Source organism: Suncus etruscus, chromosome 1, assembly GCF_024139225.1.
Source record: "Suncus etruscus isolate mSunEtr1 chromosome 1, mSunEtr1.pri.cur, whole genome shotgun sequence".
Classification (NCBI taxonomy): domain Eukaryota; kingdom Metazoa; phylum Chordata; class Mammalia; order Eulipotyphla; family Soricidae; genus Suncus; species Suncus etruscus.
Genome location: NC_064848.1, coordinates 974,553 through 1,118,731, shown reverse-complemented (window position 1 = coordinate 1,118,731; position 144,179 = coordinate 974,553). Strand labels below are relative to the sequence as shown.

Sequence of the window (144,179 nt, the reverse complement as noted above, 5' to 3'; positions counted from 1 at the left end):
AGAGGGTGAGGTGGACTGGGAGGCTTGCCTGGCCATGCTGAGGTGGTATTTTCATTCCCTGCCCAGTTCTCAGGCATGTGTGTCAGCAAGGTTAAAGCCTCAACTTGCCTTTCAGTCTTGTTCCCACTAACTCTTCTGGTGATCCATTTTACTCATTCAAATGAATTTTCATCGTTGCTTTTTTGTTTTTATTTTTTGGGCCACACCCGGTGGCACTCAGGAGTTTCCTGGCTTTGTGCTAAGAAATCACTCCTGGCAGGCTCTGCGGACCATATGGAATGTCGAGGATTGAACCAGGGTCCATCCCGGGTCGCCATGTGCAAGGCAAATGCCCTACCGTTGTGCTATCACTCCAGTACCCTTCCTTCCTTCCTTCCTTCCTTCCTTCCTTCCTTCCTTCCTTCCTTCCTTCATTCCTTTCTTCCTTCCCTCCTTCCCTCTCTCCCTCACTGGTGGTGCTCAGGAATTACTCCTGGCAGTGTTTAGAAGACCAAGTGGAATACTGAAGATCAAATCTGGGGTGCCCATGTATAACGCACTCTAACTGCTAAACTATTCCTCTGGCCCCTGAATTTCCATCTTTCAATATCATTTCTATTTACTTCTTTTTTATTTCCTTCTCTTTTTGCCCTTCATTTTCCTCCCCTCTTTTCCTCCTTCCCTCCCTCCCTTCCTCTTCTTTATTTACTTCCCTAACACCCTTCCTCCTTTCCTCCCTTCCTCCTTTTCTTTCTTCCTTTCTCCCTTCTCTTTCCTTCCTTCCTTCCTTCCTTCCTTCCTTCTTTCCTTCCTGCCTTCTTTCCTTCCTTTCTTCCTCGCCTTCTTTCCTCCCTTCTTACCTTTTTTGTTTGTTTTGGGGACACATCTGGTGACACCCAGGTCTTGCTCTTGCCTCTTCACTCAGGACTCAGTCCTGGTATATGAGGTTCTAGGCCACACCAGGCCAATTGCCTGCAAGGCAAGCACCTTAACCCCCCGTACTGTCTCTTTGGTCCCAAGAAAGAAGACTGGTGCTGGGACACCTGGAGATACATATGCAAAGAAACGAAATAGGGTCTTTAACTCATACAAAATTAATTGAAACGTAAAAGAAATAAAATATTTTTTTCTGCAGCTTCCTGAGGACTGGCCTTTAATGCCCTTTTCCACACCCCTTCCTAAATCCCAAGAACCCCCCTTGACCAAAAGATACATTTGAACTGTCGCAAACCTTGTGACTGTGGTTATCTAAACCTTGCAAAAATGTAACTGAGCAAATGTCAAATGGATACCCTACCTGAAATGGAGCACCCTACTGTCATTTTCCACTGTCTGAAAGCGATATATAACAAGTGTTAAATCTGGTTCGAGGCTCTCATCCTCTGGTTTATGCTAGGCCATGTTGGGAGCCCCAGCATATGCTGGCATAATAAAACCAAACCCCTTGTTTTTGGATGGTCTCTACCTCTAGGAGTCATTAGAGGAGTGTGTGTGGAATTCCCGACCTTATCATAAAAAAAGTAGGGGCCGGAGAGATAGCATGGAGGTAGGGCATTTGCCTTGCATGCAAGAAGGTAGTCTGAACGTAGAGCCAGGAGTAACCCCTGAGAGCTGCAGGTGTGACCCAAAAACAAACAAACAAAATTAATAAAAATACATGAAAATTAACTCAAAATTGTTCTAGGCTTAATAAAATAACTCACCCTTTTAAAGTCTTATAAAAAATAAGTGCAAGTTTCTATGGCTTTGGATTAGACAATGACTTCTTGACTGAAACCACAGACCATGAAATCAATAAATAAAATACGTGTACCTCGTCACATTTAAAAGCTCTTGTGCTTCAAGGAATAGCATCTCAAAAATGAAAAGGCAACTACCAAATGGGAGAAAATAGTGCCAACACATATATGTTAGTATCTGTTTCTAGAGAAAAGATTCAGGGAAGCCACTGAGATGAGGGAGGACCCCACTGAGTTCCTGTTGGTGGAGGCAATTGTGCTGCCTTCCCTCAAGTGACCATCAGGCCAACTTCAAATGTACATAATTGCTTGGCCTGGGAATGAATCTTTCATGCCATAAGGTCAGAACAATTCAGGGCCTCAGCTCTTTTGGACCCAGAAAGAGATGGAAGAATGTATTCCACTGGGATGCCACGTTCTTGTTAGTTTTGTGTTGGAGCCACAGCCATCTATGTTCAAGGCTTACTCATCGGAGGGATTACTTGCGCAGGCCCATGCAGGGTGCTGGGGATTGAATCCTGATCCATTCATGCAACGAAAACACCTTACCTACTTTACTATCACTGCAACATATTTTTTTCTCTTGGTCACACCTGAAGTGCAGGGACCACTCCTGGGGGTACATGGGATGAGATGTGGGAGAGAGAATCCATGCAAGGTAAGTATCCTACCCACACTGTACTACTGTTCTGGGCCCTGGGGCAATGGCACATGAGGAGGGAGCTGGCTTGGGAGGAGGAATGTGCATAAAAGGTTGGGCACAAGTAGCATGATTCAGGTGGTGGAAAAGCCGTGCATGATTTTAAGGAGTCTATGCTTTCTTACCTGCCACATGAATCTTTAACATCTCATTATGCAGGTAGAGCGCACATTACTATATTTTGGCATAATGTGGAACAAAGTAAAAATAGGGTTGAGGTTTTCTGTTCTCTGAGTGTACTCCAGGAACTGGCAGGAATTGGTTTTCCTCTATCAGGTTGGTAGTCTCTGATTCTGAGTCACAGGCCTTTTCCATGTTGCCACATGTTATGCTTCTTTTTTTTTTTTTTTTATGTTATGCTTCTTTCTCTTTGTTTCTTTTCTCTTTTTTTTTCTTTATAAAGGTGGGTGTATGGGGGGATTGAACCGCAATCATGCTCAGGGTCATGCTAAGGGGCTATTTCTAGCTTTGTGCTCAGGAATGATCACTAGGGCTACTCAGTGGGTCCTATGAAGTGCTTGGTGGACATGATACAACCTTGCCTACAATATTCTCTCTCCAGTCCTCTTTAGTTCTTTTAGTTTGTTAAGTTTTAGGGCACACCCGATAGTGCTCAGGGGTTACTCCTGTCTTTACACTAAAGAATGCACAGAGAACTATATGGCATTCCAGGGATTGAACATGGGTCAGCTGCATGCCAGGCAAGTGCCCTACCTGCTATACTATTTCTCCAGACCTCATGTTTTGTCTTTATAGACACTTTATATACACTCCTACCTCAGTTCTGCTATAGAGCATATATTTGAAAAACTCTTCACTCAAAGATATTAAAACAAATACTTTGACTTAAAAATAAAGAGGCCAGAGCTAGCTCAAAAGGCTGAATGCGGGCTGGAGAGACAGCATAGAGGTAGGGCATTTGCCTGACATGCAAAAGGACAGTAGTTGGAATCCTGGCATCCCATATGGTCTTCCGAGCCTGCCAGGAGCGATTTCTGAGTGTAGAGCCAGGAGTAACCCCTAAGCGCTGCCAGGTGCAAACCCCCCCCCCCCCAAAAAAAAAAAAAAAAAAAAAAAAAAAGGCTGAATGCGGGCCCGGAGAGATAGCACAGCGGCGTTTGCCTTGCAAGCAGCCGATCCAGGATCAAAGGTGGTTGGTTCGAATCCCGGTGTCCCATATGGTCCCCCGTTCCTGCCAGGAGCTATTTCTGAGCAGACAGCCAGGAGTGACCCCTGAGCACCGCCGGGTGTGGCCCAAAAACCAAAAAAAAAAAAAGGCTGAATGCATACTTTGCAAGCAGGAGGCCAGGAATTGATTCCAACATCACATAGTCACTGCAACAGAGCTGAGAATAGCTTCTGGTTAACACCATGTGTCCTAAGCCGACTCCCCCCAAATAATAACAACATTTTTTTTAATAAAATAAGGGTCCAGAGCAATAGTACTGTGGGTATAGCACTTGCCTTTAATGTAGATGACCAAGATTTGGTTCCTAGGTCCTCATGGTTTTATGAATACCACTAGGAGTGATTCCTGAGCACAGAGCCAGGAATAACTCTTGAGCACAGCTGGAAAAAAAATAGGATTTAAACAAACATTTCACTTAAGAACATAGACAAAATAGACTACAAACACAGGGAAATATGATTGATATCAGTGCTGATTAAGGAAGTGCAAATCAAAACCACAACAAGATATGACTTCATACAAAGACTACAATCCCCCAAGAGGGAAATAACAAGTGCTGTTAGGATGTGGTAAAACTGAAAATTTCATAAGTTGTTCATAAGATGTAAAATGATGCAGCTGGTTTGGAACATAGTATGAAATAGCTGGAAAATGAAACAAAATTTCTATTTGACCCAGAAATTCTTCATTTAGGTGGAATGGACTATATACAGATATATATATATATATATATATATATATATATATATATATATATATATATATATATATATATATATTGGTTTTTGGGTCACACCCGGCAGTGCTCAGGGGTTACTCCTGGCTCTACACTCAGAAATTGCTCCTGTCAGGCTCAGGGGACCATATGGGATGCCGGGATTCGAACCACCATCCTTCTGCATGCAAGGCAAACGCCCTTACCTCCATGCTATCTCTCCGGCCCCCAGATAAAATTTTTTAAATGCTTCCAAATAAAATTTTATGTACAGGGTCAGAATGATAGTACAATGGATAGGGTGCTTGCCTTGCACATGGCTGACCTGAGTTCAATCCCCAGCCTCTCATATGGTTCCTGGAGCCTGCTAGGAGTGATCCCTAAAAACAGAGCCAGGAGTAACCCCTGAGCATTGTCAGGTGTAGCCCCCAAACAACAATAAAACCCTAAAATTTTATATGCAAATATTTACTATTGTTTATTTTGGAGGGGAGCCACACCCAATGACGCTCAAGGGTTATTCCTGGCTCAGAAATAGCTCCTGCTAGGGGGACCATATGGGACACCAGGGACTGAACCCAGGTCCGTCCTAGGTGAGCTGCATACAAAGCAAATACCCTATCCCTGTGCTATCGCTCCAGCCCCTTACATACAAATATTTATTGCAGTTTTATTCATAACAGCAACAGCCTGAAGTGGAAATCTAATGTCCATTCCATAATGAACAAATAGAAGAAATGGGATATAGTCATTGAATGGACTGTTCAGTAATATAAAAGGCCCATTAGGTCAGGGAGCTAGCTCAGCATTCTGGAGAGCAGACTTAGCACAAGAAGAGTCCCATATTCCAGCCCCTTTGGAACTGGATGGTTTTCTGAGCACCACTGGGAACATTAAGCTTGGAGTAGACCCCAAGCACCACTGGAATTGGCAAGAAAGAAAAGAAAGAAAGAAAGAAAGAAGGAAGGAAGGAAGGAAGGAAGGAAGGAAGGAAGGAAGGAAGGAAGGAAGGAAGGAAGGAAGGAAGGAAGGAAGGAAGGAAGGAAGGAAGGAAGGAAGGAAGGAAGAAGAAAGAAAGAAAGAAAGAAAGAAAGAAAGAAAGAAAGAAAGAAAGAAAGAAAGAAAGAAAGAAAGAAAGAAGAAAGAAAGAAAGAAAGAAGAAAGAAAGAAAGAAAGAAAGAAGAAAGCATTAGACCTAATGTTGTACAATAAAGATAGAGGGGGCCGGGCGGTGGCGCTGAAGGTAAGGTGCCTGCCTTGCCTGTGCTAGCCTTGGACGGACCGCGGTTCAATCCCCTGGTGTCCCATATGGTCCCCCAAGCCAGGAGCAACTTCTGAGCACATAGCCAGGAGTAACCCCTGAGCGTTACCGGATGTGGCCCAAACCCCCCCCCAAATAAATAAATAAATAAATAAATAAAGATAGAGAGGATGGGACCACAGTAGCACAGCAGTAGGGCGTTTTGCCTTGCATGCAGCCTAGCCAGGACAGACCTGGGTTTGAGCCCTGACATCCCATATGATCCCCCGAGCCTGAGGGCGTTTTGCCTTGCATGCAGCCTAGCCAGGACAGACCTGGGTTTGAGCCCTGACATCCCATATGATCCCCCGAGCCTGCCAGGAGTGATTTCTGAGTGCAAAGCCAGGAGTAACCCCTGAGCATTGCCGTGTGTGACACATCCCCCCTCCCCCAGAAAAAGAGAGAGGAATATTTTCATAAACAATCTGTGTGGATGCTTCCTGCTATTTCTTTGCCCAGTTGCAGTGGTAAATGGAGCAGAGACACCAAGTTCAGAAGAACGTGAAGAGCAGTAACTCAGAGCCCCTTTTAGAAAAATCTAGATCATACCTTTATAGAAGTCACCAGGCTTCGAGAAGTAGTAGCTGAGAATGTGAGGAATTGAGAGAACTGAAGAGCGGTGTTTCAGTGTTCCCATTACAGGCAGCCCCCCAAACAGCTACAGCTGGGGTGGGGGCGGATATACTGTGTCCTACTAATCTCTCTTTAAGTTTCTCTGAGAATAAGGTACCTGACTCTCAGAAGCTGTCCCCCAATATATGAGGAGTGTCTCTGAACACAGCAGAGAATGAACTGAGATGCTCCTGAACATGAGACTAGGTCTCAGCTCTTTTTTTTTTTTGGGGGGGGGGGGTCACATACGGCAGCGCTCAGGGGTTACTCCTGGCTCCACTCTCGGAAATCACCCCTGGCAAGCACGGGAGACCCTATGGGATGCCAGGATTCGAACCACCGACCTTCTGCACGCAAGGCAAACGCCTTACCTCCATGCTATCTCTCCGGCCCCAGGTCTCAGCTCTTAAAGGACTGTCAACTGATGTCAGTGAGTAGCTGGAGAGTTGAGAGCTGCTTGCCCCCAGCTGCTCTTTTGGGAAAAGCAAATCCAGAACTGAACCAAGCACGTGTTTAAAGCACAGTCATTTTAGCTCGGGATAGCATAATGTCGAGGGGCCATTTAAGGCCTCGAGTTCCTCGTAGGGTCACCTTAAATTGACACTGGTGCTTGCTTTTCTTTCTGCTCAAGCCCGTTTCCTCCCTTCCCTTCACAGGTGTCCATCTCAAAGGCATTTCCTTGTAAACATCCTGGACACCAAATTCTGACTCAATCTTCTTCCTGCAGAGCCTAAACTGAGAAAACACCCAATCATGCTCTTCTCCCAAATACTTCTGTATTTCTGACTAATGAGCCTAGTCATCTGGGAAAGTACAGGAATCCAAGCCAGGAGTTGAACATATAGTCAGATGTGGTCAATGAGCTTTTTATAGTTAGAGGATCCTGCCTAGCGTCTTTTTATAGTCAGAGGATCCTGCCTAGCGTCAAAGCAATAGCATAGTGGGTAGGGCTTTTGCCAACCTGGGGTCGACCCCCCAGTATTCCATATAGTCCTAGGAGCCTGCCAAGAGTGATCCCTGAGTGCAGAGCCTGGAGTAAAGCCTCATCACTGGCAGGTGTGGCCCAACACCCTACCCCCAATTTCTGTCCAGAAATTAGGCTGTTTATTAGTTTATTTTCTTATTTATTGTTGCTGTGTGCGTCATACCCAGTGCTGTTCAGGGGCAATGTCCAACATGGATCATTTCTTGCGGTGCTTGGGAGACCATATGGTACAGGGGATTGAACTTGGGCCTTCCACATATGCATTTTATTTAGTTGGTTATTTTTCCTTCTGTTGCTAGGAATCCCAGACCATGAAGGGACCAGAATTAGTCACTCAGAATATATAACCTCAGGAGTGCCTAAGCCTGCCAGGTGTAATTTCTGAGTGCAGAGCTAGGAGTGGCCCCTTAGTGCACTAGGTATGGCCCAAACCTCCCCCCCAAGTATAAATAATAAGCTTTTAGCGCAGAGACAGCTTTGTAGGCTGGAGCATGTACTTTGCATGCAGAAGGTCTGGGTTCAATCCCCTCCTACACTTGCTTTCCTGAGCACCACTGGGAACAACTCCTGAGTACCAGGAGCAACTCCTCAGAAACCATTAGATGAGGCCCTTGGGGTGAAGCCTCCCACCCAAAAAATTATTATTTTACCTAGAGAGATGCTAATAATTCCTCATTCCACTTAGAAATCACATAAATACGGTAAGAAACCACTCTGATCCTTTATATTATTTTTGTTTTTATGTTACTAAGGTTAATAGGATATTCTCTATTTTTTCCCCAACCTCCTTTATTTGAGAAAGATTTAGCCTGGATCCTCATCAATCTGTTCCAAAGTAGAGCATTATAGAAAATCTAGGTCTCTGCCATACTCTTTTTCTCAATTTAACTGTGAATATAAGAATAATTACTGATTTCTAAACTTTTTGACATGGAGTTATTATCTTTTGTCGCTTTTTTCGGTGTATGGTAGATGTATGGTCGTATGTAGTATACTAGTGTATATGGTAATATAGAAGTATAGTAGTGTATGGTAGTAGTACAATGAGGGCCAGACTGATAGAGCAGGTATGATTCTTGCTTTGCACATGGTCAATCCTTGTTCGATCTCTGGCACCACATATGAGCGCGGCCAGAAGTGATTCCTTGAGAGCAGAGCCAGAAGTAACCCCTTAGCTTTGCCAGGTATGGTTTTCTCTCTCTTATAAAATAAAAATCCATGGGTTGTGAAGTCAGCCCAGCCCAGGCACCATGTTTTTTTTTGTTTGTTTGTTTGTTTTTTGGTTTTTCAGGCCACAACCCTTAGATGCTCAGGGGTTACTCCTGGCTACGCGCTCAGAAATTGCCCCTGGCTTGGGGGGACCATATGGGACACCGGGGGATAGAACCGTGGTCCTTTCCTTGGCTAGCACTTGTAAGGCATACACCTTACCTCTAGCGCCATCTTGCCGGCCCCAAGCACCATGTTTCTAAACCCCTACGCAGAGGGGTCTGAAGAAGCAGGTAGCAGTGAAGAGATAATAAGCCAAGCTAGTCAGGAGAGAGCCATGGAACCAGTCTGAGCTTGGTGGTATCTCTGAGCACCTAGCCAAGAAGACTGACTCTTCTTTTTTTTTTTTTTTTTTAAACCCCACTCCCCCTCAACTCTTCTTTATTATACCAATACTTATCTACCAGGAAGGGGAAGGTTGGGAGTGAGACAAAAGTACCTATTCAGTAGGCTTTTACATATCAAAGAAAGAAGTTTAAGGAAGGAGGAAGTTGGGGGAACACCTTTATCTTGGGCTAAGAGCTAGGTATCATTACACCCCCCCCCAAAAAAAAAAACAACTGTTGTACAAATTAGTCTTCACTTCCCTAGCATTAATCCTAACATACTTAGTAGTCAAAATAATGGATTTTTTTAATGTTCTCTTCATGCGAATTATACTGTCTTAATTAATTAATTTCATTTTTGGACCACATCCAGCAGTTCTTAGGGCTTACTGTTGGCTTTGTGCTCAGGAATCATTCCTTCCTGGCAGGGGCCAGGAGACCATATGGGATGTGAGGACATCATACCTGGGTGGGCCATGTGCAGATAAATATCCTACCCACTGTACTATGTCACTCTGGACCCAAATCTTTTTTTGTTTTGTTTTGTTTTTGTTTTTGGGCCACACCCAGCCTTGCTCAGGGGTTACTCCTGGCAGAAATAGCTCCTGGCAGGCATGGGGGACCATATGGACCATATGGGACACTGGGATTCGAACCAACCACCTTTGGTCCTGGATGTGCTGCTTGCAAGGCAAACGCCGCTGTGCTATCTCTCTGGGCCCCACTGGACCCAAATCTTACTGCCTTTTGATTTCTGTCACTAGTGATATGATAATTCACTAAAGTTTTAGAGTTGCTAGTGTACCTTTTATTTTCTATTTTGTTTTGTTTTGTTTTGTTTTTGGGCCACACCCGTTTGACGCTCAAGGGTTACTCCTGGCTATGTGCTCAGAAATCGCCCCTGGCTTGGGGGGACCATATGGGACGCCGGGGGATCGAACCGCGGTCCTTCCTTGGCTAGCGCTTGCAAGGCAGACACCTTACCTCCAGCGCCACCTACCCGGCCCCTTATTTTCTATTTTTAATAAATGTTTATTTAAAGAAATTAAAGAACTGTGATTACAAAGTTATTGACAATCTTAAGCATATAAAATTTCAACACCAGAGGCCAGAGAGATAGCTTGGAGGTAAGGCGTTTGCCTTGCATGCAGGACAGTGGTTTGAACCCCAGCATCCCATATGATATGGTCCCCCGAGCCTGCCAGGAGCGATTTCTGAGTGTAGAGCCAGGAATAACCCGAGTGCTGCTGGGTATGACCCCCCCAAAAATAACAATTTCAACTCCAATCCCAACAACCGTTTCCAAATTGTCTCCACTAGTGTTCTCAAACTCTATATCTCACATGTAAACACTCACACACACACACACATACACACACATACACATACACACCACACACACACACACACACACACACACACCTCTTGATAGGAATGTTACGAAGTTAAAGTTCTGTGGTTGCAACTTAGATCTCATGTTTTCAGTGTAGCTATAATAATCTCTCACGTCACAGATACTTTCTCATCTTCTTCCTTCTCCACTTGACTTCTTTCCTTCTCTGTCCTTCTCCCAAAGCTTTGAGGTCAAGAATGATCTAAGCACTCCATTACTGCATTATCTTTCCCCATCCAGTTATTCTATATACCACAGATAAGTGAGTGCATCCTGTTTGATTTTAAAGCATACAGAGGGCCAGAGAGATAGCACAGCGGTAGGACTTTTGCCTTGCACAGCTGATCCAGGACGAATGGTGGTTTGAATCCCAGCATCCCATATGGTCCCCCGAGCCTGCCAGGAACAATTTCTGAGCGCATAGCCAGGAGTAACCCCTGAACACCGCTGGGTATGGGAAGGAAGGAAGGAAGGAAGGAAGGAAGGAAGGAAGGAAGGAAGGAAGGAAGGAAGGAAGGAAGGAAGGAAGGAAGGAAGGAAGGAAGGAAGGTAGGAAGGAAGGAAGGAAGGAAGGAAGGAGGGAAGGAGGGAGGGAGGGAGGGAAGTAGGGAGGGAGGGAGGAAGGAAGGAGGGAGGGAGGGAGGGAAGTAGGGAGGGAGGAAGGAAGGAAGGAAGGAAGGAAGGAAGGAAGGAAGGAAGGAAGGAAGGAAGGAAGGAAGGAAGGAAGGAAGGAAGGAGGGAAGGAGGGAGGGAGGGAGGGAAGTAGGGAGGGAGGGAGGAAGGAAGGAGGGAGGGAGGGAGGGAAGTAGGGAGGGAGGGAGGAAGGAAGGAAGGAAGGAAGGAAGGAAGAAGGAAGGAAGGAAGGAAGGAAGGAAGGAAGGAAGGAAGGAAGGAGGGAAGGAGGGAGGGAGGGAGGGAAGTAGGGAGGGAGGGAGGAAGGAAGGAAGGGAGGAAGGAAGGAAGGAAGGAAGGAAGGAAGGAAGGAAGGAAGGAAGGAAGGAAGAAGGAAGAAGGAAGGAAGGAAGGAAGGAAGGAGGGAAGGAGGGAGGGAAGTAGGGAGGGAGGGAGGAAGGAAGGAAGGGAGGAAGGAAGGAAGGAAGGAAGGAAGGAAGGAAGGAAGGAAGGTAGGAAGGAAGGAAGGAAGGAAGGAGGGAAGGAGGGAGGGAGGGAGGGAAGTAGGGAGGGAGGGAGGAAGGAAGGAGGGAGGGAGGGAGGGAAGTAGGGAGGGAGGAAGGAAGGAAGGAAGGAAGGAAGGAAGGAAGGAAGGAAGGAAGGAAGGAGGGAAGGAGGGAGGGAGGGAGGGAAGTAGGGAGGGAGGGAGGAAGGAAGGAGGGAGGGAGGGAGGGAAGTAGGGAGGGAGGGAGGAAGGAAGGAAGGAAGGAAGGAAGGAAGGAAGAAGGAAGGAAGGAAGGAAGGAAGGAAGGAAGGAAGGAAGGAAGGAGGGAAGGAGGGAGGGAGGGAGGGAAGTAGGGAGGGAGGGAGGAAGGAAGGAAGGGAGGAAGGAAGGAAGGAAGGAAGGAAGGAAGGAAGGAAGGAAGGAAGGAAGGAAGAAGGAAGAAGGAAGGAAGGAAGGAAGGAAGGAGGGAAGGAGGGAGGGAAGTAGGGAGGGAGGGAGGAAGGAAGGAAGGGAGGAAGGAAGGAAGGAAGGAAGGAAGGAAGGAAGGAAGGAAGGAAGGAAGGAAGGAAGGAAGGAAGGAAGGAAGGAAGGTAGGAAGGAGGGAGGGAGGGAGGAGACAAATTATAAGCCTGTGTATTTGAGTTACCTATACTAATTATAAAAACATATCTCTAACATGACTATTTATATAACATTTTTACCTGAAGGACACTGTAACGTAGCAAGACTTGGGATAGGACAGGTTGTTTTTTTCTTTTCTTTTCTTTTCCTTTTTCTTTTTTTTTGGTTTTTGGGTCACACCTGGCATCGAGAGGTTACTCCTGGCTCTATGCTCAGAAGTCACTCCTGGCAGGCTCTGGGGACCTTATGGGATGTAAGGATTTGAACCTTCATCCTTCTGCATGCAAGGCAAATGCTATCTCTCTTTTTTTTTTTTTTTTTTTTTTTTTTTTTTTTTTTTTTTGTTTGTTTTGTTTTTTTTTTTTGGGCCACACCCGGTAACGCTCAGGGGTTACTCCTAGCTATGCGCTCAGAAGTTGCTCCTGGCTTGGGGGACCATATGGGACACCGGGGGATCGAACCGCGGTCCGTCCAAGGCTAGCGCAGGCAAGGCAGGCACCTTACCTTTAGCGCCACCGCCCGGCCCCAAATGCTATCTCTCGATGCTATCTCTCTGGTCCCGGTTGTTTTTATCTTGTAAAAATTTTTTTTCTTAAAAATAAAAAAATTTTTCTAATTTTTATTATAACACCATAATTTACCAAGTTGCTCACAAGGAGTTGTTTAAAGGCACTAAATGTTCAAACACAAGTCCCACCATCAGTGTGATTTTTCCCTTTACCAGTATCCTCAATATCCCACTCACCATCATATCCTGCTTCGGTGCAGACAAAATTTACTTCATATTTCTTATTACAACAGAAAGGCAAATGGAATTATCAAAACTCAGATTAATACCGACCCATGCCAAGTTTTTCTTAAGCCATTTTAGAATTAAACCACTATCATTTCTTTATAATTCCATTATTCACTCCCAAAGAAAAATTTTGCTAACAATTTTGCTTTCATTCTTCCGGCATTCCTCCCACACTGTACCTTTAATAATGAGTCTTTATAGTTATTACATAAATAAGATCATGCTGTAAATATCCTTTTGCAACATGCCATTAAGACTATGAAACAAAATAAAAATGAAAGCCAAATTAATCTTTTAGCAACAAACATGTAGCTCTCTCTAATCCTTTCCTTTTTTTCCCCCTAATCCATTCTAATTGCAGTATGGCGTGTTCTTCAAGGTGAATAAAAATAAACTGAGAGCAGATCAAGGTTATTAAACAATAACCTGGAGAAAAAATTTTTTTGTTTTTGTTTTGTTTTTTGGGGGGGGCCACACCTGTTTGATGCTCAGGGGTTACTCCTGGCTAAGCACTCAGAAATCACCCCTGGCTTGGGGGACCATATGGGACGCTAGGGGATCGAAACGCAGTCCTTCCTTGGCTAGCGCTTGCAAGGCAAACACTTACCACTAGCGCCACCTCACCGGCTCCAACCTGGAGAAAATTTTAAGGCAGAGTCTATGGCAATAGTTGATATGTTCAGAGAGTGGGAGATTTTTCTATTATTACAAATATGTGTGTATTCATGGGCCCGGAGAGATAGCACAGCGGCGTTTGCCTTGCAAGCAGCCAATGCAGGACCAAAGGTGGTTGGTTCGAATCCCGGTGTCCCATATGGTCCCCCGTGCCTGCCAGGAGCTATTTCTTTTTTTTTTTTTTTTTTTTGGTTTTTGGGCCACACCCAGTGACGCTCAGGGGTTACTCCTGGCTATGCGCTCAGAAGTTGCTCCTGGCTTGGGGGACCATATGGGACACCGGGGGATCGAACCGCGGTCCGTCCTAGGCTAGCGCAGGCAAGGCAGGCACCTTACCTCTAGCGCCACCGCCCGGCCCCAGGAGCTATTTCTGAGCAGACACCCAGGAGTAACCCCTGAGCACCGCCGGGTGTGGCCCAAAAACAAAACAAAAAAAATGTGTGTATTCCAAGATATTGAAACAGATAAATTAATATTAATTCCTCATCCTTTTTATTTTTTGTTTTTGGACCATACCTGGCCACATTCAAGGACTAGTTTGATACTACAAACTAGTATTTTTAGGCTACAAGTGGTAGTACTCAGAGCTTACTTCTGGGTCTGTGTTTAGGGATCACCCCCTCCCCCCCGGGACTATATAGTGTGCTGACAATTAAACCCTAGTTGGTCATGTACAGGGCAAGCACCTTACCTACTGTACTATCTGACCCCACCATTTTAAATTCTTTTTATTAACTATAACAGTGATACAATTTCATTGCAGAAATGTAAATAAACACAGAAGTTAAAACACACACACAAACACACACACACACACACACACACACCACAGAACATGAACAAGGGACAGGAGTAAGGACAGCAGGTAGGATGCTTTCCTTGCATGTGGAAGACCCAAACACAGGTTAATCCCTGGCCATTTATATGGTCTCCTGAATAATACCAGGACTGATCCCTGAGTACAAGAGTGAATTCTGAGCACTGCCAATTGTAGCCCCAAACAAACAAATAAACAAAAATAGAGCTTGAACATCTTCCCCTAACTTCACTTCCTAAGGGTAGAGAGAGCTGCTCACCTAAATTATATGTGTCTTCCACATTTCATGGTCAATAGCTATGTCTTGAGAACTTGAAGTCAGTCACAGAGGAGCAGTTATAGCCTGAAAATAAGCAAATACCACCTTTTCAGGGCTTTTTCTGTTTTGCAGGAATATGTGGAAAGAGAGACAGAGAGACACACAGAGAGAGAGTTTTGAGTTTGAATTATTCCACATAATAAAAGGTTGCTTCCAGCAAATTGCTTGGGGCTTGTTTTTGGGGATCTCAAGGGACCATATAGTGCTGGGAACCAAAGCTGGGCCACTTGCATACAAAACATGTGCTCTAGTCCTTCAAGCTATGGTCCTTAGCCCTGGATTTTACCTTTATTTGGGAAAATTTACCAATAAACTTTCTCATTTTTAATGAATATGGTGATATGTATACATATATATATATCCTATATACATTTTACATATATCCTATTTAGACATTTTCTGAAGTTTTAATCATTTGTTTATATAAACTTAGAGAAAACATTCAATTTCCTTATCCTGCCATTTTTGACATACAATTGGCATTAATCTTGCACGTATATAAGTTACATAACACAATATGAATGATGCATATATTTTGAAATGACTACCACAATATGGTTAACACATCTATTATCTTTATCACATTAAATGGTCACAATTTTGAATATATGCAGTAAGGACTTTTAAGATCTACTCTCTGAGGGGCCTGAGAAATAGTACAGGGTAGATTATTTGCCTTGCACTTGGCCAACCCAGGTTCAATTTCCCACACCCCAAGCACAGCCAGGAGTGTGGTCCTTGAAACGGAGCCAGGAGTAAATCCTTAGCACAACTGGATATGCTAAAAACCAAATAAAAGAAAAAAGAAAGATTTACTACTATTACAAATACAAGCAGGTGGGATATAGTACAGGCTTAAAGAATTAGCCTTGGGCCCGGAGAGATAGCACAGCGGCATTTGCCTTGCAAGCAGCCGATCCAGGACCAAAGGTGGTTGGTTCGAGTCCCGGTGTCCCATATGGTCCCCCGTGCCTGCCGGGAGCTATTTCTGAGCAGACAGCCAGGAGTAACCCCTGAGCATCGCCGGGTGTGGCCCAAAAAAAAAAAAAAAAGAATTAGCCTTGCAAAATTGCCTGATGTGGTTCTAAATGTGGCACTACATATGGTCCCCTTAGCATCATCAGGGTTCCTTCCTAAGTACAAAGCCATGACTAGCACTTGAGCGTCACCAGGTGTGACACCCCTCCCTGCTGCAAACATCTTGAGTCTCAGGAACTCTAGTGGGGAAAAAATCCTTCACGAGAGAAAAGCAGGTAACACGAGCAGCCAAGTGGAATATGAAATATGAAATAATGAAACTACACACAAGTATGTGGAGACAACATGCTTTCTGGCAAGTGTCTGACAAGTTTAATCGTTTTTTTTGTTTTTTGTTTTTTTTGTTTTGTTTTGTTTTTTTTGTTTTGTTTTTGGGTCACACCCGGCGGTGCTCAGGGGTTACTCCTGGCTGTCTGCTCAGAAATAGCTCCTGGCAGGCACGGGGGACCATATGGGACACCGGGATTCGAACCAACCACCTTTGGTCCTGGATCGGCTGCTTGCAAGGCAAACGCCGCTGTGCTATCTCTCCGGGCCCCAAGTTTAATCTTTAAGCAGAGAGGTAAAGCCAGTCATCTGTATTGAGAAGGATGTTTACAATCACAAGGCAAAGTTTAACAGTAGACAATACAGTAAGCTATGGGTGTGAGCTCTAAGAATTCTGAGTTATAAAGAAGAAGGTCACAACTCAAGGCAGCTCTTAGCAAACTTCAAAAGCAAATAAGGGATTATTAAGAAATAGGAAAAAATCTAGGAATATGATCTTCACTGGGATGAGCTCTATTATTTTAGAGGTCAAGTGAAAGAAAGAACTAAATCCACTAATTTGTAGTTCCCATTTTCTGGGAAGAGTCAATAGCCCAGGATCTGCATTCTGGCTACATCCTTGATCACCAGAAACTGAGGCTGCAAGGACATACTTGAAAAAGAGAAAAAATATTGCCTTTGATTTTGGTACTAAATATTATCCAGAAAAGGGATTTTCTTAGTAATCTTTGGTGCTGGGATTTCTGAAAAGAATTTGAGGCCATATTTTTTGCCTGAGATTTTACAAAGGAGAGATAGCCAAACATGACAGAAAATGTAATGTTGATACCATATCATGGGCCAAGAAGAGGTAGTGTTATGGGGCATACACTGGCACCTTAAGACAGTTAAGCTGCTGACTCCCTCCTTATTTGCCTTAACTAATGCTCCCCACTAGAATTAGTCTGGGTACATTCTCATGTAGGCCCTATTGATAATTGGGATAAACAGCTCAGGTTGACAGCACTCCCAAAACTCTGCCTGAGACCTCCAGCCTTAGCCTCAGATCCAGCTCCCTCTGTGCTTCCAGATGGCTACTCTGATGCATGCTTATATCCAGCAGAGAACTCCCTTTCCCCAAAACCCAAACCCATGGGCTAGTTGGTATCCACTTTTTTTTTGTTGTTTTGTTTTTGGTTTTTGGTTTTTGGGCCACAGCAGACAGTGCTCAGGGGTTACTCCTGGCTGTCTGCTCAGAAATAGCTCCTGGCAGGCACGGGGGACCATATGGGACACCGGGATTCGAACCAACCACCTTTGGTCCTGGAACGGCTGCTTGCAAGGCAAACGCCGCTGTGCTATCTCTCTGGGCCCAGGTATCCACTTTTCTTAACACTTACACCTCAGTAGGAACAAATTTTGTAGGGTATACTCAGAGACCCCAAACAAATCACACCAAGTCAAAGTTTAGGGGAGGAATCCCCATGGTAACAGTCTGATCCACAACCCCCCCCCCCCATCCACAGTCTGGGTAAGAGGGTGTCATTCTTGCTACTTGCTGTGCAGTTATTTATTTATTTATTATTTTTGGTTTTTGGGTCACACACGGCAGCGCTCAGGGGTTACTCCTGGCTCTATGCTCAGAAATCACTCCTGGCGGGCTCGGGGGACTATATGGGATGCTGGGATTCCAACCACTGACCTTCTGCATGAAAGACAAACCTTTCCTCCATGCTATATCTCTGGCCCTTGCTGTGCAGTTATTACGGTCACTGTCGCAGTAATACCAGGACTGTCTGCCTTCTGTTCTGGTCCTGTGAGCTGAGTCAGCTGGATCTGCAGGGTTTCCTTCTTATTCAGGCTGTGATTCCACCAGAAAGAAAAGGAGGTTCCTGCTTCCTCTTCAATCCTGCAACTTAAACGGCTGTTGGGGTTGGGGAGAACAACATAGAGCCCTAAACGCCAGTTGCCTTTCCTGCACTGGGTCAGACAGAGATGAGGAAATCTCATACCTAGTAATAATTCTCTTATCCTTAACATTACCAAGGGAAGCATAATTTTTGCTCCTTCCCTTTTAACTACATATCCTTGTTTAGTGTCAGTGTCAGTTTATTCTTGCTACCTGCTCCAACTTCTGAGAGAGGCATAGTGTCATTTCCAATTGTCAACTTGGCTCATTGAATTCCTGTGGCACTTCTTTCCCTTATTTCCCTGGAAGCTTTTCCTGATGACCATTCTGCTCCATATTTTCCCTAGAGATTTCATCACCCTAGGTCATTAAAGGAAGTGTGGTCAAAGATCAATCTTCTGTAGCTACTTCAGTCTGACAAGGGACTGTAGTCTCCATTTCTAGATAGGGTGAAATCTCATATTACCCTAAATGAGCAGTTAACTGATTCACTTCTGTAGTCTCAACACCTGAAAAGGATCAGATCAATTAGACAGGGTAATATTACTTAACTCAATCAGGCCCTGGAGCAGTAAATGGCACAGCTTGAATGGTAAAGCTGTCATTATCTTTAATGATAGCACAAGTTAAACAACAGAAATCAAAGCATCATAGCATTATCAATAAACACAGCTCTGAGTTACTTCAGCCAGACTAATGCCTGCATTTATGATCTGGTCTAGTACAACTAGTAAGAACATTTCCACATAAGTTACTCCAGAGAAGTGGATTTTAAGTTAGACTCACTAGAATGCGTTTAATTTAATCAGCTACAAAAATAGTTTTTCTCTCCACCTTCACTTTGTACCTTGCCAGACATTTGAATAACTTTTGGCTCTTTGCTTTGCACAGATACAGCAATGCTGGAGAAATCTCCATTTGGGGCACCCCCATTACTGACAAAGAATTTCTGAGGATAGGTTGGGATCACAGAAGGTTTATCATGTCACAGTTACTCAGGTTTGACTGATGTAAGGATGAGTTAGTCAGTTCAGCATGGTGATCTCTTGGATGGCGTTGGGCATCTCACCCTTTGCAGTATTTCCCTAGAAGTAGCCTGTCCCACTCCTCTTCAGGTTTGGAAGAGACTCTGACCTTGAATCCTCTTTTCCTTTTCTTGAGACTGAGGGTGGAGGGTGGGAGCAAGGCTCAGGCTGTGGCCAGTTAGTGCAGGTCCAGAAACTCCTAAGGAATCTCCAATTTCCTTACTCAGGCCATTCATCTTGGTGTCTTCCTGGTCTTTACAGCCAAATGCTTAAGGATGCCTGTTTGTCACACCACCTCAAGCCTGATTATTCCCTTGAAAGAGGGCTCCAGGGCCCCCTCACTAATTTTAAGATTTCCTGTCTGCATGGGGATCACTCCTCATGCAGAGAGGAAAGCCACCTGCTTGTATCTTACGCAAAGCAACATGATCCCATAACACATAAACGGTACTAAAAGGTGCTGAGAGAGAGAGAGAAAAAGCAAATGTTACTTAAGTTTGTACAGAAAATCATAAAAACCATTTGATTATTGTCTAGGGGCTTTTTACAGTAAGATTTTCCATATTTTTAATTATTAAACCATGGCCATATTCACAAAGCTCCTTGTAATACATTTATTTTTTGTAATACACTTATTAATATTCTTGGCAGCAAATAATAAAAAGTTGTAAAAGCATTTTAATCATGCTTAATTCTACATACAGAATGTAGAAGTTTGCTTATTCTCCTGGCTACAGTTTAAAAGCAGAAGACATATTAGACACCAGCAATTTATATTACACAAATTGATTTTGAATACCAGGAAGAATGCCCACTATTTTTGACAGACTTCAGACTTTAAAATATTTACAACTGGGCCCGAAGAGATAGCACAGCGTCGTTTGCCTTGCAAGCAGCCAATCCAGGACCAAAGGTGGTTGGTTCGAATTCCAGTGTCCCATATGGTCCCGCGTGCCTGCCAGGAGCTATTTCTGAGCAGAGAGCCAGGAGTAACCCCTGAGCACTGCTGGGTGTGGCCCAAAAACCAAAAAAATAAAAGATTTACAGTTAACAATCACTAATTTTTCAAAAACCTTTAAACTGAACCTCAATGATTTTTCTCAAATTCTTAATTATTTCCTTTAAAACTAAAATTTTTATATTATAGATTGTAGAATCAAATAATTAACGATGGGGCTGGATGGCGGTGGATGGCGATGGATTTCTCTCTGCCATCCCAGCCCACGTGGCTCCGCAACCCCATCCAGCCGGCGGGTCCCAGGCCCAGGTGATTGGCGTAATGAAGACTCACTCACACGCAGGCATTAGGAAGCATCATCTTTATTCATGCCCTATTCACCACATGTGTGTGGCCTACTCATAACCTTTCAAGCACTAGTTATTCTTGGCCCTGCATCTCAACTTCTCTTAGCCATCTTCCTTTGGCCTCCATCCTGGTCAAAGACCAAAAGAGGCAAAGAACCTAAAGCCAGCGAGCGCAGCAGGGCAGAGCGACCCCTAATCCCCTGGCTCCAGGGTTTATCTACCTTTTCCAAGACCCCTCCCAGGAATGGGCCGGGTCTTGCAGGTAAGGTCACACCTAATATCCGGTTCCCAAGACCCCTCCCAGAAATGGGTGGGTCTTAGGTAGCTACACGTAAATCCAGGGTGGAGTAACAATAGATGTTTATAGATCTTATTACCCCATTTTCACCCAATAGCATAAAAATACTATAACATATTTTGAAACATTCAAATATTTTTATTGCAGCACATTAGCTTCTTTAGCCAAGGTTTAATCACCTAGTTTGATCTGACAGTTTCTTTCTTAATACATATCCTCAGTCCCTTTTGCACATCCTCAAACTTTCTGCCTGCACCTACTTTCCTTTTTCCTTTCTAACCTTTTACACATTACCAAGTTCACATTCAGCTACTTTCCTCTTTCCTTTCTTCTCTCCCCCTTTTGTCCACACCTGGCAGCACTCAGGGGTCCCTCCTGGCTCTAGGCCCAAAAATCGCTCCTGGCAGGCTTGGGGTTGCATATGGAGTGCAGGGATTCAAACCACCATTCTTCTGTATGCAAGGCAAATGCCCTATCTCTATCTCCATGCTATCTCTCTAGCCCTTTCTCTTACCCTTCTAACCTCTTCTCCATTCATCCTCTGGAGGCAGTCTTGCTGCTAAAGACCACCACATGCACCCAACTCCGAGTCTTTGTAAATTAAAGGTCCAGCTTCTCCTTAAGGACCAGCTTCCCAAGTTAACAGCTTAGAACTCAGCACTAAGGCCCTAGGAGCAAAGCTTTAAATTGTCTGCTGCCAATTTAGAACCACTTTGCTGAAATTTCTTGCACCTAGCGGGACCAAATTTTTCTTATGGTACTTATTAAAGATCTTTAACCCAGTTCTGTTGATTCCTTTCCTTCAGATAGTCACAACCTAGTACCACCAAGATTTTCATATTAAAGCTATCTTAAGACCAACCATTAAGTTTGGTGAGATAAATTTGACATGGACTTGAATTACTTTTTTTTTTTGGGGGGGGCACACCCAGCGATGCTCAGGGGTTACTCCTGTCTGTTTCTCAGAAATAGCTCCTGGCGAGCACCGAGGACCATATGGGACACCGGGATTCGAACCAACCACCTTTGGTCCTGGATTGGCTGCTTGCAAGGCAAACGCTCTCTCCAGCCCAGACTTGAATTACTTTAACAATATCATGCAGGGCGGGGAAGGTGGTGCTAAAGGTAAGGTGTCTGCCTTGCAAGTGTTAGCGTGGGACGGACAGCCGTTTGATCCCCCCGGCGTCCCATATGGTCCCCCAAGCCAGGGGCGATTTCTGAGCACATAGCCAGGAGTAACCCCTGAGTGTCAAACGAGTGTGGCCCAAAAACCAAAAAAAAAAAAAAAAATCATGCATTCACAAATTAACAATATAATCTACAAAGGCCAACCACAATAATTTGCAACATTTTCCACCAAATTGTTCATTCTAAGAAACTTCTAAGTCAGAGAAATGTAAACGCTCAATGTTTTCCTCTTGACTACCAGCCTTTAACTAAATAAAGACTTTCTCCCTTAGCTCCAGTCCCTCCTTTGATATGTAAAGAACCCACTGGAATCACTATGCCAACTGGAATCACACACACACACACACACACACACACACACACACACACACACACACACACACCCCAGCCAGGTGAGTCTGGGATTTCATACAATAACCCCTGCCCTGGAGGCTGGGTGAATTCCTCTCTTTGGATAAACTCCATTCTCTCCAGCCAAAAATAAACGGCCATGGCACTTATTTATTCTCTTTCCAGCCCAAAAGCGGCCCAGTCAAAAGCGGTGGGCACCAACTTCCATGATGTTTCGATTCTGCCCTCCCCCCTCTCTCTATCCATGTGTAGATAAATTCATTTTCCTCTGGCCTTAACTAAAGCATGGCAGAAAAGCTGGGTGATTGCAAAATCCAGATATTCTCCAGGGCAAAATTATCACCAATGGCCATTGAGAAATCTGGGGTTTACAATCCCCGACACCCTCTGCCATGTCCCTAGAAGAACAAAGCCGGCTCAATACACAATTTTTGACCTAAGGAGGGGTGGCATTCTCCCTAGAGTTTTCCTCCATGTTCAGACCAGAGAAAACACAGAACACAAACAAAGAAAACACAGAACACAGAACCACAGACTAAAAAACAGAGTGAAAACGGCCCCACACTGGAACACCCCCAACGGTGACATGAATGCATCCCTGAGTGGAACATTGTGTGGGACTCGAACCCACGTGGATGCCCCCCCCAAAAAAAAAGTGGTGCCAAATGCTGGGACCCTGATGGGACTTGAACCAATGGGATTCCCTATCACCCCTGGCGGTGATGCGAAAACATCCCAACACTTAGTGAGACTCGAACCCACATGGATGCCACCCCCGTGTGACCCCTGGGAGGACTAGGGCATCCCTCTAGCCTCCTGCCCGCAGGAGCAGTACTGCGTCCAGTTTTTCCCTGTAGGGCTTCCATGGTGCTCCATTTTTTAGGCCTTTACATACATCGAGGTGTCCCGATGTATACATGGGTCCTGAGAAGCCTTATTGATGACTGATCATGCCAGTTCTATCCCAGACAAGGCCCCAAATGTAGGGTTCCAGAATAGAAGGATGAGACCACACAACTGGAATAAATCTGAACACTTTAATCCGTCTGCCAACAAGATTCCCAGCCTGGCCAGCCAGGGGCCATCCCCTGAAGGAGACGAGCCCCACCCAAGGTCATGCTGAGGATTATATAGGGAAGGGAGAGAGAGAGGTTCCAGCTTTCTCATGATCCTTAAAATAATGGGCTCTTGTCTAGGGGTATCTTCCTCCTGCTCCCTTGTCCTTCCCTGATAGTCTACTTGGTATAGCCTGGTAGACTGAGCCAGGGTCTGTGGAAATAGGCTGCTGAAGCCCCAGCATGTAGCCCACACCACGTGGTCCTTACAAAATGGTGTTTCTCCCTGCTCAGAATCTAAGAAGCCAGCCATGTGGCTTTTACAAAATGGTGTCCCTCATTCAGAATTCAAGTCTCCACAGTAGCCTGCAAGGAGTGATCCCTGAGCTCCGTCAGAGCCAAGAGTAAGCCCTGAGCACAGGGAGGTGTAGACCAAAAGTCAAAACAAACACTAACCCATAAATACTGAATAAATGTGTATATAATATATATAATATATAATAATATATAAATGTGTAAATTATACATAAAGAAATAAAGACGCAAAAACAAAACAAAACAAAACAAAACAAAAAAGGGGCCGGGTGGTAGCGATAAAGGTAAGGTGCCTGCCTTGCCTGCGCTAGCCTTGGACGGACCGCGGGTTCGATCCCCCGGCGTCCCATATGGTCCCCCAAGCCAGGAGCAACTTCTGAGCGCATAGCCAGTAGTAACCCCTGAGCGTTACCGGGTGTGGCCCAAAAACAAAACAAAAAACAAAACAAAACAAAGAAATAAAGACGCTAGAGGAAAGGTGTCTGCCTTGCAAGCGCTACCAAGGAAGGACCGCAGTTCGATACCCCGGCGTCCCATATGGTCCCCCCAAGCCAGGGGCAATTTCTGAGCGCTTAGCCAGGAGTAACCCCTGAGCATCAAACGGGTGTGGCCCAAAAAACCAAAAAGAAAAAAAACAAATAAAGAGCTACTTACTTCTTTTTTTTTTTTTTTTTTGGTTTTTTTTTGGGGGGGCCACACCTGGCGGGGCTCAGGGGTTACTCCTGGCTCTCTGCTCAGAAATAGCTCCTGGCAGGCACGGGGGACCATATGGGAAACCGGGATTCGAACCAACCACCTTTGGTCCTGGATCGGCTGCTTGCAAGGCAAACGCCGCTGTGCTATCTCTCCGGGCCCTACTTTTTTTTTTTTTTTTTTTTTTTTTTTTTAACCATTTCACTATATTGTAATATAGTTGAACAATTCTTCATTGATGGGTACTTCAATGGTTCCAATTTCTGGCTATGACAAATTTTCAGTGAACATTTTACACATACACCCACTATAAATCTGTTCAATATTTATTTTCTAGGATAAATTTCTAGACAGAAATGTTTAGTAGAAAGAACATCCATTTACAATTTAGCTGGATGGCACCACTATTCAAAACACTAACTCAAAAAGCAATCACCTACATTTACTGCAGTGTTATTTACAGTAGTCAAGATCTGGAAATGCCCAAGTGTCCCAAGACAGTGAGTGGAAAAAAATATGGTTTACAGGCCAAAGAAGTAGTTCAACAATCTGAGCCTTGGCTTTGCAAGAGACCTGACCACCTCCTGGTGTGACCCCTAAGTGCCAAAAAACAAAGATTTGGTTTCTATATATAAAAGATTATTGCTTAGTCATTCAGAAAGATGAAATCTTTGCTTTTGCAAAAACATGAATGGAAGTAGGAGTAATCAAATATGGGATGATCTCACTCATATATAGGATATAAAGAAACAAGGGGATACACAATAAACAACTGAATCAATCATGAACAACTTTGTAGATAAGTATCCCATGGTAATTCAATTAAAATTTATTTATGGGGCCGCATAGCCCAGCTAGCACAGCGGTGTTTGACCCAGGACCTAAGGTGGTTGGTTCGAATCCCAGCATCCCATATGGTCCCCTGTGCCTGCCAGGAGCTATTTCTGAGCAGACAGCCAGGAGTAACCCCTGAGCACCGCCGGGTGTGACCCAAAAACAAACACAAAAATATTTATAATAAGAAAAAAATAAGGAAAAAAACCCTTAGATGATCTCAGAATGAGGTTATGGGGCCAGACTGATAGTATAGCATTTGCTTGGTGTTTCATTTGTTTGTTTTTGGGTGGCCATACCTGGTGATGTTCAGGGCTCTGAACTCTGAACCCTGGTGGTGCCTAGGGGGATTATATAGGATGCTCTGGGATCTAAATGGGTAGGGTAGGGCACATGTAAGGCAAGTGTTTTATCTGCTATATTATTGCTTTGGCCCAGGATGTTTGTCTTGCAGCTGCCAAAGAGAATTCAATCTCCAAGCGTCTGTAGAGTCCCCGGAGCCCTGCCAGGAGTGATACCTAAGTGCAGAGTCTAGAGTTAGCCTTCAGCACTGCGAAGTGTGGCCCTCAAACAAAAACAAAAAAACAAGAGTGAAGCTACCAAGGTTAGAGTGGGAGTACCATGAAGAAGATGGGATATAAATAAATATGCATCTCACTTGCAGATGAATTTCATCTCTTCAGGGCATACCATCACCATCTGGTGGCCTTTTGCCATATTACCATTAAGGGGTTTTTGTTTGTTTTTGTTTTTTTTTTCGGGCCACACCCGTTTGATGCTCAGGCGTTACTCCTGGCTAAGCGCTCAGAAATTGCCCCTGGCTTGGGGGGACCCTATGGGACGCCAGGGGATCGAACAGAGGTCCTTCCTTGGCTAGCGCTTGCAAGGCAGACACTTTACCTCTAGCGCCACCTCACAGCCCCACCATTAAGGGTTTTGTTTTGATTTGTTTTGGGCCACACCATGTGGTGCTCAGGGTTTACTCCTGTCTCTTTACTCACAGATCACTCCTAGTGGGCTTGGGGGCTCATCTGGGTGTTGGGAATTGCCATCTGTCAGGTTAGTGCCCTCTCTACTGTACTGTCTCAGGTCCTTGCTAAGAGTTTTAATGACACAATGTTTTTGGGCTACTTTAAGGGTGCAATACAAATGATCTCTTTTTGGCTATTCTTAGATCATGTATAAAAATGCTGAGGGCCAGCTATAGCTTGCATTTCAGCAGTTCCCTCCCAATGCTGAAATGCTATTCCTGCTAATGCTGATTGATTTTAAAATAAATTCTGGAAAAGGGGTATCTAATAAAAAGAGATTTGTCTTACTCTTAAATGAAATTTTCTATTTTGTTTTGGAATTTGGGGCCATACCTAGTGATGCTTAGGGTTTACTCCTGGCTCTGTGCTGAGGGATCATTTTTGACAGGGTCATTTTTGACATTTTTGACAGCATCAAGACAGATGCTGGGCCTTAATCCCTGTACTAACTGCCCTTAGTGGGCCCCTCATTAACTCATCACATGCACAGGATGAGTTAGTCAGGGGCTAGGCTACACTCAGTGGTTCTCAGGCTAGTCCTGCCTCTGTGATTTAGAGTGACCCCTTGTAATGCTCAGGGGATTTGAACCGAGGTTGGCTGTGCACAAGGTAAGCACCCTTGTCTGTGATATGTATCCAGCTCTGAGCTGTTTGTGTCATTGATTCTGTTTGATGTATAAAAATTTTGGTTGGGGCCCGGAGAGATAGCACAGCGGGCATTTGCCTTGCAAGCAGCCGATCCAGGACCAAAGGTGGTTGGTTCGAATCCCGGTGTCCCATATGGTCCCCCGTGCCTGCCAGGAGCTATTTCTGAGCAGACAGCCAGGAGTAACCCCTGAGCATTGCCGGGTGTGGCCCCCAAAAAACAAAAACAAACAAACAAAAACAAAAAACAAAAAAAAAATTTTGGTTGGCAGAAAAATCTGTAAACCCCAAAATTTTCTCTGACTCAATTTGTTCCCTTTTCCCTCTGTCTCATTTATCAATTTATTTTATCATCTTCTCCTTCTTCATTTTCAGCTTCTTTGGTTTCCTAGGTTCATATTTTCCTTCCAGTGCCTTTTCCTGCTCAGTATTCCCTTTGATTCTTCTAATCCTTCCCCAGTGGCTGATGTTCTGGCTCCTCTACCGTGGAGGGAGTGCATTGACCTCATCTGCTGCTGCAGAAGTTTTTTAAGGACATAGTTCCCTGCTGGGATTCAGCTCAGAGGCAGAGCACACACTTGTATGTGCAAGGCCCCGACAAGGTTGATCTTCAGGACACCACACACAAACACACACGTTTCTTATTCTCTTTCTCTCATTCTCTCTCCCCTGTCTCTCTCTCCTCTCTACTCTCTGTCTGAATCTGTCTCTCTAACACTTTCTTTCTCTCTCAAGGGGCCAGGGATGTGACTCAAGACAAAATTTATGTCTCAAATATGTGAGGTGTGGGTTTAATTCCAACGTTAAAAAATAACAAACAATACATAAAGGCCAGGGGCTGGAGGCATAGCACAGTGGTAGGGCGTTTGCCAAGCTTGCATGCAGCCAATTCAGAACTGATGTTGGTTCGAATCCTGGCATTTCATGTGGTCACCCATGCTTGCCAAGGGCGATTTCTGAGCACAGAGTCAGGAGTCACTCCTGAGTGCTGTTGGGTTTGGCCCCAAAACAAAACAAAACAAAAGAAAGTAAAGGCCAGGGAAATGGTTCCAAGGGTGAGAGCATGCCTGGCATGTAGATGATACTCTGGATTCACACACACACACACACACACACACACACACACACACACCCCGCACTGCCTGATGCCCCCAGCATCACTGGGTTTAATTGGAGCACAGTTGGAGATTAATTTTATCACAGTTGGAGTATAGTTGGAGTACACTTGGAATATAGCTGGAGCAAAGTTTGGAAGCCCTCTCCTGCCTCACTGGTCAAAGAAATTGCCTGGTAACCTAAGCTTCAGGGTATTTAGCATCCAGACTTGAAACCGAAGGGCAAGGATGGAACTACACAACTGAAATAAAGTTTAATACTTTAATCTGTCTGCCAAAAAGGCCCCCACACTGACTAGCCAGGGCTACCTCCCGAAGGAGATGAATCCCCGCCCAAGGTCATGCTGAAGATTATTTCGGGAAGGGGATATGGGAAGTTCCAGCTTTCTGATAGTCTTTAAATGATTGGCTATTGGGGCCGGGCGGTGGCGCTAGAAGTAAGGTGCCTGCCTTGCCTGCGCTAGCCTAGGACGGACTGCGGTTCGATCCCCCAGCGTCCCATAGGGTCCCCCAAGCCAGGGGCAACTTCTGAGCGCATAGCCAGGAGTAACCCCTGAGTGTCACCGGGTGTGACCCAAAAACCAAAAAAAAAAACCAAAAAAAAACAAAAAAAATGATTGGCTATTGTCTAGGAGAACCTTCCTACTGCTCCCTTGTCCTTCCCTGATAGGCTACCTGGTATGGCCAGGCTAGCTTGGGGCAGGTGTTAATGGAAATGGGCTTGTGGTGACCTACACCATGTGGTTCTTATAAAATGGTATCCCTCCCAGGTCAGAACCTGAGAAGAAGCTTGACATGTCGCCTTTATAAAATGGCATTCCTCCTTGTTCAGAATCCAGACCCCAACAGGTAGAATTTAAATTCTTCCTGTTTAGGGAAATTGGTCCTTAAACCTACTGGTATATTCAAGAGAAAAAATTTCTTTTTTTTTTTTTTTTTGGGGGGGGGGTTTGGGCCACACCCAGCAGTGCTCAGGGGTTGCTCCTGGCTGTCTGCTCAGAAATAGCTCCTGGCAGGCACGGGGGACCATATGGGACACTGGGATTCGAACCAACCACCTTTGGTCCTGGATCGGCTGCTTGTAAGGCAAACACCGCTGTGCTATCTCTCCAGGCCCGAGAAAAAATTTCTAAAGGACCACTGCTGCTTTTATTATTTTTTCTATTTACTATATTAAATTACTATTATCATTATTATTATTATTTTTGGTTTTTGGTTTTTGGGTCATACCCGACAGAGCTCAGGGGTTCCTCCTGGCTCAGAAATTGCTGCTGGCAGGCTTGGGGGACCATATGGGATGCCAGGATTCGAACCACCGTCCTTCTGCAAGACAAATGCCTTACCTCCATGCTATCTCGGCCTATGTTAAATCATAAAAGAGATTTTATAGAGTAAAGGAAAAGAAAAAATGGAAAGCCTGCCATGGATAAGAATAAGAAGTTAAGCTTCCAGATTCATTCATTCTTCAGATTTTTTATTTTTCTTCCGGGTCATAGCCGGCAGCTCTCAGGGTTTGCACTATACTCAAAAAAAAAAAAAAAAAAAAAAAAAAAAAAAAAAACGCTCCTGGCAGGTGTGGGGACCATGTGGGATGCTGGGGATTGAACCGGGACCATCCTGGGTCAGCCACATGCAAGGCAAAAGCCCTACCACTGTGCTTTTACTCTGGCCCTTCATTCTTCAGGTTTTTATACTGAATTCTAGACTCCGATTTAGTCAGGAAATATAATTGAGAAAGTGATTCACTCTCAAAACAAAGTTCCCCTTACTTATTTCTAAAGTAAATACAGATTCATTGTAGAAAAAAAGTTAATCAGGGGCCAGAACAGTGGCGCAAGTGGTAAAGCGTCTGCCTTGCCAGTGCTAGCCTAGGATAAACCATGGTTTGATCCCCTGGTGTCCCATATAGTCCCCCAAGCCAGGAGCAATTTCTGAGCGCATAGCCAGGAGTAACCCCTGATCGTCACCGAGTGTGGCCCAAAGAACCAAAAAAAAAAAAAAAAAGTTAATCAAACCTCAGTGTCCAGACTTAGCAGTCTTAGCATTTTAGGTGCCCCACTCTTTAGTCTAATTTTTATTTTGAGTATAGTTGTTTGGTATAACATTTAAAGGGTATAATTCCTATCCTTCCTCTTTTATTTTTTTTTAAGTTTGGTTTGGAGGTCACACCCAAAATTGTACAGGATCTATTTATGGCTCTGTGCACTTAAGAATCATACTTGGGCCAGAGAGATAGCATGGAGGTAAGCCTTTTGCCTTGCATGCAGAAGGATGGTGGTTTGAATTCCAGCATCCCATATGGTTTTTGTTTTTGTTTTTGTTTTTGGGCTGCACCCGGCGATGCTCAGGGGTTACTCCTGGCTGTCTGCTCAGAAATAGCTCCTGGCAGGCACAGGGGACCATATGGGATACAGGGATTTGAACTAACCACCTTTGGTCCTGGATCGGCTGCTTGCAAGGCAAACACCGCTGTACTATCTCTCCGGGCCCCAGCATTCCATATGGTCCCCCAGCCTGCCATGGGGCGATTTCTGACTGTAGAGCCAGGAGTAACCCCTGAGTGCTGCCAGGTGTGACCCAAAAACCAAAAATAAAATAAAATAAAATAAAATAAAATAAAATAAAATAAAATAAAAAGAATCATGCTTGGTCATGTGGGACCATAGGCATTGCTGGGGATTCAAACCAGGGTTGGCTGCATGCAAGGTCAAATGCCTAGCCTCCTGCCCCTCAGCCTTAATATATGTAAAATTCCAATCCTTCAGTCTTTTAGGCCCTCAGCTTGCAGGCAAACATTGTTTCCAGCTTTTGTTGCCAATTACTAATAGTTTTTCTCTTTACATATTTCACAGATACATATTCAAAACCCTTTTCCTCCATATTCTCTTTTTTAATTCTTCCATATTAAACCATAAAAAGATTGTAGGGTCCTAGAGATATACAGTAGGTACTAGGCTTGTACCTTGAACAAGGCTTACCTGGGTTCTATCCCTGGCACCACATAAGTTCCCCCAAGCTCTGCCAGGAGTCATCACTGATCACAGAACTAGCAGTAAGACCTGAGCACTATTGGCCCCAACCTCCCCAAAATATTTATTGATAAAATTGTATGTAGTTTATTTTCTGGGGGGTGGGTAAACCCAGCAGCAACAGTGCTAAAAATTTATTCCTGGTTTTAAATGCTCAGGGATTACTCCTGGTTCTTAGAAGACCAATGAGATTATGGGGATAGAACTTGGGTTGGGTGTGTGCAAGGTAAGCCCCTTATCTGCTGTACTATCTTGCCAACTCCTGTATGTAACATTTAAAAAGTCAAGTAATACTAAACATGGAGCTGGATTGATAGCACAGCGGTTAGGGCATTGCCTTGTACGTGGCCAACCAGGAAAGGGCTCGGGTTCGACTCCTGGCATCCCATATGGTTCCTTGAGCCTGCCAGGAGCGATTTCTGAGTGCAGAGCCAGAAGTAACCCCTGAGCACTGCCAGGTGTGGCCCAAAACCCAAAAATAAACAAATAAATCATCAAAATAAAAATATTCTAAACTTAAAACATTCCATGTTTAGATGACTATGTCTAAGCAAGTCTTATTAGTTTTATTAGTTGTGTGATAATAATTTCTCAGTATTTCTTCAGATTTATGACATACAAGCTAGAACTATTTTATTTTATTATTATTAGTTTTTTTTTGCTAGGACTATTTTATTTTATTTATTTTTTTACCTCTCCACCCTGCTAATACTATTTTAAATGGTTGTTGTAAAAATTGAGTAAGTTGGCTCTGGTACTCAAGCCATTATCTTTTTTTTTTGGGGGGGGGGAGTTGTTTTTTGGGCCACACCGATGGATCGCTGTCAATATTTCTGAGATTCGTGTTATAGTCGTGTCATTATATTCCCTTCATATTATTTGGCTTATTTCTCCCTTGTAAATTTACAGGCCGAAATGTGGCCTAAATCAAATTATTTTGCTCAGAGAATTCTCAACACTAAAAAATGAAACTAGACAAGCTTCTAGACAGCTTCTCTGGCAGCCCTTTTGCACCATAGCAATATTGCTTTGCTTCAGGGACTTCCCCTAGTCACTTTGAATACCTGCTAACTAATCTACACTCCAAAAAGGTTTGGCTAGGATAGCACTGGGCTGTTGAATTTACTACATTTAAGTCTGTACCTCTTTTTTTTTTTTTTTTTTTTTTTAAGTCTGTACCTCTTTCATAAAAGTTTTATCTCTTTCAAAACCAGAATTTAGGAAGTTAGTCTTAGCCCCTGAGCTAGAAACCTGTTCCTTAGGTAAAGGAACTTTGTTATAGGAAACCTGGCTTCTTGCTTATCTCTTAATTTACATCAGTATGACACCTAAGGCCAGGCCAGATGTAAAAGTTTGCCTTCCTTTTATCCTCTGGGCTCCTAACTGAACTACATTCTATGTATTTTTGGGGGGGTGGTCACACCCTGCAGTGCTCAGGGGTTCTTCCTGGCTCTACACTCAGAAATCGCCCCAGGGAGGTTCGGGGGACCATATGGAATACTGGGATTCGAACTACTGTCCTTCTGCATGCAAGGCAAATGCCTCACAGCTGTGCTATCTATCTCTCCAGCCCTGAACTATATTCTATTCTAAGATTGCAACCCACCTAGAGCCACGTGTATTGTTTTAAAAATCAAACAATGTACACTGATAAGTTTCTGTGCTTTGCAAAGAAACAAAATGTGAGCATTCTTCTCATATGTATGACTGTCCCTTTACCCCTTTAAATACTCCTAGCATGAAGATTAAATTTGGTCACACACTTGCCAGAATGTGTTGTCCCCATACATTTCATTTGTGTGGTCTCATCATTTCTTCAATATTATTTCCGACGCCTGGTTCTTATGTTTACCCACTCCCCTGAAGTTGGATTCATTGAAGTACAGCTGACATTGGCAAACTGAAGCCACTGGCAACACTTCAGTCCTTTATTGCCATTTTGCAGGCTCAGATCTAAAATTTTATTTATTTTGGGTTTTTATTGTTTTGGAGCCACACTGGCTGTATCGACTTACTCCTGGCTCTGCTGCAGACGTGTTAGCCTTGTTAAGCAGAACCTTCATGGGGTCCGGGAGAGAAGCGGAAGCATGAGTGAACGAATATGAAATATGAAAATGAAATAAATGAGACCACACAAAATGCATTGTATGGGGACCCTCGTCCAAGGGACGAGAGACAAATTTACTCTACAGCAGATGACTTTTTATAAGCACAGGCTTAGGAATGCAGGGTGTCCTCAAAGAGCAGAACAGTACAATGGGGAAACAGGCCTTAAATTTACATATTAAAAGACCTTTCTTGGGCCCAGAGAGATAGCACAGCAGCGTTTGCCTTGTAAGCAGCCGATCCAGGACCAAAGGTGGTTGGTTCGAATCCTGGTGTCCCATATGGTCCCCCGTGCCTGCCAAGAGCTATTTCTGAGAAGACAGCCAGGAGTAACCCCTGAGCACCGCTGGGTATGACCCCCAAAACAAAACAAAACAAAAAAACAAAAAATAAAAGACTGTTCTTCAGGTGAGAAAGAACTCTGCTGGAGGGCAGTGAAACCAGAGATAGAGCTGTTTTTGGTTTAGCAAAAAGCAGGTTTTTCAAGAAACCAGGAGGAGAGAGACAGAAATATTTATGATGTTTATGTAGTGGCCAGAAAATAGATTTTAGGGGGGACGGAAATAATTGTTTACCATCATAGAGCTAGACTCAGAAAAACAAGCTGTTGGCGCCAGGTTATATGAACTAGCCAGCAGGGAACTTTTGGTGGGCTTTTGGTACTGACATTTCTTTGTCTGTAGGAAAGCTGAGGCTGGATTTCTATAGTGGCCAAATAGAGAGAAAATGTAATGTTACAGCCATGTTGGAATTACCGCCAATGATCCACGCAAAGGGTCAAATGATTGACTTCGTTAAGCGGGCCTTTTGGCAAATAATTTTTTTGGAGAAAGGTGTAGCATGAAATAATTAATGATGGGGCTGGATGGCGATGGATGGAGGCCTTTGTGCTTAGGCCCCAGCCACGTGGCTTCATCCCCCATGCAGCCGGCGGGTCCCAGGCCCAGGTGATCTGCGTAAATCAGACTCATCCAGAGACAGGCATCAGGAAGCATTAACTTTATTCATGCCCTATTCACCACATGTGTGTGGCCTATCTCATAACCTTTTAAGCACAGCAATACTTTGCTAGCCCTGCATCTTATAATTCAGTCATCTTCCTCTGAGAGCCCAGCAGGGCCAAAAGGCAAAGACCCTAAATCCCCTGGCTTCCGGGTTTATCTACCTATTCCAAGACCCCTCCCAGGAATGGGCCGGGTCTTGCAGGTAAGGTCACACCTAGTATCCGGTTCCCAAGACCCCTCCCAGAAATGGGTGGGTCTTAGCTATCTACACCAAATCCAGGGTCTCACACCAACAAAAGGCACTGCACCAGGGAAGGAAAAAAACCACATCTGGTGCGTGCTTTCGTTAAATGAGAGGTAACACTCTGAGCTCAGGAATCACTCCTGGTGGGACTCAGGGATTGATCTGGGTTACACTTATGGAAGGCAAATGTCTTGCTATTTCTCTGGCCCTGATCTTACATATGTTGTGGTGTATAATCAACCTACTGGGATCTTATGTTTTTTTTCAGGGTATTGTCTCAAATGTCAGGGTTCTATAAATTGTTAGACCCCAGACCCTGAAGCTCTAAGTCACTTAATGAACAACAAACTGAAGCTGCTTGAAAGTTTCTCCAGACCTTGGAGGTATAATGAGCTCTTAGCAGCTTGAAAGTTTATTTCAGCCCTTCCCCTTCCTTCTCAGATACTGCTTCCTCTCACATTCCAGGCCAAATTCTGGGAAAATGAGATGTCAGCTTGAGTAGCCAAGGCCTCCTTGTTATGAAGGCTGTTCTGTTTTTCAGCCCAAACGGTATCATATCAGATAAAGGGGTGGGGCAGGAGTTATGTCATCTGTGAGATGTGAGACAACTGTTTAAGGGATGGACACAGGGAATGGAAATGAAAATTGAGGGGCTCAACGTGAATGAATGAGGAAAGTAGAAACCTGTCTAGAGTACAAGCAGGGGGTGGGGTTGGATGAGGAGATCTAGACACTGGTGATGGGAATGTTGCACTGGTAAAGGGTGATGTTCTTTGCATGACTGAAACCCAACTACAATCATATTTGTCATCAAGCTGTTGAAACAAAGATACATAAAAAAATTGAGGGGCTGGAGTGGTGGCACAAGCAGTAAGGTTGCATGCAGTATCCTAGGATGGACCATGGTTCCATCCCCCGGAGTCCTATATGGTTTCCCAAGCCAGGAGTGATTTCTGAGTGCATAGCCAGGAGTAACCCCTGAGTGTCACTGGTGTGGCCCAAAAACAAAAAAAGAAAAAAAGAAAGAAAGAGAGGGAAAAAAAGGAAGAAAGAAAAAGAGAGAAAGAAAGAAAGAAAAAAGGAAGGAAGGAAGGAATGGAGAAAGAAAGAAAGAGAGAAAGAAAGAAAGAAAGAAAGAAAGAAAGAAAGAGAGAGAGAGAAAGAGAGAGAAAGAAGGAAGGAAGGAAGGGAAAGAAAGAAAAATAAAGAAAGAAAGAAGGAAGGAAGAGAAAGAAAGAAAAAGAAGAAGCAAGAGAAAGAAAGAAAAAGAAAAAGAAAGATTGAAGGAAGAGAAAGAAAGAAAGAAGGGAAAGAAAGAAAAAAAGAAAGAAAAGAGAGAGGGAGGGAGAAAGAAAGGACGAGAAAGAGAAAGAAAGAAAGAAAGAAAGAAAGAAAGAAAGAAAGAAAGAAAGAAAGAAAGAAAGAAAGAAAGAAAGAAGAAAGAAAGGAAGGAAGGAAGGAAGGAAGGAAGGAAGAAAGAAAGAAAGAAAGAAAGAAAGAAAGGAAGAAAGAATGTGGAACCAATCATGTATACTGTGAAAATTAAACTATATTAACCAATGAAATACTTAGCCTGCTAAAGCCTGTTAACTCCATATAAACTGCCTGTTAGTTTCCTAGAGGGCCTTCGTCTTCTTTCAGCTAGAGCTGATTAAACTCCCTTTTGCATTTTACGTTATCAGAGATGGTCTTTGACCCTTAGCATGGGTCAGATCATCTGCTCAGACCCTAGCAAAATTTGACTTTACCTTATGAAAACAGAATAGTACTAAAGTGGAAGGGGAGGGGAGACAAACACTTAAAAAAAAAAAAAAAAAAGGAGAGCCAGAGCAAAAAATGGGTAAGGTGTTTTGCCTTGCACGTGGCTGACCTGGGTTTGATTAATTCCCAGCATCACATATGGTCTTCAGAGGCAGCCAGGAGTGATTTCTGAGTGCTGCCAGGTATGCCCCCCCCCCCAAAAGAAACAAAATCAAGTTACTCTGGAGTTGTTTTTGTTCAATACATGTCAAGTTCTCCATGCCTGGTAACAAATTAGGAGATTGTGACTTTGAAAATATGACTAAACTTTAACACTCCAGGTTAATTTAGTCAGACCCAAACTCCAAAGACCGAATCTCTGTTTCTCTGGACAGGCTAGATGGATTCCTGGAATGGGAGTAGCCTGGTGTCAAGTGGTGTCAAGTCATATGTGCAGGAGCTAAAATTCTTTGGAGTGATTTCGCTAAAATCTATCAAGTTTATCATGAGAGTGAGTAAAAACGCATAAATGCTCCCCCCGAGCCTGCCAGGAGTGATTTCTGAGCGTAGAGCCAGAAGTAACCCTGAGTGCTGCAGGGTGTGACCCAAAAAGTAAAAGTAAAAAAAAAAATGAATCTATCTTTTCTAAGGAGACTCAATGAAAAGGAAACCAAATCACAATAAAGCTAATGTGTTTCTCTCTCCTGTGCTCAAGAAAGTTAGTTCTATTTCATGTATGTATGCAGGTTGTTTTTGTTTTGCTTTTTTTTGCTCAGGCCTTACTCCTAGCTTTGTGCTAGGAAACCACATGTGGTGCTAGACGTTGTAGCTGGGATCAGTTGTAGCCCTGTCCTTGGCTCTCTGGCCCCGCCCCGCCCGGCCCGCAGACACCGCGCAGGCGCCCGGGCGGCGAATCGGCGCGAGGGCCGGCCGGAGGGAGGGGCGGCGCCTTGCGACAGTGTCGTGCTCGCCGGCCGGGGCCGTAAAGCACGCGGGAGCCTGCCGCCCGGCCCGCCCGGCCCGCCCGGCCCGCAGACACCGCGCAGGCGCCCGGGCGGCGAATGGGCGCGAGGCCGGCCGGAGGGAGGGAGGGGCGGCGCCTTGCGACAGTGTCGCGCTCGCCGGCCGGGGCCGTAAAGCGCGCGCTTCCTGCCGAGCTGCCGCCGCCGCCGCCGCCGCGCGCCATGGCGGACCTGGAGGACCTCTTCGGCAGCGACGCGGACAGCGACGCGGAGCGCAAAGGTGGGCGGGTGTGCGCGGGCGCCGGGCGCCGGAGGGGCCGAGGCGGCGCGGTCTCGGAGCTCTGCTCTGCTCGGGGACGAACGGGGCCTGCCTCTGCCCACGCTCACGCCCCATGGGCTCAGCACCACCGTCCTTCTGCCTGCAAGGCAAACGCCCTCCTCCATGCTGTCTCTCCGCCCCCCTTCTCCGATCTTTATTGAAACACCTTGGTCACAAATACGGTTGTAGTTGCGTGATTCCAGTCGTGCAAAGAGCACCCCTTCATCGGTGCAACACTCCCCCCACCACTGCCCCAGATCTCCCTCCTCCCCTCTCCACCCTGCACTCAGACAGGCTTTCTACATCCCTCACTCACTGACAGTGTTATGATAGTTCTCAGTGTAGTTATTTCTCTAACTGCACTCACCACTCTTTGTGGTGAGCTTCATGTAGTGAGCTGGACCTTCCAGCCCTCCTCTCTTTGTCTCCGAGGATTATTGCAGAAATGTCTATTATTTTTCTTACAACCCATAGATGAGTGAGACTATTCTGCATCTCTCTCTCTCTCTCCCTCTGACTTATTTCACTCAGCATGATAGATTCCATGTCCATCCATGTATAGGAAAGCTTCATGACTTCATCTCTCCTGACGGCTACATAGTATTCCATGTTGTATATGTACCACAGTTTCTTTAGCCATTCCTCTGTGGAAGGGCATCTTGGTTGTTTCCAGAGTCTGGCTGTGGTAAATAGTGCTGCAAGGAATATAGGTGTAAGGAAGGGATTTTTGTATTGGATTTTTGTGTTTCTAGGGTATATCCCTAGGAGTGGTATAGCTGGGTCGAATGGGAGCTCAATTTCCATATTGCTTTCCATAAAGGTTGAACTAGACGGCATTCCCCCCAGCAGTGGATAAGAGTTCCTTTCTCCCCACATCCCCACCAGCACTGCTTATTGCCATTCTTTGTGATGTGCGCCAATCTCTGTGGCGTGAGATGGTACCTCAGAGTTGTTTTGATTTGCATCTCCCTGATGATTAGAGATGTGGAGCATCTTTTCATGTGCCTTTTGGCCATTTGCATTTCTTCTTTTACAAAGTGTCTGTTATTTCTTCCCCCCATTTTTTGATGGGGGCATATTATTTTTCAAAGCAGGGTCTGGACCACCTTAAGGACATGAGCACGTGTGCCATATGTCCCTAGGTTACTAACTTTGCAAAGCGAGACTCTGATCATCTCAAGGTCATTGAGAATGTACTCCATAGTTAAATCAAGTCTTCCAAACTCAGCTTGCCCTTTGGCAGGTTTTGCACTCTGGTGTTAGTCTGCTTAAAGTTAAACTCTTTGAAGTATGGGGTCTTTTTCTTGTCAAAATGAAAATATGTTCTTCATACCGTACTTCTAGTACTCATCCCTCAGTTTACTTCCATGCTTAATGCATATTGCATACATAATTGACTGGATAGAGACTATGGTAAGGTGCAGCCTGCTGCACTTTTCCAATGCAAACTCGCATCTGGGAAATTGATGTACAGATTTGCTTGCTGCTCTGGCCTACCACATTGTTCCTACTAGTAAGTTTATTGCTGTTTTTCTCTGCCTAACCATTGGATAATAGGCCTCTTCAGGATTTACTTTCTCATCTGTTCTTGATCCATAAGAGGAGCATGACCCATATTTTCTACCTACTTCATTATCTCCTTGGGCATTTCTTTAGAGTAACAATGACTTAATGCTCAGAAAAACAAACAAAAATCTAGAGGTAGGATTCTTACCTGGGCCTAAAGTATATCCTTCATATATAAATGTGCCATTTGTGCGGCCAGAGTGGTAAGAACAGCAGGTAGGGTGCTTGCCTTGCATGCTGCCAATCCAGGTTTGATCCCGGCATCCCTTATGGTCCCCCATGAGAGATTTCTGAGCACAGAGCCAGGAGAAACCCCTGAGTACCTCGGGGTGTGGCCCTCAAACAAACAAACAAAAGTGCCTTTGGAGGGAGGCATTACTCCTAGCTCAGTGTTTCTAGGATGGCTTCCAGCGGTGCTGGGCCATGGGCAGGGATGGACCAAACGGTGCCAGATGAAAAGTACATGTCCCAACTCTTTAGACTGTCTATCAAGCCTCTAGGTCTTTTACATCTTATTCCTAATGTGTCTTGTAGTTTTTATTGTAGAAGCACTGTCTCCCTAAAGCCTCTGTATTGCCTCAGGTAGAAATGTTAAAGGTAGGCTCGAGTGATAGCAGAATGGGTAGGGCGTTTTTGCCTTGTATGTGGCTGATCTGGGTTTGATCCCCAGCAACCCATATGGTTCCTCAGCATTGTCAGGAGTAATTCCTGAGGGCAGAGCTAGGAGAAACCACTTAGCATCACTGGATCACTGGGTATAGTGCTCTCCCTCCCCCAAATGTTAAAAGTGGCTGTTTTGGATTTTTTTTTTTTGTTTGCTTTTTGTTTTTTGTTTTTGGGCCACACCCGATAACGTTTAGGGGTTATTCCTGCCTATGCACTCAGAAATTGCTCCTGGCTTGGGGGATCATATGGGACACCGGGGGGTTGAACCACGGTCTGTCCTAGGCTAGTGCAGGCAAGGCAGGCTCCTTACTGCCTGCGCCAACGATCTGGCCCCAATTTTTTTTTTTTTTTGGCCATATCTTACTTTGGGGAATACTTAAGGAATCATATGTGATACCATGAATTTAAATGTAAATGAACCTTTGCTAGGGAAGTGCTCTACCCACTGTCCTATCTGTCTGTCCTCTAATACTTTGGGAAGCTCCTGGAGATGGGGGACCAGTTGCTAGGCAAATATTCTGTGTGATTAGAAAGCTAGAAGTCTAGTTCAATACCTTTACCCTTCCTGTGGGGAAAGAGGACTGGGAGTTGAGGTCTGAGGTCTGTTGCCAAAGAGGCAGGCAGGCAGGCAGGCAGGCCTTCTGTAAAGGCTTTCAAGGGAAATGCTTTGGAGAGCTTTGATTGGGTGAACAAGGGAAGGCTTGGGGGAGAATGGTGCTCCCACCGAGAACATGGCTCAGTGCTAGGGCTGGGGTATCTCCTGTCAGTGCTCTTTGAGAACTCTGTAGTGTTTCTTCATGTAAAACATGTCTTTAGTCTATTGAGCTCTGTTTCCAGTTCCAGAGATGTTTGTTACAGGTCAGAGAGATAATACAGGGCTTATGATACAGGCCTTGCATAAAGTGGAACTGGTTTGAATTGCTGGCACCGCATATGGTTCCTTGGGTCTCGCAGCCAGAGAGATACCTGAATACAGTCCAGAGTAAGCCTTGAGCACCACCTGCGATGGCCCCCAAACAAATCCACCAACAAACGGCTTGTAAGGGCCTGTTTTACCTTGAGTCCATTTTGGTGGCTCATATGTTTCAAAAGGAATCAATTTATTTCATTTACTACTTTTTTTCTACACACAGCAGTGCACAGGGGTAACTCCTGGCAGACTTGGGGGACCATTTAGGTTGCTGGAGATCTAACCCGGGTTGGTTGCATTCAAGGCAATCCCCCTACCTGACGTGCTATTGTTGCTCTAGCCCATTTAACTTTTTTAATTTCTTTTGTACACAGTTTGTAATAGTCTCTTGGTGTATTTAGGTTGTCTCCCAGCATTGCTTGGAAACTACCCGGTTCTCTTTGGCCCTGTGATGCCCAGCCTGATGGTTAGCTCCTGGGTCCTGAGGTCATCATCAGGGCACACCTTGCAGTAGGGTGGGCACTCGTGATCTTTATTATGTTTGTAAAAGGTATGGTAATGTTACCACTTGCATTCCTAATTTCATCCATCTGATTCTTTGAGCTTCTTGGTCATTTGAGCTAATGTTTGTCCAAATTTTGGTTTCATTGATTCTATCTATTAATTCATCTCTGCTCTAATCTTTATTATTCCGCTCATTTTTCTTTATTCGATTTTAGGACCACTCTTGCCTCTTTCTCAGGGCTTACTCCTCCTGGCTCTCTGCTTAGGGTTTACTCATGGCATTGTGTGTGGAACCATCTGAGGTTCTTGTGTTAAAATCTTTCAGATTTGTTAGCAGTTCTATTACATGTTCGATAGTTCATCATTTGGTGTTTAAGAATGTAAAGTCTCTTTAATTTTTTCCTCTTTGAGGGTCCATACCTGGCCATATTCAGGGCTTACTCCTGGTTCTGAAATTTTGGCATGTTCAGGGAACCATACAGAGTGCCAAGGATTGAACCTGGGTTGGCTGCACACAAGACAAACTCCTTAATGCCTGTACTATTTTTCAGTCTCCTTTTTTTTTTTTTTTTTTGATTTTGGTTTTTGGGTCACACCCGGGAGTGCTCAGGGGTTCCTCCTGGCTCTATGCTCAGAAATCGCTCCTGGCAGGCTCAGGGGACCATATTGGATGCGGGGATTCAATCCACCATCCTTCTGCATGCAAGGCAAATGCCTTACTTCCATGCTATCTCTCCAGCCCCTCAGTCTCCCTTCTTGATGTCTTGATTCCTTGTTTGAGAATTGCCCATTCCTATTCTTTATAATTTTTTGAAATTTGAAGTCTATATTGTCTGATATAAGAATGGCTACCCTGGGCTCTTTTTCTTTTTTCCCAAGGGATTTGGTGGGTGGTCACATCATACTCGTGCTCAGGGCTTACTCCTGGTGGAACTCATTAATTTTTTTTGGTTTTGGGGCCACACCCATTTGACGCTCAGGGGTTACTCCTGGCTATGTGCTCAGAAATCGCCCCTGGCTTGGGGGGACCATATGGGACTCCGAACCGTGGTCTGCGCGCCACTTTCCCGGCCCCTGAACTCATTGATTAAACCTGGGTTGGCTGTGTCTTGAGGCAACATACAACCACATCATGAACTCTAGCCTTTTTTTTTTTTTTTTTTTTTTTTAATAAAGGACTGGTTGTAGGGCTGGAGCGATAGCACAGCAGGTAAGGCATTTGCCTTGCACAGGGCTGACCTGGATTGGATCCCTGGCATCTCATATAGTTCCAGTGCCCACCAGGAGTGATTTCTGAGCACAAATCCAGGAGTAACCCCTGAGCATCTCTGGGTATGGCCCCCAAACCAAAATAAAGAAAAAGGACTTGTTGCCTATAAGATTGTCTCCAGACTTTGACTTTGGGCCTGTGTTTACCAGGCCTATTGATGTGTCTTTTGTAGGCTGCAGAAAATTGGATTCAGTTTTCTGATCCATCCTATCACTCTGTCTCTTGATTGCTTCCGGCTGTTGATATTGAATGAGACTATTGAGAAGCAGGATGTTGCTGCCATCATTTTTTATAAATTATGCTTGTTTGTGAGGTTTTATTTTTTCTTTGAAAGAAATTCCTTTAATTTTTCTTGCAAAATAGGCTTTAGGGGTTTTAACTCCTAAGTTGTTGCTTGTTCATGACACTTTTTATTGTTCCATCAAATCTGAATGATAATTTAGCTGGAGAATCTTCCTGGTGAGATGTTCATTTCATTTAGTTTTTTTTTTTTGGGGGGGGTCACACTCGGCAGCACTCAGGGGTCACTCTTGGCTCTACATTCAGAAATCGCTCCTGGCAGGCTCAGTGGACCATATGGGATGCCAGGATTCAAACCTTCTGCATATCTCTCTGGCCCCTCATTTAGTTTTTTTTTTAATGTTTCACCGTTCTTTTTTGACCAATAGTCTCATTTTATAGATCTGTTTTGAATCTAATGGTAGTTTCTTTGTGATTGCCTTCTTCAGTCTTGCTGAGATAATGTGTGTATGTATTATGTATGCATGTATGTATGTGTTTTTGAGCCACAAACAGCAGTAGTCAGGCCTTTTTCCTCGCTCTACACTCAGGGATCACTCCTGGTGGGCGTGGGGAATCCATCATGTGTGGAACTGGGGATCCAAATGGGTTGGCCTCAACCAGGGAAGTGCCCACCTATTGTACTATCATTCTGACCTTGCTCTCAATCTTTTGTTCTTGTTCTTGGCTTTTGTCATTCCTATTACAATTGGGTCATTTTTTTTTTTTTTTGGTTTTTGGTTTTTGGTTTTTGGGCCACACCCGGCAGTGCTCAGGGGTTACTCCTGGCTGTCTGCTCAGAAATAGCTCCTGGCAGGCACAGGGGACCATATGGGACACCGGGATTCGAACCAACCACCTTTGGTCTTGGATCGGCTGCTTGCAAGGCAAACGCCGCTGTGCTATCTCTCCGGGCCCCCTTTTTTTTTTCTGGTTTATTTATTTGTTTGCTTTTTGAGCCACGCCCAGTGATGCTCAGGGGTTACTCCTGGCTATACACTCAGAAATTGCTCCTGGCTTGGAGGACCATATGGGACACCAGAGGATCGAACCGTGGTCTGTCCTAGGTTAGCCCTGTGCAAGACAAACGCCCTACCGCTGGTGCCACCGCTCCAACCCCAATTGGCTCCTTTATTTGTTTTTGTTTCTGTTATTGTTTTTGGCTCTACCTGGTGGTGATCAGAGGTTTGACTCTGCACTCAGAAATCACTCTTGGGGATGCGTGGGGTACCATGATGGATATTGAAGATCAAAACTGGGTTGGCAACTTGCTAGGTAAGCACACTACCCACGCTGGCCCCAATTGGGTCTGTATTTACTGCTTTGGGCCTCTTTGGTCTGGGTCCCTACATTCCTCAACTTTGGGAAATTCTTTTTTTTTTTTTTTTTGTTTTTGTTTTTGTTTTTGGGTCACACCCGGCAGCGCTCAGGTGCCACTTCTGGCTCCATGCTCAGAAATCGCTCCTGGCAGGCTTGGGGGACCATATGGGATGCCGGAATTCAGACCACTGCCCTTCTGCATGCAAGGCAAATGCCTTACCTCTATGCTGTCTCTCCGGCCCCAGCTTTGGAAAATTCTTTTTTTTTTTTTTTTTTTGATTTTGGGTCAAACACGGCAGCACTCAGGGGTTACTCCTGGCTCCATGCACAGAAATCACTCCTGGCAGGCTCAGGGTCCATATGGGATGCTGGAATTCGAACCAATGACCTTCTACATGAAAGGCAAATGCCTTACCTCCATGCTATCTCTTTGACCCCGGAAAATTCTTATCTATGATTTCTTTGCTAGAGGTACTTAATCAGATTTGCTTTCTTGTTTCTCAGGGATCATGATGGTTCTTATATTATTCCTCTTGACCTCATCCCATAGTTTTCTGGTGTGCTGTTCATTTATTTTCACTTTTCCCTGTCTTCTGTTTTAAAAGATTTCCTGTATCCCCTCTTGGGAACTCTGTGATCTTTTTAGCTGCTGTTGTTACTCTGCTGTTGAATTTTTCTGTAGTTTGTTATTTTACTGCTGAGGACTTCAGTTGAGTTTTATATTTGATGTATCATCCTCTGTCACAGTCTTGTGCATTGCTGACCACCTGTTGATTGCCAGTCCCATCATCTATTTGAGCTCATTAAACATCCTTTCCATGGCATCTTTGGTCACTGAGAGGTTACAGAGCTGGTTGATACTTACCGAACCTTCTGCACTTTTTGGTTTGGGGGCCATACGTGGTAGTCCTTGGAATTATGTCCAAGGCAAGTGCCCTGCCTGCTGTACGATTGCTTCAGCCCTAACTATTTCTTTTGGTGGTTCTTATTATTTTTGGGGGACCACACTCGGCAGTGCTTAGGGCTCTATACTGGCTCTGTACTCAAAAATTATTCCTGGTGTTTCTAGGGGGACCATATGGGATGATGAGGATCAAACCTGGGTTAGCTTCATGCAGAGCAAGTGCCCTACCCCCTGTGCTATTGCTCTGGCTTCTGTACTTTATTTACTCCTTGAGCTTGTGGGCTTCATATGTCTTCCCCATTGTGTTTGCTGGGTTCTGAAAGTAAATATTTTGGTTTCTGTCACTGGGGATTGCTGAGGGATTAGGCTGAGTGTTGCCCTACAAGTCCTTACCTAGTGACAGGAAGTATAAGTGAGTGAGTGCAGTGTGAGGTGTTCTTCCTCCTTCCTGTTCCTTTTCCTCCTCCTCCTCCTCTTCTTCCTCCTTCCTCCTCCCTTTCATACCCCTTCCTCTCCTAATTTTGTTGGCTCACACCCAGTGATGCTTAGGGGTTACTTCTGTGTTTAGGAATTACTCTTGGCGTTGCTTGGTGGAACCATATGGGTTGCCAGGGATCAATCCCAGGTTTGCTGAATGGAAAACAAACATCTTACCCACTGTACTAGCTCTCCAGTTCCCTTTTTTCTTCTCATGAAGTTTGCTCTTACGTGCTACAACTTTTGGCTAGTTTCTAGCATTCCGAGAAAATGGATTCTAACTTTTTCCCCCCACACCTAGCAGGACATAACTTCTGACTCTATGGTCAGGGGTCACTTTGGGGACCATATGGGGAACCAGGAGTTTGATCTGGGTTAGTTATATGCAAAACAAGTGCTTTTATCCCTATACTATGTTTCTGCCTCAGGCCTATTTTGGGGGAAGGGGGTCACACCTGGCAGTGTTGAGAGTGTACTCCTGGTTCTGATTTCAACAATCTCTCAGGAGACCATATGTATTCCCGGGCATTGCTTGTATGCATAGCAAGTTTCCTCCCTTCTATACTATTGCTCCAGCTCTGTAATCTAAGAATGATTACTTTTTACTTTTTTGTTTTTGGGCCACACCTGGTGATGCTCAGGGGTTACTCCTGGCTATGCACTCAGAAATCGCTCCTGGCTTGGGGGACCATATTGGATGCCAGGGGATCGAACCACGGTCCGAACTAGGTTACCGCTTGTAAAACAAATGCCCTACCTCCTGCATCACCGCTCTGGCCCTTCACTTTTTTTAATTGGTTTCAGGATGGCAACAACTTTTAATTGTTCTTTTAACTTGCCTTTGTTTGTTTGTTTGTTTTGGCTGTGATCGCATAGATTCTGATTCTGGATCTGGATTCAGAATCTGATCAAGAGAATGTCGCCTCCGGCAGGTATGCTTCTGGGAGTGAAAGCGATGCTGAAGAAAGATGGAGAAGGAAAACCAAGTAACAAAGAACTGTTTGTGAGATGACAGTGAGGATGAGGGAGTGTTCCTTCACAGTGGGAGTGAGAACCATTCGGAAAGATAGACAATAGGTCAGACGCATCTGAGTGTTCTGACCGGGAAGATAATGAAGATAATGACCCCTCAGATGTGGATCAGCACAGTGGATCAGAAGCCCAGAACGATGATGAGGATGAAGGGCACAGATCCGATGGAGAGAGCCATCACTCAGAAGCAGAAGGTTCTGAGAAAGCACAATCAGACGATGAAAAGTGGGGCCGAGAAGACAAAAGTGACCAATCCGATGATGAGAAGATGCCAAACTCGGATGATGATGATAGGGCACAAGGCTCTGATGAAGATAAACTGCAGAATTCTGATGATGATGAGAAGATGCAGAACACAGACGATGAGGAGAGGCCTCAGCTCTCAGACGACGAGAGACAGCAGCTCTCTGAAGAGGAGAAGGCCAACTCTGATGAGGAACAGCCAGCAGCCTCCGATAACGACGACGAGAAACAGAACTCTGATGATGAAGACCAGCCACAGATGTCGAATGAGGAGAAAATGCAAAACTCTGATGATGAAAGGCCACAGGCTTCAGATGAAGAACCCAGGCATTCAGATGATGAAGAGGAGCAGGAGCATAAATCAGGTAAAGCACCCATAAGAACCGAAATGCCTTCCTAGAGGCATCCAGACAACGTGTGGCCCATTCTTATCACTAACCCATTGTCTTAACTTATTTACAAGATTCTGTCCCACTTTTTCAACCTATTTATTTATTTATATTGTGAATTTGAAATTTTGGGGGGGGAGGTGTAGGATGTTACTTGGGTACGTGACTCCAGGGACAACTGCATGCAAAACAGGTGCCTTCCCCTTTTACTATCTCCACTATTCCATATTCCAGTGTTGCTTTTTTGGGAGGTAGGGATTTAGACCACACCTGGCAATGCTCAGGGTTGACTTTTGGGATCTGTTCTCAGGAATCACTCCAGCAGGATTTGCCTTGCTGAGAATAAAACACTCTGGGGCAGCTGTATGCAGGGCAGTACCTTACCCACCCTATCTCTCTGGCTCTTAAGTGTTGCCTTTAAAGTGCAAAATTTTAAGTTATATGACTTGATTATGCAAAACTTCTTATCTCTTAATAGAATCTGCAAGAGGGTAGCGATAGTGAAGATGAAGTTTTAGGAAAAAAACGGAAGAATGCAATTGCATCGATTCAGAAGCTGATAGGTGATACTGAGGTACCTAAAGGTATGCCTGCTTCTAGATGGGTATATATTTAACATACTACGTAAATGCATGTCTGTTTGTATCCTTTCTGCATTTAATTGTAGAATATTAAATATTCAAGTCCATATAAACTGCAAGATTCAAAGCAAGAGTGTTGGATATACCTGGTGGTTGTGGGGAGTGTACTCAGGTAAATGAGAAGCTGCTCATGCTTAATAATTCAAGAACTTACTTCATTCTTACTTAGAATAACTATGCTCAGGAACCTGAGCCTGTGGTTGGGTTTAGTTAGCAACAGCTATACTTTGGTAGATGAATAATGACAGTTCCAAGGCTTTTTTTTGTGTGTGTCGAACCTTGGCAATGATTGGGTTGTCACTCCCTAGTGGTGCTTAAAGGACCATGCAATCTCCAGGACTGAACCTAGGCCTCCCTCAGGCATAGCATGTAGCCTTTTAAGCTCTCTGTTTGATTGAGGACATTTTATTATTATTTTGTTCCTGTTTTGTGCCATACCTGGTAGTGCTCAGGGCTTACTCCTGGCTCTGTGCTCAGGGATAACATCTGGTGGGACTTGGTGGACTGTATGGGATGCCAAGGATTTAACCCAGGATGATTGCATGCAAGTCAAGCTTTCTATTTGCTGACTATCTCTCTGGCCCCATGAGGGCAACATATTATGTATTTAATAGGTTAACATTAAATAAAGAATCTGAGGGGCCGGAGAGATAGCACTGCGGTAGGGCTTTTGCCTTGCATGCTGCTGATCCAGGACAGAAGGTGGTCCCCCATATGGTCCCCCGTGCCTGCTGGGAGCAATTTCTGAGCACAGAGCCAGGAGTAACCCCTGATCGCTGCTGTGTATGACCGAAAACCCAAAAATAAATAAATAACCTGAGTTGTTCAAGCTATAAGTCCAATGAAGTGTTCCTGAAAACTTAGTATTATATAAAGTAGGTTTATTAAAAGGATGAAAGAACTCAGATGGTGGGGTCAGAGAGATAGCACAACGGTAAGGCGTTTGCCATGCATGCAGAAGGATCGTAGTTCAAATCCCGGCATCCCATATGGTCCCCTGTGCCTGCCAGGGGTGATTTCTGAACACAGAGCCAGGAGTAACCCCTGAGCGCTGCCCGGTGTGACCCAAAAAAACAAAAAAACAAAAAACTCAGATGGTGCTTTAAGTCTGTGCCTGACCCTGGTTTAATGTGGTGCTCCCCTGAACATCATTGGAACTCCTGAGGACTGCAAGCATGACCCTGCTTGCTGTTCTATGCATTGCTGGACTTGGGACAGCACTGTATTCTTGGATTCTAACATTGGACTATCTGGCCTGATTGGTCAAGAATTGAGATATTTGGGGGGCTGGAGCGATATAGCACAGTGGGGCATTTGCCTTGTATGTGGTTGACCCAGGTTCAATCCCCTGCATCCCATATAGTCCCCCGAGCTTGCCTGGAGCTAGGAATAACCCCTGAGCAAGACTGGGTATGGTCCAAAAACAAACAAAAAGAACTGAAGGATTCCTACCTCCTCACCCCCATCCCACACACACACACACATGCTCCCGCATTAAAAATGGCCCAGCTCCTCTAAGCTCCAAAAGAAGATAATGGCCACCATCTCTTCCTGGCCTCCAGGCTGATCCCTCTGGCATTTTCAGAAGGGGTTGGGATAGAGTCCCCTTTCTGCATAAAAAAATACAGCAACTCGGGCCAGTACCCAGCACAATGGGTAGCCTGACCCGGGCCAGGTTCGATCCCAGGTATCCCATATGGTTCCTGAGCCTGCCAGGAGTAATTTCTGAGCTCAGAGCCAGTAGTAACCCTTGAAAACCACTGCGTGTGGCACAGACACACATGCACACACACACACACACACCATAGAAAACAATACAGCAACCCAGTACCCCCCCAAACACACACACACACACACACACACACACACACACCATAGAAAACAATACAGCAACCCAGTACCCCCCCAAACACACACACACACACAGAGACACAGACACACACACACACACACACACAAAACAATGCAGCAACCCAGTACCATACCCTACCTTTCCACAGAAATGGCCCAGGTCTAATTTAACCTTATCAAGTTGCCAAGCCACTGACCTGTTTTAGATTTGTAGAGCCTCAAAATTTCATAGTAGCGTCATAGAAAATCTGACGTGAAAGTTACATACTGCCAAACTCATAGAGCTCAACTATTGCCAACAAATAGGTGAGGAAATACTGAGATACTGACTAGAGTAAGAGATATAACATGAAGATATAAGATAGTCATTTCAAATGGACCCTAGTTGATCTAAATTTTGATCATTTTATTTGTCTTTGTATTGTAACAAGCAATATAAAGTAAATTTGTCTGCAAATGGGTAGGATAGGGTCGTGGGTGGGAAACAGGTGAAATTGAATTTGAATATTTAATGTCTGGAATGACTAATTTTTAAACAACTTGGTAAATTACAGTATTACAATAAAAATGTTAAAAATAATTGATGGGAATAGTCCTTAAGGCTCTGAGAGCACTGCTTTGGGAGGACCCCTCTACTTCCACCAAAGTAAAATCTTTATCTAGAGGCCAGAGATACAGCTCAAAGGACTGGGACATGTGCTTTGCATGTCAGTGTCCTGGATATGATCTTTGGCTCCCAGCATGACTAAGTGATCCACCTAAATGAGAGTGGATTGAAGAGCAAATTCTGTGAGTTTCTCAGGTCTAGGGACAAAGATATGGTGTGAGTGGTTTGTGCAAGGCCTGGAGTTTGCTACCTAATGCCTTCCCTCACCCCCATTTGATCTTTCTAAGTGAATCTTTGAATCTATAGCTAGTAGTTTATGTGCATGGATCCTGGAACAAGGTAATCCAAACTAGAATCTTGGATTCTACTACAAATGCTACTTCCTAGCTGTATGTTTGTGGTCAGATTCGTTTAGTTGCTGACTGCATTTCTGTTTTGTGATCTGTGAAAGGGAAGATACAGGATGCTTAATCTTCTATACTTGTGAAGGTTAGATACTTAGATACATTTCTTCTTTATTATTGTGTATAGATGTCAATTGAGAATTTGGGGAGAGGAATGAGTATTGCTTGGGGCTTTGGGAATTTAATAGTAGTAGTGATCAGAATAGAAAGTCCATTTTTTGTAGAACTCAGATTTTGACAAGAGTCAAGGAAGGAGAGGGAGACTGGTAATTAGGTAGTGGGTGAATGAAATAAATAGTATTTTGGATAATAATAAGAATCAAAGGAAGTGAATCTAAGCCAGAATGACAATACAGTAGGTAGGGCTCTTTGCATGTGGCTGACCTGGGATCAAACCCTGTCACTCCATATGATCTTCTGAGCTTATCAAGAGTGATACGTGAGTCAGGAATAAGTCCTGAGCACTGGGCCCGGAGAGATAGCACAGCGGCGTTTGCCTTGCAAGCAGCCGATCCAGCACCAAAGGTGGTTGGTTCAAATCCCGGTGTCCCATATGGTCCCCCGTGCCTGCCAGGAGCTATTTCTGAGCAGACAGCCAGGAGTAACCCCTGAGCACCGCCGGGTGTGGCCCAAAAACCAAAACCCCCCCCAAAAAAAAAAAAAAAAAAGTCCTGAGCACTACTGGTACATCCAAAAACAAGAATCAAGGGCCCAGCACAGTGGTGCAAGTGGTAGGGCATTTGCCTTGTACGTGGCTAACCTAGGACGGACTGTGGTTCGATTCCCCAGTGTCTCATATGGTCTCCCAAGCCAGAAGCGATTTTTGAGTGCATAACCAGGAGTAACCCCTGAGCATCACCGGATGTGGCCCTAAAAGCAAAAAGCAAAAAAAAAAAAAAAACAGACAGAAAAGAAGAATCAAGAAGGGACTGTGCTCGCTTCAGCAGTACATATACTAAAACTGGAACAATATAGAGAAAATTAGCATGGCCCCTGTGCGAGAATGACACGCAGATTTGTGAAGTGTTCCCTATTTAAAAAATAAATAAAAAGATGGGCCCGGAGAGATAGCACAGCGGCATTTGCCTTGCAATCAGCCGATCCAGGACCAAAGGTGGTTGGTTCGAATCCCGGTGTCCCATATGGTCCCCCGTGCCTGCCAGGAGCTATTTCTGAGCAGACAGCCAGGAGTAACCCCTGAGCAACGCCGGGTGTGGCCCAAAAAAACCAAATAAATAAATAAATAAATAAATAAATAAAAGGGACATGAGTGTGGTGTGGGATCGGTTATAATTTTGTTGTTTTTACATAGAGATAAACTTTATTTGTGTTTTCTTTTTTGACCTGTTGGTATACAGGCCTTGCTACTGGCTCTGTGCTCAGGATTCATTCTGTGTGGGGTTCAGGGGTAGTATGTGGTGATGGGGATTGAACCTGGGTCAGCTGCATGCAAATGTTCTTATCTGCTGTACTATTGCTCTGGCCCCAAGATACACATCTAATCTTCCCACCTTTTTGTTTTTATTATTTTTGCTTCACACCCCAGCATCCTACAGGTATCACTTCTGACTGCACTCAGGGATTACTCGTTAGGGTGCTTGGGGACCATAAGGGATGCCAGGGATTGAAACTGGATCAGCCATGTGCAAAACAAGTACCTTACCAGCTATGTCATCTCTTGGCCTCTTGCCTCTTTTTATTATTAACTGTTTTATTTTTGGGTCACACGTAGACACTTGATGCTTTGGGAGTCACTCCCAGAGCACTGCTCTGGGACCATGGAGTGCTAGGAATTGAGCCCAGGATCCTCACTTGCAAAACATGCGCTCCAGCCCTTTGAGCTAACTCCACATCACTAATGTCCCCCCACCCCAGTGATGCCCAGGGCTGGCTCTGCACTCAGAAATCACTCCTGGCAGGCTTGGGATGCCAGGGATTAAACCCAGATGGACTGCATGCAAGGAAAACACCTTTCCCCGATGTACTATTGCTTCTGCCCTTAGAGTATTTGTTTGTTTTTTGTTTTTGGGTCACACCTGGCAGTGTTCAGGGGTTACTCCTGGCTCTACACTCAGAAATCGCTCCTGGCAGGCTCAGGGGACCATTTGGGATGCCGGAATTTGAACCACCGTCCTTCTGCATGCAAATGCCCTACCTCTATGCTATCTCTCCGGCCCCTAGAGGTTTTTTTGTTTGTTTGTTTGTTTGTTTGTTTTTTGGTTTTTGGTCACACCCAGCAGCGCTCAGGGGTTACTTCTGGCTCTGCACTCAGAAGTCGCCCCCAGCAGGCTCGGGGAACCATATGGGATGTCAGGATTTGAACCAGCGTCCTTCTGCATGCAAGGCAAATGCCCTACCTCTATGCTATCTCTCCGGCCCCTAGAGGTTGTTTTTTTTTTTGTTTGTTTTTTGGTTTTTGGTCACACCCAGCAACGCTCAGGGGTTACTCCTGGCTCTACACTCAGAAGTTGCCCCCCCCCCCCCCCGCAGGCTCGGGGGAACCATATGGGATGTCGGGATTTGAACCACCGTCCTTCTGCATGCAAGGCAAATGCCTTACCACTGTGCTATCTCTCTGCTCCACCTAGAATATTTTTTAAAAAGAAACCATGTAGGTAGGTAGGTACTGCTGGGAGCAATCCCCAATACTGAGCTAGGAGTGGTCCTAAGCACTGCAGGGTATAGGCTCCCACCACCAAAAAATAAGCACCTTAATCTAAGATATTGATACTGTATATTTTCCCTCTCCATTGCAGATGCTAGTGGAACCATGGATTTGTTTGGAGGAGCAGATGATATATCATCAGGGAGTGATGGAGAAGATAAGCCACCGACTCCAGGACAGCCTATAGTAAGTAAGGTGACTAGTCACCAGTGATCTGGGTCTCTATGCAAAGCAGAGTTCTCAGAACTGGTTGGAAGAACTAAGTACCGGTTTGCTGCAGGAGGCCAGGATTCCCTCTCCAGCATCTCCTGAGCAAACCCCCAGCCTCCATGCAGCACATGGAAATAGCACTCTCAAGTACTGCCAGGTGTCCCCCAAACCAAACTAATTAACCAGCCAAAATTGCTTTTTTAAGGCTGTTTAATGTTCCAGCGGTTAATCATCTCCCTTATGCTGAGAATAGAAAGATAACTAAAAAGCAGTCTGAATATGTCATGGATGATGACTTTTCCAGTTCCCTAAGGGGAGCCTTGGTTCTAAGAGAATTAGAAATAACTGCCATGTTATTGCTATACCATGGAGCCAAAAAAGGAAAAGAAAGAAGAAACCAAAATAGTAATGAACACTTGGATGAAATTCAGGGAAAAAAAAGGCTTTCCTAAAGGTTATACATTATGGTCATCCTGTGTACAATTCTTCTTTTTTTTTTTTTTGGCTATACCCAGTACCACTGGGGTTACTTCAGGCTCTGTGTTCAGAGGTCATTCCTGGCGATGCTCAGGGGACCATATGGAATGCTGGGGATCAAACTCGGGTCGGCAAGACAAATGCCCTACCTGCTGTATTAACGCTCTGGCCTGTTGTATACATTTCTTTTTTTTTTTTTTTTTTTTTTGGTTTTTGGGTCACAACCGGCGGTGCTCGTGGGTTACTCCTGGCAGGCACGGGGGACCATATGGGACACCGGGATTCAAACCAACCACCTTTGGTCCTGGATCGGCTGCTTGCAAGGCAAACGCCGCTGTGCTATCTCTCCGGGCCCTACATTTCTTAAAATGACAAATTGATAGCAATTGAGGAGAAATTCATTGTGTCCTGAGATTATGGAGGGCTGAGAGTAGGAGCAATGTGAATGTGATTGCGAGTCTTTGTGGTGATGGCAGTCTGACTGTCCCTCCAGTCTCCTGGCTGTGAATCTGTATTGCAGTTCTGTAAGATATTACTATTAGGGGCTACTGGGTCAAAAAGATGGATCGGAGATATATAGCTCAAGGAGTAAATCACTTCTTGCTTTGCAAGTGATTGACCCTGGTTTGATCCCTGACACACATGGTTTCCTGAGCACCACAAGGAATGATCCATGAGCATAGCTGAATATGGCCCCCAAACCAGAAGTCAAAAAGAAAGAGAGAGGGTGGTGAGGCGGTCTCTCAGTAGTAGAGAGCATGTTTTTGGTATCTTTGTGACTTGAGGTTTAACCCCTGGCACTGCCCTCCCCAACACCAAATGCTTAGTGGCTGTCTGAGAAGAGACTAGGCCCTGAGAATCTATGGTGAGAGTCACAGAAATGTGTTCTACTGGTTTGAATCAGTAAAAGGGTGGATTCGTGTCATGCTTCTGTGAAAATGTAGATGCTAGATTGATTTATGATAAAAGATCTTTTCCTGTATCAGTGCTTCGAAACTGAATGTGTTTCCCAGGAGGTGTCCTGTGCTGAAGGAAAATTCAGGGCTGTTTTGGCCTTAAGTGGTGTCTTGATATGCTCGTTGCCTACTTCATGTGTGGAATTTAGTGGGACTGTTTTCTTGTCTGATATGTGGACCATATCCCCAGGGATGAATCTTGAAGGTTTCTGGGATCTGTATAATAATGGAGATCAAACCTTGGCTTCCCATACGCAAAGCATACAACCCAGGCTTTTGAGACTTTGCATTATTAGTTCAATTATGTGGGGGGCTACTACTCCTGGCTGTGTATGTGGGTTAGTGTTTGGAGAATTGTATATCATGCTGTGCAAGATACCCTTCCTTGTTTGCTATTCAAGGCAAGTACTTTACCAGTTGTACTATCTTCAGGCCCCTTAGTGAGTACATTTTTTTGTTTTTTGGGTCACATCCGGCAGCGTTCAGGGTCTACTCTTGTCTCTATGCTCAGAAATCGCCCCTGGCAGGCTCAGGGGACCATATGGGATGCCCGGATTCAAACCACCGTCCTTCTGCATGCAAGGCAAACACCCTACAGCTGTGCTGTCTCTCTGGCCCTAGTGAGAACATTTTTATGGTCATATCAAGTTTTAAAATTGTGATTCTTGGGGCGAAGAGATAGCATGGAGGTAGGCCATTTGCCTTGCATTCGGAAGGATGGTGGTTCAAATCCTGGCATCCTATATGGTCCCCAAACCTGCCAGGGGTGATTTCTGAGCGTAGAGCCAAGAGTAACCCCTGAGCGCTGCCAGGTGCAACCCAAAAAACCAAAAATAAATAAATAAAATTGTGATTCTTTTACTAGGATGAAAATGGATTGCCCCAAGACCAGCAAGAGGAGGAGCCAATTCCTGAGACCAGAATAGAAGTAGAAATCCCTAAAGTCAACACTGATTTAGGAAATGACTTGTATTTTGTTAAATTGCCCAACTTTCTCAGTGTGGAGCCCAGGTAAGGAAATTGTTCTTGGATGCAGAATAGTGATATGTTTTTTATGGGAGTAAAAAAAAGCTATCCTTGATAGGAAAATATGACTACTAGCAAAGAAGACTTTTAGTTAATAAACAGACTTGGCAAGGTTTTTTTGATTTTTGTCTTGGCTTCTCAAGTCCTGAAAAAGCTAAAACTGACTGGTGGAATTTGGTAGAGCAGCAGTGATTGTCCACAGTGACAGACATATGGCTCTCCAGTTACTCATGGTTTTTATAGTTTTAACTGTTAGTGTTTATTCACCGAGTAATATGTAAGCTCTTGTCTGATTTAAATTTTTCTCTAATGAATTGTTAAAGCTAGAGTATGTGTGGATTTTCCTCATCTTAAGAATATAGAATGTTTGAATAGTTAACCTTGCTTTTACTTTATTTCAAACACTGTGTATTAGCTTCAGACTTGAAAATATGCAGTAATTTGGATACTTTCTTGATATTCCCATAAAATATTTGGCATTATAATTTTTAAGATTATTGTGTTAAGAGATGTTTTGAATTAGTAGTAATGGTATTTTTTTACAGTATGATTATTGGCTTGTTTTAAAAACAATTTTAGACCTTTTGATCCTCAATATTATGAAGATGAGTTTGAAGATGAGGAAATGCTGGATGAAGAGGGTAGAACCAGGTTAAAATTAAAGGTACCATTCAATGTTATAACTTTTTTTTTTTTTACTGTAAAATGTGGGAATTCTCAGTTATGCCTCAGCTTACTATATTTTCTCTTTATCAACATGTAAACTATGCCATTTTACAATATTCTTAGGAAGAAAGAGTATAGGTTTTTCTCTGTTAACAGGTGTTACTTTTCTATCACTTCTTTTGTTTGTTTGTTTTTTATTTTTTTTGGGTCACACCTGGCAGTGCTCAGAGGTTACTCCTGACTCTATGCTCAGAAATCGCTCCTGGCAGGCTTGGGGGACTATATGGGATGCCGGAATTCGAACCACCAACCTTCTGCATGCAAGGCACATGCTTTACCTCCATGCTTTCTCTCCAGCCCTCTATCACTTCTTTTACTTATTCTTGAACCTTAAGAAATTGAGTTACTCCCAGTGTCCCATATGGTCCCCTGTGCCTGCCAGGAGCTATTTCTGAGCAGACAGCCAGGAGTAATCCCTGAGCACCGTCGGGTGTGGCGCAATAACCAAAAAAAAAAAAAAAAAAAGAAATTGAGTTACTTTCCTCATTAAAGTACTGCTGTGGTTTGGTATTTAATCTTTTGTTTTCTTGTTTTTGGATCATACTCGGTTGTACTTAGGGTTTACTCCTGGTTCTGCTCTTAGGTATCACTCCTGTTGGTGGTTAGGGGACCATATGGGATGCCAGGAGTTGAACTTAGGTCAACTATGTGTGTGCAAGGCAGGCACCCTACCCGCTGTACTATTTCTAGAAGTGGTCCCACCAATATAATTTTCTTATTTTCTGCAAACTTGACTCCCTCTTCTTTTCCCCTTCTCTTGCTGTCAAACCGAAGGACCTCACATAAAAACCAAAGAGCTACATCCCTGACCCTCTGCTTCATCTTTTCCTTGATCCATATGCAGAGAGCTTCTTACCTCCTTTGACCAACAGGCAAACATTTATTTTTATTTATTTTATTTTACTCTGTTGTTTTATTACTACTTGAGGGGTCAAAATAAAATAATAGTAATACAAACAATTTTCTTTTAAAACCTGGTGGTACTACACTTAGGACTTGTCTATTCCAGGCATGGGGCTTGGTGGACCATGTCGTGCCAGGGGTCAAGCCTGGAGCTCCTGTATGCAAAGAAATGGAAACATTTTCTATCCCAAATTTTTTCCTGCTCTGTGATAGAATCTGCTTTATGTAGGATGTCCCTATTCTCAATTGCAACCTCATGTGGTCCCAAACCTGTTTTCCATCCTTGTGGCTCTGAGTGTTAAGATATCAGGGCCCGGGCCGGTGAGGTGGCGCTACAGGTAAGGTGTTTGCCTTGCAAGCGCTAGCCAAGGATCAGGACTACGGTTCGATCCCCCGGTGTCCCATATCGTTCCCCCAAGCCAGGGCCAATTTCTGAGCGCTTACCCAGGAATAACCCCTGAACACCAAATGGGTGTGGCCTGAAAAAAAAAAAAAGATATCAGGGCCACCAAAAAGTTCCCATCTGCTCAGATGCTCTTGTTTTTCTCTACAATTGCAGCATGGAGCTCAGAAATTGTCATCCCTCTCTTTCTCCCTCTGTCTCTCATTTTCTTTTTTTAAATTTTTACTTTTTTTTTTGGTTTTTGGGTCACACCCGGCAGCGCTCAGGGTCTACTCCTGGCTCTATGCTCAGAAATCACCCCTGGCAGGCTCGGGGGACCATATGGGATGCCAGGATTCGAACCACCATCCTTCAGCATGCAAGGCAAATGCCCTACCACTGTGCTATCTCTCCAGCTCCTCTTATTTTAAATTAAAAAAAAATTTTTTTTTTTGGTTTTGGGTCACACCTGGCAGCACTCAGGGGTTACTCCTGGCTCTACACTCAGAAGTCGCTTCTGGCAGGCTCGGGAGACCATATGGGATGCCGGGATTCGAACCACCGTCCTTCTGCACAAGGCAAATGCCCTACCTCCATGCTATCTCTCTGGCCCTTTTTTTTTAAATTTTTTAACTGAAACCCAACTACAGACATGTTTATAATCTTGGTGCTCAAACAAAGACACTATTATAAGAAGAGAAATTAAAAATAAATTTTTAGTCCATTTTTCCCTCTTTTTTTTCTCTTGCTCTTCTTCCTCCTCCTCTTCTACATCTTCCTCTTTCTTTTTCCTCTTTTTCATTTTATTCTTCCTCTTCCCCCATTTTCTCTTGTCTTTTTCTTCTCTTCTTTTTCTTCCTCTTTCTCCTCTTCTTTTTCTTTTTCCTCTTCTTCCTCTTCCTCCTCTCTTTGGAAAGTGCAGTTTCTTCCTTGAAGATGCCTTTAGTCTCAATGTCATGGAGTGACATTTTCTAATGGTGGGTCTTGTGAGGAGAAAAGACACTTAGTAAAATGATCGTATTCCAAGGTACTTGCCTTTTAAACAGGTGGAAAATACCATCAGGTGGAGGATACGCCGCGATGAAGAAGGAAATGAAATTAAAGAGAGCAACGCGCGGATCGTCAAATGGTCGGATGGAAGGTGAGTCTGCCTGGCAGCAAGGATGTGCAGTATTCGGCTGGTGGGGTCACATGTTGGCATAAATCTTCCGAATGGTATCTCTTAGTAAAGGTAACTATTTAGAGAGGTTGATTGCTTTGTTCCTGGCATTACATAGAAATGTAAGAAATTAAAAAAAAAAATTCTTTCTGTTTTCTCTGTTTTTGGGCCACACCTGGCAGCGGTGCTCAGGGTTTATTCCCTGGCTCTGCACTCGAGTTACTACTGGCGCTGCTTGAGGGACCGTATGGAATGCCAGATTCTGTACCGGTTTGACCTTGTGCAATGCAAGCATATTTCCATCTTAGCATTCTTGCCACCTAAATATTCCTTCGGAACAAATTTGCCCAGTCTATCCACATGGCCACTTTCTGTTGACCGTTTAGCAAAGCTCTTTTCCTGGTGAGCAGAAGACTAGGCCATTGTGGGTTCCAATGTGCCTGTGCAGGAAGAGAAAGTGGCTGCTTAATTGTGGTTTGTTTGAGGTGAGATGGTAGAAGGAGCTTCATGGCTGGACGCTATCTTATTCTTCTTTGCAGCATGTCCTTGCATTTAGGCAACGAAGTGTTTGATGTTTACAAAGCTCCACTGCAGGGTGACCATAACCATCTATTCATAAGACAAGGAACTGGTCTGCAAGGACAAGCCGTCTTTAAAACCAAGCTCACATTCAGGTAACTTATACCCCCATCTTCTTGTTTTAATCAAAGCAGTAACATTTAGTTGTTTTCCAAATGTTCCAGTGAAGGGTTTTCATGGTATCTGTAGTTCCTCCACGTACAGAATGGGGCTTCAACTCTGAGGGTTCTAGGTTCGTTAGTTTGGCAAATGCTTGAGAAGTTGTCATTTCTCAGTGGTCAGGACATGCTCAGCAAGCTTATAGGACTGCAATGTCAACTGAAACTTGTTTATTCAGATTCCTCTAGCTGCCAGGAGACCCAGGACACTTGTCATTATGTCCTTTTCTTTCAGTAAAATTGAGCCAGCACACTAGCTGAGGTTATGTGCATGCTGTATCAGGATAGACTGTAATGGGTCTAATGAGGCTGAGGCCTCCCATCTCCTTAAGTTACTGCTGTGGTTATTACACCTGGGCACTGCCACTCAAGCACCCCTGGACACATGGCAGTTGAAGAGTACATTTCTCTTCTCTACAATGCGGGCTAAACACTGAAATGTTTGTAGGTTTGTTTTTTTTTTTTTTTTGGTTTTTGGGTCACACCCGGCAGTGCTCAGGGGTTACTCCTGGCTGTCTGCTCAGAAATAGCTCCTGGCAGGCACGGAGGACCATATGGGATACCGGGATTCGAACCAACCATCTTTGGTCCTGGATCGGCTGCTTGCAAGGCAAACACCGCTGTGCTATCTCTCCGGGCCCGTTTGTAGGGTTTTTTTTGGGTGTTCTGTTCATTTTGGGGGCCATATCACCAGTGTTCAGGGCTTATTCCTGGTGCTGCATGCAGGAATTATTCCTGGTGGACATAGGGGACCATATGGAATGTTGGGGATCAAAGCTGGGTTGGCTCGTGTAAGGTAAATTCCCTACTTACTATGCTATCACTCTGGCCCATTCTTTTTCTTTCATTGATCTTCCTAGAAGTGCTTCAGGTTCCTGGAGGGCCACTGCCAGTCAGGCAGATAAGTGCCAGGGTCCTAGAATGCTGTACCTCAAGGGCCTTGTGCCAGGAACCACCAGAACCATGTCAGAGCCATACCCTGCACTGCTTAGGGTTTTACAAGTCTGCACCCTGCCATGCTTAGGAGACCATGTGGTGCTAAGGAAGGAACAAGGGCCAGCATGTGTCCTAACCCAGAAGCTGTCTCCTTGCCCTTGGTGGTTTTATTTGTTGTGGTTGTTCTTTTGGGGCCATGACTAATGATGTTTCTGGCTCTGCACTCAGGAATTACTCTTTTTAGGGTCACACCCGGCAGCATTCAGGGGTTACTCCTGGCTTTATGCTCAGAAATCGCTCCTCTGGCAGGCTCGGGGGAGCATATAGAATGCCGGGATGCATACAAGACAAACGCCCTACCTCCATGCTATCTCTCCAGCCTAGGAATTACTCTTGATGGGCTTGGGGTACCGTACCATATGAGATCAAACCCCATTCAGCTGTATGCAAGACAAGCACCCTACCCACTGTAGTATTGGCTCTGACCCTTGGTTTGAACTTTGTTTTTTGTCTTTTGTTTGTTTGTTTGTTTTTTGGTTTTTGGGTCACACCTGGCAGCGGTCAGGGGTTACTCCTGGCTCTATGCTCAGAAATCAATCCTGGCAGGCTCAGGGGACTATATGGGATGCCGGGATTCGAACCACGGTCCTTCTGCATGCAAGGCAAACGCCCCACCTCCGTGCTATCTCTCCAGCCCCTTTGGTTTGAATTTTTACTTTGACCAACCATCCTCTGTGCTTAGGACAGTCTTTAGAGTGGGCATTACCATGCTGGGTCCCAGCTCAACTTTCTGAGAATTGTGTAGATATTACCAATTTCACATTGTGTAAAACTTTCTTCTTAAAAAAACAAAAAACTTTTTCTTTTTTTCTTTTTTATTTTTGGTTTTTGGGTCACATCCGGCAGCGCTTAGGGGTTACTTCTGGCTCTATGCTCAGAGATTACTCCTGGCAGGCTCAGGGGACCATATGGGATGCCGGGATTTGAACCACCGACCTTCTGCATGGGAAGGCAAATGCCTTACCTCCATGCTACCTCTCCGACCCCCCCTTTTTTTTTTTTAATATGGAACGCTTCATGAATTTGCATGTCATCCTTGCTAAGGGGCCATGCTAATCTTCTCTGTATCGTTCCAATTTTAGTATATGTGCTGCCAAAGTGAGCACGTAAAACTTTTTCTTTCTTTTTTTTTTTTTTTTTTTTTTAACATTCCAAGTACATCTTTTATTCACCAACAAACCACAAGTCCATTTCTATTTCTTTGGCTTTCATTTTGAAACACTAATAAGCCTTGTAAGAGAAGACTCCACCTAATCCTCAGACTCGGATCCATCTTCATCTTGACTAATCTGGAAGTAGCGAAGTTCATATGTCTCCTTGTCAGATGTAACTACACGAAGCCAATCACGGAGATTATTCTTCTTAAGATATTTCTTTGTAAGATATTTTAAATACCTTTTAGAGGGCCCGGAGAGATAGCACAGCGGCGTTTGCCTTGCAAGCAGCCGATCCAGGACCAAAGGTGGTTGGTTCGAATCCCGGTGTCCCATATGGTCCCCCGTGCCTGCCAGGAGCTATTTCTGAGCAGACAGCCAGGAGTAACCCCTGAGCACCGCTGGGTGTGGCCCAAAAACCAAAAAAAAAAAAAAAAAATACCTTTTAGAGAACTATTTCCCAGAAACAACAGTGATTTTGTTCTTGAAGCGTTCAATGTGAACTACATTCCCGAGATTTCTAGTTTTTCCATTGACTTTAACCTTCTCCCGTAGGAACTATTCCTATTTCAAAACAAAAAAAAGGCAAAACTAAGGAAGAAAACCCTAGATATTCACTAGGGAAGGTACCAAAATTTCCAGAATCAAAAATTCCATCTTCTACAGGATGAGTATGATCCAAATTAAATTTCCAGGTTGCCCTCTTAGGCTTCTTGTCCTTCTGAGGTGCCATATTGAAGTCCAGGTGGCGATCCCAGAGCATAAAACTTTCTTAATGTTTCATTGCTTCATAGCCCTTATCTGCACACTAATAATTATCTCAGAGTAGCTGCAGCAGTGAAATGAAAAAAAAAAGTCACAACAAAGCACAGGCTGTGTTCTCAGCTGCTCCATTTACTACCTCTAAGGCATGCAGAACCGTATCCCTCCAGTTTCCCATATTGCCCCAAATAAACATTCAGAAACCCCAAGTAAACCAGTTCCAGCTGGTATTCGTGTGTGCTTTGGGGACTAGGAAGTGGTCGCTGGCTTCTTGTACTCGTGCTATTGGGGTCATCTGCCTACAGCAAGATTTGGTTACCAGCAAGATATATTATTTCCTTGCAGACCCCACTCTACCGACAGTGCCACACACAGGAAGATGACCCTGTCTCTTGCAGACAGATGTTCAAAGACCCAGAAGATTAGAATCTTGCCAATGGCTGGTCGTGATCCAGAATGCCAGCGCACAGAGATGATTAAGGTATGTTTGCTATACTTGATCCTGGGGTTTTTGCTAATTAGGAATAACATTTCTGGTGCTTAGAGAGCTTAGTGGTAGAGTCATGAGACAGTAAGTTCAAGTCCCTGATCTTGGTTCCCAGCCCTGTTGCAGTCCTGCTGATGCCACTGCCATGTGCGCTGTCTCTGTTGCACCAGAGCTCAGTGTGTGCAACCTCAACATGCGTTACAGCCAAGTGTTTGCAACCCTTGATCATCACAACCACCAAAAGGGAAGGGGTGGGGAAAGACCAATAGTTTTCAGAAACATTTGTTCATCATTTACTGAAACCCCTACAGCCTTTTTTTTTTCTGTTGGTATCAAGAGGGAGCTGGAGTTATTTCCTCAGGATTTGACAGGGGTGACAGTGGGTGACAGGGGTGATGGCCTTAGGGATCCAGGCTCTTTTTGCAGGACCTGAGAGTTTAATAGTGAACTGGTGACCCAAAAGATCAGACCTTTCACAGATTATTTCACAGATGATTAAATCATCTATCCTTGATTGAGAGGCCCCATAAAAAAGTCCATGAAAAGTTTTGAGATTTTAGTCTAAAGTCAATTGATAGATTGCTCAAGGGGTGAGCACCACCTTGTGCGTTGGAGGCCCAGGTTCCAATTCTAGCATTAGCACTGCAGCATGTTTGGTCCCTCAAGCACTGCCAGCAGTAGCCCCAGCACAGAGCTAGGGATAGCTCTCAGAATAGCTCGGGTATGGCCCAGTAGGGGCCAGAGAGATAGCATGGAGGTAGGGTCCCCCGAGCCTGCCAAGAGCAATTTCTGAGCGTAGAGCTAGGATTAACCCCTGAGTGCTGTCGGGTGTGATCCCTCCCCAAAAAAAGATGGGGTCAGAAAGGTGACGCAAGGCATAAGGTGTCTACCTTGCACACGCTAGCCTAGAACGGACCGTGGTTCGATCCCCAGTGTCCCATATGGTTCCCCAAGCCAGGAGTGATTTCTGAGCAGATAGCCATGAATAACCCCTGAGCCTCTCGGGGTACGGCCCCAAAACAAAAATAGGGTGGGGAGGGGTCACACTTGGCTTTGCTCAGGAGTTACTTCTGGCTCTGCATTTAGGGATCACTCTTGGTAGGGCTAAAATCCTGGTCTGCTGTGTGCCTGGCAAGCACCTTACTTTCTGTAGGATCTCCCTGACTCCAAGATGATTCTGCTTTTCAAAGCCAATCGTTTCTTTGCAGAAAGAGGAAGAACGTTTAAGGGCGTCTATTCGCAGAGAATCTCAGCAGCGCCGGATGAGAGAGAAGCAGCACCAGCGAGGGCTTAGTGCCAATTACTTGGAGCCTGATCGGTACGACGAGGAGGAGGAGGGCGAGGAGTCCATCAGCTTGGCTGCCATCAAAAACCGATACAAAGGGGGCATTCGAGGTGGGTCTGTTGTGAGGAGCACACACCATCATTTCCCAGTTGAGAGCTTGGTCTCATACACACACCCAGGCTTGGTTCTTTTGTTTCCGACGAACCTGGGCTGGTAAGGGGGCATTTAAAGAGCCAGTATGCTCGTCCTTGTGGAATTCTTTCAGGTGAGCCCGAAAGGCAGGAAGCTGCTGCTGCTGCTGCTTTTTCTACTTTCTGGTGTTTGTCACCTAGACTCTCTGAACTTTGAACTGATCCTTTACTTTCAAGTGGAAATCAAGACTATTACGTTGGGCCAGAGCGATAGCACAGTGGTAGGGCATTTGCTTTGCAATGGGCCGGCCCAGCCTGGACCCGGGTTTAATCCTCAGCATCCCATATGGTCCTCTGAGCCTGCCAGGAGCAACCCCTGAGCACCGCCGAGTGTAAATCAAAAACCAAAACCAAAAAAAAAAAAGGAAGGCCAGGGGCCGGAAAGATGGCATGGAGATGCTGAAGGACGGTGGTTCGAATCCCGGCATCCCATAGGGTCCCCTGAGTCTGCCAGGGGCGATTTCTGAGCGTATCCTGAGCACTGCTGAGTGTGACCCAAAAACAAAAAGAAAGAAAGACTTTTTGTTTTGTTTTTTGAAAGCTCTATTTTTGAACCTGGACTCAGGTTCAAAGGACAGAATGTGGGAAGCCCTGGTCGGATCCCTGAGCCTTGTTGGGAGTAATTCCTGAGCACTGCCAAAATAATTATGGGGAAGAGAGAGAGATTACAGGGACTAAAGCACTTTATTTTTTTAGATTTTTGTTTGTTTGCTTTTGGGGCAAATTGGAGGTACTCAGGGGTTACTCTTGACTCTGCTCAGGAATCACACATGGTGGTGCTCAGGGGACCTTATGGGATGCCAGGGATTGAACCTGTGTTGGCCACATGCAAGGCAAACGATGTATGGTTCTGGCCAGAGTAAAGAATTTTTGTCTTGGATGTAACTGATTCATCCTTCAGTTTTTGTCTGAGTGCCATGTGCCTTGCTTGCCTGGAAGCTGAGGTTCTGATGCTTCCAGTTGAGCCTGGAAATTACTGAGGGGTGGCAGGTATCTGACCACCATGCTTCCTCCTGAATGGTAACTTAAAAGAGCACCCCGATTTTTGCTTTTCTAACCGTCCTTTAAAGCTTTCCCTTGGCTTGCAGTGATTGTGTTTGCTGACAAATTTTCCTACTTATCTGTCCACTTACTATTTCTTTAGGATTATAATATGAAGATTTTTTTTTTTTTTTTTTTTTTTTTTGGTTTTTGGGCCACAAATGGCAGTGCTCAGGGATTACTCCTGGCTGTCTGCTTAGAAATCGCTCCTGGCAGGCTCGGGGGACCATATGGGACGCTGGGATTCGAACCAACCACCTGAGGTCCTGGGTCTACTGCTTGCAAGGCAAACGCCGCTGTGCTATCTCTCCAGCCCCTAATATGGAGATTTTTGTTTGTTTTTTGTTTTTTTGTTTTTGGGCCACACCCGGTGGCATCAGAATTACTCCTGGCTATGAGCTCAGAAGTCGCTCCTGGCTTGGGGGACCATATGGGACGCCGGGGGCTCATCCTAGGCTAGCGCTGGCAAGGCAGACACCTTACCTATAGCGCCACTGCCCAGCCCCGATACGGAGATTTTTAAAAAAATATTTTGGTCACTGTTTATTTCCCTTAGGAAAAATTGCATGTATTTCTAAACTGAAGAGATAATACATCGTGTGGGGTGTTTGCCTTGCGTGTGGCCAACTTTGTTTTTTTTTTTTTTTTGGCATTCTATATTGTATTGCTGGGTATGGCTCAAAAAAAGAGGAGAAGGTGGGGTCAGAGCTATAGCACAGCAGTATAGCTTGCTTTGCCATGACCCAAGTTTTATTCCCAGCATTTCATATAGTCCACCAAACCCTCCGGGCTTGATTCCTGAGCACAGAACCAGGAGTAACCTCTGAGCACCACCCTGTTTGGCCCAAAACAAAATGAAACAAAACAAAAATGTGATTTTTAGGGGCCAGAGTGGTACAGTGGTAGACCTTGTTTGTTTGTTTATTTAGGTTTTTTTTTTTTTGGTACTTGGGCCACACCCAGTGGTGTTCAGATATTACTCCTGGCTCTGCGCTCAGAAATCACTCCTGGCAGGTATGGGGGACCATATGGAATGCCAAGGATCAAACCCAGGCCTGTTCAGGTAGGCTGCATGCAAGGCAAATCCCTACTGCTGTGCTATCATACTGGACCCAGGGTGTTTGCCTTGTATACTGCCAAACTGAGTTTGATCCCCAGCATCCCATATGGTCTCCTGAGCACCACTAGGTATGATTCCTGAGCGTAGATCCAGGAGTAATCCCTTGGCACTTTTGGATGTGGCCCAAAAATCAAAAGAAAAGAAAAAATGAAATTTTGTTTTGTTTTGTTTTGTTTTGGGGTCACACCCGGTGGTGCTCAGGGGTTACTCCTGGCTCTACACTCAGAAATCACTGGGGGGGTGGGGGTGTCATGTCAGAGGACCATATGAGATGCCAGAAATTGAACCACCATCAGTTCTGGATTGGCCACCTACAAGGGAAACATCCTACCACTGTGCTATCTCTCCAGCCCAAGAAAAAATGATTTTTAAAAGTAATAATCCAGAGGCCAGAGTGATAGTGGTGTAGGTTATTTGCCTTGCATACTGCCAACCTTGGTTCAATCCCTGGCATCCCATATGGTCCCCCACACTCCCCAATCCTCCCCCCCCCCCCCACGGAGCAATTTCTTAGTGCAGAGCAGGAGTAACCCCTGAGCGTCACCAGGTATATGATCCAAGGGAAAAAAAAAAAAAAGTAATAAGCCACATGAAGACAAAAAAAAAAAAATAGAAATTTAAGATGCTTTGGGGGGCTGGAGCTATAGTGCAGCTGTAGGGCATTTGCCTTGAACGCAACTGACCCAGGATGGACCCTGGGTTCGGTCCCCAGTTTCCCATATGGTCCCCAAGACAGGAGTGATTTCTGAGCATATAGGCAGGAGTAACCGTTGAGCGTCACTGGGTGTGGCCCAGAAACCAGAAACCAAACCGAAGTTGCTTTTGGAAAGTGCTGCGGTGCTCGCCTTTATTTGAAAAGCTGACCAGACCAGTCGTAAGCATTCGGGTCTGTGCGGTAGTCAAATAGAACGGGCATGTGGACATTCTCGAGCGAGGAGACCACTGTCTTTGGAAGGCGCTAGGACCTTGATTCTTTCTCTTCTAGAGGAGCGGGCCAGAATCTATTCTTCAGACAGTGATGAGGGATCGGATGAAGATAAGGCTCAGAGACTACTCAAAGCAAAGAAACTCAACAGCGATGAGGTAAAGCTACGTTTATTCCATTTCTGGGTTTCCCGTGTCCTAGGGAATGCCTGCCACGAAGTAGTGAAGAGGAGCTTGCAGCTCAGGGAATGTGTCTGTCAGACAACTGTGGGTCACTAAATCCCAGGCAGGCCTGACACAGGGATCGGGGGTCTGACTCCTGTGCTCGGAAACAGCTCAGTTGAGCTTTCTCCCTAGGGTTGAGGAAGAATCCTTTGGAGGCCGTGGAGGCTTGGGGAGGACTTGAGGAGGGAGACCAGAGTGGGCGTCACAGCAGATGGAAAGCTTGGGCTCTGAGTGAGGAGCGACCTGAGAACTCTTTGGGGGCAGTGGAGACACACCTGACGAAACCCCTGAGCACTGCCCCAAACAAAACAAAACAAAACAAAACAAAAACTGTAGTAGAATGCCTGAAGGAGGGGGGCATTGGTGGTGGGAATGTTGCACTGGTGAAGGGGGTTGTTCTGTTTGACTGAAACCCAACTATAATCATGTTTGTAATTATGGTGCTTAAATAAAAAATTTAATAAAAAAAAAAAGAAAGAAACTTGGGGTGGGTATATATTCCTGGTAGTGTTCAGGGATCACTCCTAGAATTGGGATCCAACCTGGGTTGGCTGTATACGATCACTTCTGCTCCCTGACCTGAGAATTCTTAGTTATTCAGTGTGAATTATTGTGTGAGAGGGTTGTCTCCTATTTTTGTTTCTTTGTTTGTTTGGGGACATATCTGGCAGTGCCTACCTGCTTTACTGTTATTCTGGCCCTTAATTCATGTTTTGCAGTACTCCCTTTTTATATCTAAATATTTAATTTCTTCAGTTTTGGGGTCTCATCTGCCAGTGCTCAGAGCTTATTCCTGGCTCTGTTCTCATGGATCACTTCTGACAGGGCTCAGAGGACCGACCATATGGGGTGCTGGGGATTGAACCATGGTGAGAGCTATGTGGAAAGAACCCTATCTGCTGTATTGACCCACTTCTTAAAGTTTTCGAGGACTCCTCTGTGCCTTTGTCTCAGTACTGTGCATGGTAGCAGGGTTGAATATTTTTTATAATAACTATGTGCCCCACAGACCCTGACATTTGCTGTCTGACCCCCTTTAGAAATGTTTGCGGATGGCCTTAGTCTGGCATGGCTTGTTCTTTAGGCCCACCAGCTTCCTTTCCTCATGCCAGGCACAGAACCCAAAGCTACACAGTTTGGCTGATGCCTGTGTAAGCACTTTGCTCATCTGGGTTCTGCTTTTGCTTAATTTTTGGCCTCTGATTACACTTCATTTTCTTGCCATCGCATTGATTTGTTTATCTTTTCCCATCATTGTTAGTTATTTCCAGTGGAATAATTATTCAAAAGGATTGTTCTGCCATATTGCAGGAAATAAATATTGTGTTTCTATTGTTCACAATTTTAATACATTTGGATCGTTTTTGGCCTTCTGTGCATGGAATTTCTGTGCTCGTTTGTCACAGGAAGCAGCATTCTGTTCTTGAGTGGTGTTAATCCTGCCCGTTCTTGGAGTGGCCTGTTATGGAAGGTAACCAGACGGAAACTGTTAAATTGTTCTGCACCGTTGTTGTTTCAGATCAGATAGGAAACCCTTTAACGAAGCATTTGCGGTGTGTTGAACTGTTGGCAAATGGGAATTCTCATCTCAACAGATGCTGTTTTGTTCCTTGGCAAGCAGAAACTGTGAATGAAAATTGAGAAATGCAATAGGACTTCTGTTTATTTTTGCTGTTCTCATAAATGACATTTTTATTTTATTTTATTTTTGGCCAGATACTGTGGTGTGTGGAGTTGCTTCTGCCAGTTCTCTGGGGATCAGACCTGCTGCTAATGCAGAAAGCTTTGAGTGTCAGCTCTCACAAGAGATTTGAACTAATTTATTTCAGTCTCTCCACTGACCTTACAGCCTGGGACCAATGGTTGGGGTCACAGTCTTGGCGGTGGGGTGATAGGCTGGCGTGCTAGTGTGTGTATGTTTTATTCCTGGCTTTGTGTGCTAGTGTGCGTGTGTGTGTTTTATTCCTGGCTTTGTGCTAAACATACCCTATGGCCCTTAGAACTGTGTCTTTAACTTCAAATGAGACTTGGAATGGGGTGACTAGTATTGTTCAGAAATCACTGCTGGCGTTGTTGCTCCGGGACCATATGCAGTGCTGGGGATCGAACCTGGGTTGGCTGTGTGTGCAAAGCAAGCACCTTATCTGCAGTATGATTTCTCCAGCTCTCCAGAATGTGATTGATCCAATAACCATCTTGAACAATAATTACATTTCTATCACCGACTTCAGACTTCCTTAGAGCAGGGACTGAGCCTCGGAGTAGAGCCCAGGCATGGTGTGTCCTGAATCCAGTCCTCAGCCCTGCTTTGCCCCTAGCACCCACCACTAAGCAGACTCACTTGAATCAACCATGACCCTGCCCAATATCCAGGGTGGTTACAGGACAATCCTGCCTCCTAGCTGTCAGTTCCAGAAACCACCTTCTGCCTTCCCTCCTGCGTCCTGAGAAGATTAATGTGTCCTGTCTGCCCTTCTCCTGACAACACATATTCTAGAGAGTTTTTCTGTTTGGACCCCCATCCCCATTTCTTCACATGTTGTCGCTACTGCCCACGTCGGTTACCCCAGTTACCCCTGTGTCAGCCTCGTTCTGTGTTGCAGAATGCAGGATGCAGGCCTGGACTTGATTCTCTGTATTCCAGCTTCGCATGGTCAACAGCGCCTCGAGCTTGGGCCTGACTCGGCAGTGTCGGAGGTGGAGAGAGGGTGCAGAGCTAGAGGCACTGTATATTGAATCTTGGGGTTTGCTCTTTGCCACATGCATGGCTCTACTTTTTCATCTGTTTTTATTATTATTTTGTTTTTTGGGCAACTCCCAGTACTGTTCAGGGAACCATATGCAGTCTTGGGGATTGAAACTAGGTCGGCTTCATGCAAGGCACCTATTCTGGCACCTCACCTGTTCAATAGGGTTATACTTGCTCCCCACTAGTCTTAGAATTATACTCTAGAATACTGGATTGTATTAAATAAAGTGGTAAGATGTTAAAAAGCAGAGGGAAAAACCCATGAGTCCTTTCCCAGGTGTGGTGGCCTTCCCTTGCCAGGCTCTGCTTTCCTGTCGCTCGGGCTTGCTGAGCTCTTCCTCATGAGTCCCACACTGACTTTGGAGTTGGTCATGATGATTCTTCCCGGTTCTCATTTGGAACACCTTAGTTCTTGGCAAGTTAGAAACTGCCGTGATCTCGACTGAAGATTTTATTCTTCTGGTGAATGTGCTTGTTAAGAGTTATTTTGGGGGTGAGGCCGGTGAGGTGGCACTAGAGGTAAGGTGTCTGCCTTGCCAGCGCTAGCCAAGGAAGGACCTCGGTTCGATCCCCCGGCATCCCATAAGGTCCCCCCAAGCCAGGGGCAATTTCTGAGCGCTTAGCCAGGAGTAACCTCTGAGCATCAAATGGGTATGACCCCCCCCCCCAAAAAAAAAGAGGTATTTTGGACCTGTTAAGGAGACAGACGGGTGTGGGAGGGAACTTGGGGACACTGATGAAGGGAGGTGAACACTAGTGCTGGACTATTGTATGCCTGAAACTCAACTCAGATACTGGAAATCACATGGTGCTCAATATTTAATAAAAAAAAAAAGTTTTATTTTTTTGTTTTGGGGCCACACTCAGCCAGTGCTCAGGGATTATTCCTGGCTTTGAGCACAGAAATTACTCCTGGCAGTGCTTAGGGGAGCATGCAGGATGCCGGGAATTGAATTCGGTCAGCCATATGCAAGTACCTTACCTGCTGTACTACCTATCCAGCCCAAGCAGATGTTATTTTGGGTTTTCAGAACCTATGGGTTAAATGATGAGTCTTTCTAGAAATGTCTACATGAAGTGTTTTGCTCTGTTTTTATTTAGGAAGGTGAACCTTCTGGAAAGAGAAAAGCAGAAGATGACGATAAAGCAAGTAAAAAGCATAAGAAGTACGTCATCAGTGATGAAGAAGAGGATGATGATTGAAACCCAAAATGTGAAAACACTTTATATATTTGTTGTACAGTTTGTTTTATAAATAGATGTAAACATGAGTTATTTTGATGGAGATAAATTGATTTGCTTTTCTGTAACTTTAATTGTAATAAAGCACTTTCTAAAGCAAATCTTAGTCTTGATTCTGGAAACTGACTTTCCTCCAAAGTCAGTTGTTTTTGTTAACAATAGTCTTTTTTTTTTTTTAGGGCAAATCATTCATTTATTGATTAAAGATCGCAAGACACATCTGAATTTCTGTACCATGATTTAAACATTTTACTTTTATGATAAAGCAGAATATAATAGAAAAAATATTAGTTTTCAGTAATAATTTCTATTCAGAATTAAGTTTTCCACACAGACAGTGTAACCTGAAAACAAAAGCCTGTTACAATAAGCAAAGCTTCAAACAGAGTGGCTTAACATTTTGTGCCAGGAAAAAGTTCATCCCTGTAGAACAAATGATATGCTATGTAAAAAATGCCTGTCAGGTTACACAGCTCCAAGGGCATCAGAAGTATATTCTCCTATTCCACATCAAGTAATTCAGTGAAGTTCAAATATCAGCTTATCCACATCATTCCATTCCAACAATCTTTAATTTACCTGTTACCTCAATCAGGTATTTAAAAAATAAATTAAGCTGGTCTGGGGAAAGGCTCCCGTGTGCTGGCTCGCAGTGCGGGTCCGGCCCCATACCGGGCAGCATGACCCTGACCTACAGTAAATGCCCAGGAGCGCTGCCTCCCGGAGCATCTGCAGTAACAGGTGTAAGCATTCTAGCAGCAGTTTGATGATCATGTATGATACTGCACGCAGAAAAAAAAATTAAGGAACCCCTAAACTGGGCCCGGAGAGATAGCGCAGCGGCGTTTGCCTTGCAAGCAGCCGATCCAGGACCCAAGGTGGTTGGTTCGAATCCCGGTGTCCCATAGGGTCCCCCGTGCCTGCCAGGAGCTGTTTCTGAGCAGACAGCCAGGAGTAACCCCTGAGCATCGCCGGTGTGGCCCAAAAACCAAAAACAAAACCAAAAACAAAAAAAAAAGAAGAAACCCCTAAACTGATTATTTCTTGATTTACAATTGTTAAAGGTACACAGTTCATTTACATGAGACTCCTTGCATAGATTTTGGTTAACAGTAAAAACCAGAAGTTCAAGTTCAAGTTCTTATTAATATTTGTTAACTATGATACATTCAGGCATCAGCTGCAACTACAGAATAGGTGCATTACCTCAGCACTTTGGAAAGACATTACTATCTGGAAAGATAATAGCAGACAAAAATTATCTGTTACTGAATAGCATACATGCAGTGCAGCAGAGACAAAACGTATCAACATATGTTGGCTTGTTTTAAGCTTCAAGCCCTCAATCTTTTATTGAAGTTCAATAGTTTTATTTTATTTATTTTTTTTTATTATACCTAGAACTCAAGCTCAATGAGGGCTAAAGTCCAAACCATATAGCAGAGTAGTTCACTACTAAGGCTGAATCCATATAGACATCAAGACAGAGTTCAGAAGACGGTTATTATGTAATACCAAAAACACTGATCCTTCAGACTTTACCTATACATTTTTAATGGACAATATTCAGTATATGAGAAATAACTAACTTACTGATAAAATGAATTCTTACTTGCCTGGGATTTCATTTCTGCTAAAAGAAATAGGAAAAACAGGACTCAACTTAAAAAAAAAAAATCAAACAAGAAATGAAGGTAAAAATCTTATAACAAGGGGCCCAGAGAGATAGCACAGCGGCCAGGACCAAAAGTGGTTGGTTTGAGTCCCGGTGTCCCGTAGGGTCCCCCGTGCCTGCCAGGAACTATTTCTGAGCAGACAGCCAGGAATAACCCCTGAGCACTGCCGGGTGTGACCCCCCCAAAAAAAATTTATAACATAATTATCACTTCCGGAAGCAGCATAAAGAACGGCAGTCAAAGGTAACAGAACACTGATGAAAGAGATCAAAAGTGGGCAAAAAGAATCCTACACCATTATTAATGACATTACCACAACTGTGCCCTTAGTAATCACTCCTAAGAATTTTCATGTGGCACCAGATGTGTTTAAAAAAAAAAAAACACTGTAGGACATTCTGAGCCTGATTGGATTTGTTAGGAGATATGGGAGGGAATTTAAAGTCAGAAGAGAACAAGAAAAGGAAATGGCAAACAGAACAGAAAAAAGTCATCATCTAAATCAACACTGCACTGATACACTTCAAAGACACTAAAACTGATATAGACTCAAGTGGTTTATAAAACCTATAAAAAGACGACACCAGCAAAGTCCCTATTGATCTGTAGACTTCAGAAATTTTACCAATGATCTTTAGCTTAAAGCTCTATCTCTTGGGGCCAGGAAGGTGGCACTAGAGGTAAGGTGTCTGCCTTGCAAGCGCTAGCGTAGGATGGACCTCGGTTCAATCCCCCGGCGTCCCATATGGTCCCCCCAAGCCAGGAGCGACTTCTGAGCACCGCCGGGTGTGGCCAAAAAAACAAAAAGAAAACAAACAAAAACTGTATCTCAAGATTATCACTTCACATGAATAAAAATAACTGAAACCAAACATTAAAAAGTTTTAATTCTCCAAAATTTAAAGAAATTAATTCAGAGTACACAATCCATAAATCACATAATAGCTGGATAATCCTTATCTTCCCTCCACTCTAACCATCTTATGGAAGACCAAGGGAGGTCAGAACTTCCAGACCCATACTCCATCAGGTTACTGCCAAATTCTATGGAGATTCCCTGTGAAACAGCAGTTTCCCATCTGTGTCTCTCCCAACACGCAGGATGCAAGTCTGGCTGTGCTATTCTATATTCATCAAGTGTCACCCATCTGCAACATGATACTATACGGAGGAGTTAAAGTTCATAATCTGGTTCCCTTTTCCCCAGGTTGAGGCTCAAATACAGGGGTGCCTTTGCTGTATATGGTCTTTATTTAGGATGACTTGGTGACTTGAGCAGGTTTAATCATGTGATCAAGTTTGTTGCCAGCTGCATAATGCTCCCACATCTGTAGATACAGCTTCTCTAGTTCCATTGTATATTGTTTGTTGTTGAACAGAGGGCTAGATATTCTCTGCTTCCAGACTTTGCCACGAACTTTCTTCAGGTGTTCTAGATGAGTTCCCAGTTTCACAGCTATGTCTTCATATTCTTGTCGACTTTTAGCAATAAGCTCAAGACAACCTAAACAAGTGAGCTGAGATGCGGCAACTTGAGAAGCAAGAGTCTCTCCTGGCATAGTTACCATAAGTGTCCCTGCCCACAGAACAATCCATCCCAGTGGTATGTCCATTACAAAGTAGAGTGTCCAGGCAAACATCAGCTAGTTGGCCTCTCCTTACATGCTCCTCTTTAGGAGCAACAGGGGAAAAAATGATAGGGTTCTGAGGCAGGCCCATGTTTTGTGCATACTGCTGAATATTAGGTTCTCCTATTGCAGGAAAACGCAACAACCAGAGCACACTATTGGGAACACGCTTCAGAATATTTGCCCACATTTGTAAAGTAGAAGGATCAATTTTATATAATTAAAGTTACAATACACAATTGCATAATTGTTTTGGGAGATATGCCAGATGATACTTCTTTGGGTCGTTTGGACTCCAAAAGGCTCTTTTTCTTGGCGGCAGGGTGTGTATGTGGTGGAGGGGAGGGTTACTATTAGCTGGGAAAGATTATGGGCTCCACATATAGGCCAATCCCTGCTTTTTGATCTACTCCACAGCCCTCCCAAGAGGTCCTTTTAAAACCTGTTTCTAGATCCAGAATGATAATATAGTGCAGTGGTCGGCAACCTGCGGCTCTCGAGCCACATGTGGCTCTTTACACTTTTAAATTGGCTCTTGTGTGTGCCAGGCAGCAGCTCCAGGAGTCAGGACTCTGCTCCTAGCCTCTGTCAGTGCCCGCCCTGTGTGCAGCCCCTGCGGCCAGCTCCACACAGCTCCACACAGCTCCAGTCGGGTCATGTGGTATGGGGGGGCGTGACTTTCTGTCTGGCGCCTGGGCATTGAGGCAGCATTCTCTCTGCACTACGGACTGAGGAGCAACAGAGGAGAGAGACTTGTGTGGGTCAGTGGCTGCATCGTGGTGCCTGGTGCCTGGACCCCATCCCATCCCCTCCCCTGTGGGACAATTTTTGTATTGGGGCCCTGTGAGCCAGAGCTTCACACATTTTTTTAAATCTAGGAGCCAGCAAAATATGTTAGTGGCCAGGTTCTGAGGTCAATATATAACAGTACCAGTGAGGACTATTTGAGTGAACCCTGCTTAAAATATCCATGATGAGCCCCATTAATTTTAGAATACTATTTACACACACATATAAGATGCCAATATGTGCCATCCACAGATCCCTCTATAACAGTGAGTCATCCTCAGTTTTGCTTATCAGAAATCAAAGCATTTTTCCCCGAGAAGAGTGTTCACTATCCAGAATTAACAAATGGTCAGTGGATTCAAAATCTGTATTTCATGGTGGATGTTACTTCACATCTAAATCAGCTTAATAATAAACTACAGGGGGAAGGAAACACAGTTTTTTCGATGTTAGAAGTTATTTCTTTTGAAAACAAATTATCTATTTTTGCTCAAGATTTTGACAGAGGGGCCAGAGAGATAGCATGGAGGTAAGGTGTTTGCCTTTCATGCAGAAGGTCATCAGTTCAAATCCCAGCATCCCATATGGTCCCCCGTGCCTGCCAGGAGCAATTTCTGAGCTCAGAAATTTTGCCGGGTGTGACCCAAAAACCACACACACACACACACACACAAAAGATTTTGACAGAGAAACTTTGATTCACTTTCCAAGCCTGTTGAAACATCGCCAAAAAAATAATTCTGATATTGACATTACCTATTTTAAAACAGCACTTTTAAAATATGAGGGAAGCTTTTCTCAAAAAGGTTTCAGGATTTCAGAAACAGCAAAGCGACATTGGCCGTTGTTAAAAAAAAAAAAAACTTCTGGATGCCACTGTAACAGAATTAAATTTTTCTCCTTTTAATATCGACATTGGCGACTTTAAAATGCAATTGCTGGATTTAAAAAACAAGGAACTGTGGAGCTCGAAATTTGAACGTCTTTGTGCTAATTTAGAAAGATTGGAGTAATGCAAATGTGAACTTAATTCACAGCACAAGTGGTCTACTTTGAAAGACTGGAGAAGGAAGATTATGTTGATTTTTAACACCTGAGGAATAGTATTCCCTGACTCATATAATCAACTAAAAAAGCTAGTGTTTGCTGTTCTTTCCCTTGTTCAGGGTGTATCATATTTATGTGAACAATCATTTTCAAGCATGAATCTTTTTGTTTTGTTTTGTTTTGTTTTGTTTTTTGGGCCACACCCGCTTGATGCTCAGGAGTTATTCCTGGCTAAGCGCTCAGAAATTGCCCCTGGCTTGGGGGGACCATATGGGACGCCGGGGGATGGAACCGTGGTCCTTTCCTTGGCTAGCGCTCGCAAGGCAGACACCTTACCTCTAGTGCCACCTCACCGGCCCCTCAAGCATGAATCTTATCAAGAGTAAATTGAGAAATTGTCCTTCATTGATGAGAACCTGGAATCATGCCTAAAAATTAAAAAACAAACAACATACAAACCTGACTTACTCAAACTATCCAAGGAAATGCAAGGCCAATGTTCACATTAGTGTTTGTGACTTTGTCAGTCATTGTCAGGATGTAATTTTCCTCTACAATTGTAAGGCAAATTTTATGGAATTTAATGTTTATCAGTAAATATCGTTCTACAAGTTTTTTATTAGTTGTGTTTATTTGTATCCTCCTGACCTATGTGGATACTTGCATGTAGAATATTCTCAATAAAAACTTATTGAACTATAAAACAGTGTACCATCCTATGTATTTTCAGTTTTAAAATGTGGCTCTCGGGGTCAGAGAGATAGCATGAAGGTAAGGCGTTTGCCTCTCATGCCAGAAGGTTGGTGGTTCGAATCTGGCATTCTCATATGGTCCCGAGCCTGCCAGGAGCGATTTCTGAGCATTAGCCCAGGAGTAACCCCTGATCGCTACTGGGAGTGACCCCAAAAACCAAAAAAAAGGGGGTCGGGGGCTGGAGAGATAGCACAGCGGTTTAAGACGTTTTGCCTTGCATGCTGAGGTTGCTGGTTCAAATCCCGGCATCCATATGGTTCCCGAGCCTGCAGGGGGCTATTTCCTGAGAGTAGAGCCAGCAATAACCCCTGAGCATTGCCGGTGTGACCCAAAAACCAAAAAAAAAAAAAAAAAAAAAAAAGTGGTCTCTCAAAATAAATTTCAATCGTGGTTTTGGCGAAATTTGGCTCAGTTGAAAAAAGTTGCCAACCGACCACTGATATTAGTGGGTAAGACACTAGCCTTGTTCATGGATGACCTGGGTCAATCCCCTGGTATATGGTCCCTGAAATCATTCCTGCCAGGCCCTCGGGGGACCATTTGTGATTGCTGGACGATCAAACCCGGGGTCCATCCCGGGGTCAGCAGCATGCAAGGCAAATGCGCTACCGCTGTGCATCTCTCCAGCCCCAAAATCCATTTATACGACCTAATCTACCTCTTGTTCCCTCATTTTTAGGCATGGAAGTTTCCCCCCTACATTTGATTGTTCTGATTCCTTAGAGCTCTCATTTAAGTATAATGAAGTCACCAACTTTATTTCTGATGGGCATACCTCAGTGGTGCCCAGGGAAACCATGCAATGCTGGAGGTTTGGACCTGAGTGTCTAATATGCTTCGAATTATCTTACAGGCCCCACCTTGGTCCTTGCTACATGCAACCTATGGTCTGAGCTGGGCCAATTCCCTAGCCCTATGCTGTTTTTTTATTCCTGGAAAAAAAAAAAGGTGATTGTTTCCTAACCTCGTTTTTTGCAGTAGTGGTCTTTCAAAAAAAGGAGGGAGAGTTAAAGACAGTGTTAGCCACCTTTTTTGTTTTCAGGCCACACCCAGCAATGCTCAGGGGTTCCTCCTGGCTCTACACTCAAGAATTATTCCTGGCAGTGTTTGGGAGACCATATGGAATGCTGGAGACAGAACAAGGGTTGGCTGTGTGTAAGACAAATAACCTACCACTGTAAACTGTACTCTGGTCCCTTGTTTTCCATTTCTTGTGGGATTAATAAATTGGCCACCATGAAAAACCTTGATCGGGCTGAGTCCGATGGCAGTGGTTTATCAGAACTTATTAAGCGTTATAATCACAAAAAGTTGGTATGTAAATCCCCCCACCTCGCTCAAGTTGGACTTTAAGAAAAAGAAAATAGGGCACCGGGAGAGATAGCCACATCGGCGTTTGCCTTGCAAGCAGCCGATCCAGGAACCAAAGGTGGTTGATTTGAATCCCGGTGCCTGCCCGGAGCTATTCTGAGAAGACAGCCAAGAGTAACCCCTGAGCATCGCCGGGTTTGTGGCCCAAAAAACCAAAAAAAAAAAAAAAAGAAAAAGAAAACTAACTGTTTTACAGTAGGTAAATGCTAGCAACTTCCACTGTAGGAGCAGAGGCCACCTTCCAAAGTGGGCACTCAGTCTGCACGAAAAGAGCTTGTATGATTAGCTGGGGTGGGAAAGCCACACTGATAACTAGACCACTGTCTTACATAAAATGAAGAACAAGAAGGAAACATTGTCAAGTCAGTCTCGGGTACGTCTTTGGCTGTCAGTAGAGGGCGCCATCTGTTTAGACAATGACGGATTCCACACAAAATAAGGCTCAAAGATCTACGAGAGTAAATCAATGGCACGAACTATGAGGTGAAGCCACGTTTATTCAATTCACTTGCCTTGGATGCTCTAGGCCTTTTGGGATGGTGCTCATTTGGGATGGTGCTCATTTCTGTCATCCTCACTAACCCCCAACTGGAAAAAACACAGTTTTGAGAGGGGTTATCACTTGGTGGGTGCTCAGCCCCAGGGGGCACAGATCTTTCATATCAGTCTCAGAGGGCAGGTGCCACCTACTCAGGGTTTGGACCAGGCTTAAAGAGCTGAGAACTCCACCCAAGGCACATTCTCCCCAATTAAAAAAAGTGGTCGGGATCTTGTAGACATGCCGGGCACATGAGTGCATTACTGAGTTTCTGAGCCTCCTTGGAAACACTCCCTCCACCTAAGATTGATTAATAGTCTCTCAAGGTTACAGAAGAGCAGTGTGAAACAAAGTGTTATGTTTGACTCATGGCTTTTAAAAAAAATCAGGTGGTTGGACAGCTCAATGCTTGGGACAGGGAGGGACCCAGGTCTCTTTGGCCTCTTAGCATCACAGCCTCCACTATATCTGAAGCTGAAACATACTAGGTTTCTTATGAGCATTTCAAAAGAACAAACCAACTTGAGCAATTTTGGCAAGTTTATTATCTGCTCTGGTCAGTTTGCTTTCAACTTCCATTTGGGCTTGACTATGTAACTCCATGTGATGTAATATTTGGTATTTTTCTGCCTACAAATTGATTATGAAATAAGTTTTTATTGTTAAATAGTAATGAGCAGGGGCCAGAGATAGTATGGAGGTAAGGCGTTTGCCTTGCATGCAGAAGGTCAGTGGTTTGAATCCCGGCATCCCATATGGTCCCCCTGAGCCTGCCAAGGAGCAATTTTCTGAGCACAGAACCAGGAATATCCCCCTGAGCACTGTGGGTGTGACCCCAAAACAAAACAAAACTATAGTAATGAGCAATAAAAGAAACAGAGTCATTTTTATTTGCCCCATGCAGGAATCCTAGACAGACATCAAATATCTCTATTCTACTGTTGAAATCTATTTTTTCATGATTGTGTAGCAGTTAACATGAATTCCTGGAGGAAAAATCAGAGCCATTCAAGAAGACTGAGAAAAATTAGCACAACTGACCTATCACATGCCTGTCTGGGAGTGCTCCCCAAAGATTGACTTCCTTGGTGTGGTTGGAGTGCCCACATCTGTTAGTTGTAGTGCTTACTAGGAGCTGCTCTTTTGTAGTCCAGAAATATCTGGCTATGTCGTGGTGAAACTACTCATATTACTGCGGTTCACAGGCAGCAATAGAGAATGATGGGAGTTTGAACTCATGACAATATGCTCGCTGAGAGGTGCTATAATTCTCACCAAATCTAAACACCAGGGTTTTTTCTCTGGCCCTCAATTCAATTCTGTGTACAGTTTAGGCTGAATCATACTAGATTACTATTTTTAATGGAGCCATAAGAATGGCTTAATACTAACAATTTCATGCTGCTTAGCTTAGGGTAGGATAGAATATTACTCGGAAATAAAATTACTCTTGACTCATATATAAGGGATGAGTTGTATAAAGTAGGAAGGATTGGGACTGGAGCAGTAGCAAAGTGGACAGGACATTTGCCTTGTATGCAGCCTACTTGGCTTCCATCCCCAGCATCCCATATAGTTCCTAGCCTACCAGGAACTGAGTGCCACCAGGTTGTGGCTTTTCCCAACACACACACACACACACACACACACACACACACACACACACACACACACACAGGTTGTGGCTCTTCCCAACACTCACACACACACCCAGGACTCCATAGAAGAGGTCCTTCTGAATCTGCTGTGGGGTAACATTGCCTACAGATTGTCATAAAACCCATGAATCCTCGGGCCGAAGAGATAGCATGGAGGTAGGGCATTTGCCTTGCATGCAAAAGGATGATGGTTTGAATCCCAGCATCCCATATATTCCCCTGAGCCTGCCAGGAGTGATTTCTGAGCATAGAGCCAGGAGAAACCAATGAGGGCTCAAAAATCAAAAAAAAACAAAAACAAAAAACCCATAATCATGAATCCTGACATCTTATTTTTTTGTTTTGTTTTGTTTTGTTTTTGGGCCACACCTGGCGTTGCTCAGGGGTTACTCCTGGCTGTCTGCTCAGAAATAGCTCCTGGCAGGCACAGGGGACCATATGGGACACCGGGATTCGAACCAACCACCTTTAGTTCTGGATCGGCTGCTTGCAAGGCAAACGCCACTGTGCTATCTCTCCGGGCCCCTGACATCTTATTTTTTTAGACCATGCTCAGCGAACCAGGTGGGATACTGGAATTGAACCCAGGTCAGCTGCATGCAAAAGGACCATGATCAAGCATTATGTTTAGAAGAATATGACATTTTATCAAACCTAATTTTCTTTTAAAATATTTTATTATAGCACAGATTCCCCCCTTTTAAGTGAAAATGGGTATTTTCCCTGACAAACTTTACAAAGTCTATTTACATGTAACTTTCCCAAAATACTTGCGCAAAGCAAGCATATGGGTTATTTTATCAAACAACAAAATCTGCAATGTAATGACCACAAAAATATGTTCTTGAAATGTTTAACAATCTAATTTATTTAACACAAAATGTTTCATTTGGTCTTTTAAATGGCAGGCACCCTTGGGGAAAGTATTTTAGCTGTATTTTAGGTGATTACTAGACTTTAGCTACACATTGATAGCACCAAAATCCATGTTAATAATGTTTTTAAAATACATAAAAATCCAGGTACAAATACTTGAAAAAAATCATAACTTCAGGCAAATAGAGTATCAAATTTTATAAAATGGGCAATTACAAAGTTTTTTAAAAAATAATAGCCGATAAAATGCAAATAACATTATCTAATTAAGAAAGTTTTAAATTAGATTATAAAAACTAATGTTTTAGTAAACATTTGGCTTAAAAAAAAAACTATTTCAGGGCCGGAGTGGGTGGCGCAAAGCGTAAGGGGTCCCGCCTTGCCAGTGCTAGCCTAGGAATGGGTGACGATTTGATGCCCCGCCGTCCCATATGGTCTCCAAGTCAGGGAGCATTTCTGAGCACATAGTCAGGAGTAACCCCTGAGCATCACTGGATGTGGCCCCCAAAAATCAAAATGAAACTATTTCAAAATCCTAATTGGTTATCAAATTTTAGAGTAATGTAGAAATGTTTAGTCAACCAAAAGGTCAAGATGGTGCCAGATTTTAATTTTAAAGGATCAAACTAAATACCAGCTTGTTCCATGTATAATTTATAATTCTCAAACAATTTCCTTTAGTCAGATAAAAGTTCATCTTACTTTGAAGAATATCTTTGATGACTGGCTATAGTTCATAACTGGAATAATATAAAGAAAATACTCAACTTCATATTTTGATAAACAATGAGTGACAAAGCTCTCACCCCATAAGTGTATTAAGCACTTCTATGGTGGGGACCACCTACTGAATGAAAAATAAAACACAACTGGGGGGCTGGAGCTATCAGCGCTAGGGGTTTGGGCGTTTGCCCCTGCACTTGGCTGATCCAGGATGCACCCTCGGTTGATCCCCGGTGTTCCATATGGTCCCCCCAAGCCAGGAGCGATTTTCTGAGCACATAGCCACGAGCAAGCCCTGAGCGTCACCAAGGTGTGGTCCCCAAAACCAAAACCAACACCAAGAACACAATTTTGGGTTGTGATAGTCTCAACTGGCATGTACATCATGGAAGCCATAGGGTAGGCCTTGAGGGGTGTTCACACCCACTGCCTCTCAAAAATCAAGTGCAAACCCCAAAGCTGTATATGAAAAGTGGGGGGGCCGAGTGATAGAACAGCTAGGGTGAGCTCTTGCCTTGATATACAGCTGACCCAGGTTCATTCTCTGGTGGCCCATGTGGTTCCTCTAGGTACCACTGGAAAGGGCCCAAAAACAAACAAAGAAAAAGAGAAGTGGGAGCAGTTCACTCTACTAACCTGAAGAAAAGTCTGCAGCCTTTCCTGCCAGGCAATTTAGAGTTGATCTCTGGGTATTGGTTTAAAAAATCAGCATGGCCCCAACCATCAGAGGGAAGCTTTTGCTGGTGATATGTTTAAAAGAAGCCTTCCTAAGAAACTGCCGCATTCAGCCATCGCTAAAGGTATAGGACAGATTACAATTCAGAATTCCGAAAGGCTTAAGAAACTGAAATTGCTCCCTCAACTCTGAAACAAGAAAAAGAGGGTTTTTTCTTTCCTTCAGAAAAACTTCCCTCTAAGTGATCTGACTGAACACTGTTTACTTTATACTGAGCCAGAGAATGTACGCATGGATCAAAAAGTATGAGCAAAGCTGTAAAGAGATGGAACTTAACATGGGCTCTGTGTGTGGGGGGGTGGGGGGGCGTGGCACTGAGCACAGTCTAGCTTAAATCATGGGGCCATAGAGAGGGTGCCTACCTCAGAGGCCCAGGTGTGCTCCCTGAACTTGAACTTCTTTGATTTCATGAGATTAACAGAGAAGAGCCTGCCTTTTTTTGTTTTGGGGCCACAACCAGCACTTAGAAATCATTCCTGGCAGGCGTGGGGACCCATATGGAATGTCATGGATCAAAACCTGGATTGGCCATGTGGAAGGCAAATTCCCTACCCGCTGTGCTACTGCTCCGGCCCCAAGAGCTTTCTTTTCTTTTCCTCTAAATGGCCTTCCTTTCTCACCCACACAGATGCTTTTGGATGCTCACAGGCTTTTCTAACTGCCCCATTATTAAGGTGAAGATGTCGGAGTAGGGGCCGGAGAGATAGCATGGAGGCAGAAAGGGCGAGGGTGGTCGAATCCCGGCATCTCATATGGTCCCCTGAGCCTGCCAGGAGCGATTTCTGAGCGTATGTAGAGCCAGGAGTAACCCTGAGCGCCTGCCGGGTGTGACCCAAAAAACAAAAACAAAAAAAATAAGTCAGAGTAATGCCTCAGTGCATTACAAGCACGAGTCCTGGCAAAGCTACCTACACCTCACAAAACCAGGTGCCCAGGGCCCTCTGTAGCAGGTCACTGACTTAGAGTAGGCTCCACCCTAATAGCCTTGGGGGCCTGCTCCAGCCAGCAACACCCCTTGTATCAGGTTCATGGTGTGTTCTAGATCCAGGGAACTGTCTTCCATGACATGAAATCAGGAGAGCCTTGCCAGGTTTGTGCATAAGAACAACAGCAAATTCTGCTATGGGTCAAGTCCCTTTTTATCTTAGTGGGAATAGGGATTGGGGTATGGCCTATTATCCAAGCAGTGCTCAGAGTGGAGCAGGGCCATATGTGGTGCTTGGGTGGGGATCACACGAGGGTCACCTGTGTGCAAGACAAATGCCTTAACCTCCTGTATTATCACTCTGCCCTCTCCAAAGTCCCTTTTTGATTTTGGTCCTCAAAATGTTCAAATCAAACTATACATTCATGACTTCTGAAACTTCTTACAAGAAGAGATGAGAAAAAAAGGGAGAGAGAGAGAGAGAGTTGGCCTCATTTGGCAGTGCTTAGGGAACCATATGGGGTGCTGGAAATTTAACCTGGGTCAGCCACATAACCCCAAAGCCCTCTAACCTGCTGTCCTCTCCTCTATGTCTAGACCCCTCCACTGAATTTTTAACCTGACTCATATAAGACTATTCAATGAAACTAAATAAAATTCACTGTAGCAGAAGTAGAAATATGCTTTAAAATACAAAATATCACCCCACTATTGATTTTAAAACCCTGAAACAATTTAAACAAGAAATAAATGCAGTTAACAGATTTCCAGTCTTTTCCCTTCTTCCCCATGGTTGGGGCTACTACTGGTCTCCTTCCATTCGTCTCTGCGAACTGTGAGGAAAAAAAAGAGAAAAAATGTGAGCAATTCAAGTTTATGTAATCTGTTGTTGCTGTAGAAGATGAAATAAATATCTATTTTCTAGTCTGTGGTGATTGAAAAAATTATATCTCCATTTATTTTATGATTAATAAACTACTGAGTTAAATTTTGAGATGATACTCAATACTAATAAAGTAAACTACAACCAGCTCTTCTGGTTAGATACAAAATGCATTTCCTTAAGTCTGAAAGAACATTCTCAGAATCGGTCATTTTATTTTTTTAAGCCACACATTGTGATGCCTTGGGGGACCCAGATAGGATGCTGGGGACTGAACCTGGGTTGGCACGTGTGAGCCAAGTGCCACTCTGGCCCCTCATTTTTAAGCCAGAGAACTAGATAGGCTGACAGAGTGAAGAAAGGAGGGGACAACTGAGAACCCACAGCCTCACGGACCAGTGGTCGGAACCATCAAGCTGCTCACTAATAGCACGGGCAAGGTCTTCAATTCCAGGCTCCTGCCCACAGCGAGCACTGCTGACATACAACCTGTCCTGGCTAAGACAGGATTCACAGCATTTGTTTCTCCCAAGTGATTTGTACAGGGCCAGAACGAGGTATGGGATGATGTTTGGCGCAGCTTCTTAGGATGAAGAAAGCCATTTAGCTTTTACAGTTAAGTTCCCCCCCTTTTCTGTTACACTATTGGTGTAGTAACATGATATTCTTTGATATATGTAAGATGGACTCTCTGGCTAAGGTTGAACAGAGGAATGTAAAGCCAACAGTAGCATCAGTGCCGACTGAGCTGCTCCCATACTGTGCCGATTGCCAGCCTGGAAATGAAGGCCAGGGGAGGCAAGACCAAGTCCTCAGAAGCATTCTGTACTCACTACTTGCAATCATGCTCCTAAGGAACATGCTATAGGGGAAAACAAACGGACCCTGAGTTTTCAAAATCCAGGCAGCTCATGGAGAGCTCAGAGAGAAATACTGGAGATGGTTCCAAGGTTTCAAGTAAAGTTCAAATTATAGCAGGGTCTGCAAGTTACAAGTTATCAAGATCTGTAAGACAGTGGGACAAACAAAAAGGCAGAGAAGTGAATCACATGGTTAGTCGGTGTAAAAACAGTGAAAGGAAACTCAAAGTTTAACTAAGCATTGCAAGTGTTTTTTTTGTTTTGTTTTGTTTTGTTTTTACCACAGAAAATCCTTGTTAGAACTTGAAGCTTCGAGCTGGAGAGACGGGAAGAAGGTCGGATTACTTAAAGGCACAGTTGAGACTAGGAAAACAAGAGAAGACAGAGGAGAGAGAATGAGGGAGAGGGAGAGGGAGAAGGAGAAGGAGAGAGAGACGGAGGGAGACAGAGAGAGAGAGCGAGAGAGAGAGAGAGAGAGAGAGAGAGAGAGAGAGAAAGGAGGGAGAGAGAAGGGAGGAAGTAGAGGAAGGGGAAGAGAGAAAGAAGAGAGAGGCAGAGGGGAGGGGAGGGAGAAAAAGAGAGACATTTTTAAAATCAGAACACCAGAGAGGGGCCCGAGAGATAGCATGGAGGTAGGGCATTTGCCTTGCAGACCGAAGGACATGGTTCAAATCCCAGTATCCCATAAGGTCCCCCCCGAGCCTGCCAGGGGCAATTTCTGAGTCTTGAGCCAGAGTAATCCCTGAGTGTGACCCGAAAACAAAACAAAAACGAAAAAAAGAACACCAGAGAACTGATGTGAGGAAAAACGATAAGCCCAAGAGATTCAGTATAAAATCCAAGTTTTGTTTCTGTTCTCTTGAATCCCAGGGAAGCAAACACAGTCTTCAGGCTTATTGCCTGGGCCAGTCTGGGTAAAACAGTGAAGCAAGGTGTCCTGTAAATGTGGTTCTAGTCACAATTCCCTAAAGTCCAATTTCTTTTTCAAATCCTCTCCAGTAATTTTTTTTCCTCTCCAGTAATTTAAGTTTGCCGCACTTCATGACTAGTCCTGAGTAACCTCACTTCAATCTCAAAACAGTAAGAATATAGGATTGTTTTTTGTTAGTCCACCCCTCCCAGCAAGTATCTTGAAACGTCTCCTGCGTGTAAAAATTGTTTTGTTTTTTAGTTTTGGGGTCACTCCTGGCTCTGTTCAGGGGATCATTATGGGATGCCAGGGATCAAATTGTGGTTGGGCACATGTAAGGCAAGCAAGTGCACTTCCTGCTGTATTGTGCTCCGCCCCCTTACCAATGAATTTTAGAGCCTTCCTGTTAGCTCTCTCATTGCAGCAGTTTACAGAACAATAAATGCTAAGACTTTTCTTTTCTTTTTTTTGGTTTTTGGGTCACACCCAGCAGCACTTAGGGGTTACAGTTGCTCAGCAGTTCAAATAGGAGCCGAGCTCCGATGGTCTCCTATGGAGACCAAATATTTCTATACCATTCACTGGACATGAAGTGGGCAATCACTTTTCTATACTTTATAATGTACAACTGGATTTCTACCCAGGCCTATTTGACAAAAAAAAAAAAGAAATCACTGTTGGGGCCGGAGAGGTGGCGCTAGGGCAGGACGAACCACGGTTCGATCCCCTGGCGTCCCATGTGGTCCCTCCAAGCCAGGAGTGATTTCTGAGTGCACAGCCAGGAGTAACCCCTGAGCATCAAATGGATGTGGCCTCAAAACCAAACCAAACAAACAAACAATATCGCTGCCAAAACTTTTCAAAATGAGCTAGAAGCAGCCCTCAGCACTATTTAGTACGGCCCACTCCACTTCCCAAAAAAATCCTTTCCTGTGACGTTGAAAGACTGCATAAGTTCCTATGAGGAACTTGTCGCTGAGAACAAAATCTTGATTAGAGAAAGCACTTAAAGGGCTGGTTGCGGAAAATTAACCAATTTGATATGAATGAACTCTGTGACAGGAGCTAATTTATCCATGAAGCCAATAATCAGTGTCTCACTTAAAATGAACTCTAATTCGGCCAGGCAGGATTATGCAAACATTAATGTCAAGAGGTATGTGGTCACTGTTAAATACAGATGTCTCAAAGGGCTAGTCCCCCAAGCACTGACCCCAGAGTGTTTGTTCACACTCCCCACCCCTAAAAAGTAACCTGGAAACAAAATATTATTATTTTAGAAGATGATTCGTTCAAATCATTAATGATCTGACACACCACTGCATGTGTCTTACCTAAGTCATTGTTCTTTGTTATGGCATTCGCTGCTCTGGCTCGGGGTCCCTGTTGTGTGAACTGGTAGCCAAATTTAAGGATGTTTGTGTTTTCTTCAAGCATCTTGGCAATTTCCAATTCTGCAGCTGTCCCCAATTGCTGTCTCTAGACAAAGTAATATAAAGGATAATATTAGTAAGTTAGACCAAGATACTTCTCAAGGCTAAGTCAAGACTAAGACATAAAGACTGGTTCTGGCTTAAAATATTCCCAATTCTTTTTTTTTCTCCCCCCAAATATTCCCAATTCTTTTTCTGTTTTGTTTTGAGGTTCACCTACAGTGCTGGAAGGTTATCCCTGGTCTGCACTTAAGGAATTACTCCTGATGGTACTCGGGGGATCATATTGCTTCGGCCCCTAAAATATCCCCCAATTCTCTTAATATATGTAAGAGAAATAGTTTGGAATTGGAGAGAGAGTGAAGAGGAAAGATGTTGGCCTTTATGTGACTGACCCTCCTTTGTTCCCCAGAGCCTCACTGGCTGTGCCCTCAAGGTTGTCCCCAGGTGTTTTTGGGTTCTTGCATTCAATCAATAACCCACACTCATTGGAAGGTGTCTGAAGACCACTTGGGAAGTCAAAAATAAATCCATCTTAAGTTGGGAGTCATGGAACTTTGATTTAGAGGCTGGGCTGTACAGCACTGACCTGGTTGTCGATCTTAAGCTCTGACAGGGCTTCATTATCTCGTAAAGCATCAATCAGTGCTAGGATCCCAGTTCCTGTAATAAAGTTGGACTCCAAATTTAAGCTCTTCAAAGTTTTGTTCACTCTTAGCATCTCTGCAAAAGCCTAGAATAAAGAAAATGTGTGAATGCAGTTATAGCATACAGTCAAGAACGCACTCACATCATGGCTTCTGGTGTTCCTGGATGGTATCAGTGCATCTCACACTTCCCTGTCACGGGTGCTCTCTGCTCATCTCTATGGTATGTCCCTCCACATCACAATTCTTTTTCCTTACACTTCCTCTCAGTCCCTGTGCAAGAATCACTCCAGCATTCTCCATGGAGCATTTTCCTAGAATATTGCTGCAGCTGGATTACCATGAGGTGGAAATGAAGATAAATTATGCAGATTCCTGAGGCAGAAAGTAAACAAAGGGATTCCCTACAGCAGAAGGCCATTAAAAAGCTGGAGGAGGGGGGCCGGGCGGTGGCGCTGTAGGTAAGGTGCCTGCCTTGCCTGCGCTAGCCTAGGACGGACCGCGGTTCGATCCCCCAGCGTCCCATATGGTCCCCCAAGCCAGGAGCGACTTCTGAGCGCATAGCCAGGAGTAACCCCTGAGCTTACCGGGTGTGGCCCAAAAACCAAAAAAAAAAAAAAAAAAAGCTGGAGGAGGGCCCGGAGAGATAGCACAGCCTGTTTGCCTCGCAAGCAGCTGATCCAGGACCAAAGGTGGTTGGTTCGAATGAATCCCGGTGTCCCATAGGGTCCCCCGTGCCTGACAGGAGCTATTTCTGAGCAGACAGCCAGGAGTAACCCCTGAGCACCGCAGGGTGTGGCCCAAAAACCAAAAAAAAAAAAAAAAAAAAAAAGGCTGGAGGAGGGGCCGTTTGCCTTTCATGCAGAAGGTCATCAGTTCGAATCCCGGTGTCCCATAAGGTCCCCCGTGCCTGCCAGGAGCAATTTCTGAGCATGGAGCCAGGAGTAACCCCTGAGCACTGCCGGGTGTAACCCAAAAAAACACAGACACACACACACACACACACACACACACACACACACACACACACACACACAAAAGCTGGAGGAACATACAAGTAAAAAAAGGGCCAGAAAAGCATGGAACTCCTTCGGGAAAGGTATGTCTGCATTCATTACCTTTCCCATAGGTATGGACTACCAGGCTTTTAAGCCAGTGTTTATTCAATAGGATTAATCTCAGAAGCCTGCGAGTGGAAAGATGGAGAGGACAACTGTGGAGAAGGAAGAAGACTATGTCTGAGTGTGAGTTTACAAACAATAGCCCCATAGAAATGACTAGCTGTTTTTGTTTGTTTGTTTTAGCAAATGAACCTGAATTTATAGACAGGAAATGGTATGGAACAAACAGGTATGGGATGAAGTCAGGAATTTGGTTTCGGGACTTAAGATTGGGATGTCCGGGTCCGGAGAGGTAGCACAGCGGTGTGTGCCTTGCAAGCAGCCGATCCAGGATCTAAGGTGGTTGGTTTGAATCCCGTAGTCCCAGGTCCCCCGTGCCTGCCAGGAGCTATTTCTGAGCAGACAGCCAGGAGTAACCCCTGAGCACCGCCGGGTGTGACCCAAAAAAAAAAAGATTGGGATGTCCATTAACACATTAATATAAAGTTGTCAATATAGGCAGGAGAGATAATACAGTGGGTCGGACTTGTCTTGCATATGACTAACCTGAGTTCAATCCCCAACACTCTATATGGTCCCCTAAACCCACCAGGAATGATTCCTGAGTGCAGAGCAGGACACAGCCAGGCGTGGCCCCAAATGAACAACAATAACAACAAAAAGTTGTCAATTAGTAGCTAGACGTGAGCATGGAGTTTAATAATATAGACAACGTAATGAAAAAAGAGAAAAGATTATTCCTTGAAGGAAGCCTGCAGCTATTCCAGTATTCAGACTGGACAGATGAGGACCTAGAACAGTATCTAGTGAGTGAGAAGAATCAAAGGTCACAGATTCATCCTTGGACCTGTGCAAATACCAAGATCTCTAGCTGCAGAGGCCTGATTTTATCATCCACAATTGAGCAGAAAGTTTCCAGACACCACAACAGGATCTAGCGGAGAGTAAAAGAATATATACGGAGCCTGGAGTTATTCCCATGACCGTATACTTCAAGGGCAGAGAAACCCTGTATCGCTTAGGCCAAGGGAATTCCCTTTCTAATCTCTCCAACATTTACTGTGCCTATACAAAAAGAAAAAAAGAAGAAATACAAATTAATTTTTTTTTGGTTTTGTTATTGTTGTTTGGTTTTGGGGTGTGTGTGTGTGTGTGTGTGTGTGTGCGCTTTGTTTTGTTTTTATTTCAGGACCGTGGTTATTGTGTGGTCGTTGTCTTTATTGCTGTGGTGCTTTTCGAGTTTTTTGTATGATTCTTTTTCTGTATTGTTGTTGTTATGTTTTTCTTCCTTTTTCCCTTTCTTCAATTAAATTGATATTTATAGCCTCTAGTAGGACTCCTCCCATTTTTTGTTTGTTTGATTTTTGCCCCATTTTATTTTTTTCTTTCCTTCAAACAGAAACACATAGCTTGAACCATCTTGTTCCACCTCACAAATTGAGGGGGAAATAATGGAGGGTACCAAGACCAAAAGTCGTATGAACATTAAGTAGAAATAAAAAATAATCAGACTTAAACACCAGATCCAAAGCCAACAGCAACAGAATCGATACCAATCTACAGCAAGCTAGACACAGAGGGGACCACTTATACTAGCAGCCCAAGGGTGTAGAAGGGGATAAGGGATGCATGTTGGGAAGAGGGGTAGAGGGAGGACAACACTGGTGGTGGGAATGCCCCTGATTCAATGTCAATATGTACCTAAAATATTACTGTGAAAGATTTGTAATCACTTTGGTCAAAAAAATTATTATTAAATAAAAAAGAACTGGGTCTGGAGAGATAGCATGAAGGTAAGGCATTTGCCTTGCATGCAGAAGGACAGTGGTTCGAATCCCAGCATCCCATAAGGTCCCTCGAGCCTGCCAGGAACGATTTCTGAGTAGAGAGCCAGGAGTAACCCCTGAGTGCTGCCGGATGTGACCCAAAAAACAACAAACAAACAAAAAGAATCAAAGGTCCACTGACTGTCAAGTGAGAATTACTCCAGGAATGCAAAAGCTGACCAATGGAATAAACCACATTAATAATGGACAAATATGATCTCTACAGACTCATAAATAGCATTGGACTAAAATCTAAGGGGTTGGAGCATGTGCCATGCATAGATGAACTCTTAGATTTTATAAATGCAAGAACCAAACCAAACCAAAAGATGAATAAATGAAACTCGTATTTTAAAAAATTATATAGAATTTCATGTGCAGGGCTACATGCTTTGCATATATGAGACCTGCATCTGATTCCTGACACACAATATAAAAGAAAAAAGTTGTATGTCCTATGAGAAAAAAAAGTGGCAGAATAGCAAATATAAGGTTTCACTTACATTTTTAAAATATCAGAGGGTGACTGCAGTGACTCAGCTGTGGCTGACACAAGCTTGATGGCTCAGGCCTGTGCACAAACAGGAATGGCCCCTAAACCAGCCGGCCCCTAAACACGCCCTGTCCCTCCCAGACACTTATCACAGGAGGGCCTGGAGAAACAGTGCAGTGGTTCCAATTACTAGCCTTGGAAGCATGAGTCAAATTCCTAGTGCCCACATGTACCACACACAATTTTGGCAGCTCTGCTATCAGTAGTCCACCAGCAAGGTGTGTATAAGCAACACAAAAAAGGTGAGACTCCCAGTAAAAAGTAGGAAGTTTAGTATAAGAAAAAGATATGTGTGTGCCACAAACTGCAAGCATGAGCTGTGGCAAGTACATTGTAGGCTCTTATGTGAAATTATGTGAGCATAACACGTCAAGGAAGGGGAAGAAAAAGATTTTTTAAAAATTCACAAGAAGGTGCCAGAGTTGTCACACAATAGTAGGGGATTTGCCTTGCACTTGGCTGGCCCAGGACGAATCTGGGTTTGATTCCCGGTATCTCATATGGTCCCCCAAGCCAGGAGCAATTTCTGAGCACAGAGCCAGAAGTAACCCCTGAGTGCCACCGGGTGTGGCCCCCCCAAAAAAAAAAATTCACAAGAAGGATATTTGGGATAGAGTGGGGTAGGGGAAGGGCAGTGAAAAATGTATTGCCTAATTCTGAGTTAAAAATCAACTGGAAAAGGGGAGTAAACTTGTTCATAAATCCTTTATTTTTTTATATTTTTTTCCTTTATTTAAACATCTTGATTACATATATGATTGTGATTAGGTTTTGGTCATGTAAAGAACACCCCCATCACCAGTGCAACATTCCCATCACCAATTAAATCCTTTAAACAGCTCAACTACACAGGCTGGTGGGCAGAGACAGTGTGCAGATTCTGGAGAAGAATTTACTTACAGCGGCGACAGGGTCATTGCTCCGGGTGGCTGCAAGACTGATCGATCTCACGTGTGTGTTGGTTTCCAAAGCTTTGGCAAAATCTTTTAGGGTTGGAATTGGGATATTCTTGAAAGAAAATAAAGTTGATAACATTTTAGTTTTCACAGGATTTAGCATGTGAATCAAATATATTGTACTTCCTTACATTATAATTCACTAAGAAATCATGTAGACACACAACAGCAGATCTACCGATGAGAGTGCTTGGCCTCCTCTGGATCTATTTGATTTCTCTGCTTAAGTAATGCTTGCATACACCACTGACCTATTGTACATACTATGGACCAGAACATCACCATTTCTCCAGTGGTTCAGGTTAAAAAAGCCAGGCCAGGATAGGACATTTGCCTCCAATGCAGCCAACCTACATATGATTCCTGGTACCCTATATGATTTCCCCACGGTTTGCCAGAATCAGCTTCAAGCACTGCTCGGTATGGCCAAAAAAAAAAAAAAAAAAAAAGGTAAAAGAAACTCTCATCATATAATTATTGATACTGTAAGAAAACAACCATTGGTTATGCAGAGTGAATGTATTTTTTTTTTCTACAAGAGAGAGACATGTCTGTCTCTAATAAATATGATTCCCAAGACAGATGACAGACTCTTCTCAGCCACTCTTTCTTAGTACCTTGCAGTTTAAACTACAAAAATGTGAAAATAAATAGTTCTAGAAAGCCAATTTCTTCTTTTTGTATTACATCTTAATTCTTTACTATCGCTCCAGCCCCTAAAGAGGCAGAAAATTTGTATCCTATATTTTCATAATATTCAGGTGCTTCTTCTACCCATCAATTCACATAAGTCAAGATTTAAAATGAGGCCTTTGATCAAAAGTAAACCCCTTAAAGTAGAGCTGGTACGTACGGTGCTTGCCTTGCCCATAGCTGACCTGGATTTGGTCCCTGGCACTGTCCTTAGTCCCTGAGCATTTCCAGGTGTGGCCTCAAAACCAAAATAATGTGAAAGGTGGCCATTCTTTGAAAGGCAGGGAGACATACTCTGACAATCTGCAGGTTTATATTTTGATATGATCCTCTGTGTTTTGGCTTCTGGGGACCATAAATAGTGCTGTGGATCAACCCTAGATTGGCTGCGTGCAAGGCAAGCACCCTACTCACTGTAGTATCTAAGGCTCCTATATAATACTAGAAAGAAAGTCAAAAAAATATCAAGCGATTCTATATTGGCACTGTTGGAAGCCAAAACTTAAGTAGACAGAAACAGATAAAATCAAACTCCCTAGTTTTCATCCTAGAATCATTGACTCATAGACAAAACAATTTCTTTATTTGCTTCTCAGAACACCAACCTTTATATTATTCAAATTAACTTCAACAAGACGAACATCATTTTCTTTAATTCTCTTCAAACTCTCTTCAACATTGGTTGGATTCGGTGGTTCATCAAATACTGGAAGAATCTTTTCAGCTTTAACCGTATCTGTTAACAAATAGAAAGAGCAGTGGTATCACAGATATGAAAGACAGTGTATGCATATAGTAATTTGGCACCACCTGTAACACACCTCTCTCTCTGTCTCTCTTTGTCTCTCTCTCTCACTCACTCATTCTGGGGAGACCAAATTAAGAGGATTTTCCTAAGGGCTTTTTGAACAATCTAGATCCATTTAGCTTAGAACTATATATTTACAAGAAAATGTGCTTGTTGTTTTCTGATATGCCAAGTAGGAAGAGAGGAAGAACAATTTTATGTGGTTCCTAAAGACCACTCTAGAAGGTTTAAATTGCCCAGTGGCGAACTTCAGTGGGGTTTAAGGGAACTGTTTTCCTTCTAATTGAGTGCTGCTAAAAAGAAGTTCCCTCTTACAGATGTTTAAGATGGTCGATCAGAAGCTAGAGAAATAATTCTTTTTTTTTTTTTGTTTGTTTTTGGAATATTTTTTAATGAATGGAAATTGAGTGAATTCTTTCTCCATTCAAAAATTACACAACCAAAATGTTTCTTTACCCATTCCACAGAACGTGAAGTATTTAAGGAGATTTGACCCTAAGGAAAAGAGAGGAGTTGGTTGGTGGGATGTTGAAATCATTAGAAAATGTTTAAATGAAAGATCAGGTTGCCAACATAGGAACCCACTGATAATCCTAACATACTTCCCAGAGAGGAATGACCAGACTTCTTTGCTTCCTAATGTGATTCAATCACCTCAGGAAGCATAAACCAAAAATTTCAACTGATCAAGCCTTTAGAGCTAATATATAAAAATGTAGAACAGAGGGGAATATAAAATGAAATCATGAGATTATAATTAGCCAAATGCAGAATATACAGGACAACATAGTTTCTTCATGACATAAAATGTGATGGGGCTGGAGAGATAGCACAGAGGGTAAGGCACTTGCCATGCAAGTGGTCAACCTGAGTTTGATCCCCAGAATCCCATATAGTTCACATAACCTGCCAGGAGTGACCCCTGAGCACAGAGCCAGGAGTAACCCCTAAACATTGATAGTTGTGGGTCCCTCAAAAAAAAAAAAAAAAAAAAAAAGAGGAAAAGAGCTGTGCATAGCAGCAGCAAAACTAAACAAACAAACAAACAAACAAACAACAACTCTGCTTCTGTTTCAGGTTGTTAAATATTTCATTCATGTCTTCAAAAAGATTTCAGGAGCAAATAGTTCTGTGTTTTTTCCCTGCTCTGATTTTAGAGTATGGTTTCTTTGTTAGCAATATAGCGAGTTTCTGGAAAATAAAATGTCAACAAGAGGCCAGTTGAACTGGCTTTTTTACATTATTCACCAAAGTATTCAGTGGTGAGGTGAGAGTGGTTCCTCCCTTTGGTGACACACAAACCAAACAAAAACTCTTAAAATTAAAAATCTCCAGTACCCCCCCCCCCACATGCATTAATACCATCAGATTGGAACCTTAGCTCTCAGAAATTTATAACAATAATATTTGGTATGCATATACTGAAGTAGTAGAAGAAAACAAAACCCATTTAACAAAAGCTTGCAATTCAGAGCTGTAAGTACTCACTTGAAAAATGTTCTTGGTCAACACCATTACTGCTTCCCACTATATTACAGAACTGGTTACTTGTTATCAAGTTGTGCATCCCAAGAATAGCTATAAATATAGAAAAAAGTTATCTTCTATCAATCACTTCAACATTTGGACATTTTTCTACAATATGAGTAGGTTAAACACATTTTATAGGTGAGAGAGATAGACAGACAGACAGACAGACAGACAGACAGACAGAGATTAAAAACAACCTATAGGAAGCTAGAGTACAGTATGGTATGTAGGATGTTTGCCTTGATGTGGCTGGCTCAAGTTCAATTCTCAATACCCCCATGTGACCCAGAGCACCTCTAGGAGTAATCCTCATACGAAAACCTACTGATGTGGCCCAAAATTCCCCCAAATAAACAGAAAACCATCAACTGTTTTAGTAACTATTATCTGTTATTGTTATTTCTGAACTTACGGGTTTCCCAAATTTCTGAGTACAGGTAGCTGGAACTAGCCCATCCTCAAAGTTAATCTATGCTTAGTTTCATCTGATGATTAAAAGAAAAAAGGGGAACTAGAGGCCGGGAGGTGGCGCTAGAGGTAAGTAAGGTGCCTGCCTTGCCTGCGCTAGCCTTGAACCGAGGTTTGATCCCCCGGCGACCCATCTGGTTCCCCAAGCCAGGAGCAACTTCTGAGCGCATAGCCAGGAGTAACCCCTGAGCATTACCGGGGTGGCCTAAAAAACTAAAAAAAAAAAGGGAGGGACTAGAGAGATAGCATGGAGGTAGAGCATTTGCCTTGCATGTGGAAGGATGGTGGTTCGAATCCCAGCATCCCATATGGTTCCCTGAGCCTGCAAGGAGTGATTTCTGAGCATAGAACCAGAAATAACCCGAGCGCTGCTGGTGTGACCCAAAAACCAAAAAAAAAAAAAAAGGAAATGAAAATAATCTTTTTTTCTAAAAATCCATTTTTTGTGGAAGTATCAAAGTTTTCACTAGTATAATATTATTATTTAATACTATACTCACAGTGCAACTACACCATGACCTCTATCATTGTGTCCAGGAAATGATCCATTTTTGTTAGTTATAACTGTAACTGTATGCATTTATCTGAAGGCTATGAAAACACTAATCTGAAAGCTATCTAAGTTTAGAGCAGAGTTTAGGGCCGGAGAAATAGCATGGAGTTAAGACGTCTGCCTTGCATGCAGAAGGTTGGTGGTTCAAATCCCAGCATTCATAAGGTCCCCCGAGCCTGCCAGGCGCGATTTCTGAGCATGGAGCTAGGAGTAACCCCCTGAGCACTGCTGGGTGTGACCCAAACACCAAAACAAATGAAATCAAGTCTTTTGCAACACATGGGTGAAACTTAAAGTGATCATCTTAAGTAAAATAAGTCAGGAAGAGAAAGTTACTGAGTGGGTTCTCTAATGTGTGGAATATAAATGCCATAGGCAAATGCACTAGCAAAGCACAACAGAAAATAAACTGAACCACAAAGCCAAGGATTAGAGGTTTTTGGTTTTGGTTTTGGTTTTTGGTTTTTGAGTCACACCCGGCAGCACTCGGGTTACTCCTGGCAGGCATGGGGGACAATATGGGATGCCGGGATTCGAACCACCATCCATCCAGGACCTGCTGCATGAAGGCAAATGCCCTACCACTGTGCTATCTCTCCAGCCCCATGGATTAGAGGTTTATAGGGCTGTGATGCTGCACTCCTGAAATTTCATCCGCATGCAGACCAGTGGTAAATAAATTTGAAGAACAACAAAAATAAAATATATGGTTCCTGCTTTATAGTACTTAGCGAGGCCCTTGAGGGAGCATCTTGGACATAGGAATGTTCTGGTAATCTGTTCTCTCCACCCAGGTTCATAAATTCATTTGCTTCCAGAAATACCTGCAAGGTCACACAGTTCTGTATCAGAGGCACTTGTTAAAGCTTCTTCTAATTCTGGATCCAGAGATACTTTTTCTTCTACAAAAGTCTGTACAGGTTTCTGTTTAGGGATGAATATTTTTCCTGTAAAATAAAGTACATTGTTAATCTCATTTCTATTACTTTTTTTTTTTTTGGTTTTTGGGCCACACCCTGTGACGCTCAGGGGTTACTCCTGGCTATGCGCTCAGAAGTTGCTCCTGGCTTCTTGGGGGACCATATGGGATGCCGGGGGATCGAACCGCGGTCCGTCCTAGGCTAGCGCAGGCAAGGCAGGCACCTTACCTCCAGCGCCACCGCCCGGCCCCCATTTCTATTACTTTTAATGTAAAACCATTTTACTTTTCATACAAATGATTTAAAACATGGCAACTGAGTTGGAAAGAGAGAACAGGGGTAAGTAAGGCAATTGCATTCAGCTGACCCTGGCTTGATCTCCGAAACCATGTCTGGTTGCTTTAGCACTGAGCCAGGAACATTGCCTGAGCACCCCTTGGGTGGGACCCTGGGACCCACCCTCTCAATTCCCCCAAATATAGGTAAATGAAGCTGAAAAAAGGAAGAGGAGGAGGAGGAGGAGGAAGAGGAGGAGGGGGTGGGGGAGGGGGAGGGGAGGGGAGGGGAGGGGGAGGGAGGGGAGGGGGAGGGAGGGAGGGAGGGAGGGAGGGAGGGAGGGAGGGAGGAAGGAAGGAAGGAAGGAAGGAAGGAAGGAAGGAAGGAAGGAAGGAAGGAAGGAAGGAAGGAAGGAAGGAAGGAAGGAAGGAAGGAAGGAAGGAAGGAAGGAAGAAGTTTCTAAGTTTCTAGGGTAATACTTCGGCTTTACAAGTTGTAGTAAGTCCAAGACTCATTCATACATGTGAGACATTCCTGGATCCCCAGAACTAACTTTTCTTTTTGGGAGGAGATTCCCAAGCAGGGCTCAGGGAGCCCAAGGGTCATTCGCAGTGATAGATAGCTGAATGGTTAAGTGCCAGGACCCAGAGATGCACAGTTAGTTGTTTGAACCCTTCAGGGTAGGGCCATACCTGGTAGAGACTCACATGCCCTGCAAGCACCCCTAAACATTGAACTATCTCCCTGGCCCTTCAAACATTTTAGCAAAAGCCTTTCCTCTTAAAAACCTATCTCTAAACCTAAACGCCCTACCTCCATGCTCTCTCTCTGGCCCCGGACATTTATATATATATATATATTTTTTTTTTTGGTTTTTGGTTTTTGGGCCACACCCGGCCTTGCTCAGGGGTTACTCGTGGCTGTCTGCTCAGAAATAGCTCCTGGCAGGCATGGGGGATCATATGGAACACCGGGATTCGAACCAACCACCTTTGGTCCTGGATCGGCTGCTTGCAAGGCAAATGTCACTGTGCTATCTCTCCGGGCCCAGACATTTATATATTTTAAGCTCTCTAAAGATCCTAACACAGGGGCTGGAGAGATAGCATGGAGGTAAGGCATTTGTCTTTCATGCAGAAGGTCGGTGGTTCGAATCCCGGCATCCCATATGGTCCCCAAGCCTGCCAGGAGCGATTTCTGAGCATAGAGCCAGGAACAACCCCTGCATGCTGCCAGGTGTGACCCAAAAACCAAAAACCAGAAACCAAAAAAAAAAAAAAAAAAGACCCTAACACATGCTAACCAAGGATTTCATACTAACCAATGGGTTTCAACAGTCAATTATTAAAGAAAACGATCTAAGTTATCACATAGTTGCCTGTGTCTTATTCTAGGGACCATGGAATCTAAAGCATCATGGAAGTCAAAAATGTTTTGTTTTGTTTTGTTTTTGTGAAGAGTGATTAGAAAGCCCTAATATAGCACCACTATATTTGACCTGAAAACAAAGCAAAGAAAGAAAAGAAAAAAAAGAGAGGAAACAGAGGTAGGAAGGAAGCATGGAAGGAAGGAATGAAGGAAGACGGGAGGGAGGAAGTAAGGAAAGAAGGAAATAAGGGAGGAAGAAAGAAAGGAAGTAACAAAGGAAGGAGGGAGGGAAGAAAGGAAAGATGGAAGGAGAAAAGGATGGTAAGAAGAAGGGAAGGAAAAGGAGTGGAAGTCTAAAATGTTTATTTTTGTAATCCTCATCTGCGTTCCACAGAACTATTCATATCTAATTTCCCCCATACACAAATATTTAATGCTTAACAATTCCAAAAGAATCTCAACAGAGGGGCTGGAGGGGTGGCACAAGCGGTAAGGCGGTTGCCTTGCATGCGCTAACCTGTATCCCATATGGTACCCCAAGCCAGGAGTGATTTCTGAGTGCATAGCCGTAGTATTCCCTGGGTGTCACTGGGTGTGGCCCAAAAACCAAAAAAAAAAAAAAAAAAAAAAAAAGAAAGAAAGAAAGAAAAGGAAGAGGAAAATTAATTTTGTTGGTGCTCAGGAATCATTCTTGGTGACCTTGAGGGACTATATGGGATACTGAAGATCAAATCCAGGTTGGTTCATGGAAGGCAGGTACACTACCTACTATGCTATCACTCTGGCCCTTTCAAGATGGACTTTGTTTGTTTGTTTATTTTTGGGTCACACCCAGCAGCACTCAAGAGTTATTCCTGGATCTGCGCTCAGAAATTGCTTCTGGGGGGCCAGAGAGATAGCATGGAGGTAGTGCCTTGCATGCAGAAGAACGGTGGTTCGAATCTTGGCATCCCATATGGTCCCGAGTCTGCCAGGAGTAACCCCTGAGCGCTGCCGGGTATGACCCAAAAACAAAAACAAAAAACAAAAATGAGGTTCAGGGGACCATATGAAATGCTGGGTCAACTGTGTGCAAGGCAAATGCCCTAGCGCTGTGCTATCTCTCCAGTTCCTCAAGATGGATTTTTAAAATTAAAACTTTCTACATTGCAGCAAAACTGTGAAAATAAGCCATGTGTGTAGATCATTAAAAAAAACTCAAACCGGGGCTGGAGAGATAGCATGGAGGAAGGGCATTTGCCTTGTATGCTGAAGATCATTGGTTCGAATCCCAGCATCCCATAGGTCCCCCAAGCCTGCCAAGAGCGATTTCTGAGCACAGAGCCAGGAGTAATCCCTGAGCGCTGCTGGGTGTGACCCAAAAACCAAACAGAAAAACTCAAACCAAAACAAACTTAAATAAGTCTGATACCATGTTCCTCAACAACTCAAAGAAACAAAACAAAAACAAGAGTTAGGGTTTTTGTTGCTAAGAATGTTAAAATAGTTTAGTAATGTTTCTGCAACTACAAATTGCAGCTAAGGAAATAGAAGAGGCAAGATAAAGATAAGAATTTATGTAATAGTTACTTTAATGCATGGCATTTATCCAAACTCATGTTTGTGCCATGGGAAGAACAGAAAGGAAAAAATAAAATGGGAGTTCCTTGCCAAGATCTCTGTTACTGCCACAAAAAGCAGTCAGAAATAACTGTGAGTCATGTTAAAATGAGTGTCAGAATCTTTTCTAATCTGTATCTTTTGTTTGTTTCTTTGTGGGGCCACACCTGTCCCTGCTCCGGCTCCACACTCAGAAATCACTCCTGACACGGTTAGGGGACCACAGATGATCATGGGAGTCATGGGTTGGTCACATGCAAGGAAAAAGCCCTACCTGCTGCACCATCACTTCAGCTCTTTGGTCTGGTATGGAGGACACAGTTACCACAAAGTTTCAAGAACTAACTTCCTCCGAGCTCCTAATCTTGTTGACTATATTAAAAAGTAGCCCAAAAATGTGGAGGAGGACTGGAGGAACAGTGCAGTGGCTTAGTGTGTCTGCACTGCAAGCTCATGGTTATGAGTTCAAACCCCTGGAGCACTACAAGTAATGAGCACATTCCTGGCAGATCTGCTGACCAGGGCAGAGTGATTTCCAGCTGCAAAGCAACCTCGATGAACAGCACAGCCAGGAAGTGTGCCCCTGGCAACCACATGTGTGAGCCTGTGCTCTAGGTATGCACCACAACCGTAACATGTTACATCTACTAAGAACGTGGCACCCAGCAAGCATCCAGATGAGTGCAGATGTGATGAGTGTGGAGCACTCCAATCTGATGAGGAATCCCTGGCGAGCATCACAGTTATAAGATGGGGGGAGGGGGGCGGGCAGAGAGATAGCATGGAGGTAAGGCGTTTGCTTTTCATGCAGGAGGTCATCGGTTCGAATCCCGGCGCCCCATATGGTCCCCCGTGCCTGCCAGGAGTGATTTCTGAGCCTGGAGCCAGGAATAATCCCTGAGCACTGCCGGGTGTGACCCAAAACACACACACACACACACACACACACACACACAAAGATGTGTGTGACCACAGCAGGTGTATGTATAATCCCAGTCATCATAGCAGCAACAAAGGGTAAGAGAATACAAAAATAAACAATTAGAAGCACAAAGAACACACAATTTATAGAAAACAAAGAAAAAAGTGAATCATAGATTAAAAAGATATACCCAGGGCCGGGCGATAGTACAGAGGGTAGAGTGTTTGTCTTGCATGTGGCCAACCCAGGTTCAATCTTCAACCTTCCATATGGTCACTGAGGCTCCAGGAGTGATTCCTGAAGAAGAGTCAGGAGTAAGCCCTGAGCATTGCTGGGTGTGGTCCAAAATTAAAAAAAAAAATACGCCTTCCTAACAATAACCAAAAGAAAGCAAGATGGGCTCTATTAATATTGGACAAAGTAGAGAACAAAAATAAAATGTTACCAGGGATGAGGATTATCATTCATAATGACAAAATGGTCAGTCTACAAAGAGGTCATACTAATCTTCATTTAAATAATATATAATAATGTATATTATATTAAAAAATATATATAGTCACAGTCAAGCTCTGGAATCAAGCCATATTATATGGGATATAAATCATATATGGAGGGGCCAGAGAGATAGCACAGTGGTAGGGCATTTGATTTTCATGCAGCCAAACTAGGATGAACCCTGATTTGAATCTCTGAATCCCATATGGTCTCCTGTGCCTGCCAGGAGCGATTTCTGGGTGTAGAGCCAGGAGTAACTCCTGGGCACCACCAGGAGTTACCAAAAAAAAAAAAAAAAAAAAAATCATACATGTTCTAAGGAAAGAAGTGTCCAAAAGGAAACTGGTGATCCCGTCAGTTTCCCAGGAAACAAAGTGGCATCTGGCTTATTTCTCAGGCCTGAGGAATAATGAGTCAATCATTCAAGAGATAGTGAAAGGAAAGAGTGAAGCCATTGGCTGGCACTGCATGCCTGCTCATTGTAAAAGTAAGCTTTAGCGTCTGGGAAGACTACAGCTCAGAAGGAACACTTAGAACTTGTGAAGTAGGGCTAGAGTGGCATTATCGCAGGTGGGGAGTTTGCTTTGCATGTGGCTGATCGATAGATACCCAGCATACCATACGGTCTCCCAAGCACCACCAGGAGTGATCCCTGAGTGCAGAGCTAGGAGTTACCCCTGAGCATCACTATGTGTGGCCCAAGAAGCCAAACCAAACCAAATCAGACAAAACAAAAAGAGAACTTGTCAAGATACAAGGAGAAAAACAACTCAGTCTTTATCTGGAACTTTTAGAAAACAGTTACTCACTGGCAGTTCAATGCCATGGATTTTGCAGTTTTTAATCTTTCTGGTTTACAGAGAGGGATTAGGTTTCAGCAAGGTGGAAGAAACTACTGCCATTTTTTTTTTAAAGAGTAAGAGTGACTTTGGTGACGTTTCCTAAAAGCTAAGATTATTGTGCTTAAGTTGGACAGGACATGAGAAGTAGTTGGCTCTGAGCAGTTCGGCTCAGTTCACCTTTAACAGGGTGGGTGGAGGGTACGCAATTCATGGAAAGAAACCCCAAGGTCATTCCTTTCACTGGGGTGTGTGTGGGGGAGAGCGTTGAGGGAAAACAGAAAGGGGCAGCAGAGGTGGCACTGCACAAGGGTGGACAGGGAGACAGGAAGTGAACAGGAAGGGAGCGGCCTTGAGCCAACCCAGGGAGGATTGTGGGCGCTGAGTGCAGCAGTGTGGTTGCTGTCCAGTAAGAAATAAGAATACTCAGGCCGCTGCAGGGCAAAGTGGTAGAATTTAGAGATTAGGAAAACACCGGACAAACAAAAGGTTTGTCTTGCTAGCAGCCAATCCAGTACCAAAGGCGGTTGGTTCCAATCCTGGTGTCCCATATGGTCCCCCGTGCCTGCCAGGAGCTATTTCTGAGCAGACAGCCAGGAGTAACCCCTGAGCATCGCTGGGTGTGGCCCAAAAACAAACAAAAAACAAAAACAAAAAAAGAATGTTTAAAGGGGCCAGAGCGGGGGCGCAAGCAGTACGGCATCTGCCTTGCATGCGTTAACCTAGGACGGACTGCAGTCGATCCCCCGGCGTCCCATATGGTCCCCCAAGCCAGGAGCGATTTCTGAGGGCAGAGTCAGGAGGAAGCCCTGAGTGTCACCAAAAAAAAAAAGTTTTTAAAATAAAGTGGGGGAAGGCACAAAGGCACAATGAGCTGCACTGTCAGTACTCTTCATTTTCTTTTCTTTTTATTTGCAACACATAGCGATGCTCCTAGTTCTACGCTCAGGAATTACTCCTGGCAGTGCTTGGGGGACCATGTGGGATGCTGGAGATTGAACTTAGTTTGGTTGCATGCACCATCACTGCACTAAAGCTCTTGCCCCAGCACCCTATATTTTCACTATGCTTAGGAAATTAATGACCTGGTTGAACTCCTTCCTTCTCTCTTGCCTTGCTTAGTATATGTTTTGCAAAATTTCAAGGAAAAAAAGCTTCATGATTTTAATATATATGTTTTCAGATACAGCTGACATATACTAGAATGCATTTCAGAGTGAAGCCTAAAGAGAAAGAAAGAGAGAGAGAGAGCTAAAGGAAACAAAACTGCATTAACTGCAGATGAAGGGTTTCACTGTCACTCGTCTTTCTCACCCGATATTTCATTATAATCAACAATTCCTCTCTATCCTCTTTCATACTTATTCTAATCCTCCATGATTTTCCTAGAGAACTAGAGATGACAAAGATCAGACTAGACACTGCCCGAGTCAGTTAAGGACAGAGTCAGCACTTTCACATTTCATTTTGTCTTCTTGTCCTCAAATTCCATGTTTTCCCCTAACCATTTCTTTTCTCATGACCTTCCTAGTATAGGTGCTTCTATTAATCCTGATTATACCCAAATAATAAATATGTAATAGTAAAAGATGATAAGCCAATAGTTATTTGCTCAAAAATATGCTCTCCTATTGCAACCAGATAGAGGCTATAACCACCAGGAGACAGACATGGATGTCCAGTGAAAATATGACCAGCAATCGCTCTCGGGGCAAATGCTAAGTCGGCTTTTGCTGACCTTTGTGATTTTCCACATTTGTTCAAAACTCTGTGTTGGTTTCCAATCCTGTATTGATCGTCAAACAGCAGAGGAATGAAATAACATCCCATTTCTACAAGTAGTGTGATGATTAACATTGTTGGGTCAGGGAGAGTGCCTGGACAGTTGGTCAAATATTACTCTGGATGTTTCTGTGAGACATTCTGGTTGGGACTGATATTCAAATCAGTGGAACTGATTTGTAAGGTGGAACTGACCCAATCAGTTCCTTGACATTATGAAAATGGAGCCACACAGAATTTCTAAAATTCTAAAATTTTGCTAGCAGGCTGCTTTTGAATTTGAACTGGACATCTTTCCTGCACCTCCAGTTTGCTGGTCTATCTGGCATAATTTAGATTTACTAAGCCCCCACAGATGCCTGAGTCAATTTCTTAAAATGGAGCAAAATCAGTCTCTCCCTGTGTCTCTCCTCCTCTATCACATGTACCCTTATCTTTTAATTCTCTTTTTGCTATGGCAGTGATGCTCAACTAGAGAGGGAAGAAGATCTACAGAAAGAGCTGATGAGTAAAAGATAAAGGACAGATAAATTTGACAAGTCTGAGGCAATCCTTGTGGATTAAAAAAAAAATAAAAAGAATCTTCTAGCTTTCCTCACAATGTGTGGACAGAATTAACTGTGGCCAATGTTCTTGAGAAAGGCTTCCTTCCCAAATAAAATATTCAAGCATCACTGAGAATGAAGCTCATGCTGCTTTTTCTGCCTTGACTTCCAGGATTCCAGTGGAAAAAACAGAGTCCAGAAGAGCTGGACTTCAGCTCTATGATCTCTGTGATGTCCACCATAGTTCCCACAGTTCTGTGAGGTCCTAAGGAAGCACGTGAGAAGCATGTGGCTTCCCGGATCAATCTGCATTGAAAGCCCCTACACTTAACTTACTTCATGTTAAGTGTTATTCCATACAGTCTCTACTGAGAATAAAACCAAACTCAGCAATGGATAAGAAATCAGACTTGAACAAGAAACATTGCCTAAAAGTAGTGATTATGAAGCCCTGACAAGTTAAACTCTGAATTTCTTTAAAAAAAAGAGACACATGTCGGTTATCCTTTAAAAACATGGTCTTAATTACAATGTTCCACTCTAAAGATGGGGATTAGAATAGAGTCTGGTTTCATCTCACCGGTATATACCAAGGAATTAAAACTTTTACTTCTACATTTAGTCTCACCAATCTGAAACTTATATAAAATTAAGTTTAATTTTATGAGTTAAAATAGATATAAAATTTTAACTTATAAAATTCAATTATAAACATAAAATTACTATGCATTATGATCTAGTTCATAAAACAACAACAGACTGCCAAAATGACTTCCAAAAATGTGTATAAAGTTCCCAAATTACCTAACTTTTAAGTCTACAGGAACACATCTTAAGGTTGCCAGCAATGCACCTTCAAACCCATTATTTTCTCCAGGTCTGCCTTTACCTACATAGTTTTAAAACTCTCGCTCACCCTTTTTCTCTCCAGTGTAGGGCACATAGTCTTCCCTGTCCTTATGCTCCAATGCTTCCTTCTCCAAAAAGGAGAGGAGGTGATCTCTGTCAAATGGCCCCGTGGCAGACTTGGACGTCTGGTTCTTCTGCCGGAACCCTGCAGGCAGGAGGGCATTCTGCCAAAGAGAATGAATCAGTCATTAGGAAAGTTGAAACGCCGATGCAGTATGCTTCCATAAATGATACATGTGACAAAGAATCCAAGACTAGGATGGGAAACAGGCAGGAAAACTTTATTCCTTATCATTGATAAGTGCTCCAAAGTTCTGTTGAATTTTTTTTGGGGGGAATGGGGGTAGGAGAGTGTTGGGCCACAAGGCTTACTCCTGGCTCTGAGCTCAGAGATTACTCTCCTTAAAGTGTGGGGGGACCATATGTGGTGCCGCGGATTGAACCTAAATTAGCTGCTTGCAAGGCAAGTATCCTGCCCACTGTACAGTAGTTTCGTTTGATTTTTAAAAATTAGATAGAAGGGCTGGAGAGATAGCATGGAGGTAAGGCATTTGCCTTGCATGCAGAAGGTCGTTGGTTCGAATCCTGGCATCCCATATGGTCCCCCGAGCCTCCCAAGAGCAATTTCTGAGCGTAGAGCCAGGAGTAGCCCCTGAGCACTGCCAGGTGTAACCCAAAAACCAAAAAAAAAAAAAAAAAAAAAGTGGGAGGGGGGTAAAAAAAAGAGGGGATTGGATCAAAAAATAGATAGAAATCACTGATATATTATTAAAACAGGAAAATTCACATTTTCTTTAGAAAGGATTATGCTGGCATGATTACTGGCATCATTACTTTTGGTTGGGGGTGGGCTTGCAAATAGTGATTAGGAGCCAAAGGCATCTACGTCAGCAATAGAATTCATGTATATGGCACTGTTCTTAGGCATACTAAGTGGGGGTCACCAGGTCCATACCCAGCACAGCCCTGGGCCATGCAGTGCCAGAGATCTTGAGACCCTGCACATGCAAGGTATCTTCCCTGACCCCTTTGCTTTTTTTCTGGTTTTTGGGTCACACCCGGCAACACTCAGGGGTCACTCCTGGCTCCATGCTCAGAAATCGCTCCTGGCAGGCTTGGGGGACTATATGGGATGCTGGGATTCAAATCACTGACCTTCTGCATATATTTGTATATTTGTACAGATAAAATACAAAGAAGTTCTGTTCGTAACACTGTACCAAGAACTCTTCTTTCTTTTTTGGGGGGCGGGGGGCAAGTCTGGTGGTACTGAGGAGGGACTTCTGGCTCAACGCTTGAGGCTAACTCCTGGTGGTACTCAGGGAACCACACAGAGCTTGGGATCAAGTTATGCATACATTACATGTTGTATTCCCTCGTGCAAAGTGCATTTCAGCCACTGGGTCACCTCTCTGGCCCCCAAGAATGTTTCTTAACATAAAATGGTCTATGGAAACAACAAAAAGGAACAAGGTTCCTCTCTTCTGATATATCTATAAAGAATCCATTCTCGGGGGCTGGGGAGGTGGCGCTAGAGGTAAGGTGTCTGCCTTGCAAGCGCTAGCCAAGGAAGGACCTCGGTTCGATCCCCCAGTGTCCCATATGGTCCCCCCAAGCCAGGGGCAATTTCTGAGCGCTTAGCCAGGAGTGACCCCTGAGTATCAAACGAGTGGGACCTGAAAAACAAAAACAAACAAACAAACAAACAAAAAGAATCCATTCTCAGTCAACCATGACCTCCTAGCCATTTTCCCTTGCTAAAAAAATGCATCATGGAGCTGGAGAGATGATAGACAGGAGTTCAGGTGCTTGCCATGTATTGACTTCAGATTGATCTCCGGCACCACATATGTTTCCCTGAGCACTGCTGGGAGTGTGGAGTAAGCTGACTACAGCCGCTTGTGTGATCCCAAAACCAAAACCTAAAAAAGCACCCGTTTTACCTCTCCACGTCCCACATCATTTCTTTGGTCCCAGCTATGATGCCAGCTTGCCCAGAATACTACAATAGCTTCCCATTTTGTCCCTAGAACACATCATTGTTGTCCCTGGTCAGTGGCTGAGATTCTAGTCCTTGTTCTACCCCTCAATCTGTTCTAGCTTTGTCTCCTTTCCCCCACTCTTCCAGCCTCACTCAAGTATTTGTCTCATATCCATCCTCAATTTACTCTTCCTCTTGGATTTGCCATCCTTTCCTTCTCCCACAGAACCTTCCCTGGACTGTTCAGTCTATCTTGCTCTGCTCTTCATTTTGTGGAGTGCAGTTCCACTCCCCAAGGGAAGCTTTTCTTTAAGTCATCTTCATTAATATGCATGTCTCTCCCCCTACCCTACTAGTACCATGATGCCAAGACCACTTGTTTTGTTCACCCTTATATCCTTAAGCACACCACAGTCCAAGCAATCTAAAGTGTGACCTTAGGGCTAGAAGAGATAGCACAGTGGGTAAAGCACTTGCCTTGCATGTAACTGCCCTGGTTTTGCTTCCTGATACCCCATATTATCCTCCAAGTCTACCAAGAGTAATTCTCGAGTGCAGAGCCAGAAGTCACCCCAGAATTATTGGGTGTGCCATCCCTCCAAAAAAGAGGGTTAACCTTAAATATCTACTGAATAAAGACCTAAGCATTTTTTTTAAATATGAAACGCTTCACAAATTTGCGTGTCCTCCTTGCACTGAGGTCATGCTAACCTCTGTATCGTTCCAATTTTAGTATATGTGTTGCTGAAGCGAGCATGACCTAAGCATTTTTCTTTTTTTTTCTTTTCTTTTTTTTTGGTTTTTGGGGCCACACCCCTTTGATGCTCAGGGGTTCCTCCTGGCTAAGCGCTCAGAAATTGCCCCTGGCTTGGGGGTACCATGTGGAATAGAACCGCAGTCCTTTCTTGGCTAGCGATTGCAAGGCAGACACCTTACCTCTAGCGCCACCTCACCGGCCCCAACCTAAGCATTTTTTTTTTTTTTTTTGGTTTTTGGGCCACACCCAGCAGTGTTCAGGGGTTACTCGGGGCTGTCTGCTCAGAAATAGCTCCTGGCAGGCACGGGGGACCATATGGGACACCGGGATTCGAACCAACCACCTTTGGTCCTGGATCAGCTGCTTGCAAGGCAAACGCCGCTGTGCTATCTCTCCAGGCCCAACCTAAGCATTTTTTAAAGAAGAATGTATATTAAGAAAAATGAATAAGTAACTTTTTTTTTTTTTTGCTTTTTGGATCACACCTGGCAGCGCTTAAGGGTTAGTTACTCCTGGCTCTACATTCAGAAATCACTACTGGCAGGCTTGGGAAACCATATGGGATGCTGGGGTTCGAACCAATGACCTTCTGCATCAAAGGCAAACGCCTTACCTCCATGCTATCTCTCGGGCCTCATGAAAAAGTAACTTGCCCTCAGCATTAAGAAGGTGTGTTTGGGGAGGAGGGAGACTTGGGACATTGGTGATGGTAATGTTGCAGTGGTGAAGGGGGGTGTTCTTTACATGACTGAAACCCAACTATAATCATATTTGTAATCAAGGTGTTTTAAATAAAGATATTTAAAAAGACAGAGAGAGAGAAATGTTTCTGAGTGTGGAGCCAGGAGTAAACCTTGAGCACTGCTGGGTCTGACCCAAAAACAAAAACAAAAACAAAAAAAGTAAAGTAAAATAGGCACCTAGAAAAACCTAACAAGGTACCGTCTTTATCTCCAGTTTCTCTTTTTCCCTTAGGAGGCCTTGTGAGTAGCCATGGTGTTTTTTTTTTTTTTAGTTATTTGTTTGTTTGTTTATTTGTTTTTGTGTCACACCGGGTGGTGCTCAGGGGTTACTCCTGGTTCTGAGCTCAGAAATCACTCCTGGCAGGCTTGGGGGACCATATGAGATGCTGGGATTCGAACCACTGTATGTCCTGGATTGGCTGCGGTGCAAGGCAAACACCCTACTGCTGTACTTTTTCCATGGTGTTTTTTTTACAGCACCCTTCCCAGAATCTTCACCCAACAAGAAGCAGGCAGCCAATGAGCATGGTTTTCAGACCAGGGAGTGGGAAAGGTGCAGTGAGGTTGGGAATTTGCACCCAGAGCTTGAGCTCTCCCTTAAAGCAGCAGGCTACCTATTAGCAAGAAAAAGCAAACCAGGCTCAAGTAACAGGAGGGGTTTTACCTCGATGTGGCCATCCCCACCCCAGCACTGCCGGGAGTAATTCCTGAGTACAGAGCTCGGAATAACCCTGAGCACTGATGGGTGTGTTCCAAAAACAAACATAAAGGCAACCCCTGGGCTTCTTGAGTAACAGCACTGGGCCTGAATTCAATGGGGATCTCAAAGCTATTCAGTGATCCTGAAACTCTTCAAGGATTAATGGGCAGTGAAGGAACTAGCTTCAGTTCTTCCCCAAGTGCTCCAGATGAATCACCTGACTCCAGCAAGTCAGAGGGTAAGCACCAGACAGAGCTTCTTAGCCAAGAGACTTGGGTCCCCGCCCCACCCCAGGGGACATGTAGTAATGTCTGGAGACAGTTCTAAGTGTTACAACTGGGGTCAGGGATATTAGTCAAGTCTGTAGAAATTTTTTTGGGGGGAAGCTCTCATAGAGTGGTGCTCAGGGCTTATGAGTGGCCCTCTGCTCAAGGATCAGGGACCCTATGTGGTGCTGGGGATCAAACCCAGATTGGCTGTGTGCAAGCCAAGTGCTCTACCCACTGTTAGTATCTACCTGGCACCTAGTCAAGCTTTTCTTTTTTTAAGTTCCTTTTTTTTTTGGGTTTTGGGCCACACCCGGTGACACTCCTGACTGAGAAATCACTCCTGGCTAGGGGAACCATATGGGATGCCCGGGATCAAACCAGGTCCATCCTGGATCTGCCGCACGCAAGGCAGAAGCCCTACAGCTGTGCTACCGCTCCAGCCCCAAGTTCCTGTATTTTATATCTTAACACCTTGGGGGGACCTAGCTAATAAATTTGCAAGGCCTAGGGGATGCCAACAAGTGCTCTTACGCCACATGCCTCCCATGCTCCCTACTAGCCAGCTGAGCCCAGGCTCCCCACCACGCACCATGTCGGTATTTCTCTTGTCCCAAATTACCCCAGGCCAGGTACTGGACAACTATAGACTATCCCTCGGCCTGCAGCCCAGTGAAATTACTCGACCCTCCCACTCTAGACTGGTCCGAACTCGCCTCCACTGCCACTCCCAGGCTTTTTCTTTGGCAGCTCCACCAAGGCCCTGGGCCACACTCACTCTCACACCACAGGCTCACGGCTCCCCTGCTTATAAAAGCTCAAGAAACAAGCTCTTCTTTCAAAGAAACAACTGTTTCTATGTCTGTCACAGCATTTCACTACATAGACCTGATTAGAGCAAAATCCCAAGAGCCTTCCACTACAGGGAAGCTGGCAGGCAGGCCAGGAGGGAGAAAGCCAAGGCCAAGATGGAACAATAGTACAAAGGGTAGGACAATTGCCTTGCATGCAGGAGACCCAGGTTCAATTCCTGGCATACCTTATGATGCCCTGAGCACTGCCGGAAATGATTCCTGAGTGCAGAGCCAGGAGTAAGCCCTGAGCTCCATTGGTTATGACTCAAAAAAAAAAAAAAAAAAAAAAAAGCACAGCCAGATGCACCTCAACAACTTTCACTGTGTAGGAAGGACACCCCCACCACAAAGCAGCCTCTAGACCCTCTGCCAATGGTGCTGAAGCTAAAAAGCAAACAAACAGATGCTGGCTCTCCCACCTCACAGCCCATGCCACAGCCATTACAGGAAAGATGAGAAGAGGAATGCCAATCTCCAAGGAAAAGCTTAAAAGTTGTAGCAGGACAGGTAGCACAGCAGTAGGGCATTTGCCTTGCATGCAGCTGACCCAGGACAGACTTGGGTTTGATCCCTGGCATCCAATATAGTCCCCTGAACCAGGAGTGATTTCTGAGTGCGGAGCCAGGAGTAACCCCTGAGCACTGCTGAGTGAGATCCCAAAAACCAAAATAAAACAAAAAATTCTAGCAGGAAATCAAGGTGGGATACTAAAAGGAACAATTTTTATAAAGCAAATTGTACCTCAGTTCATAAAAAACTCTAAAACTCAAATGTTTTGGGGGAAGAAAAAAAAGAACTATAGTAAAAAAAAAAGATGGCTTGGAACAGGAAAATAGCTCAAAGCTGGAGCAGAGCAGAGATGGAGGCCCAGGTTTGACTCCAGCCCCACATGGTCCCTTTAACACTGTAAGGAGCCACTAAGTACTGTATGTGAAACCTCTGCGCCCCCCAAAGATAAAGTCCAAGGACCAGAGAGATGGTGCAATGGGCTAGCACAGGCTCTACATTCAGGATGCCCTGACTGGTTCAATCTCCAGCACCACAAGGTTCCTAAGCATTGTGCTGGGAGTAGCCTGAGCACCTCTGGCTATGACCTGAAAAACAACAGACTAACTCAGGGCTAGCAAATAGTCATAACTTATTTAAAAGTGGACATTATGACCTAGGGTGTTCCTCTCACTGCCCAGGCCCCAGTACTCAGTAGGGACGAGTACTTCCAGAGCCGAGTTCCTTTGCATCACTTACAGAAACCTTATCCTGGAAAACAGCAAGGTCGTTCAAAGGGCTGGAGTGGCTGCTATGGTGTCTGAGAGTGGCGTGCTAATCCCCATCATCAGGACAATAGCACGGAGTCAGACCAGAACACCAAACCAGCAGGCCCCACCACCACACAGACGGTGTAATAATTAAAACACGATTCTGGGCCGCTCCACAGTGCATGGCAGCAATGCAAGCCACTCTGCTTCGACCTAGACTTCTTGGCACTGAGAAACCAAATCATTTTGATCAGCACCTTTCAGAAAGCCAATGATCAGACACATCAGTTCAGCTCCAAAAAGGCAGAGAATTGGTCTTGCCAAAAAAACACTCTTCCCCTCCAAGTAGAGAACATTTCAGAGGATGTTTGGACATAAGGAGGCTGGAGCAGGAGCTTAGCACTGTCCTATCAGTGGGAGCAGGGGAGAGGAAGCCGCAGGTTCATTTGGATAAAGAGAAGGAGGATGTGGGGCGAGTGGGGAGGTCATGGAAACAACAAGCCATGGTGAAAGGTGGTAGCTACGAAGTTTGCGTGGGCTGGCCAAGTGACTTTTCTCCTCCTGAGCTATCACCTACCTCAGGATCGAGATCATCCAGGACTGTTTCCAGTTGTTTCAGCTCCATTTCCGACAGATTGTCAAGGAGCTCATCTTCGTCCAGGTCCTTGTACTTTGCTAAGTCCTTTCGGAACGGTAGCGTCATGATTTTCAGTGTGGGAAATCACTCAGCTTTTGTTGTTCAGTGAAGTCAATGAGAGCTGTTTTTTTTCTTAAAGCTAGGAGAAAAGAAAGCAAACGCATTTACACCCATGAACTGGTCACCTGCTGAAACTTCCTTGGGTCATGCAGTCTTTGTACAGTTTTGGGGCTTATTCTGGATTTTTGCTTCTCCATTAAATAAAATAAAAAAAAAAACCAACATAATTATCACTGTTGTTATTATTAACACTGAGAGACCTTCGCTTTGTACTTCCTTCCAGATTTAAGATTGCAGTCTTGCCAAGTATTGGGAGACTTTTTTTTCCCCCTTTGGTTTTTGGATCACATTCGGCAGCACTCAGGGGTTACTCCTGTCTCAGAAGTCCCTCCTGGCAGGCTCAGGAGACCATCTGGGATGCCAAGATTCGAACTAGGGTTTGTCCTGTGTTGACTGCGTGCAAGGCCAACGCCTTACTGCTGTGTTATCACTCCGGCCCCTTATTTTTATTTTTTCAAGTAAAAAGAAGACTCTGGGGCCAGAGAGATAGCATGAAGGTAGGGCGTTAGCCCTGCATTCAGAAGGACTGTGGTTCGAATCCCATATGCATCCCATATGGTCCCCCAGCCTGCCAGGAGCGATTTCTGAGAGTAGAGCCAGGAATAATAACCCATGAATGCTGCTCGGTATGACCTAAAAACAAAAAACAAACAAAAAAAGAAGACTCTGATGGAAGATAACGATCAAGCTGCAAATATATTAACCATAAAATGTCATTTAAAGAAAGTGGCAGGCAATTTTAAAAGGAAAAATGTTTAAAGAAACCACTTTAAAAACAATACTTTCTTCCTTAAAGAAAAGAAGTTGGGGGCTGGAGAGATAGCATAGCAGTAGGGCATTTGCCTTGCACACAGCAGGACGGTGGTTGGAATTCCGGCATCCCATATGGTCCCCCGTGCCTGCCAGAGCGATTTCTGAGCGTGGAGCCAGGAGTAACCCCTGAGTGCTGCCGGCTGTGATCCCCCCAAAAATAAATTAATAAAAAAGTTGATAAAAGTATATAAATGCATACCAAGGACAATTATTTAACTCTCTATTTGTTTTTATAATTTTGTTATGCTATTTTAACACTATTTTTGTTTTGTTTGTTTTGTACTGTGACACACCATGTGGTACTCAGAACTTACTCCTGGTTCTGTATTCAGGGATCACTCCTGGAGGAATCAGAAGACCATATGGGATGCTGGGGATCAAACCTTGGTGGGCCATATGCAAGGCAAACATTCTACCCAGTATCTCTCTAGTTCCAGTTATGCTTTTTTTTGGGGGGGGGGCACACCCAGTGATGCTCAGGGGTTACTCCTGACTATGTGCTCAGAAATCTCCTGGCTTGGGGGGACCATATGGGACACTGGGTGATCAAACCAAGGTCCTACTGGATTAGCCACATGCAAGGGAAATGCCCTACTGCTTGCACCACCACTCCAGCCCCAGTTATGCTAATTTTTTGCAGGGGCGGGGTATCACATCCGGCAGTGCTCAGGGGTTACTCCTGGCTCTATGCTCAGAAATCGCTCCTGGCAGGCTCAGAGGACTATATGGGATGTCGGGATTCAAACCACCGTCCTTCTGCATCTAAGGCAAACGCCTTACCGCTGTGCTATCTCTCCAGCCAGTTATGCTATTATTTTGTTTGTTTGTTTGTTTGTTTTGGGTCACACCTGGCAGTGCTCAGGGGTTATTCTTGGCTCTAGCTCAGAAATCACTCCCGGCAGGCTCATGGAACCATATGGGATGCCGGGATTTGAACCACCGTCTTTCTGCATCTAAGGCAAAAACCTTACTGCTGTGCTATCTCTCCGGCCCCCAGTTATGCTATTTTTTAATGTTTGGGAAATCATTGCAAAAAAGTAAGTTTTCTATGTGGTTTAATGTACCTTTCAAATGCTTACATACCTAATAAAACAAATTTCTTTTTTTTCAATATCTTTTTTTTCTTTATTTAAACATCTTGATTACAAATATGATTGTGGGGTCAGCGAGGTGGCGCTAGAGGTAAGGTGTCTGCTTTGTAAGCGCTAGCCAAGGAAGGACCGCGGTTCAATCCCCCAGCATCCCATATGGTCCCCCCAAGCCAGGGGCAATTTCTGAGCGCTTAGCCAGGAGTAACCCCTGAGCATCAAATGACTGTGTCCCGAAAAAAACAAAACAAAACAAAAAAAAGATTGTGATTAGGTTTCAGTCTTGTAAAGAACACCTCCCTTCACCAGTGCAACATTTCCACCACCAATGTCCCAAATCTCCCTCCATCCCACCCCACCCCCACCTGTACTCCAGACAGGCTTTCCAGTTCCCTCATTCATTCACATGATTATGGTACTTCTCAGTGTAGTTATTTCTATAACTGCACTCACCACTCTTTATGGTAAGCTTCATGAAGTGAGCTGGAAGTTCCAGCCCTCCTCTCATTGTCTCTAAGGATTGTTGCAAAAATGACTTATTTTTCTTAAAACCCATAGATGAGTGAGACTATTCTGCGGCTCTCTCTCTCTCTCCCTCTGACTTATTTCACTCAGCATGATAGACTCCATGTACATCCATGTATAGGAAAATTTCATGACTTCATCTCTCCTGACAGCTGCATAATATTCCACTGTGTATATGTACCACAGTTTCTTTAGCCATTCGTCTGTTGAAGGACATCTTGGTTGTTTCCAGAGCCTGGCTATTGTGAATAGTGCTGCAATAAATATAGGTGTGAGGAAGGGGTTTTTGTATTGTATTCTTGTGTTCCTAGGGTATATCCCTAGGAGTGGAATAGCTGGGTTGAATGGGAGCTCAATTTCCAGATTTTGGAGGAATCTCCATATCGCTTTCCATAGAGGTTGGACTAGACAGCATTCCCACCAGCAGTGGATAAGAGTTCCTTTCTCTCCACATCCCCGCCAGCACTGATTGTTCTCATTCTTTGTGATGTGTGCCAATCTCTGTGGTGTGAGATGGTATCTTGTTGTTTTGATTTGCATCTTCCTGATGATCAGTGATGAGGAACATTTTTTCATGTGCCTTTTGGCCATTTGTATTTCTTTTTTATCAAAGTGTCTGTTCTTTTCTTCTCCCTATTTTTTGATGGGATTAGATGTTTTTTTCTTGTAAAGTTCTGTCAGTGTCCTGTATATTTTAGATATTAGCCCCTTATCTGATGGGTATTAGATGAATAGTTTCTCCCACATGGTGGGTGGCTCTTGTACTGTGGGCACTATTTCTTTTGAGGTGCAGAAGCTTCTCAGCTTAATGTATTCCCATTTATCTCTGCTTCCACTTGTTTGGAAAGTACAGTTTCCTCCTTGAAGATGCCTTTAGTCTCAATGTCATGGAGTATTTTACCTACGTGTTGTTATATATGGTATCAGGTCTGATATCATGGTCTTTAATCCATTTGGATTTTACCTTTGTACATGATGATAAAATGAATTTCTAAGAAAATATTTCACAAGGTCCTGAGATATGGATCAGTGGTAGTACTCAGGCCTTGCAGATGTGAGGTCTAAAGGTGAAATACCCCAACCCATCACCCCTTGTGGTGGCAAGCATTCCCCAGCACTGCCACTAGGATCTCAGAAGCACAACAAAGTGTACAACACTCAGATAGTACAACACCGCAAAATCATAAAAAGAACATGTTTGTGAAGATGCCCTAGGGCTAGCAGGGGAAGCCAGAATCTTCTTGGGAAGAGAAGTTTTGTGAGGATTCTTTGCAATGCTTTTGGTTCTACAGCTGATCTCTTTGACATCACATCACTCTGGTCCTTAGACATCTGTCTGCTAGATAGGGAACACATCCTGGAGGGCCCGAGCAAGAGTACAACTGTAGGGCTTTTTAATTTAACTTAATTTAATTCTTGTTTTTTTTGGGCCACACCCATTTGATGCCCCTGGCTTGGGGGAATCATAAGGGATGCCAGAGGATCGAACCGCAGTCCTTCCTTGGCTAGCGCCACCTCACCGGCCTTGACTTTAGGGCTTTTTACCTTACACACAGATAACCCTCCTTGGCAACCCATATAGTTCCCTGAGCTCAGTCAGGAGTAACCCCTGAGCACTACCAGGTATGGTTCCCCCCCCTCCCCAAAAAAAAACAAAGTGTGACCAAGATCATCTGCACAATATTAGGATACAAAATATTTTCAGTCATTGAAAAAAAAAATAACCTTTGGGGTTGGAGTAGAGTGACAGTACAGCAAATAAAATGTTTGCCTAGGGCCGGAGAGATAGCATGGAGGTAGGGTGTGTGCCTTTCATGCAGAAAGATGGTGGTTCGAATCCAGGCATCCCATATGGTCCCGAGCCTACCAGGAGCGATTTCTGAGCATAGAGCCAGGAGTAACTCCTGAGCACTGCCAGGTGTGACCCCCCCCCCCAAAAAAAAAGATGTTTGCCTAGTAAGCAGCCAACCAGGGTTCAACCCCCAGCATCCCCTATGGTCCCCTGAGCACTATCAGGAGTGATTCCTAAATAAAATCAGGTGTGATTAAAATATTAATAAACAAGCAAAACTGGGGTCAGTAATGTAGTCTTGTGGTTGGAATACATGCTTCCCATAGACTAAATTCTGGGTTCCAAATATTTTGGTGTAAAGGTGAACTTATTTTGTCAGTAAGTTAAAAAGCAGTAAAAAAAGAAATGGGGGTGCAGGGTTTAGACCACGTGGTGATGCTCCAGGGTTACTCCTGGTCCTGCATTCACTTCTGGCAGTGCTTGGGGGACCATATGGGATGCAGGGTATTGAACCAGATCACACAAGGCAAGTGTTCTAGCCACTATGCTATCACACTGGTCCAAGAAACAGAAAAAATATAGGTTCTGTTAAGACAAAATTCTCATCCTTAACTCACTTTCTGGTGTTCAGAGTCCATCAGGAACCCTGTGAGGGCTTGTTCTGACAAGAGGTTCCTTGGCCCCACTCCCAGAATTTCCTGACTGAGGACTGGTCTGGGACCAGGAGTCTGCCCTCTAACAAGCTTCATGGCATGGCCAGGCTCTGAGCCACTGCTGAAGAAAATCAAACATCTCCCTCTCATCTTTGTAAGTCTATTGCTGTGGATTGCTGCCTATCACCCTTCCACTGTTCCTGGACTACACTTACTTGCTTCAGAGGCTTCCATTGTACAGGTCATACCATTGAGCCACATTTGGGCATGCTGTACAACCAGGCTGACATCCAGTATCACTACCATTGAGCCACATACTCCAGTATCTGTACCATGGCACTATACTCAGTAGCCATCAGCTTTCTTATGGGTGTTAGGAAATTCTTGAAATAATCTGGGCAAAAAGTGTTTGGACATTTGCCTTGCATACAACAGACTCAGGTTTGATCCCATATGGGATGCCTGACTAAGCACTGTTGGGTTTGATCCAAAATCCAACAAAACAAATGCAAGAATTGAATTGTTAAAACACCTAACGGTAAGAGAAAAAGTGGATAGAACAGTGTCAAAATAACAGAAGATGGAAAGCAGTAAGCATGTAGATGAGAAAATGGGATTGATCAAACAAGATGGCAGTGATGACTGATCGTGCCAGAGGAGGTCCTGACCAGTGAATCTAGTGCTCCTCGATGACTACTGGTGCGGAGAAGCTGCAGCAGGTAAACACAACCTGATGCCGTTCAACATTTACTCATCCGCTTTCCTAACTGAAATATTAGTTAAGATGGCATTTTGGGGGCCGGGGAGGTGGCGCTAGAGGTAAGGTGTCTGCCTTACAAGCGCTAGCCAAGGAACGGACCTCGGTTCGATCCCCCGGCGTCCCATATGGTCCCCCCAAGCCAGGGGCGATTTCTGAGCACATAGCCAGGAGTAACCCCTGAGCGTCAAACGGGTGTGGCCCAAAAACCAAAAAAAAAAAAAAAAGGTGGCATTTTGAGTTCTGTGCTTTCTTCAATGTGATTATTGTGGGCCACTTCTCTTTCTTTTTTTGTTTGCTTTTTGGGCCACACCTGGCAGTGCTCAGGGGTTACTCCTGGCAGGCTCAGGGAACCATACGGGATGCTGGAGATTGAACCTGGGTCGGCAGCATGCAAGGCAAATACCCTATCCGTTGTGCTGACTGTATGCCTAGTCATTGCCTTAAACACCTCCTCTCGGGTCGAGTATATGTGAAGTTTTAGGAGATCAGGCAGATACAACTGGTGATTGGAATCAGATCCTTGCAAAGGCAAAGCTGTGGACCACATGAAAACCTATCCCAGGGTCGATTGGCGGCTCCTCCTGAAAATACTGTGTTATTTCACATTAAATTGAGATCATCATCAATGACACTGGATTGGAGGTTAATGTCTATCTGTCTCTGAACATTATATAAACCCTTTGAAGGCAAAGCTCTTCCTACCCTCTTTCCTTAGTGGTCTGTCATTACCAGAGCCTAGTGATACAGCAGTCAAGCCAGGTTTGATTTTCTGGGACAACTGATCATTCAGACTCTCCTTTCCTTTTGGTAGTTTCCTTCTCCTCCCATCAGCTACTAATCTCTTGTCTCCTAACTACAACTGCAAAGCTTACTTAGTCCATGATGCTCTTGCTAATAATTCTTTGCAGCTACTGCTTTATTCGTCTTTCTTCAATGCAGTAGGCTCTCGCTTCTATTTTTCCATTTAAAACATAATCATGATTCTCTGTCATTAGACCTCTGAAATTAACTGCAGGAACATCTTGAAGATTCTTTGTAGACCTGGCTCCAGACTGCTAGAAAATGTGAGTAATATAACAGAGCGGCTAACAAAAAAGTTTTTGTACATGTAAATGAAAATTATGTTTCTGGCAGCCTGCACTTTATCATGTGCATAATAGCATTATGTGCAAGATATATACAATATACAATGCATATCTGGAATTAAAATACTTTATTGCTGGGGCCAAGGCTATAGCTCAGGTGGTTATCACAAACACCTCACATGTACGAGGCCTTAAATTTAATCCCTATCAACTCAATCCTCATTTGTCCCTCCACATTACCTGTTATGGCCCCTGTTATGCTAAAAAATACTAGCCATCACCTGAGTCTTCAGCAAGTTGTAATCTTCTACCAAAAGCCTTCACTTGTGCAGCTGTTGAAGCCAGTAGACAGAATTCTGTGGGGCTAGAGAAATGAGTCTCTTCTCAGATGGTACCAATCCTTGCCCTCAAGATTGCTGAGCTTGAAATGGCACTGCTTTTCAGTCCACTGGGCACTGAACCAACCTGATTAGCCAGACCCAAGATTTTCTTCTGGCTCAAGATTCCAAGGTGATACTTATTTTCTAAAATAGGGATTGCTCCTCTGACCCAAGTTTTGAATTTCTCCAGTGCAAGGGTCAATTTGTTCCAGGCAACTGGTATAAACAGGTATAAACAGTGTCTATGCAAGACAAGTTCATCACTTTAATTTATCTCCAAGGTGGCAGACCTTGAAAACACAATGTACCAAGATACATCATGAGATAGCAATAGGAACTATGAAGGGAAACACCTGGTCGTGCTCAGGGCTTTCTCCTGGCACTGTACTCGGGGATCACTCCTGCTGGGGCTCAGGAATTGAACCTCGTCAATCCCAGTGCACAGGAAGCAACAATCTTCCCTGATATATTATCTCTTCAGCCCCTACACATTCAGCTCTCACTTCTGTTTTTCCATTTAAAATATAATCATGATTCTTAGTCACTAGACCACTGAAATTAAATGCCAGAACACCTTCTTTCTTGACTTCTCTTTACAGCAAAAAAGCCTTTATTTTTGTTTTTTGTTTTGTTTTTAGGGTCACACCCGTTTGATGCTCAGGGGTTACTCCTGGCTAAGCGCTCAGAAATCGCCCCTGGCTTGGGGGGACCATATGGGACGCCGGGGGATCGAACCGCAGTCGCGATCTTTCCTTGGCTAGCGCCTGCAAGGCAGAAACCTTACCTCTAGCGCCACCTCGCCGGCCCCCAAAAATGCCTTTATAAGTCAGTCCACTGAAGTCTGATTTTCTCCCATCTGAATTTTATCTCAGTTCTCACTCCTAAGTGATCTTGTCAGCACTAATCCAAACAGTGCCAAATCCAAGTGTGAATTTTTCTTCCTTCCTCAACATTTGAGCCCTAGTGGGAGTCGCACTGATGAAGCTTTTTCACCCTTTTTTCCCCCTCTCTTTTTTTTTTTTTTTTTGGTTTTTGGGCCACACCCGTTTGATGCTCAGGGGTTACTCCTGGTTATGTGCTCAGAAATCGCCCCTGGCTTGGGGGGACCATATGGGACGCCGGGGGTCGAACCGCAGTCCTTCCTTGGCTAGCGCTTGCAAGGCAGACACCTTACCTCCAGCGCCACCTACCCGGCCCTTTTTTTTTTGTGTGTTTTTTTTTTGTTTGTTTGTTTTTTCCCCCTCTCTTGACTTAAGGAATGTTATTTCCTCCTGATCCCTTTTTGTCTCACCTCCTGATCCCTTTTTGTCTCACGGTGGTCCCTCTCATTCTCCCCTTTCCTTCCTTCCTTCCTTCCTTCCTTCCTTCCTTCCTTCCTTCCTTCCTTCCTTCCTTCCTTCCTTCCTTCCTTCCTTCCATCCTTCCTTCCTTCCTTCCTTCCTCCCTCCCTCCCTCCCTCCTTCCTTCCTTCCTTCCTTCCTTCCTTCCTTCCTTCCTTCCTTCCTTCCTTCCTTCCTTCCTTCCTTCCTTCCTTCCTTCCTTCCTTCCCTCCCTCCCTCCCTCCCTCCCTTCCCTCACTCCCTCCCTACTGCTCTGCTTCCCTTTCCATCCTCACTGGAGAGGTGACTTCATATACACACTGACCAAGCTTAGATTTGATCTTCAATCTAGACTTCTCTCCTGCATTTCAATTTAAAATGATCAGAGATAGTAATTCCTCTTAGATGTCTAACTGCAAATGTACAAAACAGCCTTCTGGTTTCTCCTCCTTGCCATGCTTTCATCGTTTAAAACAGCATTCAATCTTTTTGTTTTTGTTTTGTTTTGGAGCCACACCTGGAAATACTCCAGGTATTAAGAGATCACTCCTGGCAGGGCTCAAAGGACCTTAAGAGGTGCTGGGGATCAAGCCCAACTGGTCTGTGTGCAAGAAAAAGCTCTATCCATTGTATTATCGCTCCAGTACTAACCTCTTCATTCTTTCACATGGCCCCCAAATCTTGGTTGTTTCTTTGTTTTGTTTTGGGGCTATATCTGGCAGTGCTCAAGGCTTACTCTGGATCTGTGCTCAGGGATCATCCCTGGTGTTGCTTAGAGGACAATATACAATGCAGAGGATCAAACCAGGGTTCAACTACTATCTCTCTGGCCAAGCCTCAAAATGTTGAATTAATTTAGACTTTTCTTACACCCCACATCTAATCTGTAAAGTAAGTCCTTTTGTTCTACCTTTAAAATGTCATGTTTTGGGGCCAGCGAGGTGGCGCTAGAGGTAAGGTGTCTGCCTTGCAAGCACTAGCCAAGGAAGGACCACAGTTCGATCCACCGGCGTCCCATATGGTTCCCCCAAGCCAGGGGCAATTTCTGAGAACTTAGCCAGGAGTAACCCCTGAGCATCAAATGGGTGTGGCTGAAAAACAAAACAAAACAAATGCCATGTTTGAAAAAAATTAAAATAAAAAAAAATTAAAATAAAATGTCATGTTTGGGGCCAGAGCAATAACACAGAGGCAGGACGTTTGCCTTGCACATGGCCAACCTGGGACGAACCAGTTTCAGTTCCCAACACCCCATATGATTCCCTGAGCCTGCCAAAAGTGATTTCTGAGCACAGAGCCAGGAGTAACCCCCGAGTACTGCAGGGTGTGAACCAAAAACAAAAACAAACAAACAAAAAGTCACATTTGGGAGCTGGAATGTGGCTCAGTTGTAGAGAACATGGCATGTGCATCCATGTGCTCACGGTTGGCTCCCTAGCATGACAAAAAAAGAATAAGAAGTTTTACCGGGGGCTGGAGAGATAGCATGGAGGTAAGGCGTTTGCCTTCCATGCAGGAGGTCATCGGTTCGAATCCCGGCGCCCCATATGGTCCCCCGTGCCTGCCAGGAGCAATTTCTGAGCCTGGAGCCAGGAATAACCCCTGAGCGCTGCCGGGTGTGACCCAAAAACCACAAAAAAAAAAAAAAAAAAGAAGTTTTACCATCCATTTCTAAAAGTCAATTATTTCCAGTGTCATATGTATATTCATATCACACATATATAATACATACATACATATACATATACATATATGTAGTACATGACTGCTGGGATTGATTTTTTACCAAGATGTATAAATGGCCAAAGATTTGGCCAAGTTGCTATGTATATGATCAATAGGTCATTCCTATCCTCCAACTTTTTTCTTAAGCACTGTGGGCTAGGGGTCCAGGGATCAAACCCAAGGATTCATCCAAGTAAGACTTGTGCTCTACTACTTGAGAAGCTTTCTCAGCTAGGAGACTCATTCTTTTCTACTGTGGTTCCATGGTTTGCACATTTGCAGTCTGACCAGTATTTTCAAAGACATCTGGAATGATTCCAGCTCTTGACTATTACAAAATGTCTAGGAACATTGTGTGCAAGCCTCTTTGTGAACATAACCAGTTAGATCCCTGTAATATTACTGTTCAGTCCTCATAATACATCTCATCTCAGTCAGAACAAATGGGAACTGGTCTCAAAAAGGCCCCCATGTGCTGTATGATCTCTCTCAGAGTCAGCCTACTTCCAACCATTCTCCCCTCTACTCAGAGCACAGCTTCAACACTAATCTTGCTCTTCTGCCCACAAACTAGGGAGACTCCTACCTCAGGGTCCTTGATCTATGACTCCCCCTGCCTGGGACATGTTCCCTCAGTCAGCTTACTGGCTTGCCTTTTCATTTCCTTAAATGTGAGCTGATTAGGAAAGGCTTCCCATTTAAGGAACAGACGGCAGCACATAACAGCACACATTCCACCCGCCCTACCCCCGCTTCCAGCCCATCCTACTATCAAGCACTCTATATTATCTGACATATCATGCATTAATTAATCATATTCTGCTACTAAAATTTGAACTATAGGGGCCGGAGTGATAGCGCAGCAGTGCATCGGTAGAGAATTTGCCTTTCACGCGACTGATCGAGGGTCCCAAATGGTCCCCCAAGCCAAGAGCGATTTCTGAGCGCATAGCCAGGAGTAACCCTAGTTCACAGGGTCTGGCCCCAAAACAAAATTTAAACTATATTCCAGTAGAAACTTTGTTTATTGGTCCATGTCCAACAGATAACAGATCAAAACATAAGCTAATTACTAAAAATCAGTAACTATACTTTCTAGGCCAAGGGTAAACTTATTAAAGTCATTTAAAAGTGACTGGATCATTTAAGATGGTTTAAAACTAATCTTTTTTCGGTCTTTGGGTCACACCCTGCAGCGGTCAGGGGCTACTCCTGGCTCTATGCTCAGAAATCGCTCCTGGCAGGCTCAGGGGACCATATGGGATGCTGAGGGATTGAACTGAGGTCCATCCTCAATCATGAGGATTTCACTCAATCGTGAAAGGCAAATTCTCTACCGCTGTGCTGCTGCGCTATTACTCCGGCCCCTATCATTTAAATATATGATTTAATATGATTAATTAATGCATGATATGTCAGATAATATAGAGTGAATGAACCACCGTCCTTCTGCATGTGAGGCAAACACCCTACCTCCATGCTACCTCTCTGGCCCATAAAACTTATCTTTTATCTCAGTAACTGTTGAAAATGTTTCTTCCTAGACCGTGATCTTTCTTTTTCCCTTTTCTTTTTTCTATTTTAATATCTTTATTTAAGAACCATGATTACAAACATATTTGTAGTTGGATTTCAGTTATATATATAAAAATCCCTTTCTTTTTTTCCCCAAACCCTACCCAGAGTGCATAGGGCTTACTCCTGGCTGTGTTCAGGGAATTACTCTTGGTGATACTCAAAATACTGTATTCGGGGCCAGGAATTGAACCGTGGTTGGCCAGGGGCACAGTAAATGCATTATTTGCTAAACTAGCTCTTCAGGCTCTGGACCCAATCTTTGTAAGGAAGGGAGCTATTAAATACTTAAAGCATCAAGAATGCTTAGAACTAAGAGGAAAGCTAACAATTAACTGCACTTTTAAGCTTCTCATGTTAGATCACTCAAATGGCTTCGGTTTCTTTCCTTAACCTACCTTCTTAAAAATAGAAAGAGCTGACCCCTGAGCAATGTGGCTGAGCCTCCTGAGGTTGCAAATCTGTTTATAATTTGATCAGCCTTCCCTTTCCTGATAGTTGTGTTCCTCCTCAGATTTCACCACTGAAACTCACAATTGGTTTGCTCCGTATTCCTTGCTTATTGGAAGCACCAGTTTGCTCCTTTGCCATCAAACATTTCAGTTAAAATATACGCTTGCTTTAATGCTCGTAATTATATGTATTTGATGTTGAGAATTAAAGTTCCAAAAGCTGATTTTTCTGCAGCTATTAAAAAAAACACACACAGGGGCCGGGCGGTGGCGCTAGAGGTAAGGTGCCTGCCTTGCCTGCGCTAGCCTTGGATGGACCGCGGTTCGATCCCCCGGTGTCCCATATGGTCCCCCAAGCCAGGAGCGACTTCTGAGCACATAACCAGGAGTAACCCCTGAGCGTTACCGGGTGTGGCCCAAAAACCAAAAAAAAAAAAAAAAAACACACACACAACAACAACCACCAATCGTTTGCCTTTGCAACTCACTCAATCCCTCACTCAGAAAGGCAGCCAATCAGAGACCAATTCAATTCGCGAAGAGCCCCTGTAAGTGCCAGCCAAACCAATCATCAAACTCACCAAATCATCACTTTCTCCACATGACCTTAGGAAGTGTGCCGGTCTCCAAATCCTAATCTTTCCCCAAAACCCTGAAAGAAATCTGGCTCCTCGGAAAGACATGTGGCTCAAGGGGTCAGTACAGACCTGGCATGTGTGAGGCCTGAAGCTGATGCAGGACACCGCGCATCGCCACCCTACTTTGTTCTCCCAAGTACAAAGTCAGTAGGTACCAACACCACACCCACCACCAACCCCGGCACTACTGGATGTGGGTCCTGTGGATAAAAAGGAAGAAATTTGTTTCTTTTGGTTAAATGGAAAGAGGTACAGGGGCATTGACATTCCGCTGGGGGGGGAGGGGACGGTAAAGTAGTACCACAAGAATGCTAGAAAATAAAACACCTCGGGCCCGGAGAGATAGCACAGAGACGTTTGCCTTGCAAGCAGCCGATCCAGGACCAAAGGTGGTTGGTTCGAATCCCGGTGTCCCATACGGTCCCCCGTGCCTGCCAGGAGCTATTTCTGAGCAGACAGCCAGGAGTGACCCCTGAGCACCGCCGGGTGTGACCCAAAAAACAAAAAAAAAATAAAAATAAAACACCTCAAAAATGTTTGGGATTGGGGCCAGAGCGGTGGCGCAAGTGATAGGGCATTTGCCTTGCATGTGCTAACCTAGGACGGACCGCAGTTTGATTCCCCGGTGTCCCATATGGTCCCCCAAGCCAGGAGCGATTTCTGAGTGCATAGCCAGCAGTAACCCCTGAGTGTCACCGAGTGTGGCCCCCCCAAAAATGTTTTGGATTAAAAACAAATAACCAGACATCAACAAAATTACACAAAAGTTTAAAAAAGGAATTCTGTGTCCTCTAGAGACTGTGCCTAACCACATGGCTCTATTTCACTATAATGTGTTAGATTTAACATTATCTTTTTTCTTTCAGACACTATGGTCTCATTATACTTCCATGCTAAGGAAAACTTTTGGTGACTTCATAGATTTACTTAGGATCAAGAAATTCCTCTAGAGAAATAACCATTTGAACTAAAAACACGGTTCACTACTGAATAACTTCTTAAATATGTTTCAATTTGCTTTGGTTTAAAAATAGTCAACCTGGGCCAAAGAGATAACACAACGGTAAGGCGTTTGCCTTATATGCAAAAGGACGTTGGTTCGAATCCCAGCATCCCAAGCATCCCTCGAGCCTGCCGGGGACAATTTCTGAGCGTAAAGCCAGGAGTAGCCCCTGAACGCTGCTGGGTGTGACCCAAAAACCAAAATATTATAATAATAATAATAATAATAATAACAAGTCAACCTTTTTTCCTTTTTATTGTCTGGACCTGATATTAGAATTAATCTGAAAACAACTGAACAATAAATAATTTCGATCTGGAGCAGTAGCACAGCAGGTAGGACATATGCACTGCACATGACACAGCCAGGTCTGATCCCTTATGGGATCCTTTATGGTGCCCTGAGCGTGAATGATTCCTAAGTGCAAAGCCAGAAATAACCCCTGAGCACTGCCAGCTGTGGCCCCTAAACTAAAAAAAAATAAATTAAAATGTTAGTCTGCCTAGAGAATTAAATACTGAACCCATCCAAAATGCTCTCTGAGGGCCCGGAGAGATAGCACAGCGGCATTTGCCTTGCAAGCAGCCGATTCAGGACCAAAGGTGGTTGGTTCGAATCCCGGTGTCCCATATGGTCCCCCGTGCCTGCCAGGAGCTATTTCTGAGCAGACAGCCAGGAGTAACCCCTGAGCACCGCCAGGTGTGACCCAAAAACAAAAACAAAAAGTCTCAGCTGCTCACTTCCTATTTGAGTATAGATGATAGTAACTATAACCCCAAAAGGTACTTTGAGTCTATCAGGCTCAGAGCATCAATATGTAGGCATTCACCTTCTAAAAACAAACAGACAAAACCACTTTATTTTAGCTGTATATAATGTATATTAATTAATTTTGCAGTACTTGGAGAATGGGGCCCCAGTGTTACCTGGGCTCCTTTCAGCAATTCTCAGCAAACTGGGAAGGCAGTTCACTGCTTGGTCCTGAAGCTATGGTGCTGCTCAGGTCCTGTGGTGATGGACATTGCCCAGGCCACCCAGCAATGCTCCAGGGATGATGCAGAGATCAAACCAGAGTTGGTTGCCTTACTCCTGTACCATCTTTCTGCCTGTAGTACTTTTAACATAAAGGATTTATATTTATTCTTCCATTTGGCTCACTGACTTCAATATAATAAAGCACTCCTCTCCCCTCTTTTTTTTTTTTTTTTTTCTGGTTTTTGGTCACATCCAGCGTCGCTCAGGGGTTCCTCCTGCCTCTGCCCTCAGAAATTGCTCCTGGAAGGCACGGGCAGCGGGGGCATATGGAATGCTGGGGTTCAACCCACCATTTGTCCTGAATTGAGCGTGTACAAAGCAAATGCGCTACCACTGTGCTATCTCTCTGGCCCCTTCCCCTCCATATTTAAATAGTGGCTTTTGTGAGGTTCTTGGGAAGTGATGGTTGACCTACAATGTGGGTACCTCTAAATGAGGTGGTTTGCGCCCTAAAAACAAACAAAAGACAACAACAAAAAAGAACTTAAGCAGTTCTGTCTTTACTGTCTTTGCTACTGAATCCTTTTTTTTTTTTTTTGGTGTTTCGGGCCACACCCCTTTGATGCTCAGGGGTTACTCCTGGCTAAGTGCTCAGAAATTGCCCCTGGCTTGGGGGGACCATATGGGACGCTGGGGGATCGACTGTGGTCCTTCCTTAGCTAGCGCTTGCAAGGCAGACACCTCACCTCTAGTGCCACCTCGCCAGCCCCTGCTACTGAATTCTTAAAAAGGAGATCTGTGGGTAACAACTGCATCTGAAAGAAAATCAAGTCTGAGGTCTCAATATAATTTGCTTGGGTAAGTTTAAGGGGAGATTCTCATTTAAAAAGAATCTTTGAACAAGTCTGTACTGTGGAGGTAGGGCATTTGCCTTACATACAGAAGGACGGTGGTTCAAATCCCGGCATCCTGCCTGCCGGGGCGATTTCTGAGCGTAGAGCCAGGAGTAACCCCTGAGCGCTGCCGGGTGTGTCTCAAAAAAAAAAAAAAAAACCTGCTGTGCCATCACTCTGGCCCCATTTTTTTTTTTATTTTGCTTAATAGTTTGACTAGATGAAGAAATACTGAAACTTCTCTAAAAGTTGTTGCAAAAGCTAAAGATCTTAAAATAGAAATGACATCATAGGGACAAGTCTCTGAGGGTAACATGGTTACTGAGCCCTTGATCTCTGCCAGTTAAGAGACGACAGCCTTCTACTAATCACAGCAAATCAAAACCAGAGAAAGGAGAGGGGCTTCGACGCAAATTTATCAACCTTTAGCCCATCAATCAAAATGCTGGATCCATTCCAAGAATAAATCTGAAGGTTTCTTTCTCTCTCCCAAAGGAAGTCTCACTATGACTCATTCTCCTTACAAGAATTTTCTTAATCTACCAAGTTAGTAAGCATTGACGATATACAAAACCTTAAAATAAACTGGACTAGTTTTAAAGAAATAATACTGAGAGCAAGATGGAGTTATTTAGTAGTTTCTTTCCTTAGCTCATCTTTTCTGAATTCCCTGGACTAAAGCAATTATTTTTTCTTCCTTTGAAAAGAGACAAAAAATTTTTCAGCCTTACCTCTGCTTCAAATCAATATATATTTGTATACACTTATGTGCTTAGTGCATTTCATCCACTGGCTTGTAGGTAGTAGTATGGGACTAAAGAGCTGGGACATGAGGGAGAAGGGACCAGAGGAATGAGAGAAAAAGAATTTGAGAAGACTTTTGTTCTCTCTGCCCATGTTTTTCAAAATGAAAAAGATCTCAAGAATCAAAGACAAATACATATATGACAATATATATTTATATATGACAAATAGCACAGAAACTATAATCGTCAAATTGTAGATTTCATGTTCAAAGAAGGTGTAAGTGACATGTGTCATTTTTCTTTTGAGAATTAGAGAGGTGCTCAGAGGCTGAGTGCATCAAGAGGGGTTCAATCCATGTCATGGGGATTGTTGGACTAATGTTGTTCTTATGGCCCCCATATGCGCCAATAACGCCACATGGCATTGCTCCTTTTTTGCATAGGCACATTAAAATGGGAAAATACGATCCTATCTAATAGAGATTGGAACACACAAATCTTATAGTGCAAAGGGACCTTACACCCTGAACATTGACATAACGACCTGGCACAGGCCTCAGAAGAAAGGGCATTTTCCATTCACCCCTGAACCAGGGAAGCCATCCACGAAACATCCAGGTTTGTCTATAACATCACCTGGAAGCAATCCTCTACCACGGAAGACCCTACCACTGCTCAGACATCGACCTGCTCAAAAGAGACTTCCCTTAACACTGAGAAGACTTAACAACAACGACCTGCTTACAGAACAGGGCTCTCTGCATTGCCCTTTAATGGTGAGGTGAAACAAGAGGACGCTCCACATCCTGACTTTAATGTAGGATATGCAGATTCCAGGATATTTAATACAGAAACATGGTACCAACAACAGAGACTGTGTGAAAAATAAAAGTGTGCTGGCACTACAGACAATGTCTTGGATTGGACGATCTAGCTTGCCTGGAGCCTAGAGTTGGTCTTATGCCAGGAAACTTCAGGGGTCGGGTCTCTTTGTATTTAGCCCAAGGTTATTCCTTTCCATTCCCCTCATATTTTGGTGGGCCTATGCAAACAACAATTGCCACTCTAACACCGTTTTTACTGTGCTCCTTTGACTCTAATCCTTAAAAAAAACCACTTAAAATTTGAGGTTAACTTAAGCTAATATGCATGTATATGGAAATGTAAAAAATACTATGCCTCTAATGTTTAAGGAGTTACGTAAGTTTTATGGCTTTACAGTGCCTTGTGTGCTGTTAAGAAATATTATAATGTGTTACAATCTGGGGACTTGAGGGACAAAGTAATTGTACATGGATTCTGTTTTATTTATCTTAATGTTCTTTGGCTGAAAGTTCAAAGTTAAGATATCAGCAAGGGAACTTCTTCTGAGAATTATGTTATGGGTGATTGTCCTTCCACTGTAACTTTACCTTGTCCTCTTTCTTTGCATCTTTGTTCTCATAATTAAAAATTTTTAAAAAATTTAAAAAAAAGAGGGGTTCAATCCCTGGCATCACATAGTCCCCCTAAGTACTGCTAGGAGTCATTGGTTTTTTTGGATCGTACCCGGCAGCGCTCAGGGGTTCCTCCTGGTTCTAAGCTCAGAAATCGCTCCTGGCAGGCTCAGGGGACCATATGGGATGCCGGGATTCAAATCACCAACTTTCTGCATACAAGGTAAACTCCTTAACTCCATGCTATCTCTCCGGCCCTCATTTCCTAAATATATTTTTGTATATATATGTTTTGACAATTTTGTTCTAACATGTTGATATATTTGGTACACTTGGTTTGATACATTATTGCTAACGCTCAACTGACAAAAGAGGTAACCTGCAAAACTGGTAATATAGCGAAAGGAAATCTAATTCTCTTCATTAGAATACAGCCTGACATATTACATACCTGGCAAGCAGAAAGAAGGCTGGAGCATAATCCCTACTCCCTTGTTCCACTAGAAGTGGACCCTCAAGGTACGGGGGAGAAAGGACAGCCTTAGGTGGTTAAAAGAATACTCCCTCATGGGGGTGGTCTTTTTTGTTCTCTTTTACATCCAGGGATGTGCAAGACCCTCTCATTGTCCATGCTGCATAGGAATCAGTATGCTATATATAACAAAGAGGAAGATGAAGCAATGCTTCTGTCCACCTGAAAGATGTTTCAAAGGAATCTGGGAATGTGGCTTCAGGATGGAGGCCTACTTTGCAAGCTCAAGGCTGTAAGTTCAAGCCTCTTTACAGGCTTATGTCCATATGTAACTGCCAATGGCACAGCTGTTGTGATTCTTGGCACCAGTATTGGATCCTTGGTGAGCACCACAATCAAGTGAAAGCACAACAATGGGGGCTGAGGGGAGAGATAGGGGATGGGAGACACTTGATGGCCCATCAAATTGGGGCCTTCTGCATTCATACCATGCACTTTACCCTCAGAGGTAGCTCTCCAGTCCTGGAAAAAGGCTTTAGGAAGAACTAAGTTAATAAAGTTGCAGAAAATGTCACAGAAGATGTCATTTTATTGAAAATCTTCCAAATTAATTATCATAAAATAAATACTAACAAATTGTACACAGCTATTGTTCTATGCAGAACTGTCTTATGTGCCATCTGTAAATGCAAAATAGAGCACAATCTTTGTTTGACAAGATGCCCAACAGTACATACAGCATTTAAATTAAATTAAATAAACTAAGCAAAAGATGCTTTTTTCCAGTGACAATGGAGTTTTAATTTATATATGAGAAACTCTTACATACAGAAAAGGATGGAAAATGGATAGGAATTGTCAGCTTATAGAGAAGGATCCCAGAGACCCACAAACACTTAAGAGACGCACAAAACCATTTGAAATAGATGAATGTAGATAGATACAAGGACTCTCCATGCTCAGGGAAGGGTAGAGAAGGACGAAAAAAAATCCTTCAGGTGTCCTGGTGTGGCTTTGCTTTTGTATTGATCTATGACCTGCCTTAATTTTTTTTGGGGGGGGGATCACACCCAGCAGTAGTCAGGGGTTACTACTCCTGGCTCTATGCTCAGAAATCACCCCCAGCAGGCTCAGGGGATCATATGGGATGCTGGGATTCGAACCAACGTGCCTTACCGCTGACTGCTGTGCTATCTCTCAGGCCCCCTATCTTAATTTTTAAAAAAAAAATTTTTTATTGAAGTAACAATTTTTTAATTGAGGTAATAACTGTATCACTGTATGTTTTAGTGGCACTTTAAAATATAGTTCTCGGGGCTGGAGCGATAGCACAGCAGCAGGGCGTTTGCCTTCAATGCAGCTGACCCGGATGGACCCTGGTTTGATTCCCGGCATCCCATATAATCCCCCAAGCCTACCAGGAGCAAATTCTGAATACAGAACCAGGAGTAACTCCTGAGTGCCGCCAGGTGTAGCCCTCACCCCCCCCCCCAAAAAAAAAAATATATATATAGTTCTTGGAAGCTGGAATGACAGTACAGTATGTAGGTGATTTGCCTTGCACTCTGAGTTGACCCAGGTTTGATCTTCAGCAGACCATGTGGTCCCCTGAGCACCACCAGGAGTATTCCTGAACATGACTGGGTGTGGCGCTCAAATAAAAATAAATGATTAAAAAAATAATAGATTTTTTCCCAGTATTTCTCTTTGCCTCCTACTGGCATCTTACATCTTAAACCTTTTAGAGCTCACTGATTTAAACCAAAAACCTAGTCTCCCTTCTTTCTATAAAATTCAGTCTTTGTAATAAACCTTCTTTTCATGTTCTGTGAGAACGATCTGCTGAACTGTGATAAAGACAGTAGCAGTGTTTTACATTTTAATAGGGAGGTGCAATCGTCGTTCCTAAAGTCAAATGAAAAGAAAACTTTCGATTTTAGTCTGAATGCGTGACTCAAGCCCCACCTCCCCAAACTTAGAACACAAACTGTCATGGAATGAAGTTCCTTATAGGATTAATGATCACTTAAGGAGAAAAAAACAACAAAGACCCAGAAGGATCATGGGAATTCTTTGGGAGAGGCAGAATGAGAGCTCAATGGACTGGAGCAAAAGAATGCAGGAGGCCCATGTTCTATTCCCAGCACCACCTGGTACCCTGCACACTGTTGGGAGTAAAACCCTAAGGTGTGCCGTGCCCTGCTTGTGTCTAATCCATGTCACTACATGATCCAGCTATGACAGGTCCAGCCTTAGAGGCCCTGAGCAACCTTGGCAGGGCCTGGATCTGCCCAGGACTGCAGGGCCCAAGCAGAACTGCATCCTTGAGTCCATGCATTAAACCACAAGACTGGCCAAGAAGAGCTGGTAGAACTCTCCCACCTTAACCAGCCCTCCTACAAATGGCCTGGGAGGTACCCATCAAAAAAAATAATTCTTTGGGGACTGGAGAGATAGCATGAAGGTGGTTCGAATCCCAGCACCCCATATGGTCCTCTGTGCCTGCCAGGAGAGATTTCTGAGCGCAGAGCCAGGAGTAACCCAAGCGCTGCTGGTCATGACCCAAAAACAAACAAACAAACAAAATAATAATAAATTCTTCAGAAGAAAATTAACAGTTTCCAGCACCAAACTGGTTATCGACACCACTCTGGATTTAAGGACTGAAACTCTGAGCAAGTCACTTCACCTCTTAGTTTCCTGGGTAGGCTGAGGCTACCGAAGGCTTTGGGCCTGACAACTAAGGACACCCCAGGCCACACTGGCACTGTGCAAACAGCAACCTCTTCCCAGGGAATTCAGCCCCACCTCAGCCAACCAGTTTGGGTGCTTCAGAGCCCAAGTCCCTTCGGATCCCTGGCTCTCAGAACCTGCTGCTCTTTCCTGTTCTAATGTCTATGATCTAAGGAAACATGACTGAACCCAACCTTGAGAAAAAATAGAAACTTGTCCTTATCACTGCCAAGATGAACAATGTATAAGTAGAAAGGAAAAATAGTAAAGCTGAATCATGCTAGATGAGCGCAAAGGAAAAAAAAAATGAAGTGAAATACTTCAGGAAAGTGACTTGAAAAACCAGAATAAAGAGATTAAACAAGGGGAAAGAATATATAACAAAGTCAAACATGGGCCAATTTTGGTAAGAAATGGGGAGAAAGAAGTCAAAGAAAAATGATCATATTAATAAACGCTTTCCTGACAAGTCATTAAATAAAACAAATTTCTACAGATCTTTTAGTTTCCCAGAATCAAGGAGGAATGTTTCTAGAAAAACACAAATTTCCAACACATCATAAGATTGAATGCAAAAGGTATAATCATAAAATTAAATGTTATCATATAGTACAAGATTAAAAAACCCAGCATATTCATTTACCTTGATCATTCCATCATTTTCTCTTTTAAAAATACATGTATTGGGGCCAGAGAGATAGCACAGTGGTAGGACGCTTGACTTGCATGCAGCCAACCTAGGACTCACCCAGGTTCAATCCCAGCATCCCATAAGGACCCCGAGCCAGCCAGGAGCAATTTCTGAGCACAGAGCCAGGAGGAACCCCTGAGCACTGCCAGTGTGACTCAAAAGCAAACAAAAAAAACATGTATTTTGTGGTGCCCACTTATCACATCCAGTTCCCTAAGTGAAAATCATGTGTTCTGCTGCTGATTCACATTCCTTGTCCTTGTTATTTTTTGGGGGAGGAGGGCAGGAGTCACACAGAACAATGCTCCAAGATCAAACCAAGGTTAGCCATATGCAAGGCAAGCACCTTAAAACCTGTACTATCTTCCCAACCCTAAAAAAGAGTTTTTACAGTATCTATTATTTATCTATATTTTTTGTTGTTTAGGTCAAGCCTGCCAGTGCTCAGGCTTATTCCTGGCTTTGTGGCCAGGGGTCACTCCTAACGAGCTCGGGCTACCATATTGAATGCTGAGGATAGAACCTGAGTTGGCTACATGCAAGGCATGAACATACTCTACAAGATATAGGCCCGGGCCGGGCGGTGGCGCTGGAGGTAAGGTGCCTGCCTTACCTGCGCTAGCCTAGGAGACGGACCGCGGTTCGATCCCCCGGCGTCCCATATGGTCCCCCAAGCCAGGAGCGACTTCTGAGCGCATAGCCAGGAGTAACCCCTGAGCGTCACCGGGTGTGGCCCAAAAACCAAAAACCAAAAAAAAAAAAAAAAAAGATATAGGCCCCCAATTCAATTAACTTTTAGAGATATGTGTCCTGAGAATAATCTTGAGGAAATTCTCTCACCACTAAATCAGAAGAAACTGGAAGAGTATTGGAAGAGTATTCAGGGTGTGTTACTAAGAGTCTGCAATTCATTTTGAGTTTTGGGTAATGAATGTAGCTTTGGATCATTTAAGTTCATTTTCTTTTTAATTTAAAAACTTGGTTTTGGAGCCGGAGTGACAGCACAGTGGTAAGCGGTTGCCTTGCACGCAGCCAACACAGGACAGACCCTGGTTCTGATCCCAGCATCCCATATGGTCCCCCTGAGCCTGCCAGGAGTGACTTCTGACTTCTGAGTGCAGAGCCAGGAGTAACCCCTGAGCACCGCCGGGTATGAGCAAAAACCAAAAAAACAAAAAAAAACCCTTGATTTTTGAGAGGGCTGGGGTGTGGCTCAAATGGCAGCATCCAGGCTGTGCATATGTGAGGCCCTAGGTATGGTATATGGAGTCTCTAAACACCAAAACCACCACTACCCATTTGTTCCATTTTCATGTTATATATAAAGTAACATCTACTGTATCTTGCTTTTGAATTGTGAATGTCAGAGGACAGCATTGATGAAAAAACTGAAAGTATAGCGCTCGTTATAGAACCCTAATAAAAAAATTTCATAAAAAAAAACAAAACAGGGGGCTGGAGAGATAGCATGGAGGTAACATGTTTGCCTTGCATGCAGAAGAACGGTGGTTTGAATCCTGACATCCCATATGGTCCCCCAAGCCTGCCAGGAGTGATTTCTGAGTGTAGAGCCCAAGAGTAACCCTTGAGCGTTGCCGGGTGTGACTCCCCCCCCCAAAAAAAAACCCAACTAAAATATTTGTGAGGTTGGGACCAGAGTGATAGCACAGCGGGTAAAGCATTTGCCTTACATGAAGCCTATCTGGGTTTGATCCCTGGTTCCCCAAGCCTGCAAGGAGTATTTTCTGATCACAGAGCCAGGTAACCCCTGAGTGCCACCGGGTAAGGCAAACAAAACAATAAAACTTTCTTACTTCACACACACAAAAAATTTGTAAGGTCAGCAGCAAAACTCATGTAAGAGTCATCCTAAATTCCAAAGTCCTATATTCTTAAAACTCTGGGGCTTGGGGTGTGGGTTTTTTCTTTTCTTTTCCCTATGGAGCCAGAGAAACTAGGAATTTCCCTTAAGTTCTGTGCTGGCCTTGACTCTGAACCCTGCCCTTTCCCTGGGAGAGTTCCAGGGCTTGGAGAAACTTTTGGAGCCTCATAAAGAGGAAGTGACAACAGGGCTTTGCCAAGTCTCAGCAAGCATAAGCAAACCCCTTTCCTGCTCTAATAATCTCTTGCTCAACACTCACCTGATTACATTCTCTAAAATGCACTTTAAGAATCTCAGGCTAAGGGTCAGAGTGGTGGTGCAGGGCGTAAAGCTTCTGCCTTGCACATGCTACCCTAGGAGGGACCGCGGTTCAATCGCCCAGCGTCCCATATGGTGCCCCAAGCCAGGAGCGATTTCTGAGCGCATAGCCAGGAGTAACCCCAGAGTGTCAACCAGGTGTGGCCGAAAAAAAACAAAAACAAAAAATGAGGCCGGAGAGATAGCATGGAGGTAAGGCATGCAGACAGACGGTGGTTCAAATCCCAGTATCCCATATACCCCTGAGCCTGTCAGGAGCGATTTCTGAGCGTAGAGCCAGGAGTAACCTCTGAGCGCCACTGGGAGCCCCAAAACCAATCAATCAGTAAATAGAGCTTAAAAAAAAAAAAAAAAAAAAAAAAAAAGAAATCAACAGGAGTGACACCTGAGGGCCACTGGGTGTGGCCCCCTCCAAGAAAAATAAACAAAGAAAAATAAAAACAAAGAAAACCAAAAGGGGAAGGAAAAGGCAGTAAACTTTTCTCTTCCATAGAACAATGTTGACAGGAAGTTATTTAGTACCACTGAGTCAATCGGTGGCTCTTTTGACATGCAAATTCTGTCTCAATAAAACTGTTAAAGATATGGGGCCGGGCGGTGGCGCTGGAGGTAAGGTGCCTGCCTTACCTGCACTAGCCTAGGGCGGACCGCGGTTCGATCCCCCGGCGTCCCATATGGTCCCCCAAGAAGCCAGGAGCAACTTCTGAGCGCATAGCCAGGAGTAACCCCTGAGCGTCACAGGGTGTGGCCCAAAAAACCAAAAAAAAAAAAAAAAAAAAAAAAAAAAACTGTTAAAGATAAAAAGTGATACTAGAGTCTCTGCAAGTGACTAAATCACCAATAATCCAGTAAGCAAAAGCGATCATAGGATTTTACTGGATTTTTCAAGACAGAAGGGACCAAAAAAAAAAGCTCTAGTACAATACCCAAAATTTTTCATGGTGTCAGGAAAACTCACTAAAAGCAATAATCAAAATGATTAGAATAAAGCATCTGAGAAAGACACAATAAAAACCAAATCACAAAAAGCTACTGAAATGAGATCCACACAAGTAGTGGGAACGGTTTCTGAGAAAGAAAAATGAGAGGAAACAGGGTGGGAGACATTGGAAAGAAAAATAAACATAGAACTGGTGACAGCTAAGAAAAGCAGACATGGGCTGGAGCAATAGTACCGTGGGTAAGGTGCTTGCCTTGCACTCAAGCAACCCAGGTTTAATCCCCAGCTCTATACTTAGTGCCTAACACCTCTTAGGAGGGATCACTGAGGATAGAGTCAGCTCTGAGCACTGCTGGGTGGGGCCGACAAGGAGAGAGAAAGACAGAGAAGAAAAAGCAGAACTGATGAAAGTTAAGTCTTAGACATCACTGCAATTGGCCAAGAAGTCTGGTTTAAATTGCAGCAGGCCCTAAACTCTGCCTAGCCAAGGTTCTGCGACCTTTAAGACATAAAGAGCCAGGTTCAGAAGGAAAAAAACAAACAAACCTGGGTGCCACAAAACCATTGCGACATTTAAAACAAACATAGCACTGCATACACTGTTTCTTATCTTAATGCTCTACACTGGATCCTACTAGCTGTGCTACCTCTTGCCTCAGGAATTTTTTTTAAACTTTATTGATTGATTGGTTCTTGGGCCACACCCAGCAGCAGGCTCAGGGGTTTCTCCTGGCTCTGCACTCAAAAATCGACCCCCGCAGGCTGCAAGACCATATGGGATGACAGGAATCAAACTGGGTGCTGAGGAGGCCACATGCAAGGCAAACGCCCTACCTTTGTGCTATCTCTCAGGCCTCTCAGTAATTCCTTTAAAGGAGAAAGAGAGAAAGCCAGGTGGGGAGGGAGGATCTTCCCAACAGCAGCCAAAGAAAAAGCACAGCTACCTCTTGCCTCTGGGGCATCACTGCAGGGTTTCCGACACCTTCACTAGACCCCTTTCAACATTCCTCATGCACTCATCCTTTTACAGCTTCTGGAATCAGTTCTAAACCTGTTTCTTTAATTTGTGGGGGGTGAGAGGGGCTTGGGGTTACACCCGGTGGCACTCAGGGGTTACTCCTGGCTCTGTGCTCAGAAATTACTCAGTGCAGATGTCATTTCTGCTGCTCCGGCCTGCTGTCCCTTGCATTACCGGAGGCCTTTTGGAGAGAAGTTTATTACAGAATTAGATTTTGTCATACCTTCATCATGACTTCATCAAAGCCTGCAGTGAAGAGAAAGATTGATGACATGTCTTATTTGCTCAGAGAAAGTTACAGTGCACAAGGAATACAACTTGAAACGCCATTATTCAACTAAACATGCTGAGGAATGTGCAAAATATCAAGGAAATGAGAGAGCCAAGCGGGTTGCCAGTCTTAAAGCATGTCTAATGAGGCAACAAGATTTCTTCAAGAAAGCAACCAAAGAGAATGTTGCATCAGTCCAAGCTAGTTACAAGGTTAGTGAGATGATTGCTAAGGCAGGGAAACCATTCACAGAAGGAGAGTTTGTTTAAAAAAAAAAAAAAAAAAAAAAGCATGTTACAGGCTGCAAGTATTATCTGTCTGGAAAAGAAAGGTCAGTTTAGCAAAATCAGCCTTTCTGCCAACACTGTGGCAGAGCGCATTTCTGACGTGTCAAGTGACATTTATCATCAACTGTGTGAGAAAGCCAAATGTTTTGATGCATACTCAGTTGCTTTTGACGAGGGCACAGATATAACAGGCACTGGCGCAGCTCACAATTTATGTCCGTGGTGTTGATTGCAATTTTGAATTGACAGAGGAGCTGCTCACAATAATTTCAATGCATGGCCAGACCACCGCCAATGAGATATTTCGGCATCTGTGTGATGCCATTGAGAATGCAGGTTTGCCATGGAAGAGGTTTGTTGGAATAATAACCGATAGAGCGCCATCGATGACAGGGAGGAAAAATGGACTGGAGGCACTTGTTCAAAAAAAAAAAGAGGAGGGATGGGGCCGGGCGGTGGCGCTGGAGGTAAGGTGCCTGCCTTGCCTGCGATAGCCTAGGACGGACAGCGGTTCGATCCCCCGGCGTCCCATATGGTCCCCCAAGAAGCCAGGAGCAACTTCTGAGCACATAGCCAGGAGTAACCCCTGAGCGTCACAGGGTGTGGCCCAAAAACCAAAAAAAAAAAAAAAAAAAAAAAAGAGGAGGGTGTAGAGAAGGCCAATGCTCTTCACTGCATTATTCATCAGCAGGCCCTTTGCAGTAAATGCCTGCCGTGTGACAATGTGATGTCTGTTGTTGTGAAATGCATCAACCAAATCAGATCCAGGGGCTTAAAGCACAGGAGGTTCTGTGCTTTTTTAGAGGACATGGAGTCAGAATATGGAGATGTGCTCTATTTCACCCAGGTACGTTGGCTCAGCAGGGGAAATGTCCTGAAAAGATTTTTTGAGTTGAGAGAAGTGAAAGCCTTCATGGAGAAGGATGGGAATGCTGTTTCTGAGTTGAGTGATTACAAATAGCTCATGGACTTAGCTTTTCTTGTTGACATCACACATAAGCTGAATGTACTAAACAAGATGTTACAAGACCCGGGGCAGCTTATCAGTGCTGCCTATGACAACGTGAGAGCATTCTCCACAAAACTTGTGTTATGGAAATCCCAGCTCTCTCAGATACAAACCTTTGCCATTTCCCAGCATGCAAGGAACTTGTGGATGCAGGCATACCATTTCATTGGTGAGAAATATGTTGATGCTATTTTTAAGGTAGAGAAGGAATTTGATCACAGATTTGCAGACTTCAAAAAATACAGAGCCACTTTCCAAATTTTTGTGGACCCCTTTTCCTTTTTTTTTTTTTTTTTTTGGGCTACACCCGGCAGTGCTCAGGGGTTACTCCTGGCTGTCCGCTCAGAAATAGCTCCTGGCAGGCATGGGGAACCATATGGGACACAGGGATTCGAACCAACCACCTTTGGTCCTGGATCGGCTGCTTGCCATGCAAACGCCTGTGCTATCTCTCCAGGTCCTACCCCTTTTCCTTTGATGTGCAAGATGCCCCTCCTGTGCTTCAAATGAAGCTCACTGACCTGCAATGCAACTCTGATCTCAAAGCCAAGTTCAGGGAGATTAGTGGAAAAGCAGACATGCATGGGCAAATTTTGAGAGAATTGCCCCCCAGCTTCCATGAGCTTTCCCGAATGTTCAAGCGCACCATGTGCCTTTTTGGGAGCACATATTTGTGTGAAAAGTTATTCTCCACATTGAACTTCAATAAGTCAGAGTACAGGTTTAGGCTAAATGATGATCATCTTCAAGCCATACTGAGGGTCTCAACCGCTTCCTCTCTAAAGCCAAATGTGGTTCAGATTTGTGAGAAGAAGCGCTGTCAAGTCTCTGGCAGCAAGGAATAGGCAAAAGATGCCATGTTCAGCAGAACTATTCATGCTCTTCACTCAATGTTCTATTCATGTTCAGAAGAAATAATTAAAACTGTTAATAATGACGTTTGAGGACTGTTTTTTGTGAAATCCCTTATGTGGCTCTGCCTCAGCCCAACTTCGCCTCCTGTGGCCCCCAGGTAAGTTGAGTTTGAGACCCCTGTTCTATAGGGATTTTCCTGCTTAGTGCTGTGATTACTAAGATCCTGCTCTGGCCAGCCAAGGAGACAGTTCCAAAGAGCTGGAGGACATATTTCGTTGGTGGGAACCCTGAGTTCCAAACCCGAGCACTGCAGAGCAAAATGGTTCCTCATTCCAGGCTGGCACCCAGATGTAGCCCCCAGCAGTACTGGAGAAGACCCAAAGACAAAAAGAGAAACTTACCCTGCCCCAATTGACAACCTCACCTATTAAATACACATAGATTAAATGTAGACATAGCAGACTGTGAATAATACTGGTTTGTTATTTTTTGTCTGCTTTTGAGTCACACCCGGCTGTGTTCCTTCCTGGCTCTGTTCTCAGGCAAGTTCAGGAGACCATATGGAATGCCAAGGTCGAACCTGGGACAGGTTCATGTAACATGACATGGACATAACATGTTCATGGACAGGTACATGCTTGCTTGTAAAGCAAGCACTATGCATTACTATGGCCAGGGCCAAGAAATACTGGTGTAAAAGAACTGAAATGTAAGAGTGTATGTATGTGTAAGAGTAACTGAAGCTCTGAGGGGTGTCTCAGATGAGGGATGCGGAGACACGCCTGGAAACCCACTGACCCTCCTGTTGTACCACACCACTGGGATCGTGCTTGTTTTGTGCCGGCAGCGATGCTCACACTCAGGTATGCCTGGATAGGAAGGTGCATATGTGTCAAGGGTTATCTGCATCAGCTGCCTCCTACGTTTGTAAGTTTGTCTTAGCATGTTTATGTTCCTGCAGGAGTGGGAGTAGCTTTTGAAGCGTATGTGTCCCCAAGGGAATAGATATCTTTAGAGAAAGGTATGCACATTGGAAGGACCCAACGGGCTTCAAAAAATTCTCAAAGTAAATTGTTAAGAGCAGAAGTCGGGCACAACAGACTATGTATTATTCCATTAATGAAGCTACATGGAAAGGGCAAACCCATAGTGAGGAAGCAGATAAATGGCTGCCTGGGGCTGAGGGTGGGGAAATGGGTAGTGACTGCTAATGGGTAAGGGTGGTCTTTTTGGTGTGATGAATATATTCTAATGTGATGACTGCCTAACTGATACATTTTACTGTATATTCACTTTAAGTGGGTGAACTTTAAGTGGGTGGGGCCGGGCGGTGGCGCTGGAGGTAAGGTGCCTGCCTTGCCTGCGCTAGCCTAGGACGGACCGCGGTTCGATCCCCCGGCATCCCATATGGTCCCCCAAGAAGCCAGG

The 144,179-nt window shown here is 44.1% G+C and overlaps 2 protein-coding genes, 1 long non-coding RNA gene and 4 other non-coding genes across 7 annotated transcripts; 3 read left to right on the top strand and 4 right to left on the bottom strand.

Annotated features, from left to right (window-relative positions):
* The first annotated feature begins 36,907 nt into the window (after window positions 1-36,907).
* LEO1 (LEO1 homolog, Paf1/RNA polymerase II complex component) lies at window positions 36,908-71,585 on the top strand. The gene is given in 16 exon segments (XM_049778649.1): window positions 36,908-36,965; window positions 45,777-45,793; window positions 45,795-45,868; window positions 45,870-45,906; window positions 45,908-45,965; window positions 45,968-46,540; window positions 47,053-47,148; window positions 52,824-52,918; window positions 55,241-55,386; window positions 55,981-56,065; window positions 58,459-58,553; window positions 59,111-59,245; window positions 62,566-62,701; window positions 63,916-64,102; window positions 67,330-67,427; window positions 71,344-71,585. Coding segments are annotated over 16 exon segments (1,992 nt in total). The 3' UTR covers window positions 71,446-71,585.
* LOC126027867 (U6 spliceosomal RNA) lies at window positions 50,999-51,105 on the top strand. The gene has a single exon (XR_007502341.1). It is a non-coding gene; the product is annotated as a U6 spliceosomal RNA (small nuclear RNA).
* On the bottom strand, window positions 61,304-61,410 carry LOC126026512 (U6 spliceosomal RNA). The gene has a single exon (XR_007501760.1). It is a non-coding gene; the product is annotated as a U6 spliceosomal RNA (small nuclear RNA).
* LOC126016199 (uncharacterized) lies at window positions 61,454-62,196 on the bottom strand. The gene is made up of 2 exons (XR_007498261.1): window positions 61,901-62,196; window positions 61,454-61,699 (listed from the first exon to the last, which is right to left on the bottom strand). It is a non-coding gene; the product is annotated as an uncharacterized LOC126016199 (long non-coding RNA).
* Window positions 71,586-72,100: 515 nt separating the features above from the next.
* On the top strand, window positions 72,101-72,278 carry LOC126030957 (small Cajal body-specific RNA 16). The gene has a single exon (XR_007503209.1). It is a non-coding gene; the product is annotated as a small Cajal body-specific RNA 16 (non-coding RNA).
* Window positions 72,279-88,026: 15,748 nt separating this feature from the next.
* LOC126015609 (tropomodulin-3) lies at window positions 88,027-114,421 on the bottom strand. The gene is made up of 8 exons (XM_049778193.1): window positions 114,238-114,421; window positions 107,111-107,267; window positions 98,270-98,392; window positions 96,383-96,472; window positions 94,692-94,822; window positions 93,338-93,445; window positions 88,880-89,023; window positions 88,027-88,336 (listed from the first exon to the last, which is right to left on the bottom strand). The coding sequence occupies exons 1-8, from the start codon at window positions 114,361-114,363 to the stop codon at window positions 88,100-88,102; spliced, it is 1,116 nt and encodes a 371-aa protein (XP_049634150.1). The 5' UTR covers window positions 114,364-114,421; the 3' UTR covers window positions 88,027-88,099.
* LOC126029514 (U6 spliceosomal RNA) lies at window positions 109,738-109,841 on the bottom strand. Its single transcript, XR_007503013.1, has one exon. It is a non-coding gene; the product is annotated as a U6 spliceosomal RNA (small nuclear RNA).
* Window positions 114,422-144,179: the final 29,758 nt, after the last annotated feature.

Excerpts from the sequence above, each read along its gene's own strand:
- LOC126015609 (XM_049778193.1), bottom strand. The coding sequence starts at position 114,363 with ATGACGCTACCGTTCCGAAAGGACTTAGCAAAGTACAAGGACCTGGAC. Across the intron at positions 93,446-94,691 it reads TTAATTTGAATAATATAAAG|AATATCCCAATTCCAACCCT; the intron begins GTTGGTGTTCTG and ends TTTTCTTTCAAG. Across the intron at positions 89,024-93,337 it reads GCAATGACCCTGTCGCCGCT|GCTTTTGCAGAGATGCTAAG; the intron begins GTAAGTAAATTC and ends TCTTTATTCTAG.